This window comes from Saccopteryx leptura, chromosome 4 (assembly GCF_036850995.1).
Source record: "Saccopteryx leptura isolate mSacLep1 chromosome 4, mSacLep1_pri_phased_curated, whole genome shotgun sequence".
NCBI classification, from domain to species: domain Eukaryota; kingdom Metazoa; phylum Chordata; class Mammalia; order Chiroptera; family Emballonuridae; genus Saccopteryx; species Saccopteryx leptura.
Window position 1 is genome coordinate 205,745,660 of NC_089506.1, and position 144,179 is coordinate 205,889,838.

At 39.8% G+C, this 144,179-nt stretch overlaps 1 protein-coding gene and 2 pseudogenes across 1 annotated transcript; 1 reads left to right on the plus strand and 2 right to left on the minus strand.

Annotated features, from left to right (window-relative positions):
• Positions 1–28,457: 28,457 nt before the first annotated feature.
• On the minus strand, positions 28,458–108,219 carry ATF7IP2 (activating transcription factor 7 interacting protein 2). Its single transcript, XM_066379975.1, has 11 exons — positions 108,158–108,219; positions 84,108–84,943; positions 82,133–82,257; positions 77,502–77,636; positions 76,391–76,489; positions 71,168–71,328; positions 44,533–44,603; positions 43,086–43,147; positions 42,160–42,229; positions 30,476–30,561; positions 28,458–29,506 (listed from the first exon to the last, which is right to left on the minus strand). Exons 2-11 carry the CDS (start codon positions 84,931–84,933, stop codon positions 29,093–29,095), a joined length of 2,049 nt encoding a protein of 682 aa, XP_066236072.1. The 5' UTR covers positions 84,934–84,943; positions 108,158–108,219; the 3' UTR covers positions 28,458–29,092.
• On the plus strand, positions 85,641–86,107 carry LOC136404329 (small ribosomal subunit protein uS15-like; annotated as a pseudogene).
• Positions 105,445–106,213, minus strand: LOC136404330 (vesicle-associated membrane protein 7 pseudogene; annotated as a pseudogene).
• Positions 108,220–144,179: the final 35,960 nt, after the last annotated feature.

The window sequence follows — 144,179 nt, forward strand, 5'->3', positions numbered from 1 at the left end:
AGAGTGTGTGTGTGTAACAATTGAACCATTTAGGGCACAGATGAAATACTTGTGAAAATGCAAACTCTAGACTTGTTAAATCTCTAAAGGCATGACCCGGAATCTGAATTTCATCAGCCTTTAAGCTTGTTTTCATGATCACAAAAGTTTGCCAACGATCATTTTTTTTTTTAAATTTATTTATTCATTTTTAGAGGGGAGAGAGAGAGACAGAGAGAAGGGGGGAGGAGCTGGAAGCATCAACTCCCATATGTGCCTTGACCAGGCAAGCCCAGGGTTTTGAACCAGCGACCTCAGCATTTCCAGGTCGATGCTTTATCCACTGCACCACCACAGGTCAGGCCTTGCCAACAATCATTTTAAGGGATCAGACCTCTATATACTTAAGTCAGATGGATTTTTATTTGACTTTTGGCGGTAAACCTGGAATGAGAAGTGTTGTATATAGACGGGTATAGGGATCTCTGCTCCCCACTCCAAAAAATATGCATCCAAAAATTATCCTCCTTCCAATGCATTTGCTTTATGTACATTGGAATGCCAAGTGGCCAGAGTGAATGAGCAAGTGATGCTACCGCCTCCTAGTGGTCGTCTGTGGCCACACGGCAGAACAAGAAAAGAGCAAAGATTATGTTCTTTCACATTCAATTCAGTCAAATCTAACACAGCTGACAAAAGCGAATGTGAGTCATTCCCCATCACTTTACATTTAAATCTATTACAACCAGAGCATTGCTAGGTACCTGTTTTCGTTGAGCTCAAGTGATTAATTCTGTGTGATACTTGTAATCTTATTTTCAGTTACTGTAGTATTACTACATTGAGACAGACTTACAATTTGCAACTGGATGTCAGGATAGAATTTACCATTCTTACATGAATAAACGTATTTTCAGTGCAAAACCACTTTGAAGCCATTTTAAATAACCAAATTATGAAAAGAGCACATGAATGTTTCCTTTCTAATTTGTTCCTTATAAGGAGTTTCATATTACGTACCACGGTTTCCCAGTGTTGGCCCAATTGACATTTGGGCCAGATAATTCTTTGTGGTGGGTCTGTCCTGTGCGTGTCAGATGTTGAGCAGATTCCTGGCCTTCACCCCACCAGAAGCCAGTAGGAAGCCTCTCCTCCCCAAATTATGACAACCAAAAATGTCTCCAGACATTGCCCTCATTGGGGAACCATGGCTGTAGCGTTTTACACACCAGGAAATATGACAATTGGCAACCAGAAGGCGGCAGCAAGGGTGCTGTCTGAAGTTGCTAGGGAAGGTGGCTGACCCAGAACATCTCACACCATTGGGAGAGAAACATGGCTTAGCCCAGGGGTCCCCAAACTTTTTACACAGGGGGCCAGTTCACTGTCCCTCAGACCGTTGGAGGGCCAGACTACAAAAAAAACTATGAACAAATCCCTATGCACACTGGACATATCTTATTTTAAAGTAAAAAAACAAAACGGGAACAAATACAATATTTAAAATAAAAAACAAGTAAATTTAAATCAAGAAACTGACCAGTATTTCAATGGGAACTATGGGCCTACTTTTGGCTAATGAGATGGTCAATGTGTTCCTTTCATTGACCACCAATGAAAGAGGTGCCCCTTCCGGAAGTGCAGCGGGGGCGGATAAATGGCCTCGGGGGCCGCATGTGGTCCGCGGGCCGTAGTTTGGGGACCCCTGGCTTAGCCAATGGCTGCCTACCCCACGGTGACCGCCGGGATATCTCTGAACACACAGGAGAACAGCATGGGGTGTTTCTGGTCCCCACGCTTAACATGCCCCATTGGCTCAATATTTGTTACCAGCTAAAACAAAGAGAGACCAGAGCGGCCAAAAAGAAATTCTTCCCTTGTGGAAGGACATTAGTGTAATTTCACTAGGGGCTTGTCACACATGAGGAAAGGGAGGAGTGACGTGACCTTGGCACAGGGTTACCTTAAACTTTTGTCTGTTTGTTTTTGTCAGGCAGGGAAGTTAGACTGCAGTGACATGCTGCCACGACATGCTGCCACCTTGTCCAGGAAGGAATTGCGGGTGAGGGTGCCTATGGAGAGAAGAGGGCCTGGGCAGAAGAGCACCCACATTTGCAGTTGGACCCCGAGTTTGTGATGGGGAAAAGGGGTACCAACAAGGCCAGCACTGCACCTCTGTCCCTTAGCTGTGTCAGGGTTTGTGTTTCCTCTGTCATTCTACAGCAGCCTCTGTACTGAAAAAAAAAAAAAAGGATGTTAAAAGCTCTAGACCTTCTCAGAATAAGGTGTACTATCCAGATGGTGAAGAAACACTGACCCCGCTGAGCTGGCTGCCGATATTCAAATCTGGTCCCAGCAGTTCCCTGCTGTGTGATTTTGGGTAAACTGCTTGATGTCTCTAGGCCTCTACTGTAATAAGGTATTTGAAGAACTTCCTTGCTCTTTCAATAGGAGATAGAATTTGTATATTGCTTTCTCTCTCCCCCTCTTTGTATCCTAGGAATAGCATGCCCCTGGGCAATGGAGGGAGGGGAGAGACATTGGAGGAATCTGTGAAACGTTATGTCCTGTGAATCTCCGCCTGTATGTAATTGTAAGCTTGTGTCATGATGCTATGCCTCCCCCCACCTGTATGTGGTCAAAGAGTATATAAGCAGCCTCTGAGAAGTAATCAGGGCTGCATGATTTGGATAGGAGGATTGTCCTGTGTATGCTGCCGGCTTTTCATAAATAAAACTCCTCAAAATTCATATTGGACTTGGTGTCTCTACACCAGGGGACCCCAAACTATGGCCCGCGGGACACATGCGCCGCCCTGAAGCCATTTATCTGGCCCCTGCTGCACTTCCGGAAGGGGCACCTCTCTCATTGGCGAATGCATCCTGTGCTCCTGGAGTACTGTATGTGGCGCTGCAAAGCGCAGCGTCGCTCACGTACAGTACTACTTCCGGTGACGCAGGACGCAGGCGCCACAGCTCCGGAAACACGTCATATCACTTGTTACGGCTAGCAGTGACAAATATGGACCGGACATTGACTATCTCATTAGCCAAAAGCAGGCCTATAGTTCCCATTGAAATACTGGTCAGTTTGTTGATTTAAATTTACTTGTTCTTTATTTTAAATATTGTATTTGTTCCCGTTTGTTTGTTTGTTTGTTTTTGTATTTTTCTGAAGCTGGAAACGGGGAGAGACAGTCAGACAGACTCCCGCATGTGCCCGACCGGGATCCACCTGGCACGCCCACCAGGGGCGACGCTCTGCCCCTCTGGGGCGTCGCTCTGTGGCTGCGGGAGGGGAAGAGAGAGACAGAGAGGAAGGAGGGGGTGGGGGTGGAGAAGCAAATGGGCGCTTCTCCTATGTGCCCTGGCCGGGAATCGAACCCGGGTCCCCCGCACGCCAGGCCGACGCTCTACCGCTGCGCCAACCGGCCAGGGCTGTTCCCGTTTTGTTTTATTACTTTAAAATAAGATATGTGCAGTGTGCACAGGGATTTGTTCATAGTTTTTTTTATAGTCTGGCCCTTCAACGGTCTGAGGGACAGTGAACTGGCCCCCTGTGTAAAACGTTTGGGGACCCCTGCTCTACATGAACCCGCAGAAATGAAGTACAGTACTTTATAACACTACTTCCTGGAAAATGGGAACAGTCATGGATGGCAGAAATGGCAGAGGGCACCAATGGTTATTGATACTGCATTGTTGTCAAGTCACTGTGCCAAGTACCTATCAAGTACGTGGTAGACTCAAGGCTTAAAATTAGATTTTCTGACTCCAGATCCTGGGTTCTCCACCTCACCACTTGCTGGAATCACATGGGAAGCTTCTGAAGCCTGGATCCCACAGAGGTTGCCCTTTAATTGGTCTGGGGAGCAGCAGGGGTGTGGAAGTTGTTAAAGTTCTCCTGGTCATCCTAACAAGCAGTCTGGGTGGAGAACTGTCTCTGCTCCATGTTATGACTCAGGTACAATCAAATGATGGGCCTGACCTGTGGTGGTGCAGTGGATAAAGCGTCGACCTGGAAATACTGAGGTCGCCGGTTTGAAACCCTGGGCTTGCCTGGTCAAGGCACATATGGGAGTTGATGCTTCCAGCTCCTCCCCCCCTTCTCTCTCTCTGTCTCTCCTCTCTCCCTCTCCCTCTGTCTCTCCTCTCCTCTCTAAAATGAATAAATTAAAAAAAAAATTTTAAAAAAAGGAGACTATTAAAAAAAAAAATGATGGTCAGAACTGTGCTGTATTTAGCCTCCTGTGTCTGGCTTATTTCAGTTAGCATAGGGTCCTCCAGGGTTTGTCCATGTTGTAGTGCATGGCATGATTTCCTTTTTCATGCCCGAATAATATTCTACTGTATATACATCCCACGTTTTCTCCATCCGTTCTTCTGTCAGTGAACGTTTAGATTGTTTCCTCCTCTTGATTCCATTGACGAGAGGTACCTAGAGTAGTCAAAGGCTTAGAAACAGAAAGTAGGTGGAGAGTGCCGGGGGCTGGGGGAGGAGTAATGGGAAGTTACTGTTCAGTGGGTAGAGCTTACAGAAAATGAGAAAGTTCTACAGAGCTCCTGTACAACATAATGCCAAGAGTTAACAACACTATACTGTACATTTAACTTTGTTAGGAGGGGAGATTTCATGTTATACATTTTACCATCGTAATTTTTTTTTTAAGCGCCAGGGTCAAATGGGTGGTTCAGGGAAGCACTGAAGGCTCCAGAGAGGGCAGAGGTCACAAACAGTGGGGCTAAATCAGAAGGGGCTTCCTGGAGGAGCTGGTGGGGGCTGAGCTCAGCTGGAGCTGGACTTCCTGGTAGAAGAGGCACAGGGAGAGAAGGAAAGGGAGGAGCCAGCTCGAGAAGCAGCCGCTGCTGGGGTTTCCCAGGGGGTAGATGGGAGAGGCAGGCTGCGGGTCCCTTTAGCATGAGTGGCAGACATGGGACCTCGGAGTTGCCTCCGCTGGTTAGAAGGCATAGCCTGCCTGTTCCAGCCTCCCTGCTTCTGGGTGAGGTGACACAGTAACCAGAGTAACCAAAGGGAGGATGACTCAGCCTCCAGTTCCAGTCTCAGTCTTGCTTGGCTTGTTTTCTGGAGAAGGAGGCAGAGAGAGCCAGCGGGCAAAATGGGGCAAAATGTATCGACTTGCTAGATTTTGCCTGCAGCTCCGCTGGTTTCAAATTTAGCTTAGATTTCGGTCGCATTATATGTGAAAAGGCTTTCGTAATTTGCTGGTGGGGGAAAAGGAGTTTCTTAAATTGTGGCCCTTGGATTTGCTGCCTTGGAATTCCCTGGGGAGTGTGCTGAGACGACAGATTTCTGGACCACATCCCAGACTCACTGAGTGGGACCCTCCAAGGGGTGGGGCTTGGGAATCGGCCATTTACACAAGTTCTTCAGGGATTTGGGCTGAGGATGTCGGTGGATCAAAATTGGGAATATGTCATGGGGTGCTTAGCCCTGCAAACTAGGCCAGGCAGCCCAGATTAGGAGGTGGGGACGGCCCGACCCATCTGAACTTCCTTTCTCTGCTGGTTCTTGTCTTTGTCGCGCTGAGCTCCACAGACACAGAGTGGCCCTCCGCGGTGGTTTGAAAACGCAATGACCTAACTTCACTTAGTTCGACGTAAAATGATACGTTTTAAAAAGGGAACTTTCTCCTCCTCATGGTCCACAGGTTTTCAAAGTACCTTGTCAATCACACTGACACGGGTGTTTATTGCTTTCTTCCGCCGTCTAATATGTAGTCCCCTCGCTTTGGTAACAACAGCCCGCATTCCTTTTGCAGAGTCATCCCTCTCTCCCTGTGGGCAAGCTGAGTCATCCCTCTCTCCCTGTGGGCAAGCTGGTGGGCAGGTCAATCGAGGTGTCTTGCAGCGTGTCACCCAAGCCAGCCCAATCAGTAATCAGTGTTTCTCTCCTGGACTCTCAGGCAGCGAAGATGGAGAACGCAGTTGGTGTTTATTCCCTTGAGCGGCCGCATCTTATCAAGTCTCCATCAGCTCGTGTCCCCTCGATTGCCGCTTTGCCCCTTTCCGAGCCTCCTCTAGTCTGTGCTGAAATCCTGGGGTGTCCTGGGGTCCACCACAGGTTCCTCCCATAAAACCCCTGCTGCTTAGGTTTTTGGTCCACTCGGCAACGCTGAAGGTTCTTTCTGTCTGCACGGTGCTACAGTGTTCTGGAAAGCTTCGTCCCATGTTTCTCTGTCCTAGGGAGGGAAGAGTGAGGTGGGGGTGGAAACACGAGTCACTTCTATGCTATTCATTTTGCCACATTCAATTTAGTCCATCAGGAAAGACTTCATTTCATCACAGATGATACAGTCAGTTGCTTTCATAGTCTCCTTGAGTTTTGAGTCTTCCCACGTGCATTGGATTTGATTTTCATTAGTCCGCATGATTCGATTCCAGTTTGGTGAAAGGGTGAAAGAATGAATGAAGTGAGGAGGGAATGATTTGCCAGATGATAAAATAAATCCACCTGCAAGGGCTTCTATTACTTAGGTAAGACTGATATTCTGGAATTAGGAACACAGTCAGCGAAGAGCTCCCGACTCTTAAATTTCGAAAAGCCAACTAACTGCTAAGGCAATTCCAGTTACAATTTGTGAATCAAATAGAGATGCGAAATCAACAGAGAGCCAGGGTGGAGGTCTGGGAGGAAAGGACCATGTGGTACCTAGATATTAGCAAAAGATGGGCTACACTGGCACCATGTATCAAACATGTGATTTAGCAGTTTGTGACTATCAATTGGCTTCAGCACCAACAAGGACAAAAAGCAGCCTTGATTTCACATTTCAGAATTGTGGGAAAGAGGCATGACTGCCACCTGGTGGCCGTCTCAAACTGTTTGCTCATCTCGTTTTAGGGATGAATTTATGACCCTGAATTGGGAGTGAGGAGCTCTGAGGAGCCACTGCGCCACCTCACCTGCAGGTGTTGTAAAATACCAAAAGCTACAGAAGCGATATTAATATTTTAAAAAGCTTAAAGGACATTTCATTAATTTGGGTTAAGGTGTGCAGAGAAATTTTGTGAATAATCTCTGTACTGTGTAATTGGCCTAAAACCAGGATAGCCCTTGGCATTGTATTGTAAATTGTATTGCAAAGGGAAGGAAAACATGGATTCCCTGACATTCCACCATACCTGTGGGGAAAGGGGTGAATGGCTAGCCAGGTGCAGGAAGAGAAAAGCCAAAATAAACCTTTTCTTATAGCAATGAGCCATTTGCGGGCATTTGTCCCCACGGAAACTACCTCTCCCATATGAATGCATATAGTTAATGTGTGTGACTCTGGACAAAAAGATGGTGAATAAACATTAGAAAATATAGGAATGTCTCTTAATATGTAAAGAGACATCTTTTTATCATTGTGTTGACTTATAAATTCTGTTTTCTCCAAAATGATGTATGGCTTGCAAATTGAACATGGTCCTATCACCAATAGTGGTAAAGGGCACCTAATTGCAATTTTTGCTTCTATACTTCCTTCTTGCAAAACTATAAAAACTAAGTAGAACAAAGGGCTGGCGCGCTTTCCCTCAGATTTCTGTTGGAGTTGCCGCTGCTTGGCCAAGCTAGACAATAAAGCTTTGGTGTGTAATTGACGGATTTTGTTCGTGTCTTCAATGTTTCGAATCCCTCCGGATTAGGCTTAACAGGAGGATAACACATTTGGCTATTGACCTGGGCTGTACACATTTCTATCTTCAATTAAAATTTTGGTTATAAGATTTCCTCTTTTAATTTTTAAAATTTAGGTATTTCTCAAAGAGAATTGATTCCAGTGATTTTTCTTTTAATGGTCAGTCTACATTTTTTTCTGCCATGTTATTTACCCTGTAGAAGAAGGGTATGCACATTTATTCTGTCCTCCTTAGTGGCCTTGAGGAAGAATAACTGGCCCCTGGCGTGAAGTATTGATACAGGCACTGAAGGCTCATTTACTCTTCCCTGCCCCTGGACATCATTTCCACCACCCCATCTCAGCCGCTGTCGTCTTGCCCTAACTATTGTGATAGACCTGTAACTTGTCCTCTAGTACCTTCCCCACCCCTTCTCACTCCTCCCCACCCCTCCCCCAACCATCACCCTTGTTACTGGACAGGGGACCTGGCCCTTTGGGTCTGTCTAGGGTCAGCCATCAATGTGTGGGTTCTTGAGTTGGTGCTGGAAAAATTTCACAACACGAGTCCAGAGTTAAGATTTTGAGAGTTAAGTTTATTAAAGCTGGGGACAGTGAAACAAGGAAGGGCCTAGAATAGAAAAAAGCAAAAGGAGAGCCCAGGCGGGGCTGCCTCTGCTCCCTGGAAACCTTATGGGAAAGAAGTGAGCGTGCACTGGGCAGTCAGAGAGAAGGAGCCTTGGGGACAGGCTCAGGGGGTCAGCCCAGAGGAGCTGCTGCCGCCCACTGCTCCCCTGGCCGCAAGTCCTGTGAGGACCCTTAGACTGAGGAGATGCACGCCTGTGGGGGAAGAAGAGAGGAAGGGGGAAGGAAGAGGCCCTGGCATGCTCCTGGGAAGGAGAGCACTGGATCCTCCCTCCTGGGGGCTTTTCTAAAGGTGGAGCTCTTAGGGGAGGTCCCAGGGGAGAATCTCAACAGACTGTTCGTTCATCAGCTCTTCAGCTGCGTTTTCTGGGGTCGTGGTCTTCATTGCTTGGTCGGTGCCAAGGCAGGGGATCCTGAGGTCAGCTGTGGCTTTCCTCTTCTGGTTTGCCGTTTTTCTGGGCCTGGAGCCGGAACACAACTGAGGTCTAGGTGTCATCTTTAGGGGTTAGTGCTTGAGCGCTGTTCTCTGGCTTTCCTGTTTGTTCCTCCTCTAAGGGGTCTAAAACCACGTGACTACCACTATGAAATTAGGGGGCCTAAACTGCCTGACCAGCTAAGGGAGAAAAGGTCACCCTGAGGGGGAGATCCTTGTTTCCCCAGTATTGAAAAATATTTATTTATTAATTTTAGAGACGGGGGGAGAGAGAGATGGAAACATCAATCTGTTCCTGTATGTTCCTGTATGTACTGGGGGTCAGACCTGCAATCATTGTGTATCTGAGATGATGCTCTAACCAACCACGCTACTTGGCCAGAGCTCTTGTTTTCCCAATTTTTCCTGTTCTTAGGCACCCAGGGCTTTCAGTTTCTGGCCTGTAGTCCTTACTCTGCTCCTGTCTAACTGCCTGCCACACTGTTGCTGCATCATAAATGAGCCCCAAACTTAAGAGGCTTCAATGACTTCTGTTTTGCTCACAGTTTTGTGGGGCGGGAATTTGGGCAGGGCTCAGCTGGGCTGTTTGCTCCACAGGGCTGCAGCTGGGCGTTTAAAATCCAGATCCGCTTCAAACATGGCTTCCTCTTGTCTCCCTGACCCTGAAAAATGGTTGTCCACATCCCAAGCTCCCAGCCCAAAATTTAAAATTATGGGCAATTGTTCTTTTCAAAGAGATTTGAGAAAGTTATCCGTGTGTATGGATTATTATTTCCAGTGGTGGGATTTGGCCAGTTCGCACTGGTTCAGCAGAACCGATACCTAATTTTTGGTTGAATTCGGCAAACTGGTTGTTAAAATGGCACTTGTGATCAGGGTTCTCTCTAAGTTGGGCAGCTGGGCAGCCGCCCAATGTGGGAATCACAAATTTACATTCCTCCCTCTTTTATAACGTTCATCTATCTGCACAGTAGTGTATTTTAAGTGCCCGGAGTAATTTCATTCCGTCCATGGGTGACAAAAATTACAAGCGAGGATGCCAATCAAGAAGCAATATGGAAATATCTTAAGTAACAGTTTTATTGTTTTTTTGTCAGGTATTATTTAATATTTTTCATTAATATTTTAAGACTCATAATCTAGTTTTGTGTACCTCCTTTATCGTTCTTATTTAATTATTAAATGCATGAAACGAACTACCTTTTGGTATATCTTTTTTTATACTTAAAATGGTCAGTAGGGCAGAGAACCGGTTGTTAAATTATTTGAATCCCACCACTGATTATTTCATTGTCTGTGTGGAAGGGTCTAGTTCAGGGGTCGGGAACCTATGGCTCGCGAGCCAGATGTGGCTCTTTTGATGGCTGCATCTGGTTTGCAGACAAATCTTTAATAAAAAAAATAATAATGTTAAAAATATAAAGCATTCTCATGTATTACAATCCATTCATTTCCTACTGCTCATGTTCATGGTTGTGGATGGCTGGAGCCAATCACAGCTGTCCTCTGGGACAATACCAAATTTTTATTGGATAATGTGTAATGTACACGGGTCGTTGTATGGCTCTCACGGAATTACATTTTAAAATATGTGGTGTTCATGGTTCTCTCAGCCAAAAAGGTTCCCAACCCCTGGTCTAGTTTGTTGACCAGTGATATAATTGACCCTGAGTTTGTATGCCCGATGCACAGAAGCCCAATCTCTAAAGCTTTGAGTATGCCACGAGGAAAGGGTTCAAGAGGCAGTCAAACAAGGAGACAGGGAGAAAGCTCCCATCTGTGTCCCCAAGAAGGAAACGATGAGGGGTTTTTAACCTCTTTTAAGTGATTTAACCCATTTGCTCTTAGGTATCTTTGGTTAGGGGTGTAGATTTAAACCATCTGTTCTCAGCAGAGGTGGATTAAGGTCGGTTGAGGCCCTGGGTGCAGAAGAAAATATTGGGTCCCTTTTAAAAAAAAAAGAGAGAAAGAGGGGAAATAAAAATACATGTTAACTATATTTTTATTTATTTATTATTTTTATTTTTTCTTTTTTCTGAAGCTGGAAACAGGGAGAGACAGTCAGACAGACTCCCGCATGCGCCCGACCGGGATCCACCCGGCACGCCCACCATGGGGCGACGCTCTGCCCACCAGGGGGCGATGCTCTGCCTATCCTGGGCGTCGCCATGTTGCGACCAGAGCCACTCTAGCGCCTGAGGCAGAGGCCAAAGAGCCATCCCCAGCGCCCGGGCCATCTTTGCTCCAATGGAGCCTTGGCTGCGGGAGGGGAAGAGAGAGACAAAGAGGAAATCGCAGCGGAGGGGTGGAGAAGCAAATGGGCGCTTCTCCTGTGTGCCCTGGCCGGGAATTGAACCCGGGTCCTCCGCACGCTAGGCCGACGCTCTACCGCTGAGCCAACCGGCCAGGGCCTATATTTTTAAATAAATAAAAAATATTAGGTACTATTAATGTTAAAATTGCACATATGAAACCAAACTTGGTGTCATTAGAAAAAAATGTAAAGTTGGGGTTTTGAGGGGCCCTTCAAAAGTGGGGCCCAGTGTGTGCACCCTTAAATCTGCCTCTGGTTCTCAGGTATCTTTGGTTACAGGGGCATGGAGTCTTGTGATTTGTCAGCTTGGCTGTTCGTTGCTCAGCTGTTCTTGCCGTTTGATTGGCTCTTTCCTCGTTCCACTTGCCAGGGAGTTTTTCTAGGTTCTTACTAAGGTGCCTCAATGACAGTCTGAATTTTAGCTAATCTGCTAATATCTCCTTCCATGCATTGTAATGCCTGTGAATATGGATGCTGGGATCCCAGCAGGTGGGGCTATTCACCTGCTTGTCCTGTTGCAGAAAAATCTCACCTGACAGAAAAGACCCAGCGGTACTCAGGGTGGCGGAGAGAACCAGCTTATTAACGCCAGTGGGACCGGGATGGTTAGCACACAAAGGCCTGGACCCCGAGCTTTCAGAGTCGAGGGTTTTATAGATTCTCTGCAAAGAGCTGCTTAAGCAAGTTAACGGTCACAAGTTGTGGGGACTCTCTGGTCCTAACTGCCGTGCGCCTGCAAGCAGGAAGCAGGGGTTACAGAAGCTAAAAAAGCAATTAGCAGGAAACAGGGAGTGTAGAAATAGCTTGCGAAGCAGTTATTGAACCTGCTGTCAGTGAGGAGTTAAAATTTTCCATGGAATTTAAAACCCAGGATCTGCTTCAAAGATGGCTTCCTCTTGTTTCCCTGGCCCTGAGAAATGGTTGTCCACGCCCCAAGCCCCCAGCCTGAATTTTAAAATTATGGGAAATTGTTCCTTTCAAAGACATGTTAGAAAGTTATCCTGGTGTATGGATTATCATTCCCAGTGGTGGGATTCGGCCAGTTCGCACCAGTTTGGCAGAACCGATACCTAATTTTTTGTTGAGTTCGGTGAACCGGTTGTTAAAATGGTACTTGTAATCAGGATTCTCTCTAAGGTGGGCGCCTGGGCAGCTGCCCAATGTGGAAACCACAAATTTACATTCCTTACTCTTTTTTTAAAAAATCTTTTTATTTTTATTTTATTTATTCATTTTTAGAAAGGAGAGAGAGAGGGAGAGAGAGAGAGAGAAGGGGGGAGGAGCAGGAAGCATCAACTCTCATATGTGCCTTGACCAGGCAAGCCCAGGGTTTCGAACCGGCGACCTCAGCATTCCAGGTCGACACTTTATCCACTGCGCCACCACAGGTCAGGCTCCTTACTCTTTTTTAACGTTTAGCTGTGCAACAATGTATTCTAAGCTCCTGTGATAATGTTCATTCCATCCAAAATGGAATGTCCAAAATTGCAAGTGAGGAAGTCAATCAAAAAGCATCATGGAAATACCTTAAATAACAGTTTTATTGTTTTTGGTTTGGCATTATTTAATATTTTTTCACTAATATTTTAAAACTCTTTTTTATTACAATCTAGTCTTGTGTACCTCTTTTAGTGTTATTTACTGTATTTCCCCATGTATAAGACACATCTTTTTTTTGAAAAATTTGGGATCTAAAAACTGGGTGCATCTTATACAGTGGTTGTAGATTTTTTTTACTTGCATTTCCTGCTTTTTCCTGATTGTTTTGTGCTCACTGTTGAAGACAGTGATTCATCATCAGACACAGATGAAGACAAGCTAATGGATAGGAGTTTTGACAGTGATGCAAGAGTTGTATGAATTTTATGATGAATAAAACTTGAGTTCAATAACTTTATGTAATACTTTCTTTCCCCAAATTTCAAGCCCCCAAATTAAGGTGTGTCTTATACATGGGAGCATCTTATACATGGGGAAATACGGTGAGTATTAAAAGCATGAAACAATAAACTACCTTTTGGTATATCATTTTTTTATACTTAAAATTATCATAGGGCATAGACCTGCCTGTTAAAGTATTTGAATCCCACCACTGATTATTTCATTGTGTATGGGGAAGGGTCTAGTTTGTTGACCAGTGACGTAACTGACCCTGAGTTTGTATGCCTGAGGCATGTAAACCCAGTCACTAGAGCTTTTTTTTTATTATTATTTTTTATTTATTTATTTTACAGAGACAGAGAGAGGGATAGATAGGGACAGACAGGTACAGAGAGAGATGAGAAGCATCAATCATTAGTTTTTCATTGCGACACCTTAGTTGTTCATTGATTGCTTTCTCATATGTGCCTTGACCGTGGGCCTTCAACAGACTGAGTAACCCCTTGGTCGAGCCAGCAACTTTGAGTCCAAGCTGGTGAGCTTTGCTCAAACCAGATGAGCCCGCGCTCAAGCTGGCGACCTCGGGGTCTCGAACCTGGGTCCTCTGTATCCCAGTCCAACGCTCTATCCACTGTGCCACTGCCTGGTCAGGCCCAGTCACTAGAGCTTTGAGTATGCCACGAGGAAAGAGTTCTGTAAGGTCGGCCGAAGGAGGACACCCAAGTTCAGGAAAGAAAAGTTTATTAGGGGGTCATCTGCGGGGCTGACTCCTAAGGTGGAGGTCAACAAACGTTCCTCTAATCGGTAGGGTTAAATAGGGGATTTGAAGTGGGGGCTAGTACTTGTTATGGGGAAAAAAGGATTAACCATAAGTAAGTTAGGGGACCTCCCACTCCCAGGTAAGTCAGTCCAGATGCCTGGGGGAAGGTGATCTGGGATGTCTAGTTTGTCCCTTCGTCCTCTTTTTTGTTTTGTTTTGTTTATTAGTTTATTTATTTTTTATTAATTTTACTAGGGTGACATCAATAAATCAGGGTACATATGTTCAAAGAAAACATGTCCAGGTTATCTTGTCAATCAATCATGCTGCTTACCCATCACCCAAAGTCAGATTGTCCTCTGTCACCTTCTATCTAGTTTTCTTTGTGCCCCTCCCCCTCCCCCTTTCCCTCTTCCTTTCCCCCCACCCCCCATAGCCACCACACTCTTATCAATGTCTCTTAGTCTCGCTTTTATGTCCCATCTATGCATGGAATAATGCAGTTCCTAGTTTTTTCTGATTTACTAATTTCACTTCGTATAATGTTATCAAGATCCCACCATTTTGCTGTAAATGATCCAATGTCATCATTTCTTATGGCTGAGTAGTATTCCATAGTGTATATGTGCCGCATCTTCTTTATCCAGGCATCTATTGAGGGTTTTTTGGTTGTTTCCATGTCCTGGCCAATGTGAACAATGCTGCAATGAACATGGGGCTGCATGTGTCTTTACATATCAATGTTTCTGAGTTTTGGGGGTATATACCCAGTAGAGGGATTGCTGGGTCATAAGGTAGTTCTATTTTCAGTTTTTTGAGGAACCACCATACTTTCTTCCATAATGGTTGTACTACTTTACATTTCCATCAACAGTGAATGAGGGTTCCTTTTTCTCAACAGCCTCTCCAACACTTGCTATTACCTGTCTTGTTAATAATAGCTAATCTAACAGGTGTGAGGTGGTATCTCATTGCAGTTTTGATTTGCATTTCTCTAATAACTAAAGAAGATGAACATCTTTGCATATATCTGTTTGATATTTGTATTTCTTCCTGGGAGAAGTGTCTGTTCGTGTCCTCTTCCCATTTTTTTATTGGATTGTTTGTTTGTTTGTTGTTGAGTTTTATGAGTTCTTTGTATATTTTGGATATTAGGCCCTTATCTGAGCAGTTGTTTGAAAATATCATTTCCCATTTAGTTGGCTGTCTGTTTATTTTGTTATCAGTTTCTCTTGCTGAGCATAAACTTCTTAGTCTGATGTAATCCCATTCATTAATTTTTGCCTTCACTTCTCTTGCCTTTGGAGTCAAATTCATAAAATGCTCTTTAACACCAAGGTCCATGAGTTTAGAACCTATGTCTTCTTCTATGTACTTTATTGTTTCAGGTCTTATATTTAGATCTTGGATCCATTTTGAATTAATTTTAGTACAAGGGGACAAACTGTAGTCCAGTTTCATTCTTTTGCATGTGGCTTTCCAGTTTCCCCAGCACCATTTGTTGAAGAGGCTTTCTTTTCTCCATTGTGTGTTGTTGGCCCTTTATCAAAAATTATTTGAACATATATATGTGGTTTTATTTCTGGGCTTTCTATTCTGTTCCATTTGTCTGAATGTCTATTTTTCTGCCAATACCATGCTGTTTTGATTGTTGTGGCCCTATAATATAGTTTGAAGTCAGGTATTGTAATGCCCCCAGCTTCATTCTTTTTCTTTAGGATTGCTTTGGCTATTCGGGGTTTTTTATAGTTCCATATGAATCTGATGATTTTTTGTTCCATTTCTTTAAAAAATGTCATTGGAATTTTGATGGGAATTGCATTAAATTTGTATATTGCTTTGGGTAATATGGCCATCTTGATTATATTTATTCTTCCCCACCAAGAACAAGGAATATTCTTCCATCTCATTATATCTTTTTCGATTTCCCTTAACAATGGTTTGTAGTTTTCATTATATAAGTCCTTTACATTCTTTGTTATGTTTATTCCTAGGTATTTTATTTTTTTTGTTGCAATCGTGAAGGGGATTATTTTTTTGAGTTCGTTTTCAAATGTTTTATTGTTGGCATATAGAAAGGCTATGGACTTTTGTATGTTAATTTTGTATCCTGCAACCTTACTGTATTGGCTTATTGTTTCTAGTAGTCTTTTTGTGGATTCTTTGGGGTTTTTGATGTATAGGATCATATCATCTGCAAAAAGTGATATCTTTACTTCTTCTTTTCCGATATGGATGCCTTTTATTTCTTTGTCTTGTCTGATTGCTCTGGCTAGAACCTCTAGTACCACATTAAATAAGAGTGGAGAGAGTGTACAACCCTGTCTTGTTTCTGATTTAAGGGGGGAAAGCCTTCGGTTTTGTGCCATTTAATATAATGTTAGCTGATGGTTTATAATATATGGCCTTTATCATGTTGAGATATTTTCCTTCTATACCCATTTTGTTGAGAGTCTTAAACATAAAATTGTGTTGTATTTTATCAAATGCCTTTTCTGCATCTATTGATAAGATCTTGTGGTTTTTGTTCTTTGTTTTATTGATATGGTGTATTACGTTAACCGTTTTACGTATGTTGAACCATCCTTGAGATTCTGGGATGAATCCCACTTGATCATGATGTAGTATTTTTTTTAATATGTTGTTATATTCAATTTGCTAGTATTTTTTTTAGGATTTTAGCATCTGTATTCATTAGAGATATTGGTCTGTAGTTTTCTTTTTTTGTACCATCCTTGCCTGGTTTTGGTATGAGGGTTATGTTGGCCTCATAAAATGTGTTTGAAAGTATTGCTTCTTCTTCAATTTTTTGGAAGACTTTGAGTAGAATAGGAACCAAGTCTTCTTTGAATGTTTGATAAAATTAGCTGGTATAGCCTCTGGGCCTGGACTTTTATTTTTGGGGAGGTTTTTAATGTTTTTTTCTATTTCTTCTCTACTAATAGGTCTGTTTAGGTTTTCTGCTTCTTCTTGACTCAGTCTAGGAAGGTTGTATTGTTCTAGGAATTTATCCATTTCTTCTAGGTTGTTGAATTTAGTGGCATGAAGTTTTTCATAGTATTCTACAATAATTCTTTGTATATCTACGATGTCCGTGGTGATTTCTCCTCTTTCATTTTGGATTTTGTTTATATGAGTTCTTTCTCTATTTTCCTTGGTAAGTCTTGCCAGGGGTTTGTCAATTTTGTTGATCTTTTCAAAGAACCAGCTCCTTGTTCTATTAATTTTTTCTATAGTTTTTCTGTTCTCTATTTCATTTATTTCTGCTCTGATTTTTATTATCTCCTTTCTTCGGCTGGTTTTGGGTTGTCTTTGTTCTTCTTTTTCCAGTTCCTTAAAGTGTGAAGTTAAGTGGTTCACTTGGGCTCTCTTTTGTTTGTTCATATATGCCTGAAGTGATATGAACTTCCCTCTTATCACTGCTTTTGCTGCATCCCATAGATTCTGATATGTCATATTGTCATTTTCATTTGTCTGTATGTATCTTTTGATCTCTGCGCTTATTTCTTCTTTGACCCATTAATTTTTTTAAAGTATGTTGTTTAGTTTCCACATTTTTGTGGGATTTTTTTCCTCTTTTTTGCAGTTGAATTCTAGTTTCAAGGCTTTATGATCAGAAAATATGCTTGGTACAACTTCGATTTTTCTGAATTTGCTGATGTTATTTTTGTGGCCCAACATATGGTCAATTCTTGAGAATGATCCATGTACACTGGAGAAAAATGTATACTCTGTCACTTTGGGATGAAATGTCCTGTAGATGTCTATTATATCCAGGTGCTCTAGTGTTTTGTTTAAGGCCAATATATCTTTATTGATTCTCTGTTTGGATGACCGATCTAGAGCCGTCAGCGGTGTATTAAGGTCTCCAAGTATGATTGTATTTTTGTCAGTTTTTGTTTTAAGGTCAATAAGTAGCTGTCTTATATATTTTGATGCTCCTTGGTTTGGTGCATATATATTAAGAATCGTTATGTCTTCTTGATTCAGTGTCCCCTTAACCATTATGAAATGGCCATTTTTGTCTCTGAGTACTTTTGCTGTCTTGTAGTCAGGATTATCAGATATGAGTATTGCTACGCCTGCTTTTTTTTTGGATGTTATTTGCTTGGAGTATTGTTTTTCAGCCTTTCACTTTGAATTTGTTTTTATCCTTGTTGCTTAGATGAGTTTCTTATAGACAGCGTACAGTTGGATTTTCTTTTTTAATCCATTCTGCTACTCTTTGCCTTTTTATTGGTGAGTTTAATCTGTTTACATTTAGTGTAATTATTGACACTTGTGAGTTCCCTATTGCCATTTTATAGATTGCTTTCTGTTAGTTTTGTGTCTTGTTTGATCCTTCTCTTTTGTTTTTCTATCTTTTGTTTTTATTTGGTTGTATTCCATACATCTTTCCTTTGTTGCTATCTTTTTTAAATCATGTGCTTCTGTGGTGGTTTTTTCAGTGGTGGTTACCACTAAGTAATGAAAAGGGTTCCTACCCTGTTCATTGTAGTGCACTATCTTGTGAATACTTTTGCACTCCATCATCCTTTGCTACTGTTAATCTCCATCCTCTCCCCCCTTTTTTTTGTTGTTGTCACAGTTTAAATTTGGTTTTCTTGTGTTCTTCTTGGAACTTTTACTTGTGGCTTTGTTGTTTTTTTTTTTTTTTTTTTTTTTTTTGTTCTTTGTATCTGATTGGAGAACCCCCTTTAGTAATTCCTGGAGTGGGGATTTTCTGATGATAAATTCTCTCATCTTTTCTGTGTCTGTGAATGTTTTTATTTCTCCTTCGTATTTGAAGGATAGCTTTGATGGGTATAGTATTCGTGGCTGAAAGTTCCTCTCTTTCAGGACTTTAAATATTGGGGTCCACAGTCTTCTAGCTTGTAGAGTTTCTGTTGAGAAATCTGATGATAATCAAATGGGCCTTCCTTTATATGTTGTATTCTTCTTTTCCCTGGCTGCCTTGAGAATTTTTTCTTTGTCGTTGGTTTGTGCCAATTTCATTATGATGTGCCTTGGAGTAGGTTTGTTGGGGTTAAGAAAACTCGGAGTTCTGTTTGCTTCTTGAATTTGAGGCTTTAATTCTTTCCACAGGCTTGGGAAGTTCTCATCTATTATTTGTTTGAATATGTTCTTCATTCCATTTTCTCTCTCTTCTCCCTCTGATATACCTATTATTCTTATGTTATTCTTTTTGATGGAGTCAGATAATTCCTGTAGGGCTATCTCATTTTTTAAAAATTTTTGAGTGTCTTTCTTCTTCTCTCTGTTGAGCCTCAAGTTGCTTGTCTTCTATTTCACTAATCCTACCTTCTATCTGGCCTGTTCTATTAACTAAGCTTGTTACCTCATTTTTCAGCTCATGAATTGAGTTTTTCATCTCTGTTTGATTTGTTTTTATAGTTTCAATTTCCTTGGTAATATATTCTTTTTGTTCATTGAGTTGTTTTCTGAGCTTCCTAATTGCCTTTCTGTGTTTTCTTGTATATCTCTGAGTATTTTTAGGATTTCTATTTTAAATTCTCTGTCATTTAGCTCCAAGGTTTCCAAGATAATAAATTTTTTCTCCATAGATTTTTCCTCATCCATCTGTTACCTCTCTTTCTTTTGTATCCATGATATTCGATTTTCTCTTCCTTAATTGCATCTGAGGGTGGTTTTGTTGATAGTACTAATGAGATTTAATAACAAATAAAAAGTTAAAAAAATAAAAATAAAAAATAGAAAAGAATTTTTTTAAAAAATTAAAAATTAGAAAAAAGAAAATTATCCCCCCTTCCTTTTTTCCTCTCCTCTCCTCTCCCCTCTTTCTTGAGAAAATCTTGTGGTGAATTGTAAATTATATTGTGCTAAATAGAACAAACAATGCCTATAATGGAGGGCCTGAGTTGGGGAGAAGTAATAAAGGGGAAAAAGAAGGGGTATGGACCCACAAACTGCAAATAAAGAAAAAATTTGGGTCAAGAATAAAATGATTTGCTTTTAGGTGTTGGTTGACTAAGAGATATGATGAGAGAAATAAGAGGGAAACAGGAAAATGGGGAGGAATTAAAAAATTACTATTGTATTTAGTGGAACAAGAACTAGATAAAATGGAGAGCCAGAGTTGGGAGCACTGCTAGTGAGTTAAAAAAGCGAAGTAAAAACCCCCACAATGCCACAAACATAAGTTTGAGTCCCAGATAAGATAATTTGTTTGTTATTGAGGATTGAATGAGAGGAGATGTAAAGGAGAAAGGAAGAAACTAATATAGAGGGAGAAAAGAGAGAGAGAAAAAAGAGGGAACCACTAAAAGAATAAAAAAGAAAGAAAGGAGAGAGAGAGAGAGAGAGAGTTAAGGGTTTTGGAGTGCAACCCTCATAGAAAGAAAGGAAGAAGAAAGAAAAGATAATGGGAGATATAACACTTATGGGTAGTGTAGTTCAAGGAGAGGAGAGAGTAAGACCAGCAGAGAATTAAACGACCAAATTGAAAGAGGAAAAAAATAATCAAGACATGAAGATAAGGGAAACAAATGAACAAATATAATAAAATGGGATAGGTTATAAAGTCTGTGGATTATTCTTGATTTTGAGAGGTTATCTTCTTGCTTTTTCTTTTCTCTCCTTCCTGATCAGTGACTCTGTACCCCGGGTTCTGCCCCTGTAGCACACTCAGGTAGAGGTTTGCAGTTGATAAGTCTCTATGGCGATGTCATGTATTGTGCTTCAGTCTCGTTAGCAGTCGAGGCTCATTAGTATTTGTAGGCTCCAACAGTGGTAGAGTCTGTGTTCCCAGAGCCTCTCTCCTAGTCTTTCCTTCCTGAATTAGTAGTCTGATAATCCAGCTATAGGGTTGCTGCTGCCTCTGCCTGGATAGTAAGAGGCTCAAAGAGCTGGCAAATCCCCACTCTATTCCCACTCAGAACAGGGCTCTGGGTAAGGCTCAATCAGTCAGAGTTGCTAGCATAATCAGGTGGGGCTTCCGCCCACACAAAGACCTCTGACTCTGCCACTCTGTCCGGTAACACGAGTAGGTGCCCACTCCTGGGGTGCTTGGAGGAATCTCTCGCTCACTATCTGTGTGTGAAGACCGGGATATGGAGCAGGTTGTCTCTTACTCCAAATGAGACCCCCGTCCACATGGAAAAGTTCCAGCATTGGAATTAGCTCTTGCTTCCTCCCCGTGCGTGGCTTTTTCAGGGCGCTGGGGTGGCCCGAGATTCTGCTTTCGGCCCACACAGAGGCCCCTGACTCTGCTCCTCTGTCCGGGAACATGGGCGCCCACTCCCAGGGCTCTAGGAGAGATCTCCTGCCCACTTTCCGTGCGCGCTGACCAGGATATCAGGCTGGCCATCTCACACTCTGAGAGAGACCCCTGCCCGCATGGAGAAGTTCCAGTGTTGGAATTAGCTCTCGCTCCCTCCCCGTGCGCGGCTTTTCCAGGGCACTGGGGCAGTCCCGAGATTCTGCTTTTCGGGCCACACAGAGGCCTCTGACTCTGCCTCTCTGTGGGATAACACGGGCGCCCACTCCCGGGGCTCTTAGAAGAGTCTCTCGCCCACTATCTGCATGCGCCGACCAGGAGATCGGGGCGAATGGCTGCCCCACTTGTCTTTCTTTGTGTGGGTTTGGCGCGAGTGTTAGCTTGTATTGACTGGGTTGCCACAGGCACAGTTTTTCCTCGGCTTGGATCTCCGTGCCACAGCCTGGTTCGGCCGTTTGTGCCACGGCCTGGATCTATTCACCCCCTTTGCCCACCTTAGTTCCTATACTCTCAGTTCCCAGCGAAAGCAGCCCTATTTAGGTTAGTGAAGAAGGCGGAGTATTTCTTACTCCCTATTTCCTTTGGGGTTTGATTATATATTTAGCCAATTTTTCACTCGACCATACCTTCAGGTGTATTGTGGAACATCTGGAGGCTCCAAGGATAGATTTTTCTGTTTCTAGTTGAAGATCTTGTTGAGTTTTTGAGGAGATTTATTGGTATTGCTCCCTATAGTGCCATTACTCTGACGTCATCTCCCCCTTCGTCCTCTTAAGGGAGGTGGGAGTCATAGTCCCCATCTACAACCCTATCACTCTAGCCTTTTGTTATATGGTTAAGGGGTGATGATCATTTTTCTGTAACTGCTTCCTGCTGACTAAGGGCAGTGAGTCATAGGAAGGGATGGCTGGCCTTGGGCTGCAGTGGCAAAGTAGGGACTTTCTGGTAGGTGGCTTGGCGTAACAGTGTTGTATTGAAACAGTGAGAAACAGACATTTTGACACACAATTAAGTAGCCAAATTAAGGAGTCTTTATTTTAAAGTCAGCAACCACACGGAGACCTAAGTCATTCAAATCATGTGGCCCTGAACATAGTTTGGGGCCAGCTTTTAAAGACAAAATCAGGCCCTGGCCAGTTGGCTCAGCGGTAGAGCATCAGCCTGGCGTGCAGGGGACCTGGGTTCGATTCCTGGCCAGGGCACATAGGAGAAGTGCCCATTTGCTTCTCCACCCCCCCTCCTTCCTCTCTGTCTCTCTCTTCCCCTCCCACAGCCAAGGCTCCATTGGAGCAAAGATGGCCCGGGCGCTGGGGATGGCTCCTTGGCCTCTGCCCCAGGCGCTAGAGTGGCTCTGGTCGCGGCAGAGCGACACCCCGGAGGGGCAGAGCATCGCCCCCTGGTGGGCAGAGAGTCACCCCTGGTGGGCGTGCTGGGTGGATCCTGGTCGGGCGCATGAGGGAGTCTGTCTGACTGTCTCTCCCCGTTTCCAGCTTCAGAAAAATACAAAAAAAATAAAAAATAAAAATAAAGACAAAATCACATACTGATTGGGGAATGTATGGGAAGGAGGGGGAGCTCAGCGAAGCATGGCACAAAAGCGATAAAACATTCACTAATCTTGCTAATAAGCTCATTAAATCTTACTGTCTTTTTACAATGTTTATCTATAGGATCAATTTAAAGAAAAAAGTATTTTTACACACTAAGACCATAAGCTCTGAAGATGATAACATAGTAGTGATAAATGTTTCACATGCTTAATAAAAACATTTCTAAACATTCTAGGATTTATGACTGTAAAGCCAGTAGCCACGGCCACCATCATAGCTGCCTGGCCTGTGCAGGTTCAAATTTGATTCAGACAGATGGTAATGAAACAATGGAGCCAAGAACTGGTGGGCCATTACCTTTAATCCTAGCTTGTACCCAGAGGGCAAGAAATACATACAGTGGGAAAACATGTTCCTTTCCATTCAGGGTTCCCAAAGCCACTGACTTATCCGAGTTTTCTAGAATCAAAGGTTTCTACCTCACCAGCCTTATTCACCTCTGTTCCCCATCTGGGGAACAAACTGGCTTCTCCTTCAGCACTCCACCATCTTGGCTGCTTCTCCTCTCCTCCATGTGGCCTTTCTCTGCTCTCCTCCAGCATGGGTTCCTCTGCCCCATTTTATAGTGTAGAAATCAAAACCTTTAATTCAATATACAAACGAGGAAGTCTCTGATACAAAGTCACTTAGGGTGGGAAAGGCTTAGTCTTAAAACTAAGCCTTAGGCTATAACGACACTGCCTGCTTATAGCCTGTCCCCCACACCCAATGCAAAAGATAAGCGAGCAAACATATACATCATATTTACAACCTTATTTGACCAACAATGACCCACCCCCGACACATTGGCAATTTGGCAAAACTAACTTCAAGGCTGGGGGTAGGGAGTTTTAGACCTAAGTAAATTCTGGGATTATTTAGAGTTTAAGATGGAAGAGAAGCTAGATGAAGTTACTTATGCTAAGTGCCTTTTAAAGTGACCTATTGCTAAAAGCCTTTTTTTTTTTTTCTCTCTATATTTCAACAGGGGCTTGTGGTCAGTCTGGTTAGTGAAGGCCTTCAGGCAGTCCGGGAGGAAATTAGAGAAAAGGTGCATGTAAAGCCAGCAGCCACGGCCAAGGCCACCATCACAGCCGCCTGGCCCATGCAGGTTCGCATTGGATTCGGACAGTCAGTAAAAAAACAACGGAACCACAAACTGGTGGGCCATAGTCTTTAATCCTAGCTTGCACCCAGTGGGCAAGTAAAAACATACACTGGGCTCCAAAACCCACTCACATTCAGTGCTCACAAAGCCACTGACTTATCCGAGTTTCCTAGAATCAAAGGTTTCTAGCTCACCAGACTTATTCACCTCTGTTCCCCATTTCCTTCCTTCTCCAGTGTCAAACTGCACAAACTGGCCTCTCACTCAATACTCCGCCATCTTGGCTGCTTCTTCTGGCCACATGGCCTCTTTCTGCTCTCTGCTCTGCTCTCTCCTCTAATGATAATCTCAGGAACCAAGAGTACAAGCTCCCTTTCTGCCCCTATTTTATAGTGTAGCTTCACAACCTTTAATCCAATATACAAAATAGGGAAGTCTCTAATACAAAGTCACTTCTCTGAGGCATGATTGGATTGTACCACCCCACATCAAAAAGGGTGGGAAAGGCTTAATCCCAAAACCAAGCCCCAGGCTACAAGGATTCTCAACACACATTAATATCACCTGGGCGACGGCCTCACATGGGCAGCGCTATTTTTAACAAAGTGAGCATAATACATTTTATCTGCCCAACAGTGCAGGTAACAGGGACCACATGCTAGAATAACAAAAATGAGAGTGAGTGGATGTTGGTCAAATAAGTTTGTAAATATGATATATAGGTTTGCTCACTCATAGTTTGCATTGGGTGTGGGGGACAGGCTGTAAGCAGGCAGGGTCGTTATAGCCTAAGGCTTAGTTTTAAGACTAAGCCTTTCCCACCCTAAGTGACTTTGTATCAGAGACTTTCTTGTTTGTATATTGGATTAAAGGTTTGGATTTCTACACTATAAAGTGGGGCAGACCGGGAGCTTGCTCTCTCTCGGTTCCTGAGATTAGCATTAGAGAGTAGAGCAGAGAAAGGCCACATGGAGGAGAGGAGAAACAGCCAAGATGACAGAGTGCTGAGAGAAGCCAGTTTGTGCAGAGTTTGTGCAGAGAGAAGGAGATGGGGAACAGAGGTGAATAAGGCTGGTGAGGTAGAAACCTTTGATTCTAGGAAACTCGGGTAAGTCAGTGGCTTTAGGAGCAGTGAATGGAAAGGGAAGTGTTTTCCCACTGTGTGTATTTCTTGCCCATTGGGTGCAAGCTACGATAAAGATAGATGGCCCACCTGTTCTTGGCTCTGTTGTTTCATTACCGTCTTTCTGAATCCAATGAGAACCTGCATGGGCCAGGTGGCTGTGATGGTGGCTGTGGCTACTGGCTTTACAGTGGGCCAATAAATGGAATAACCAAGACACCCAGCGGAGCCACTGATCCCAGGACCCATGTTGTCTTTCAGGGATCGTTGAGCCCATTCCTTTAGCTTTGTTGCTGCGTCTCTAACCAGCCCTGACTGGTTGAGGTAAAAGCAACACTGTTTTTCTAGAAAAACACAGATACCTCCCTTTACGTCGTCAAGAGGTCCAAGCTGTGGCGATTTTGTAGCACGACAGTGGCCAGGGAATCAAATTGGTCTTGGACTCTTACCAGAGTGGAGGCAATTTTCTCTAGGGAGTTCTGAAGCACCCGGGGCTGACCTCTGCCTTTGGAGTCAGCCCGACACGTGACCCCCTATAAACTTTTCTTACCTGAACTTGGGTGTCCTCCTTCGGCTGACCTTACAAGTTTGAGAAGCAGCCAAATGAGGAGACAAGGGTAAAGCTCCCATCTGTGTCCCCAAGAGGGAAAAGATGAGGGGTTTTAAGGTGATTTAACTCATTTGCTCTTTGGTGTCTTTGGTTACAGGGGGATGGAGTCTTGTGATTTGTCAGCTTGGCTGTTCATTGCTCAGCTGTTCTTGCCGTTTGATTGGCTCTTTCCTCATTCCACTTGCCAGGGAGTTTTCCTAGGTTCATACTAAGGTGCCTCAATGACAGTCTGAATTTTAGCTAATTTTTGTTACCATCTAAATAGCCAGGTTGTTAAAATCTCCTTCCATGCATTGTAATGCCTGTGAATTTGGAGGCTTGGATCCCAGCAGGTGGGGCTATTTACCTGCTTGTCCCACCTTTCCTATTTCCACTGCAGGGGAGCAAAGACTTCTCTCTCTCAGATTCTGTGAATAAATGCAGCCCCAATTTGACAAAAGGCAGATTAGCAAGAGAAAAGGAATACAAATTTTATTAGTTTTATAAGCACTGGGGCTTCAGAGAAATAAATGATACCCTAAAGAAAGGATATGACTCCAGGGCTTAAACAAAGGGCCATACATTATGGAGAAGTGACAAGACAAAGGGAATTTGGAGCTCCTGGAGGTGGTAGTTGTGGGCAGGGCACTAGGAAATGCAGAGTAAATATTGTTTACTGGGGTTTGTTATGCAGACTAATCTCTTTGTCATCTAGGGCAGTGGTCCCCAACCTTTTTGGGGCCACAGACCGGTTTAATGTCAGAAAATATTTTCACAGACCAGTTTTTAGGGTGGGACAGGTAAATGTATCACATGACCGAGACAAGCGTCAAGAGTAAGTCTTAGACAGATGTAACAGAGGGAATCTGGTAATTTTTAAAAAATAAAACATTGTTCAGACTTAAATATAAATAAAATGGAAATAATGTAAGTTATTTATTCTTTCTCTGCAGACCGGTACCAAATGGCCCACGGATTTGTACCGGTCCGCGGCCTGGGGTTTGGGGACCACTGATCTAGGGTCTTCCTGGTACTGGAGCAGGGAACACCTTTACAAGTGGAAATTTATGTCATCTTTACTAATTTATATTGTTATACCTTGATTTTAGGCAGGGGGTGGTGGAGGTCAGAGAGCTCTTCCTGTGTTTTCTGTTTCTCAGTTACCTTCAGCTCAACATAATCCTTAAACCAATGTGGCATATTCTTTTATAATTGATTTTAGAAAGAGAGGGGAAGAGAGAGAGAGAGAGAGAGAGGAAGGGAGAGACAGATAGTGACAGGATAGGAAAGAGATGAGGAGCATCAATTCTTCATTGCAGCACCTTAGTTGTTCATTGATTGCTTTCTCATATGTGCCTTGACCAGGGGGCTCCAGCTGCGCCAGTGACCTCTTGCTCAAGCTAGTGACCTTGGGCTCAAGCCAGAGACCCCGCACTCAAGCCGGCGACCTTGGGATTTTGAACCTGGTTGTCTCAGGCTGATGCTTGATCTACTGTGCCATGCCTGGTCAGGTGTGGACAAATGTCAACATATAATTATGTGGTAGAACATGAATTGCATAAACTGTCTCAGGTTTTAAATTAAACCTCATGAATTTGTTGCAAAGTGGTTTTTCTCCCCCCCTTCCTGTTCCCCATGCCTGAGTCTTTCAATTCCCTGGTGATTCCACACGTTACCCCATAGCCTTTTCTCAATTTATTCAATTTAGCTCATCAGTTAGGAGGCATCAAGTTTTCTCGCCAAAAATACAGTGTTTCCTGGGCTGGGATGGGGTGTTTGCTCTCTGCACTATGTACTGGACCTTTCTTGTCCTGAGGCTAGCTCTCTTCTGGCGCACTAATCGGAGACTCTGTGTTGGGCAAGTAAGTTTGTAAAATCTCTATTTTCTGGTTTTGCTCACTTTTATTAAAAATGGTGCTACCCACGTGAATGGCCATCACCGAGGTGATACAGTGAATTACCTTCCTGCTTGGGAAGGGACTTGGTTATGCTACTGTGCTGGAGGAGGGATTTTTACCCCAAAGTTTTAAAAGGAGCTAGGAGGCCATTTTAGAGGAGACCACATTGTTGCAGGTGAGAGAGGCCACGTGGTGGTTGCAGAGAGGCAGGCAGCAAGATGGAGGCGTGCAGAGGGGACTGAGTGAGGCTAGTAGGGCCCTTGATTCTAGGAAAACTTGGATGTGTCAGTTTTGTGAGCTCTGAATGAGTGGGTTTTGGTGCCCATGTGTTTTTCTGCGCCAGATGATTGCGACACTAGGAATAAAGAAAAGGGCCCACCATTTCCTGGCTCGGTTGTTTCATTACGATCTGAATCAGATGAGAACCTGCACGGGCCAGGCGGCTGTGATGGCTGCAACTATTGGTCATACACTCCGATTCTTCCTAAAGGCAAAACATTCTTTTGCGCTACAAAGATGCTTGCTCTCATCTTTTCTCCAATCTATTACTGCACCTAAGGTTACGCCTATCAGCATTGCAGTTGTGCATGTTGGGGATGTAGTTTCACTTTCATGTTGCACACCAAAGCCTTGTTTATGGTGTAGTCTTTGGGCTTCACTTAGCGAGTGAACGTTAGTTATGCCAACTGAAGAGTACAATTCTCCCCCAAGAGAAGCCCTTGACTGTGCTGGGGGGTGCCCTCCTGGCTGAGCCTGAAGTGGGACCTCAGAGAGGGCAGCTCATCGCACCACACTCAGTTCAGAATCTGGCTCTTTTAGTCGTAATGTTTCAAAAAGGAAAGACAGAGGAGACTGAAAAATAACAGCTTTATTTATGACTTAAGCTGTGAAGGCATCCACAAAATGCCAAGGATAACTAATTCCTGTTCATTTCAAAAACATCCCAGCACCTCTGAGGCCTGAACTGTCATAATGTACCAAGAAAGAATGCCTCTTGAATAGACTATCTTTCACACTAACAGTTTGTGTTCTCAGCGTCCCAGTTTGTCCCATTGGGCCTTAACTTATGCTTAGCAAGTCTGTTCACTTGTTGAGTTCCGTGGGCTATAGCCAGTTCCACCCAGTACTCTCTCCGGTAGAGGGATGCACAGGACAGTGTTAGATTCTTTCTTTAAGTAATAATGGTAGCCAGGAAATAAGCAAAGGGCAGCACTAGGGAGCCAGCAAATTAAAGCCTTAAATCTAAGGCAGACAATTCCATTTTTCTCAACTAAAATAGCAGGTTTGGCTAAAGCTTTTATAAAAGATGCTGAATGTTTTGTGTACACAGCAAACAGTGCTTAACTAATTTTATTGTATATATAGGTATGTGAACAGATGACTATTTCCCCAAATGATTGATGTAACAAAAAAAGGAGGTGGGGGCACAAATAGCCCTTAGAATTTCAACAGAGTGGGAACACATCTTCATAGAAGCTTGCTGGAGATGTAACCCAGGGATGATCTGTCCTCAGTAACGAGCTGGTTTTCCCTGTACCTATAATGACCACAAGGAGGTCACCAAAATTTGGTTGTTAACAGAGGAAATGGTGGTTGCTTGTATCCTAGGGCTTCTGATAGCAGCAGCAGCTCCATAGTCACCAAAAGTATTGTACACAGCACAGCTTAGTGACATGGATCCATGATAGTGTATGTTTTGGATATATCCATTGGAAGCAGTTAGTGAATTAGAAATTCATGAAACTAGAGACCACTATAACATAGGGAAGTGGGCTGTCCCTATATAAAGGGTTCACAATCTTAACTGGTCATTGAAGACAGAAAATAGTGTTAGAAGAACATTGTAAACAACTTAAATATGAAAAAAAAACCTCCCAAAATATAGTACAATATATAATTATTCAAGTCTTTTCTTTTAGATACAAATTTCAGAAAACCCACAGATAGATTTTACATCACAAAATGGTCCATATCGCCCAAAAATGTCTTTTGATTGGACAGCAAAATAATATTTGTTGGAAGGTAAAAACTGAGATACAGTACAGGCCATTGGGAGTGGTAAAGCTTTAACTTCTCCAATTTTCTTCCACATCAGTTTGTTACTGGGATTCTCATGGCACAGGAAGAGGTGGTAGCTTTCCACAGGAGCACACTTCGGATTGATTTTGGTGATGTTCCAAGTCAGGGCAATGCCCTTGGGTCTCAGCACCCGTTTCAATTTGAGCTCAGGCTTCTGGGGAGGAAGTGTGTCTCGAAGTTTGTCTACCAGTTCGGGCAGTAGAGCTGGTGGTACTGGGAGAGGGGGCAGGTACTCAAAGGGTTTAGGAACCTAAAACACATTTATGAAAAGTTTAGCAAGCTGAATTGGTGGGTTCTAATTATTTTAAAGTGGTTAATTTACAGTTCTACAATATACTATTTTCCATTCTCCCATCCATTTATCAAAATCATAAGAACAAAGGGTGCTTCAAGAATATGTAAGGCTGGACCCAGTCTCTTCAAGCATGATCTTCCTTTGGAGTTAAGATTGCTACTCTCTGGAACATCACTAATCCAGAATGGATTATGTCCCAGACATTCTGGATAGTCCATCTCACTTCCAAACTGTGTTTCCAAACATTGTGCTAATTTACATGAAAAGCATGAGTATATGAGAACCCATTTCCCTTCACTGTATCGATAATGGCTATTGCTATTAAAAATCTTTTCTGGCCCTGGCCGGTGACTCAGTGGATAGAGCATTGGCCAGGCATATGGACAACCTGGGTTTGATTTCCGGTCAGGGCACACAAGGTAATTGATCATCTACTTCTCTACCCGTCCCTCTCCCCCTTCTCTCCCTCTTCCCCTCCTGCAGCCAGTGGCTCAGTTGAGGATAGCCCTAGGCACTGAGGATAGCTCGGTTGGTCCCAGTGAGCATGTCAGCGTCAGGCACTAAAAAAAGCTTGGTACTTGAGCATTGGCCCAGATGGGGCTGCCGAGTAGGTCCCAGTCAGGGTGCATGCAGGAGTGTGTCTTACTATCTCCCATTCTCTTACCTAAAAAAATAAATAAAATTTTTTTCCAACTTGTTGAGTAAAAAATTGTATCTGTTTTAATTTCTATAGCTTCTGGAAAATTCAATTAAATTATTTTAATTGTGTCAGTAAGTAGACTCACAATAACACATTTAAGAATGCCCATAAATGTGCTTTTGAAGCTAAAATGTGACCCAAATATTCCTTCATGAGTAAAATGGCACTTCCATTTCTACTTAATTTGGAATGACTATCCCTTACAGAGCATTTCACATCAGTACCTGGGCTGCACTTTGTGCCACTGTGGTTGTCTCTTTTGAGATTGAAACAGACTTCATGGATGACTCTAGCACGGATACTGGATTTTCTGTGAACAATACAAGGTTTAAGAAGTTAAATTTATCTGCAATAATCAATCCTTTAGCCTTTAAGCAAAGAATAGTTCAAGTCATGCATAGTAATTAAATGGGAGCTAAAATTATAAAACTGTGAAGATAAACTTTTGATAAAAGTTCAAGATCCAAAGTTACCAAATACAGAGAATTTTCCTTTAATGTGACAGAAATTTCCCATGTAAGTGAAAGGTAAGTCATTATGTAACTGGGAACCAGGAAAAATTACACATGGGAGAGGGCTCCCTGCTTGCTGGTCATAGAGGTAGAATCTGCTATCAGGTCAACAAGGATGTTTGCAAACACAGAGTTATTTACAGTCCTGTTTAAATACGTGATACACACAGTCCTGGGAAAGCAAACTACAAATCATGCAGACTAGGAATGAAGGAATCTCCACTGCTGAGGTCTGCGTCAACCTAGAGGGAATGAGACGGGTAGGAATTGGGGACTGAGGAAAAGAGGAAGGAGAAGGGACAGAAGGGAGAATGGAAGAAAAAGAGATGGTGAAAGGAAGGGGGGAAATAATAAAAATGTGGGTGTGAGGAAGAGAAAGGGGGTTCAGTAGGTGCAAGAATGGTTTGAAAACTAAGAAGAGTATATATGGGGACAGTAAGAAAAGGGGATTCACATTGATAAGTTGTAGGGCTGGCAGAATGCTAACTTCTAAACATTTCAGACATATGAGCACATCTAATAAGCAGTAAAAACCATTTTAGATCCATTGTGTGTGCAATGATATACTATTTTTTTTTTTTGTATTTTTCTGAAGCTGGAAACGAGGAGAGACAGTCAGACAGACTCCCGCATGCGCCCGACCGGGATCCACCCGGCACGCCCACCAGGGGGCGACGCTCTGCCCACCAGGGGGTGATACTTTGCCCCTCCGGGGCATCGCTCTGTTGCTACCAGAGCCACTCCAGTGCCAGGGGCAGAGGCCAAGGAGCCATCCCCAGCGCCTGGGCCATCTTTGCTCCAATGGAGCCTCGCTGCGGGAGGGGAAGAGAGAGACAGAGAGGAAGGAGAGGGGGAGGGGTGGAGAAGCAGATGGGTGCTTCTGTGTGCCCTGGCCGGGAATTGAACCTGGGACTTCTGCACGCCAGGCCGACGCTCTACCAGGGCCAATGATATACTGTTTAATATACTTTATGAACCTCCCCAAATGAAATATTTTATTTGTATTTTTCTTTTGACAGACAAGGATAATTAAGAGTCTGTATTAGTTTTTTTTCTTTTCTTTTTAAAAAGATTTTATTTACTGAATTTAGAGAGAGGACAGAGGGAGAGAAAGGCAAAGGGAGGAATAGGAAGTATCAACTCATTCTAGTTGCTTCTCGTATGTACCTTGACCAGGCAAACTCAGTGTTTCGAACTGGTGACCTTAGCATTCCAGGTCGATGCTTTATCCACTGTGCCACCACAGGTCAGGCTCTCTCTCTCCTCTCTTTTAAATATTATTTCTTTTAGAGAGGTGGAAGGGGGGAGAGGTGGAGAGAGAGAGAAGGGGGACAGGAGCAGGAAGCATTAACTCCCATATGTGCCTTGACCAGGCAAGCCCAGGGTATTGAATTGGTGACCTCAGCATTCCAGGTTGACGCATTATCCACTGTGCCACCCCAGGTCAGGCCTTTTTTATTTCTTAAAAATTGTATTATTGATTTCACGGAAAGAGGAGACTGGGGGGTGGGGAGGAATGAAATGAATCAACTCATAGCTGCTTCTCTTTAGTTGCTCATTGGTTGCTTGTCCTAAGTGCTTTGGACTGGGCAAACCCAGGGTTTCGAACCAGTGCCCTCAGCATTCCAGGTAGATGCTTTATCCACTGAGCCACCACAAGCCAGGCAGCATTGTGTTTCAAATCAATTTTATTAGTCACTTTATTTAGTGGTGTTAAAAAACATTTTTGGAAGAGGTAATGACTTTACGATTATAATTGTTTAAGAGTCTGTACAGCCTTTTTAAACTGGTATAATTGATTAAAACTAGATTTGTAAAATTATAATCTGTAAGTTAATTATCACAAGTTCTGACACAAATAACCTTTAAATTTTCAAGTGTACACTTTCATACAAAAAAATTCTACCAAATATGACTTTCTACCACATTCCCTCTTTCAAGAGTTTGTAGAAATGAAGCTAGAAAAGTTTTCAGGGTCTAAGACATTAAGGATTTGTATATCTTAAGGAATTTAGCATTTACTCTAAAGATAAAAATACATGTAGATCTGTATATAAGAAATAATATTTTAGTGGCAGCTTGGATGATTCATTAAAGTAATAATTTAGGGCAGAAATATGCAATAAGCTACGGCAATATACAATAAGTTATGGCAGAGCTAAGAGTCAAAAGTGACTCACTTCTGGCTTGGGAAACTGAGTAAGCTGGTGATAATACTCATCAAGCCTGGGAATATGGGAAATTGACCTGACTCTTATTCAGAACTGGACATTCTATAAAACAGACCTGCATTACCAAGAGTTAGCTCATGAATTAGAATGATTTATCTTTCCAATTATTACATTTCAACCTGAAGTCCTCAAATTAGATGTACTGCTTATTTTGTTAAGCACTGAATTAATCTTTATCCTTACTTTTTATTTTACTGTATCTCAAATCCTGTATTATATAGTTTAGAAACAATTTAGTAATCTTAATCATTAAAAAGTAACTGGGAGCCTCTGAAGATGGCAGCGGAGTAGGTGGACGCACAGATGCCCAGCTCTCACCACTAAACTAGAATACAAATCAATTTAGGAAAAATCAGCATGAAAAACCAACTCTGGACTACAAGAACAGCTCTCAAAAACCAAAGAGCAAAGAAAAAGCCACAACAAACCTGGTAGAGAGCGCCTGAATCTCCCCTGCTTACAGGAACGGGGGGGGGGGGGAGGTTTGAGGCTGAGAGCCCAGAGAGGATCTCACTCCAGGGAAAAGAGCAGAAAATACTGCTCACAGCCACTTGCCTGGCAACCAGGGAGTGAGGTGTGTTGAAAAGACCAGCTTATCTCCCAAGTGGAAAGGAGAGAGAGAGGGACAGACTGTGAGGGGCAAAGGAATGCAGCAGACGACCTAAAAAAGCTGACTCATCCGTGCTGGAGACGGCCATAGCTGGGGGAGGTACTGATCCTTCCACAAAACAGAACTGAATTGCTTCTGGATCAGAGATCTCCAGACATCTCTCCAGCTCCAATCAGTGCAACAAGACACAGCTGAAAACAAGAAGTGGGGAATAGGGGCAGTAACTCAGGTCTCCATGGAGATCTGAGACATACCTCCCCCTACTGAAGCTGAGAAAACACCCTGCCCCCAGAGAGATTAGTTGGTGGAAGAGGCCTTCAGAGTCTCAGGTTACACCCATCGCATTCCTGGATACAGTTTCAAGGAAGCCCCCTGCTGAGATCAGTAAACAAGACTATCACCTGTTAAGCAAACAAACAGGCCCTGGCCGGTTGGCTCAGTGGTAGAGCGTCGGCCTGGTGTGTGGGGGACCCGGGTTCGATTCCCAGCCAGGGCACATAGGAGAGGCACCCATTTGCTTCTCCACCCCCACCCCCTTGTTCCTCTCTGTCTCTCTCTTCCCCTCCCGCAGCCAAGGCTCCATTGGAGCAAGGATGGCCTGGGCGCTGGGAATGGCTCCTTGGCTGCTGCCCCAGGCACTGGAGTGGCTCTGGTCGTGGCAGGGCGACACCCCGGAGGGGCAGAGCGTCGCCCCTGGTGGGCGTGCCGGGTGGATCCTGGTCGGGCGCATGCGGGAGTCTGTCTGATTGTCTCTCCCCATTTCCAGCTTCAGAGGAATACAAAAAAATAAAAATAAAAAAAATAAAACAAACAAATCAAGACTTCAAAGCTGCCCAAATCCGAAAGTGGATTACAAATAGTAGCTGATACCAACCCAAGAAGACCTAGAAATAACACAATTGAAAACTGGAAGCAGACAACACCAAGCCTAGACTCAACCAACTCTACAAACAAAACACCCAAATACAGATAATGAGAAGACAAAGAAGTGCAATTCAAATGAAACCACAAGATGAACTGAGTGATATGGAAATAATCAAACTTCCAGATGTGGAGTTCAAAATAATGATTGTAAGGATGCTTAGGGATCTTAGAACAGGGGTCCCCAAACTTTTTACACAGGGGGCCAGTTCACTGTCCCTCAGACTGTTGGAGGGCCGGACTATAAAAAAAACTATGAACAAATCCCTATGCACACTGCACATATCTTATTTTAAAGTAAAAAAACAAAACGGGAATACAATATTTAAAATAAAGAACAAGTAAATTTAAATCAACAAACTGACCAGTATTTCAATGGGAACTATGCTCCTCTCACTGACCACCAATGAAAGAAGTGCTCCTTCTGGAAGTGTGGCGTGGGCTGGATAAATGGCCTCAGGGGTTCGCATGCGGCCCACGGGCCGTAGTTTGGGGACCCCTGTCTTAGAACAACAATGGATGGTCAATATGAACACCTAAATAAAGAAATAGCAAGTATAAAAAATATTGAAATATTAAAAAAGAATCAGTCAGAGATGACAAATACAATATCAGAAATAAAGACCACAATGGAAGGAATTAAAAACAGGATGGACAGAGCTGAGGATTGAATCAGCAAGTTAGAGGACAACTTGAATGAAGGCAAGAAAGCAGAGAAGAAAAAAGGAAAGAGACTCAAAAAGTCTGAGGAAACTCTTAGAGAGCTCTGTGACAACATAAAGAGAAATAACATCCGCATCATAGGGGTTCCTGAAGAAAAAGAGAAAGAACAAGGGATAGAGACTTTGTTCAATCATATCATAGCTGAAAACTTCCCTAAATTAATGCAGGAGAAACTCTCACAAGTTCAAGAAGCACAGAGAACTCCATTAAAGAGAAACCCAAAGAAACCTACACCAAGACACATCATAATTAAAATACCAAAGCTAAGTGATAAAGAGAAAATATTAAAAGCTGCAAGAGAAAAAAAAAGCTATCACCTACAAAGGAGCCCCCATAAGGATGACATCCGACTTCTCAACAGAAACATTTGAGGCCAGAAGGAAATGGCAAGAAATATTCAAAGTAATGCAGAACAAGAACCTACAACCAAGATTACTTTATCCAGCAAGGCTATCATTTAAAATCGAAGGAGAAATAAAAAGCTTCCCAGACAAAAAACAACTCAAGGAATTCATTACAACCAAACCAATGCTGCAGGAAATGTTAAGGGGCCTGTTTTAAACAGATCAAAGTGGGAAAAGAATATAGCAAAAAAGGAATACAGCTTTAAAGAATAAAATGGCAATAAACGACTACATATCAATAATAACCATAAATGTAAATAGATTAAATGATCCAATCAAAAGACATAGGGTAGCTGCGTGGATACGAAAACAGGACCCGCACATATGCTGTCTACAAGAGACACACCTTAGTACAAAAGATGCACATAAATTGAAGGTAAAAGGATGGAAAAAAACATTTCATGCAAATGGAAATGAAAAAAAAAGCTGGGGTAGCAAAACTTATATCAGACAAAATGGACTTTAAAACAAAGGATATAGTAAGAGATAAAGAAGGCCACTACATAATGATAAAGGGAGTAATCCAACAGGAAGATATAACTATTATAAATATCTATGCACCTAATATAGGAGCACCTAAATATATAAAGCAGACTTTGATGGATTTAAAGGGCGAGATCAACAGCAATACTATAATAGTAGGGGATTTCAATACCCCACTAACATCACTAGATAGATCCTCAAGAAAGAAAACTAACAAAGAAACAGCAGACTTATAGGACACACTAGATCAACTTGATTTAATAGATATCTTCAGAACTTTTCACCCTAAAGCAGCAGAATATACATTCTTTTCAAGTGCTCATGGTACATTCTCTAGGATAGACTACATGTTAGGGCACAAAAGTGGTCTCAACAAATTTAAGAAGACTGAAATCATATCAAGCACTTTCTCCGATCACAACGGCATGAAACTAGAAATGAACCACAACAGAAAAGCTCAAAAATTCTCAAACACATGGAAACTAAATAGCAGGTTGTTAAATAACAAATGGATTAAGAATGAGATCAAAGAAGAAATAAAAAAAATTCCTAGAAACAAATGACAATGACCATACAACAACTCAAAATTTATGGGACACAGCAAAAGCAGTACTGAGAGGGAAGTTCATAGCACTACAGGTACACTTCAAGAAGCTAGAAAAAGCTCAAATAAACAACTTAACCCTGCATCTAAAAGAACTAGAAAAAGAACAGCAAGTAAAGCCCAAATGTAGTAGAAGGAAGGAAATAATAAAGATCAGAGCAGAAATAAATGACATAGAGGCTAAAGAAACAATACAGAGGATCAATGAAATTAGGAGCTGGTTCTTTGAAAAGGTAAACAAGATCGATGAACCTTTAACTAGACTCACCAAAAAAAGAGAGAGAGGACTCAAATAAATAAAATTAGAAATGAGAGTGGAGAAGTAACAACTGACACAACAGAAATACAAAATATTGTAAGAAAATACTATGAAGAACTGTATGCCAAAAAACTAGACAACCTAGATGAAATGGACAAATTCCTTGAAACATACAATCTTCCAAAAATCAATCTGGAAGAATCAGAGAACTTAAACAGACCGATTATACCAAATGAGATCGAAACAGTTATCAAAAAACTCCCAACAAAGAAAAGTATGGAGCCTGATGGCTTCACAACTGAATTCTACCAAATATTCAAAGAAGAACTAACTCCTATCCTTCTCAAACTATTTCAAAAAATTCAAGAGGAAGGAAGACTTCCAAACTCATTTTATGCGGTGAGTATAATTCTGATTCCAAAACCAGGCAAAGACAACACAATGAAAGAAAATTATATAGGCCAATATCTCTGATAAATATAGATGCTAAAATCCTCAACAAAATATTAGCAAACCGGATCCAACAATATATGGAAAAAATCATTCACCATGATCAAGTGGGATTTATTCTGGGGAGGCAAGGCTGGTACAATATTCGTAAATCAATCAATGTGATTCATCACATAAACAAAAAGGAGAAAAACCACATGATAATTTCAATGGATGCAGAAAAAGCATTTGATAAAATCCAGCACCCATTCATGATCAAAACTCTCAGCAAAGTGGGAATACAGGGAACATACCTCAACATGATAAAAGCCATCTATGAGAAGCCCACAGCCAACATCATACTCGATGGGCAAAAATTAAAAGCAATACCCTTAAGATCAGGAACAAGGCAGGGGTGTCCCCTTTGACCACTCTTATTTAACATAGTCCTGGAAGTCCTAGCCACAGCAATCAGACAAGAAGAAGAAATAAAAGGCATTCAAGTTGGAAAAGAAGAAGTAAAACTATCATTATTTGCAGATGATATGATATTGTATATAGAAAACCCTAAAGTCTCAGTCAAAAAACTACTGGACCTGATAAATGAATTCAGCAAAGTGGCAGGATATAAAATCAATACTCAGAAATCAGAGGCATTTTTATATGCCAACAATGAACAGTCAGAAAGAGAAATTAAGGAAACAATCCCCTTCAGTATTACAACCAAAAAAATAAAGTACCTAGGAGTAAATTTAACCAAGGAGACTAAAGTCTTATACTCGGAAAATTACAAAGCACTGATAAAAGAAATCAAGGAAGATACAAACAAGTGGAAGCATATACCGTGCTCATGGTTAGGAAGAATAAACATCATTAAAATGTCTATATTACCCAAAGCAATCTATAAATTCAATGCAATACCAATTAAAATACCAATGACATACTTCAAAGATATAGATCACATATTCCAAAAATTTATATGGAACCAAAAGAGAACACGAATAGCCTCAGCAATCTTAAAAAAGAAAAATAAAGTGGGAGGTATCACACTTCCTGATATCAAGTTATTCTACAAGGCCATTATACTCAAAACGGCCTGGTACTGGCATAAGAACAGGCATATAGATCAATGGAACAGAACAGAGAACCCAGAAATAAAGCCACAGCTCTATGGACAACTGATATTTGACAAAGGAGGTAAGGAAATACAATGGAGTAAAGACAGCCTCTTTAACAAATGGTGTTGGGAAAATTGGACAGCTACCTGCAAAAAAATGAAACTAGATCACCAGCTTACACCACTCATAAAAATAAATTCAAAATGGATAAAAGACTTAAATGTAAGCCGTGAAACTATAAGCATCTTAGAAGAAAACATAGGCTTAAGTAAGCTCTCCAACATCTCTCGGAGCAATATATTTGCTGATTTATCTCCACGGGGAAGTGAAATTAAAGACAGGAAAAACAAATGGGACTACATCAAACTAAAAAGTTTTTGCACAGCTAAAGACAATAAGAACAGAATAAAAAGACAAACTACACAATGGGAGAACATATTTGACAATACGTCTGATAAGGGTAGTTAATAACCAAAATTTATAAAGAACTTATAAATCTCAAGAAAGACAAACAATCCAATCAAAAAATGGACGAAAGAAATGAATAGACACTTCTCCAAAGAGGACATACAGACGGCCAATAGGCATGTGAAAAAATGCTCAACATCACTAATCATTAGAGAAATGCAAATTAAAACCACAATGAGATATCACTTCACACCAGCCAGAATGGCGCTCATCAACAAAACAACACAGAATAAGTGCTGGCGAAGATGTGGAGAAAAGGGAACCCTCCTGCACTGCTGGTGGGAATGCAGACTGGTGCAGCCACTGTGGAAAAGAGTATGGAGATTCCTCAAAAAATTGAAAACCGAACTGCCTTTTGACCCAGCTATCTCACTTTTAGGAATATACCGCAAGAACACCATAGAATGGCTCCAAAAGGAGAAATGCACCCCCATGTTTGTGGCAGCATTGTTCACAATAGCGAAGATCTTGAAACAGCCCAAGTGTCTGTCAGAGGACGAGTGGATTAAAAAGCTTTGGTACATATATACTATGGAATACTACTCAGCCATAAGAAATGATGACATCAGATCATTTACAATAACATGGATGGACCTTGATAACATTATACGGAGTGAAATAAGTAAATCAGAAAAAAACTAAGAACTATATGAATCCATACATAGACAGGACATAAAAATGAGACTCAGAGACATGAACAAGAATGTGATGGTAATGGGGAGGGGGGATGGGGCAAGGAAGGAGAGAGGGGGTGGGGGAGGGGAGGGGCACAAAGAAAACCAGATAGAAGGTGATGGAAGACAATTTGACTTTGGGTGAGGCGTATACAGCATAATCAAATGTCAAAATAATCTGGAGATGTTTCCTCTCAACATATGTACCCTGATTTATCAATGTCACTGCATTAAATTTAATAAAAATTAAAAAAAAAGTAACTGATTACTTCATTATGGACTCCCAATTCATTTCTCAAATCATCTTGAGACAGGCAATTGAATGGTTTTAAAATTCTATCATGAGGTACCTAGAATTCCAATGGTTCTGACTTTTGTTGGATCCACAGTTGAAAAAGGAGAAGGAACTGGACTATTTACTTCCTATACTAATCATCATTTTAAAATATTGCATAAATTACTAATGCTAATAAGTGAAATTCAAACGTTTCATCAAAAAAGTATCATAAACATTCAAATGTAGTTATAAAGAGATGAAACTTTATAGTTAACAGCCTTATAAGACTGTATTTGATTTTTTTATTTAAAAAATTTTTAAAAATTGATATGAGAGAGAGAGGGAGAGGTGGAGAGGGGAAGAGAGATAAAAAGGGGTTAGGGGGAAGAGAGAGAGAGAGAGAGAGAGAGAGAGAGAGAGAGAGAAAGAGAAAGGAAGGGAGAGGGGAGTGTGGGAGAGGGAAACATCGATTTGTTGTCCCACTTATTTATGCCCAGTGTTGGCTGATTCTTGAATGTGCTCTGACTGGGGATCAAACTGCAACCTGGCACATTGGGATGCAGCTGCAACCAACTGAGCTACCTGCAGGGCTATTTCTTTTCATTTCAATCTAAGAAATAGGGCACTGCTGTTACTCTCCCTCTACATTTTCATGTTATGCCTGTGAACCCCAAGAAGGAATTCATCCATTGAGTTGGACTAGGACTCCCCATGGTTAACCTGGCCTAAATTCAAAACTAAGTATCTACTGATAGCTGTTTACTGACAGGGGCCTCTTAAGTACGAGAAGAACCATGAGCTGAACTCTTGGGTTTCCCCACACTATGCACTGTGTGTTTACACTGCTGCCTGAGGCAGTCACTACAGAGAGGTTCTTTATTATTATTTCCATGTAATCCAACCAACAGGCTATGCCGCGCCCTAACAAATCAGAACTGTACAAAATGTATCCTTATTTGAATTTATACCAACCAATCCGAACTGTACAATTTGAAAACCTCATTTACATGAAGCAGGCTAAAATGAGAACTGTAGGTGGGAAGTTTTCCATAAAAAGTTGCCTCTCAGGCCCTGGCCGGTTGGCTCAGTGGTAGAGCGTCGGCCTGGCGTGCAGAAGTCCTGGGTTCGATTCCAGGCCAGGGCACACAGGGGAAGCGCCCATCTGCTTCTCCACCCCCCCCTCCTTCCTCTCTGTCTCTCTCTTCCCCTCCTGCAGCCAAGGCTCCATTGGAGCAAAGATGGCCTGGGCGCTGGGGATGGCTCCTTGGTGTCTGCCCCAGGCGCTGGAGTGGCTCTGGTCGCAACAGAGCGACGCCCTGGAGGGGCAGAACATCGCCCCCTGGTGGGCAGAGCGTCGCCCCCTGGGGCACATGCGGGAGTCTGTCTGACTGTCTCTCCCGGTTTCTAGCTTCAGGAAAAAAAAAAAGTCGCCTCTCCTTTGTCCCAGGAGAACACACTGGATTTCTACCTCAGGCCTTGTCTTCCTGGTTTTCAAATTGTTATTTGATAATAAAGTCTCTCCTTTTTTGCCCTAGTACCTCTTGCTGGATTTGTTTACATACCCTAGTATCCTCTTATAACTGCTGCCAGTATGGTTAAGGAAATAAACACGTGTGTCACCGGTAGAAAAGAGATTCCTAATAGCCCCAATATCTTTCCCTGAGTGAATGGATAAACTATTATACATCCATACCGTGCACTACTACTACTCAGCAATAAAAAGTAATACTACTAATGCACCCAAGAACTCAGATGACCCCCTGGGAATTATGCTAAGTGAAAGAAACCAATCTCAGAAGAATACATACTGTGTCATCACATTTATATAACATCTATGAACTAATACAATTATAAAGGTAGAAATGGATTCATGGTTGTCTGGGTTTAGAGACTGGGGGCAGACAGCAGGTGTGCCTATCAAAGGGTAAGCATGAGGGAAACTTGTGTTGATAGAACAGTCGTGTAATCTGATTGTGGGCAATTACTTAATCTTAACAAGTGATAAAATTACATAAAGAGCTACATGATTTGGAATTGTGCCCCATGTAGCTAGCCAGCTAATTAATAAACTCCTCAAAAATTAAAAAAAAAAATTGCATAAAGATATCAACACACACACACTGAAACTTCACAAATAGGTCAAATGCATTTTGAGTTGTTATCCTTCCTCCTTAAAAAAAAGACAAATCCTTTACCTGTGTTACATTTTGATAGGCCTTCTTTCGTCAGGTCAATCACAGAATCAAATTTCTTTTTCTCTGCAGCCTAAAAAGTTAGGTTAAAGAAATAAGATTGCTTCAATGCAAATAAATATTTTTTAAAAATAAAACATATCATTTTAAATTACCATATAGAAGCTAGAGATTGAACATTCTATAAGTCTTTATGGTTTAATTCAGTCTTTTTCTTTTTTTTTGAGGGAGAGAGATGAGAAGTAACCCCTAGTTGTGGCACCTTAGTTGATCATTGATTGCTTTCTCATATGTGCCTTGACTAGGGAGCTCCAGCTGAGCCAGTGACCCCTTGCTCCAGCCAGCAACCCTGGACTCAAGCCAGCGACCATGCAGTGATGTCTATGACCCATACTCAAGCCAAATGAGCCCACGCTCGAGCTGGAGATATCAGAGTTTCGAACCTGAATCCTCAGTGTCCCAAGCTGATGTTCTACCCACTGCCCCACCGCCTGGTCAGGCTAATTCAGTGATTTCAACCACTGGTTTGCCAAAAATTTTGTGCCTGTCCATGAAAGACTTAACTACACTGATGCTGTATAAAGATTACAGACCCAATAATTATACACCATTGGTTTAATTTAACTCTCCTGTGATAAAGCAATTAATGAAATACTGTACAGTTTCTGAAACTATGACTAGGCAGAATTCAAATAAGTTAATTTGGTAAGTATGATTGTAAAATATGTGTATCATTAGCTGTTTGCTTTTTTATGTTTAAGTGAGGCTGGAACCTGGCTATACTAGCTAGTCAGACATTAATTTCTCAGAGAACAAATCTTTCAAAGAATGAATGACAAAGCTGAGTCATACAACATGTAGCAATACTAAAGTTGCTAGAACTAACATATTCAAATAAACAATATTCAGTGGCATTATTTGTTACTTACCATAACTTCAGTATCAGCATTAGGTGAATTATTAGAATTTCCTGATGTATTTTTTCTAGTATCTGAAAGAAAATTATTAAAATATAAACATTTGATAAGTTTATTAAACTACTAATTATCTATCAACTTTATATATACTGAAACACAATAATATTGAAATGTTGATTATCTGTTTATTATACAATCCTAAAGAGTAACTCAGTTGACTTTATATCCAGAAGACTGATGACCAAGTAAAAAAAAAAAAAAATCTGATTTTGGTTCAAAAGATGTCCTTCTGTAACCGCACAACTATATTAACTCTTGAAAATCTATCTGTAAATAGTATTTGAGGGAATAAATTTGAAAATGTACACATTTTTTTATTTGATATTTTTAGATTAGACTACCCAAGATGGCTGAGCATTCTTCCTAGAACCAATAAGAAAGCCTAACAAAAATGTTTAATATCCAGTAAGCAATTTTATTCACAATATTAACAGCCCAAACCAGAGGGGCAATTAAGTAGCTATATAAGTGAAGGCAAAGCTTTCAGAATTTAAAATGCAAATGCTCTAATATATCATAAAAAATGAAAAGGAAATGGAGAATTTTGAATGAGAAATTATGGATCAACAAGAGAGCTATTTTTAGAGAAAATTTATTGGAAATTTATGGTTAAAGATTTTTACATAGGTTTAAGAAGACAGAAACTTAAAGAACAACAATAGTATTATAAAAAAACCCACCTCAAAGATGTTAAAAAAATCAAAGATACTAAAGAATACAAGGGGTCCTCTGGTTATGACAGTTGCAACATACAATCTTTCATGTTTATGACGCACACTCCCATTAAAACTTAAAAAAACTGAGATGTGTTTCAGCTAATGCTGTTAGCATAGTATGAACTATGGGGGCAAACTAGTTTGGTTGTGTGCAGTGGAAGAATATGCAGTAACGTGGCCTGTTCTGTTTTTATGTTCTAGAATTATGATTTTACAACTGTATTAGGATAGGTAAGTGACTTAGGCTAGGGTGTGTTTTGATTTACACCAATATTTGGGTTACGTCACTATTGTAGGAATGGAACTATGTCGGAACCCAAGGATGCCCTGTAGTTAAATTTTAAATCTTAAGTAGATTATACAATAACTTAATAAACAAAAAACAAACCACTAATACAAGCCAGAGAAAACAAGTAAAAATAATGTATATGAAAGGTTAAGTAGTTTTACAACTTACAAAGCTATTAAACAAATAGTAAAGAAACAAAGACCATAAATTGATAAACACCAGATTAAAAAGAAACCTCAGTAAGATTTAGAGGTTATTTATTTAGGTAATATAAATCAAATATAAATTAAAACATTTTTGAGTGGGATTTTATTAAAGGATAATATTCAATTCTCTAAAATACTGATTTGAAGCTTTCTAATTTGATAGATCATATTTTAATCAACTTAGATACCTGTTAGATTTGATGTAATTGGTGTTGTCAAACTAGGGCTTGCCACAGAAATCAATATAACATCATCGTTACTAAAATGATAAAAGAAATTAAAAACAAAAATGAACTAAACATGCATTAGGCTTAAACACACAATCAATGGTTAGAATTCTTTGAACTCAACATTCACAACTGACATGTCTTAATTTAATAATTGCGTGTGTGTGGGAAATGGAAGTGTAAAACCAAATTCACAAGAAGCCCCATGTATTACCAATTAATTATGTGACCAAAAGTTCACGGACGTCCAATAATAATAATGGACCCTTAAAACTCGGTAGAGATCCACTTACAATGAATCCAAATATATTATCTATATGTATACAATATACATAAGTGTGCAAAATATAAAAAGTCACTCTAGCACAAAAACTTGGCTTCATAAAAATGAAACAACATATAAGAAAAGCATTAAGATACTTTGATTCTTACTAGATATAGGACTATAACAAAGCCATTAAAAATTTACTTCTGCAACTACATTATATCACTACAGTGGCAATATTTACCACACATTTACTAAACTGAGGCATGAACAATAACTGATGCTGATTATGATCACACAATATCTTGAGTCAAGATTGTCTCTGCTCCCATTTGACCCTGATGAGTTGCCATTTAAATGATAAGTTTTGTTAAAATCTTGACACAAATTTCATTAAGTCCATAAAATTGCTAAATGAATTTTCTTATAGATGTTTTGAATTTTAGCTTTTGTATTTAGATCTATACTTCATTTCAAGCTATTTTTGTATATAACGTGAGGTACAAGTTGAGGTTCACTTTTCTCCTCTGGTTATTTCAACATTTGTTGAAAAGACTTTCACCATTAAATTACTTTAGTATCTTTGTTGAAAACCAATGGCTATATGTATACTTTCTGTCTATTGACTTATGTATTGATCCTTATGCCAACAGCATTGTCTTAATTACTATAGCTTGAAAATATCTTGAACTCAGGTTGTTTATGTCTTCTTCTGACCTTTTCTTTTATAACATTGTTTTCATCTTTGTCTTTTCCATCTCACGTAAGTTTTCAGATTTTTACTTTCTACAAAAAGTGCTGCTAGGATTCTGACTGAGATTGCATTAAATGTACAGAACAATTTGGGTGAAGTGACATTAATAAAGAATTTTCTGATTTGTGAATATGGCATATCTCACTATATATACTGCTCACAAAAATCGGGATATTTCAAAATGAATATGAAGCACTAAAAAAAGAAGCATTTGACTTTTTAAAAAATTAAACAAGAACATCAGAAAAGCAAATGACAAGTAAAAAAAGTTGTTTGATTATGCAAATGAGATGCAAAACCAACTTATTTCATTGGTGAAAATGCACTATACAAAAGACTGAAAGTACTGGAGTATCTGTACATTTCTTGATCCCCTAAGTTTTGTGAGCAGACACATTTTGGTCTCCTTTAATTTTTCTCAGCAATACTTAGTACTTAAAAAAAATGTTTTTTTGGGGGAGTAGTTTTAGGTTCACAGCAAAATTGAATGTAAAGTATAGAGTTCCCTCATACCTCATTCTCCACCCTTCCCAACCTCCCTACCATCAAAATCCTGTACCAAAATGGTATGCTTGTTACAACTGATGAACCTACACTGACACATCATTATCACCCAAAGTCCAGAGTTTACAATAAGGTTTACTCTTAATGTTGTACATTCGATAGGTTTTGACAAATGCATAATAACATGTATTCATCATTTTAGTATCATATAGAATACAGTAGTACCTTGAGATACGAACAGACCAACATACAATTTTTTTTTTTAAAGATACGAGCTGCGACTCAGTCCGTATCTTTGTTCAAGATCCAAGCGAAATTCCGAGATACGAGTCGTGATTCAGGAAGCTGCCACTAGTTGGCGCATTGGAGCACGGGTCCAGTATCGGCAGTTTGATACACGAGTTGACTGACTTACAAGCTCGGTTACAGAATGAATTAAATTCATATCTCAAGGTACCACTGTAGTTTCTCTGCCCTAAAACCCCATGCTCTGCCTATTCATTCCTCTCTAGTAATCCTTGGCAACATTTATCTTTTCATTGTCTCCATTTTTTTGGTCTTTTCTAGAATGCCATATGTTGGAATCCTACAGTATGGAGCCTTCTCAGATTGGTTCCCTTAACTTGGTAATATGCATTTAAGTTTCTTCCAGATCTTTTCAAAACTTGATAGCTCACTTTTCTCTTTTTTTAAGCATTGTAAACATTCCATTGTCTGAATGTACCACAGGTTATTTATCCATTCACCTACTAACAGACATCTTGGTTGCTTCCAAGTTTTGGCATTTATGAATAAAACTGCATTTTATACGATTCCATTTTTTCTCCTTAGCATATCAATTACACTACTACTTCTTTTTTCTTTTTTATGGTTGACCTAGAGTTTGCAAAACACATTTACAATTAATTCCAGTCCACTTTCGTATACCATTACACTGCTTCAGAAACAGTAATATTCCTGTGTAGTGGGATGACATGGGGGGAGGGGAAACATTCTACTACTAGTCCTATCATTAGATCATTAGATCTCTTTTAGTGAGTCTTTGCACCTGGAATGTGAACTTCACTCGTACTTCTCAGTTCCCTCCTCTTCCTCTCTTAGATGAGAGTTTGGCTAGAGGGGGTTAAATTTGGTTATTTTTCTTTTTCCATGTGGAAGGCCACAGAGAACAGGAGTATTTCCTTTCCCCTAGGTAGGTTAAGCTATGATAAGTTTATCCTGAGGGCAGCCCTCTTAAGAGAGAGCTCTGGCTGAAATTTTTCAAAAGGTTCCTTTTGCGTCTCTCTGCTGTCAACATGAGGGGACTTTTTTTCAATATTCGCTGTGAGGACCTGGTAGAGCTTCTGAAGGTGAAACTCAAAACTATTGGGCTCCCTCTATAACCATCCTCCCACCCCAGAGTTTTAGGTTTTCCTACACCTCCACACTGGTTCTCATGGAAGCTTCCACTTATGGGTTTCAGTTTCAATTCTAGTAGGTTGTGATTCACAGTTTGTCTTTCCAATTACAGGGGAAGTAGCTTGCTCTGTGACCCTACTTCTCTGATGGATCTAAGAAGAGTTGTTGATATTTTCAGTTTGTTCAGTTTTTTAACTGTTGTTATAATAGAATGATGATTCCTTACATGCAGGGCCAGTAATCTGAAGCCTAATGGATCTTATAGATATTAGGCAATTAGGTCTAATAGATATTTTAGGTCTTATAGATATTTTGGCAATTTTATCCCTATGTATGTATATCATTCTTTGATATAAATGTAAATGGTATTGATTTTTATCAAATTCCAACTACTTGTGCCTGACATGGAAATACTATAGAGAAATAGTAATGCTATATATTTATATACATACACAAACACCACATATTATAGAAGTAGTATAACACACATACACATATACATCCTTTGTAAAAACAGAAAATTTCTATTTATTCAAATACATTTAATTTCCAGCACTTTTCATTACTTTATTTTGCATAGGTCTAAATTTCCACCTAGTATTATTTTCCTTCTGCCTGAAGAACTTCCTTTAACATTTCTTGTAGTGCGGGTCTGCTGCTGATGTATTCTATTCATTTATTTTTAGTGTGGAAAATCCCCTTTTCCTCTACATGTCTAAATATATATTTTAACTGAGTGTAAGAAAATTTGAATGAAGTTTTCCTTTCAATGTTTTAGAGAGGTATCTCCATTTCAGTAATTAAGAGATGTCTTCTAGTTTGCAGTTTATAGTGAGAAGTCTACTGATCTTACTTTTTTGTTCCTTCCTGGGTAATGTGTCTTTTCTCTCTGGCTCCTTTTAAGATTTTCTTGTGACCACTGACTTTCTGCAATCTGATTATGGTGTGGTTTTTCTTTATGTGTCTTCTCTTAAGTTGGTTAATTATTTTGTTTTTACATTTATGGATTTAGAATTTTCATCAAATTTGAAACATTTTTAGACATTATTTTTCTGATTCCCTTGCCCCCTGCCTAGTGATACTCCAATTTCACTTTATTGTCTTTCATCTCTGGAAGTTCAATTTGGCTCTTTTTTCCCCTCCTATTTCTCTCATAACATTCACATTTTCCACTATATTGATAGTAGCTGTTTTATGTTGTTGTCTGCTAAGTCCATCAACCATATTATTTCTACGTCTGTTTTAATCATTTTGGTTTTCCCCTTGTTATGGCTTATTTGCTACTTTGCATGCCTGGTAATTTTTTATTAGATGTCAGACATTGTAAAATTTACACTGTTGGATAATGTTTCATTCATAGAGTGTTGGACTTTGTTCTGGCATGCAGATAAAATTTTCAGGACTCATTCAATTCCATGAGTCCTTTTAGGTTTTTTTTTTTGGGGGGGGCAGTACATCCACTGCAGACTTTAGTCCAGGACTACTTTAGCCCCACTATAGCTATACCCATCTAAGGAGTCTCCCTGTTGTTTCATGATATTATTAGTCTCTTCATTATAGCCAGTGGGAAAGCAAAATGTCTAATCCCTGTAAAACCTCCAGTAAATGATTAGCTTTCTTCTTTTCAATGGTTCTTTCTCTAGCCTTTGTAGTTTCATACTTTGCTGGAATCCATGGAGGATTATGTCTTAACCCTTTGCGTAGTGAGTTTTATTCATGCTTGCTGACCCCCTGGAGTGAGTTGTTTTTCAAAAAATGAAATTAGTTCCAGATTACAGTTTTATTGACTTAAAATCATGTTTGTTTGATAACCAATTTATGGAAATAAGAACATAATTTGCCTTTTTTAATGTTGCCTTACACATTTTTAAAATAAAAATTTTTGTTATCTCATACAATTCTTACGTACCTCCCATCTGTAAATAAAGAAGTATTGTTATTGGCAGAATCTCAAATATGTACTTGCATGTGATGATATTCTTAGGACAATTTATAGGTATTTTTATTTATTCTTTACGTTTAAAAATTTTTCAAACTGTGGTATTCCTTAAAACATGGATGTAGCCAAAGTGGTTTGTTACATTCAATGCATATCACCTTTGTCCCCCGTTCTTGTAGTATGCTGACATGTGAAGCATTTTCATTGTGGCTTATCCTTTGAGGCTACTGCAGGGACTGGCTTTGGGAAGTGACACCCTGAAAGATGAAGGCTGTCTCCTACTGACCATGGTCGGCCTCCTCTGGGTGATTTCCTCTCTTTCACAAACTACTCCAAAAGCTGGTCAATGAGCTGCAGTCTGAAGTCATATAGCTGTGGTCTTTTTCCAGTCTTCATCTGATACACAGGTATGAGTTCAAAACAGCAATGTCAATTTCATGAAAAAAGTTTTATATACCATTTCATGGTTTTTCTTACATTTCCTGTGAAACCTATTTGCCTATCAGCCTTGTCAATCAAACCCATATTCTCATTATGCCTAACCACACTTAGTGGCTTGGTAATGCTTTGCCCAGTAGTGTAATCACTTTTGCCAGTTTCAATCATCAAGTCCTCATGAATTGTAGTTAGCATGTTGACCTCTCTTTTGTCATGCCATCTTTGAGCTAACATGATTGTAGTGTGTCTTGAGATGCATTCACCCTTTTTTATATTCTTAGGAAACTCAGGCATTCCCTTTTGGTTTTTTCTAACGATACCAGAAGCACCAGTTCCGTTTTCATGTAAATATTCAAACAAATTAGGACTTGTATACCAATTGTCAAGGTAGACATTATGGTTTTTTCCTGTGTAAGGAGTAAGTAATGTCTGCACCACAGAACCTGAGATTCCAACTTTTTCATCATACTCAGTCTCAGTTTCCTTCCCTGTATAAACTATGCAGTCAAGGACAAATCTTGTTTCACAGTCACAAAGGAGGAACATCTTTATCCCAGATCTCTGCCCTTTCCAAGCCACAATGCTTTCATCGATGCACAAATTTCTAAATGGATAAAGAATAGACTCATATTTTCTTCCGAAGTGGTCTACAATAGCCCTAATTTTGGAGTCAATCACCTTGGGGTTGAATATTGTTATCACAAAAGTTCAACAGTCGTAGCATCAGCTGAAAACTATCCAACGACATAATTTTTCCAAAGATTGGCGTTTCAGTTAAAGAATTTTTTGACCAGTAGTCCTCCAGTCTGTCCTTTTTTATGTACCCCATCAACATAACAAGAGCTAGAAAAACATACAAATCTTCTGCAGTAATTCCTTTCCACTTGTGTAACTTTGATTTTTCTTTTATTTCTGTATTTTCAAGAATAAATTTGTGATATTCATTTCAATCACATTTTTGCTCAGAAAACCTTCATCAACAATCTCTTTGGAAATTTTAATTTCCAGTCTATTGTTGTCATCAGCATCATCCAGATTCTAAGAAAAACTATCAAAAATACCTGAATTTGAATCATCAAAGACAGGAGAAATTGTTGGAAGAAATTTTCCTGCAGATATCCACTTCCTCAGCACAGGTGGTTTATCTGGTTTGTCAAACAAGGCCTTTTTGCTTGTGTTGCTGGCCCAGGATCCGAAGAACTTTCATCAGACAAAGAATCAATTATTTCATCATTGAAATCACTATCACTACAAGATGAATATTAATCATCAGACACTGTACTTGTCAAGATATTATGAATATGTTCCAGAGCTAGCTTTCCTGCCTGATGATGTCTCGACATCTTTCCTGGGGAAGAGCTCCAGCTCAAAGTTTAAAGATGTATATGTACGATCATACTCTGGATGGTCAGGAGGCACAAGGAAATACATGAATGTTTGTACTACTCAAAGGGTTAAGAACCAGAATGGCCTGACCAGGCGGTGGCATGTGCAGTGGATAGAGCATTGGACTGGGATGCAGAGGACCCAGGTTTGAAACTCCGAGGTCGCTGGCTTGAGTGTGGGCTCACCAGCTTGAGTGTGAGGTCGCTGGCTTGAGTGTGGGATCAGAGACGTGACCCCATGGGTTGTTGGCTTGAGCTGGGATTGCTCACTCTGCTGTAGACCCCAGTCAAGTCACATAAGAGAAAGCAATCAATGAAAACTAAGGTGCTGCAAGGAAGAACTGATGCTTCTCATCTATCTCCCTTTCTGTCTGTCTATCCCCCCTCTCTGTCACACACACAAAAAAGAACCAGAATGAACAAGAAGTAGAAGGAGCAGTACCAAAATGAAAACAAGCCTCAATTTATAATTTTCTGAGTAGACTGGGTGATCAAGCCCACTCTATCTGCCAGAGGAGAAAAGAAATCTTGCCTATAAGATGAGATCATTCAGAGCCTCACCAATTTTTCATAAATTATCAAGCATGCCAACAGATAGAATCAAATGACAAGAAATGGAAAGAACACCAACAGAAACAGATGAATAGACAATTCAGATAGTGGAGTTATAAAATGATGGCAGTAAACTATAATAGTTGTAAGAATATTGAGAAAAGATAGAGAACACAGTTAAAACAAATGGAACTTTCATTAGAAAAGTAGAATCTATGAAAATGACCACTGGAAGTAAAAAGAGTCAATTTATATAAAGACATTGTTATGTAAGTAGAAACATTTGGGATGGAAAAAGATATATATATATATATATATATATATATATATATATATATATATATATATAGTAAATGTATCTGGAAAAAAATGGGAAAGGCAACTCAAAAGAAAAACATGCAAAAGTCTTAAATAAACTATAAAAGAAGATATAAAAATGGCTAAAAAAATGTTTAATTTTATTATTAGAAGGAAATACAAATTAAAACCAATATATGATGTTATAAACATGCCAGTGTGGGTACAATGAAATAGGCATATAATACCAAGTGTTGGCAAAAGTACAGAGTAACAAAAACCTTATGTACTTTCAGTGGAAATGAAATGGTACAACTTCTTTGGTAAAGTATTTGGCAGTATCTCTTAAACCTGAAAGTATACATACCCTATGGCCTACCAATTCTATTTCGAGGCAAATGTCCAACAGGAATGTATATAAGTACATTCACCAAAAGACATATAAAGGAATGTTCATAGCAGCACTATTCATAATTTCCCCCATCTGAAAATCCAGATACCCATCAACAATTGTGACTGAGTAAATTGTGGTATATTCATATGATGAACATTATATAGCAATGACAATGAACAAATTATTACTGCTAAGCAACAGCCTAGATGAATTTCACAACACATAATGTTGGGCAAAAGAAGAAAGATACTGCTTGATCAGGTGGTGGCGCAGTGGATAGTGTTGGCCTGGGATGCTGAGGACCCAGGTTTGAAACCTGGAGGTCACCAGCTTGAATGTGGGCTCATCAGACTTGAGCATGGGGTCACTGGCTTGAGTTTGGGATCATAGACATGACCTTATGGTTGAGGGCTTGAGTCCAAAGGTTGCTGGCTTGAAGCCCAAGATCACTGACTTGAGCAAGGGGTCACTGACTTGGCTGGAGCCCCCAGTCAAGGCACATATGAAAAAGAAATCAATGAATAACTAAGGAGCCGCAACTATGAGCTGATGCTTCCCATCTCTCTCCCTTCCTGTCTATTCCTGTCTCTCTCTGTTGCTTAAAAAACAAAACAAAACAAAGCTCAAACAGTTCACTGAGTCTGATTAAATTTACATAAAAGCAAAAAGCAAACAAACAACTTGTGTTAAAATTTAGGCTAGTGGTGACTTAGGGTGGTGTGGTGGGAGTGGGAATGCTGACTGGGAATACTGCATAATCAGACTGGATGCTGTTGGGTATTGTTTTTGTTCTTGGTGATAGTTCACAATGCATTTGGCTTTGTCAAAATTCAAGAAACTATCCAGTTAGTTTGTGTAGCTTCCAGCAGGTATTCTATATTAACAATAACTGTGTGTGTGATTAAAGCTGTCAATCTTTATCCTGAGGAGTCTATCTATAAATATGCTATTTAATAAGAATTCCATGATATGTAACTTTCATGAAACTGTTCCTCCACTGACCGCTGCCAATGATGCCTTTCTTTTTCTATTTTAGATTTTTAAATTTATTCATTTTATAGAAAGAGGAGGTAGGGGGAATGAGAAGTATCAACTCATAGTTGCTTCACCTTAGTTGTACTGATTGCTTGCTGTATGTGCCTTGACTGGGCAAGCCCAGGTTTTCAAACTGGTGATTTCAGCATTCCAGGTCAATGCTCTATCCACTGTGTAACCATAGGCCAGGCATGACGGTTCTTTTTTAAATGAACTATACCTTGGAGGAAAACAAAGGACAATAATGGTTTTCAAGGTTGTCTGGATGCATTTAACATGTTTTCTACTTGCATCTTACCTTGGAGAAAAATTTCTGTATCTAAAAGTAGTAATTAAAATTCTCCAGGTAACATTATAAAAATATAGTACTTTTAAGAATATGGTTCTGCCAGACCAGTGGTGGTGCAGTGGATTGAGCATCAACCTGGGACACTGAGGTCCTAGGTTCAAAACCCTGAGGTTGCTGGCTTGAGCAAGGGATCAATGGCTCAGCTTGAGCCCCACCCCCCCAACTGTCAAGGCACGTATGAAAAGCAATCAATGAACAACTAAAGTGATGCAACTATGAGTTGAAGCTTCTCATCTCTTTCCCTTCCTGTCTCTATCTCTCGCTTAAAAAAAAAGGAACCTGGGTTCTGGAGACAAAATTTCCTTGGTCTTAAATGTCTAAATCCTGGCTCTTCCATTTAATATGAGTGTTTTGGGGCAAGAAACTGCTTTGGATTGCTCAACTGTAAAAGAGGAATAAGTTTATTAAGATTAAATAAATATTGTTAAAGAATAAATAGGAAAGAACATATGCCAAACAGTAGGAAATTTCTTCAAATATTGTGGCTGGTAATTGCTTTTTTTCCCCTTTCTTCATGTGAAATTCAATGTAAGACTGAATTTTTAGACAATATTAATATTCACTCAACATTGGTGAAGTGGTCTGTTCTTGGGTGCCTTGGACCTTGACACTTTTCATCTTTGGAAACGACTACACTTAAAGATATTTTCTTTTCTAAACAAGTTCCTTCTTTATCAAATATGTGGTCTGGTCCATAAGCTTCTCTTCTATGAGCTTCTTCAGCTCAGCTGTTACTGCCTTTCACATACTAAAAATAAAAATGCTAAGCTTCTAAATCCAACCATTATTATACATACAAAGTTAGTAACAGCACTAATTCCTACAATACTTGGGCTCTCAGACAAAAAAATTAAATCTTTCTCTGGATTTATAATAAGGGGAACCAAGTTTCATTTCTTTTTTATTAAGTTTCTTTATTTCTTAAGTATTTTCTGAATTTTAAAAATAAATTATATATATAGAAAATTACATATATTGCTATGTAAAATTGCTATGATGTAGTTACCCCTCACCAATCTGAATAATTTGAGAAGCAATATTAAAATTTCTAAGAAAGAAAAAATTAAGTATTTCAAGAGATTAGAAAGCTGTGGTGGAAGCCAGGACCTAAGGAACTAAGATCCCAGAGAGGAAGAGGAGAGTATAGAGAAGTAGACTAGATACTTGCCACTAGTGTTCCTCTTAAGGTATCTGTCAAGTCATTCAGGAAAACTAAGAAGCCAAGGAAAGAGTAGCTGAAATCACAGCAAACTGTACTGGGAAGATAAAAATTGGAATACAAGGCCCTGGCCAGCTGGCTCAGTCAGTTAAGACCATCACCCTGAAAAACAAGGTTGCGGGTTTGATCCCCAGTCAGGGCACAAACAGGAAGCAACCAATGAATGCTTTCCTTCTCCCTGCCCTCTCTCTCCCTTCCTCTATCTCTATAAAAAAGTCATTCAATAAAAAAGTAATAAAAAAATTAAGTCCTGGCCAGATAGCTTGGTTGGTTGGAGTATCGTCCTGAAGTACAGAGGTTGCCAGTTTGATCCCCAGACAGGGCACATAGCAGAACAGTTCAATGTTCCTGTCTCTCTCTCTCTCTCTCCCTGACTCTCTCTAAAAATTAAAAAAACAATTGTAATACATGAAAAGCAATAGACAGGGAACAACAGGAAACACCCCAGGCTTCTCAGTTGAACTCTTGAAGGGCTACACAATAGGAATGAAGGGAAATCAGAATAGACTGAATCTTATAAAGACTGCAGATCAGCCTCAGTTCTGCTCAATTCCCTACTGGATTGAAATGTGTATGATTTATCTACTGCTACAGAACAATTTATTCCAAAACATAGTGGCTTAAAGAAATAAACATTTATTGTCTCTTGGTTTCTGTGGGGTAAAGAAGTAGGAAGCAGTACAGTTGAGGGTTTTGGCTCAGGATCTCTCATGAGTTGTACTTAGGATGTTGACTTGGAAGGGGCTGCAGTCATAAAAGGGCAGGACCAGGGTTGGAGGTTTTGCTTTCAAAATAGATTACTCGCATGGCTGTTGGCAGGGTGCCTCACCATGTGGGACTCTGCAAAGGTTGCTTGATGGCCTCAAGAAACCTATGCTTGTTGCCATGATACCATGGCAATTACCTTGCCCCAGAGCAACTGATCCAAGAGAAAGCAAGGAAGTTATGATAAATTCTATGTTACAATTACCACTATCACTTTTATTATGTTTTATCTGCTATCAGTAAGTATAGCCAAAGAAAGGGAATTAAATTCCATCTTTTTAAAGGGAAGAGTATCAAAAACTTATTTAGGCATATTTAAAAACCATTAACAGAGGCTGTTTCCTTCTTTCTGCTGACTGCCAGTGTATGGGGTGAACTTACTCTAGTGGACATCATTTAGAGCAGTGGTAGTCAACCTGGTCCCTACCGCCCATTAGTGGGTGTTCTAGCTTTCATCGTGGGTGGTAGCGGAGCAACCAAAGTATAAATAAAAAGATAGATTTAACTATAGTAAGTTGTTTTATAAAGATTTATTCTGCCAAACTTAGCGAAAATCCGACATAAAGTACTTGGTAAGTAATTATTATTATATGCTTTAACTTGCTGTAACTCTGCTTTATAAATTTTATAAAGTTACTTCCCTACTTTATAAATCACCATTACTGTGGAACTGGTGGGCGGTTAGAAAATTTTACTACTAACAGAGATACAAAAGTGGGTGGTAGGTATAAAAAGGTTGACTACCCCTGATTTAGAGCCTCTAAAAGTTTCAATACACAATGTCCAAGATTCAAGTAAAAAATTAGCAGGAAACAGGAGAAAGGTAAAAATATAGCAAATAGAAATAAAGCTCAAAGAAACTCACATACAAAGAGTCTTAAGAAATGGATCAGAAAATAACAAAATATTTGACACATGGATGACAAAAATGAAGAATTTCACCAGAGAACTTGAATGTATAGAAAAGAATCCAATGTAAAGGAGAGAACTGAAAATTAAACAAACTGAAATTAAGAACTCAACACAAAGTCTAACCTGTGGTGGCACAATGGATAGAGTGTTGACCTAGAACTCTGAGGTTGACAGTTCAAAACCCTGGGCTTGCTGGATCAAGGCATATCAAGAAGCAACTATTAAAAAAAAAAAAAGGAACTCAATACTGGGCTTAATAGCCATTTGAATCTAGCTGAAGAGAGGATTAACACCCTGGAAAAGAGATTACTAGAAAATATCCAGACTGCAGCATGGAGAACAGAAAAGATGGAGCATACAGAGAAGCATGTAATTAGACTATCATAACAGGAGAAAAGATAGAATGGTGCAGAAGCATGATCTGAAGAGATAATGGCTAAGAAATTTCCAATGATGAAAGATATCAAGACACAGAATCAAGGACTAAGAGTCCAAATCAAGACAAATTAAAAAGCAAAATACCCCACAACTAGCATCCTACTGATGAAAACCAAAGATAACCATATTTTTTGCTCCATAAGATGCAACTGACCATAAGATACATGTAGGGTTTTAAGGAGGAAAATAAGAAAAAAAAATATTCTGAACCAAATGGTTTTGTTAAAATATTTAATAAAATATAATTTTTTCATTCCATAAGATGTGCGGGCATTTCTTCCTCCACTTTTTTGGGTGGCAAGTGCTTCTTATGGTGCAAAAAAATACAGTAAGTAGAATATTTTAAAAGCAGCTAATAATATAAACATGATCTTCAAAGAAGCAACTGGTGCCTAACTTTTTAACAGAAATAACAGAAGTCAGAAGACAATATAATGACATTGTGAATGTGCTGGGAATAAAAAACTGTCAACCTACAATTTAATACCCATGATAAAATATCCTGTAAAACTAAAGACACAATGAAAGTATTTTAGACAAATGAAAACTGACAGAATTTATCCTGAAAAGAACTATAAAAAAGAAATGATGGAGTTCTTCAGAAAGAAGCAAAATTATCCCAGATGAAAACACAGGAAGAAATGAAGAACAATAGAAAGGGTAATTATTGGGTAACATTAAGTGAATAATGAATGTACAAAATAGTAATATTATTTTGTGAGATTTAAAATGCATAGAAACACAAAAGATGAGAGGCAAAAAATGGAGTTAGGCCCTAGCCGGTTGGCTCGGTGGTAGAGCATTGGCCTGGCGTGCAGGAGTACCGGGTTTGATTCCTGGCCAGGGCACACAAGAGAAGCGCCCATCTGCTTCTCTACCCCTCCCCCTCTCCTTCCTCTCTGTCTCTCTCTTTCCCTCCCACAGCCAAGGCTCCATTGGAGCAAGGATGGCCCAGGCACTGAGGATGGCTCCGTGGCCTCAGGTGCTAGAATGGCTCTGGTTGCAACAGAGCAATGCCCCAGATGGGCAGAGCATCGCCCCCTGGTGGGCGTGCCAAGTGGATCCTGGTCGGGTGCATGCGGGAGTCTGACTGCCTCCCTGTTTCCAGCTTCAGAAAAATACAAAAAAAAAAAAAAAAAAAAAAAAAAAAGGAGTTAAAGTCAAGTATTGCCTACAAAATGGTAAAAGTAGCAATTCATATTAGACTGTAATATTAGAATCAAGAAATCATTTCATGATCTTTAGGATAACTTCTAAAGGAACAATGAAAGATAACAAGATAATGAGGAAAAGAAAAAAAAAAGATCCACAAGAATTCTAAAATAAAAAGAGAAAGACACATACAGTCATCCCTCGTCATACTGTGGTTCACTTTTCACGGTCTCACTGCATTGTGGATTTTTAAATTGTATATATCTAATTTTGTATCTTGGATTTTTTGCTATATTGCAGAATTTTGTGGTATATAGGTATTTTTATATATTTATTATTTTAATTACTTTTGCAATAATATAAGCATTTTCTAGCCTAAAAAATTGAAAACAATATAAAAAGTGTGGGAAAGATTTATAAGTGTGGGGAGGGTTTATAAAGCCTTAAAATATATATAATATAATAAAAATAAGGTTTCTACTTCACGGATTTTTGCCTATCGCAGGGGGTTCTGGAACCTAATTCCTGCGATACATGAGGGATCACTGTATAGGTGAAGAGGACCATAAAATAGATGGGACAAATAGAAAACAAGTAGTAAGACTGTGGTTATGAATTCACATGTATCAGTAAGATTATATTAAACATAAATACTAATCTAAATTTTCTAATTAATAATTATTTTCAAATTGAATTAAAAATACATGTTCAGTTTAAAATAAAACTAGTGTCTAGATAGCCATCACTCAGGTATAAACATTTTAAATTATCAGCACTTCAGAAATCTCTGTGCCTCTACCGTATATCATACATCTCCAAAAACAACACTTGTGGTATTATTTTTGTTTTATTCTCTGAATTCCTAAGTTATATATATGTATATATATTCTATTTTTCAACTTCATTTGAAAGGAATCATACCATTCTTTTGTCTGCTTTTCAATGTTTTGTGAGAGTAACATACTTTTCCATGTGACTATAGTTCTTTCATTTTCATTAATATACAGAATCCCACTGTATGGACTTACTGTAATTTATTTTTCTTTTCAACTGTAGGTGGACATTTTTTCCTTCCAGTTTTTGGCTATTATGGAAAATGCTGCTAATAAAAATTCCTATACATGTGTACATGCCTCTAGGGCATATATCAAGGGATGGGAATACTAGGTCAAAGAATATTCAGATCTTCAATATTTCTGGACAATGCCACTTTTTTTCTAAAATACTATACTAATTTACTCACCCATCAACAAAATATTAAAACCAATTCCCTTTATTGCAAAACCTCACCAATACTTGGTATTGTCAGATCTTAAAATGGTTTAGTTTTCCTTGCCTGATATAAGGTATCTCACTGTGGTTTTAATCTGTATTTCCCTGATGACCAATGAAGATGAGCACCTTTTCATATGCTTATTGGCCGTTTAGAATTCATCTTTTGTGAAGTAGATGTACAAGTTTTTCCTCCCATTTTTCTTTTGTACTATCTATTAATCTGTTGAAGTCCTTTATATATATTCTGGGTACTAGTCCTCTACAGGTTATATGTGTTGCGAGGATCTCCTCCCACTTTATTGTGCCTTTTGAGAAAAGAAGTTTCTAATTTTAATGTGGTAAAATCGATTGTTTTTCTTTTATAGTGAGGGTCTTTGTGTCTTAAGAAATGTTCCTTATCTTAAGTTCATGAAGACATTCTATATTACCATCTAAAAGCTCCCTAATTTTCCTTTAGTCCACGAGATTGATTTTTATGTATAGCCTGACATAGGGATCCAATTTCCTTCACATTTCACCCAATATAAATAGCAAATTAATACCACCACTTACCGAAAGCCAATCATTTCCCAAAAGATCTGCCAAACAATCTCCATCACATATCACATATACATATACATATAAGTTTCTGGACTCTGCTACACTGCTCTACTTAGCAATTATCACATTATCCTATACTTGCCAATATAACATTATCCTAATTACTGTATTGCAATTTTGTAATGTTCTGACATCTGATGTAAAATTCCTTCCATTTGGTTTCTCTACTTAAGGAAATCTTGGCCTCTTAACTACTGTATTTACATATACATTTTAGAATCAAATCAACTTGTTAAGTTTCATAAAATTACACACTGAAAAACTGATTAAAATGGTACTCTATAAAATAATTTAAATAAAAGTAAAACCATTTTAATACTGCATTGTCCAAATCACAAAACACACTAAATTTCTCTATTTTATTCTTTAACAACTCTCAAAGTTTTAAAATGTTCTTTAGTTACTATATATCTTTTAAAATATATTCCTAGTTACTTTATATGTTTGGTGTTTTTGGAATTTCTTTTTTTTTAATTGAGAAGCTGGAGGCAGAGAGATAGACTCCCCTGCATGCATGCGCCCTGACCAGGATCCACCCAGCAAGCTCCCTAAGAGGTGATACTCTGACCATCTGGGGCTACAGATCTGTTGCCTGGCAACCAAGCTATATTTTTATTTTAATTTTATTTAGACAATTAATTTTAATGGGGTGACATTGATAAAGCAGCATACATATATTCAGAGAAAACATCTCCAGATCATTTTGACATTTGATTATGTTGTATACCTATCACCCAAAGTCAAATTGCCCTCCATCCCCTTTTATTTGGTTTTCTTTATGCCCCTCCCCTCTTCCCACCCCCTTCCTCTCTTCCCTTTCTTTCCCTTCTGGTAACCACTGCACTCTTATCTATGTCCATGAGTCTCAATTTTGTGTCCTATCTATTTATGGAATCATACAGTTCTTAGTTTTTTCTGATTTACTTATTTCACTCAGTATAATGTTATCAAGGTCCATCCATGTTGTCGTAAATGATCCTATGCCATCATTTCTTATGGCTGAGTAGTATTCCATAGTATAAATGTACCACATCTACTTTAGCCAATCGTCTATTGAAGTGACTCTTTGGTTGTTTCCATGTTTTGGCCACTGTGAACAATGCAGTGATGAACATGGGGCTGCATGTGTATTTACGTACCAATGTTTTTGAGTTTTGGGGGTATATACCCAGTAGAGGAATTGCTGGGTCATATGGTAGTTCTATTCTTAATTTTTTGAGGAACCACCATACTTCCATAATGGTTGTACTACTTTACATTCCCACCAACAGTGAATGAGGGTTCCTTTTTCTCCACAGCCTGTCCAACACTTGTTGTTATTGTCTTGTTGATAATAGCTAATCTAACAGGTATGAGGTGGTATCTCATTGCAGTTTTGATTTGCATTTCTCCAACAGCTAGTGAAGATGAGCATCTTTTGGTCATTTGTATTTCTTCCTGGGAGAAGCGTCTGTTCATGTCCTCTTCCCATTTTTTTATTGGACTATTTGCTTGCTTGCTGTTGAATTTTTTGAGTTCTTTGTATATTTTGAATATTAGGCCCTTATCTGAGCTGTTGTTTGAAAATATCATCTCCCATTTTGTTGACTGTCTGTTTTGTTATCAGTTTCTTTTGTTGTGTAAAGCTTTATAGTCTGATGTAGTTCCATTCATTTAACTTTACCTTCACTTCCCTTGCCTTTGGAGTCAAATTCATAAAATGTTCTTTATGGCCAAAGTCCATGAATTTAGTACCTATGTTTTCCTCTATGTAATTTATTGTTTCAGATCTTATATTTAGGTCTTTGATCCATTTTGAATGAATTTTGGTTCAAGGGGACAATCTGTAGTCGAGTTTCATTCTTATGCATGTGGCTCTCCAGTTTTTCCAGCACCATTATTGAAGAAGTTTTCTTTTCTCCATTGTGTGTTTTTGGCTCCTTTATCAAAGATGATTTGACCATATATATGTGGTTTTATTTCTGGTCTCTCTATTCCGTTCCATTGGTCTGAGTGTTTTTCTGCCAATACCATGCTGTTTTGATTGTCGTAGCTGTATAATATAATTTGAAGTCAGGTATTGTAATGCCCCCAGCTTCATTCTTTCTCCTCAGGATTACTTTGGCTATTCAGGGTTTTTTATAGTTCCATATAAACCTAGTAATTTTTTGTTCCATTTCTTTAAAAAATGACACTGGAATTTTGATGGGAATTGCATTACATTTGTATATTTCTTTGGGTAATATGGTCATTTTAACTATATTTATTTTTCCTATCTAAGAACAAAGAATATTTTTTCATTTCATTGTATCTTTTTAAATTTCTCTTAACAATGCTTTGTAGTTTTCATTATATGTCCTTTACATTCTTTGTTATGTTTATTTCTAGTTATTTTTTCTTGTTGCAATCATAAAAGGGATTATTTTTTTAAGTTCATTTTCTGAAGTTTCATTGGCATATAAGAAGGCAACAGATTTTTGTATATTAATTTTGTATCCTGTGACCTAACTGTATTGGTTTATTGTTTCTAATAGTCTTTTTGTGGAGTCTTTGGGGTTTTCGATGTACAAGATCATATCATCTGCAAAAAGTGAAATCTTTACTTTTCCCCCAATATGAATGCCTTTTATTTCTTTCTCTTGTCTGATTGCTCTGGCTAGAATTTCCAGCACTACGTTGAATAAGAGTGAAGAGAGTGGGCAGCCTTGTCTTGTTCCTGATTTTAGAGGAAAAGCTTTCAGTTTTTTTGCCATTTAATATGATGTTAGCTGATAGTTTGTCATAAATGGCCTTTATTATGTTGAGATATTTTTCTTCTCTACCCATTTTGTTGAGTGTTTTAAACATAAAATGATGTTGTACTTTATCAAATTCCTTTTCTGCATCTATTGATAGGATCATATGTTTTCTGTTCTTTGTTTTGTTGATATGGTGTGTTACGTTAACTGTTTTATGTATGTTGAACCATCCCTGTGATTCTGGGATGAATCCCACTTGATCATGATGTATTATTTTTTTAATATGTTGTTGTATTCGATTTGCTAGTATTTTGTTTAGGATTTTAGCATCTGTATTCATTAGAGATATTCATCTGTAGTTTTCTTTTTTTGTGTGTTGTCCTTGCCAGGTTTTGGTATGAGGGTTATGTTGGCCTCATAAAATGTGTTTGGAAGTATTGCTTCTTCTTCAATTTTTTGGAAGACTTTGAGTAGAATAGAAACCAAATCTTCTTTGAATATTTGATAGAATTTACTAATATAGCTGTCTGGCCCTAGACTTCTGTTTTTTGGGAGGTTTTTAATAGTTGTTTTTATTTCTTCCCTGCTTATGCGTCTGTTTAGGCTATCTACTTTTTTGTGACCCAGTCTAGGAAGATTGTATTGTTCTAGGAATTTATCTGTTTCTTCTAGATTGTTAAATTTGGTAGCGTATAGTTTTTCATAGTATTCTACAACAATTCTTTGTATATCTATGATATCTATGGTGATTTCTCCTTTTTCATCTTGGATTTTGTTTATGAGTCCTTTCTCTTTTTTCCTTAGTGAGTCTTGCCAAGGGTTTGTCAATTTTGTTGATCTTTTCAAAGAATCAGCTCCTTGTTTTATTGATTTTTTTCTCTAGTTTTTCTTTTCTCTATTTCATTTATTTCTGCTCTTATTTTTATTATTTCCTTTCTTCTGTTGGTTCTGGGTTACCATTGTTCTTTTTCTAGTTCCTTAAAATGTAATGTTAAGTTGTTTACTTGGGTTCTCTCTTATTTGTTCATATAAGCCTGTAGTGATATGAACTTCCTTCTTATTATTGCTTTTGCTGCATCCCAGAGATCCTGATATGTCATATTGTCATTTTCATTTGTCTGATTATATCTTTTTTTTTTTTTTAACAGGGACAGAGAGAGAGTCAGAGACAGACAGACAGGAAGGGGGAGAGATGAGAAGCATCAATCATCAGTTTTTCATTGCGAGACCTTAGTTGTTCATTGATTGCTTTCTCATATGTGCCTTGACCACGGGCCTTCAGCAGACCGAATAACCCCTTGCTCTAGCTAGCGACCTTGGGTCCAAGCTGGTGAGCTTTTGCTCAAACCAGATGAGCCCGTGCTCAATCTGGCAACCTAGGGGTCTCGAACCTGGGTCCTCCGCATCCCAGTCCAACGCTCTATCCACTGCGCCACCACCTGGTCAGGCTGTATATATCTTTTGATCTCTGCTTTTATTTCTTCTTTGATCCACTCACTTTTTATAAGTATGTTATTTAATTTCCACATTTTTGTGGATTTGTTTACTTCTTTTTTGCAGTTGAATTCTAGTTTCAAAGCTTTGTGGTCAAAGAATATGCTTGGTTTAATTTCAATCTTTCTGAATTTGTTGATGTTAGTTTTGTGGCCCAAAATATGGTCAATTCTTGAGAATGTTTCATGTACACTGGAGAAAAATGTATACTTTGGCGTTTTGGGATGAAATGTCCTGTAGATATCTATCATATCCAATTGTTATAGTGTTTTGTTTAAGGTCAATATTTCTTTATTGATTTTCTGTTTGAATGAACAATCTAGTGCTGTCAGCGGTATATTGAGGTCTCCAAGTATGATTATATATATATATATTTAGATCAGTTAGTAGATGTCTTATATACTTTGGTGCTCCTTGGTTTGGTGTATATATATTAACAAGTGTTATGTCTTCTTGATTCAGTGTCCCCTTTATCATTATAAAATGACCATCTTTATCTCTGATTACCTTTGCTGTCTTGTAGTCAGCATTGTTAAGTATGAGTATGGCTACACCTGCTTTTCTTTGGATATTATTTGCTTGGAGAATTGTTTTCCAATCTTTCACTTTGAATTCTTTATTCTTATAGCTTAGATGTGTTTCTTGAAGGCAGCATACAGTTGGATTTTCTTTTTTTTTTTGATTTTCTTTTTTGATCCACTCTGCTACTCTATGTCTTTTTATTGGTGAGTTCAATCCATTTACATTAAATGTAATTACTGACACTTGAGGGTTTCCTACTGCCATCTTATATATTGCTTCTGATAGCTCTGTATCTTGTTTGATTCTTTTTTTTTTTTTTCTGTCATCTGTTTTTGTTTGGTTGTATTCTATACTTCTTTTCTCTGTTCCTTCTTTTTTTAAGCCATGTGTTTCTGTAGTGTTTTTTTCAGGGGTGGTTACCATTAAGTAATAAAAAGGATATATATCTTATTCATTGTAGTACATTATCTCATGAGTGCTTCTGCACTCCCATCTTCCTTTGTTCCTGTTAATTTTTGTCGTCTCCCTTTTTGTTTTTGTTACATAGATTATTCTTGTTTTTATTGTGATCTTGTTGGAGCTTTTACTTGTGATTTTGTTCTTTTCTTTGTATTTGGTCGAATAACCCCCTTTAGTATTTCCTGAAGTGGGGGTTTTCTGGTAATAAATTCCCTCATCTTTTCTATATCTGTGAATGTTTTTATTTCCCCTTTGTATTGGAAGGATAGCTTTGATGGATATAGTATTATTGGCTGTAAGTTCCTCTCTTTTAGTACTTTAAATATTGGGGTCCACTATCTTCTGGCTTGGAGAGTTTCTGCTGAGAAATCTGATGATAGTCTAATGGGCCTTCCTTTTTATATGTTGTATTCTTCCTTTCCCTGGCTGCTTTGAGGATTTTTTTCTTTGTCATTGGTTTGTGATAATTTCATTATGATGTGCCTTGGAGTAGGTCTGTTTGGGTTAAGATAACTCAGTGTTCTGTTCGCTTCTTAGATTCGAGGCTCTAATTCTTTCCACAGGCTTGGGAACTTCTCATCGATTATTTGTTTGATATGTTCTCCATTCCATTTTCTCTCTCTTCTCCTTCTGATATACCCATTATTCTTATGTTGCTCTTTCTGATGGAGTCAGACAATTCCTGTAGGGCTTTCTCATTTTTTTAAATTTGTGAGTCTCCTTCCTCTTCTCTATGTAATATCTCTAGTTGCCTGTCTTCTATGGCACTAATTCTCTCCTCTATCCAGACTGTTTTATTAGCTAAGCTTGTTATCTCGTTTTTCAGTTTATGTACTGAGTTTTTCATCTCTGTTTGGTTCCTTTTTACAGTTTCAATTTCCTTGGTGAAGTATTCTTTTAGTTCATTAAATTGTTTTTTGAGCTCTCTAAATTGCCTTTCTGTGCTTTCTTGTATTTTCCTGAGTATTTTTAGGACTTCAATTTTTAATTCTCTGTAATTTAACTACAATGTTTCCAAACCATTGGAATTTTTTTCTAGAGATTTTTCATCATTTATCTGAGCTACATCTTTGTCTTTTCTATCCATGATATTTGATTTTTTTCTTTAATGGCATTTGAGAGTGGTATTGTTAGTAACACTAATGAGAGATAATTAAAAATAAAATAAAAATGGAAAAGATACAGTGAAAAAATGAAAATTCTATAATGATGAGTGGAACAAAAACTACAGAGAACAAAGAGTTCTCTGTAGATGAACTGAACTGAAGAAAGATGACAGAAGAGTTAAAAAATGAAGTAAAAGAAATGCAAAATGCCACAAAGAAAAATATAAATCCAAAATATAATAATTTGTTGATAAATGATTGGATGAAAGAAAAAGAAAAAAAAAAAGTAAAGGTTTTTGAAATGAAACCCTCATAGAAAACAAGAATGAAAAGTGTAACAACTATGGATAATGAAGTTTAAAAGGAACAGGAAAGAATAAAAAGGAAAGAAGATAAAATGACCAAAATGGAAAAAAAAGAAAAACATTATAAAAATGTAATTTTTTCCTCAAGAGGTAGCTTCTTCCTTTTTTTCCAGCAGATGGCGCTGTATGATGGCTTTTGCCCTGTGGGGCTCTTGGGCAGAAGTTTGCTGTTGTGTCGCTTGGAGGCTCCGACAATGGGAGACTCAGTTTTCTAGGTGCCTCTCCCCACATCTCTCCCACCCGAGCTAGCAGCCTGGGGACTTAGCTGTGAGGTTCGCCCCAGCCACTGCTTGCAGAGCAAGAGGCTCTAAGAGCAGCCAGGCCTTCCTCCAGTACTGCTCAAAGCACAGGTCTGGGTAAGGCTGTGCCAACCAGAGCCACCAGCGAGAGCAGACAGGTATGGGAGCCAATTGCTGATCTAGTGCCTTTCTAAGGGCTGGCAGACAGGTCTTGCATGATTCGGCATGTTGTGGACTGGGAGCCAATTGCAGATCAAGTGCCATTCTAAGGGCCCCCGGGCATGTCTAGTACGCCTCACCGCTCTGTGTGTTTAATCTCCACAGGCTTCTTCCTTGTACATGGTTTGGTAGCCCGCAGCAAGTCATGTGTGCACCTAGCCCCCAACACCTTCAGCTGTGCACATGGAGGCTGACACCCACCCACTTAGGTGGACAGCACCTGTGACCTCAGTCAGAGCCGGGAATGGAGGCCTGCAGAGGCGTCCTGCCGGGACAGTCTTAGGCCCAGAGATCCGGCGTTTGCTCATGTCCCGTGCAGGTGGTGGAGCTGAGACTGCACAAAGATGCTGGCAACAGCCCATGCAGATGTCTATCACTGATAATCTTGGGCTATGCCCTCCAGCCCATGTACTCACGCACCCATGCCAGTGGTGCCGGGTGGAGCCACTCGCACACTGCCTGGGATCACGGGGCTGGGATCGCACAAAGCTACTGGCATTGGGATGCTGGCTCCCGTGGGCACCCTGTACTGGAAATCATTGTTGGAGCCTGCCGCCCATGCTTGCCCCACGTCCATGATCTCAGGCAGAGCTAGTGTGGTCTTTCTTCTGTTTGATCTTCCATCCTAAGCCAGCTTCTTCCCTTGGCCTCTGACCTCTGTTTTGCTTGGCTTCAGACGAAAGCATTCCTTCCCCAGATCAGTGAGGAAAGCAAAATACCCCTTTCTCCATCATATTTCCTTCAGAGTGGATTATATATTGGGTTGGGGAATAAGTTCGTAGCGTTTTTACAGAAGACTTTTATTTAAACAAAAAACAATAATTATATCAATAAGTTAATCAATTATATATTCACCGTTGCTGTTTACAACCTCTTCCCACCTCTCGACCAATTTGTTGATGCCGTTCCGCCAAAAATCGCCTGGTCTGGTGTCAAAGAAGTTGTTGAGCCAGTTTTTAAGGACCTCTTTGTTATCGAAGGTAACGCCCTTCATATGGTTTGACGGAGTGGAAAAGATGGTAATAGGTCGGTGCAAGGTCCGGAGAATATGGCGGATGCTGAAGGACCTCCCATTCGAGTTCTTGGAGTGTGGCTTTGACGACTTGTGCAACATGGGGCCTGGCATTGTCGTGAAGGAGTATGGTTTGACCATGTCGATCAGGTCTTTTCAGTCGAATAGCCTCATTCACGCGGTGTAGCTGGGCAATGTAGAGCTCCTTGTTGACCGTGGCATTCTTTTCGAGCATTTCCCAGTTCTTCCTCGAATTCGGAAGGCCTTCTGCTGCGGCACATGTCATCGACGTCAAAGTCGCCATTTTTTTTTTGTTTGTTTGTTTGTTTTTTTGTTTTTTTTTTTTCTTTTTGCATTTTTCTGAAGCTGGAAACAGGGAGAGACAGTCAGACAGACTCCCGCATGCGCCCGACCGGGATCCACCCGGCACGCCCACCAGGGGCGACGCTCTGCCCACCAGGGGGCGATGCTCTGCCCATCCTGGGCGTCGCCATGTTGCGACCAGAGCCACTCTAGCGCCTGGGGCAGAGGCCACAGAGCCATCCCCAGCGCCCGGGCCATCTTTGCTCCAATGGAGCCTTGGCTGCGGGAGGGGAAGAGAGAGACAGAGAGGAAGGCGCGGCGGAGGGGTGGAGAAGCAAATGGGCGCTTCTCCTGTGTGCCCTGGCCGGGAATCGAACCCGGGTCCTCCGCACGCTAGGCCGACGCTCTACCGCTGAGCCAACCAGCCAGGGCTAAAGTCGCCATTTTTGAACTTTGCAAAACATTTCCGTGCTGTAGACTCGCCTATGACACCTTCTCCATACATGTCACAAATGTCCCGGGCTGCTTCGGCAGCTTTTTGACCTCGATGAAAAGCAAAGAAAAGCAGGCGTCGAAAATGTTGATTTTTGCCTCCTGGGTATTCCATTTCTAAGCCTCAAAACTAATAAAAAATTAAATAATTCAAAAATACAATTAACATAGTTTTGTAGAGCAGAAAGATTTTTATCGAATGAATACTTACCCTTTGCCAAACAGCAAACAAATCGTTGTAAAATAAAATATAAAAACGCTACGAACTTATTCCCCAACCCAATATTTAGCCACTTTTCGCCCAATCATACCTTTGTTTGGTGTGTGTATACTTCAGGTGCTCCTGAGATTTTTTTCTGTGCTTTTAGTTGTTGAAATTTCAAGGGGAGATATAAGGAGCACCCCTCATGGTGCCATTTCTCTGACCTCAACCAAGCTATTTTTAATGCCCAAGGAAAGGCCATAGAGCCATCCTTAGAGCCCAGGGCCAACTTGTTCAAATCAATTGAGCCTTGGCTGTGGTTGGGGAGGGGGGCAGGCAGAGGAGGAAGGGAGGCAAGGAGCAAGTGAGAGAGAGAGTGAGAGAGTGAGAGAGAGAGAAAGGGGAAGGGGTGTGGAGGAGAAGCAGATGGGCACTTCTCCTGTGTGCTCTGACTAGGAATTGAACTGGGGACATTTAGATATCAGCTGATGTTCTACCACTGAGCCAACTGGCCAGGGCATGTTATTGGAATCCTTAAAAATTTTATTTCTGCCCTGGCCAGTTGGCTCGGTGGTAGAGCGTCGGCCTGGCGTGCGGAAGTCCCGGGTTCGATTCCCGGCCAGGGCACACAGGAGAAGCGCCCATCTGCTTCTCCACCCCTCCCCCTCTCCTTCCTCTCTGTCTCTCTCTTCCCCTCCCGCAGCCGAGGCTCCATTGGAGCAAAAGATGGCCTGGGTGCTGGGGATGGCTCCTTGGCCTCTGCCCCAGGTGCTAGAGTGACTCTGGTCGCTACAGAGCGACGCCCCAGATGGGCAGAGCATCGCCCCCTGGTGGGCGTGCTGGGTGGATCCCGGTTGGGTGCATGCGGGAGTCTGTCTGACTGCCTCCCCATTTCCAGCTTCAGAAAAATACAAAATAAATAAATAAATAAATAAATTTATTTCCTGTTTATATCTGATATATATAAGAATACAATTGATTTCTTATATATCAGAGTTTGTCAATCTTGCTAAAATCTTATTAATTCTGAGAATTTATCTGTAAATTCCTTTGGATTTCCTATATACATACCCTGAATCATCCAAGAACAGTAATAATATTTATTATTCCTTTATTTGAGGTATAACAACATATAAAAATAAAACCATCAAACATTTTAATGTAAACATTAAGAATAAATAAATATTATAAAGCTTCAACCTGTTGAGAATCACTAGTGAAGAGAAAATGATTCATTAAGATGCACCCCCACCTCCTTGAAAAATCAATTCAGGTTAGGATTACCAATCACGTTTCTTTGTTAGACTATACTACTTCTTTGCTATAAGCCCCAAATCTTTTAGACTAGATCAGCGATAAGTTGTCTCAGTTGCTTTGTGACTCAATTATGCAAATAATTTATGGTAACCTATTCACTATAATTGAAGTTATCATGATACTACTTACAACAAGTGTAATTTTAGGCACTTTTCCCCTAGTCTTAATTCTCTGTGTATTTTTTTAAACCACTGTTTCATAGGGTCTTGACTTTTCCATGTGTATAATTGGAAACCATTAGTGCTCCAGCTGATTGGAAAGCATCACAATACCTGGCACCTAACCAATTCAAAATTTTATTTAGCACTGTTTGGTACTGTTAAAACAAGAATAAAAGCTTTGAAGAACCAATTCCATTCTTTCATAATAAAAAAAATGTCAAGCTTTAAGCTATTCTATGTTTAACTGACAAAAGGTTATATGTTTACAAGTATATATTTAGATAAATAAGTTCATGCATTCTTATGGAAATGCCTACCTTTCCCAGACATCCTCATCATAATCCTGTATCAAATCAGTATTTTCACTTGCTTTTTCTGAAAGGTCAGAAGGTTCAGAGTTCACAGAAGTTTGTCTTTCAGTTGTACTACTAGCCGACTCTGGGTTCCTATCCAAATTCACAGTGTCTGAATTTACAACCTGTTGATTGGGTGAGGTAAAAGCAGTTGAGGAGAAGGTTACCAAGTGTGTTCTTCCACACAAAATTGATAATAGGTTAAATTTAAGAAAATGTTTCCCAAATAGTCTCAAAAGCAAATGGTAAAACATATATTAAATGATACATATTTCAACAGCTGATGACCACCATGACTGCTGTCTGTCAAAATGAATTTTAAAAAAAACTTCAGAGAAATAAAAATGATAGTACAAATTAACTTTCCAGCTTGAATGAAAGGAAGGAAAAACAAACAGCTAAGTCAGCGATTATCAACCAGTGTGCCACAAGAATTTGGAAAATATGCAGTACCTATTTAGTTAGGGGCACTAACCTCTTTTCCCTTAGACTATCAAATAAAAAAAAAATGACAACAGCCAACACAACAATAGCCGTCCAGTGTGAATAAATCAAAATCATACCCTTTTTGGGGTCAGATTTCCAAAAAATATTTTTTTGGTGTGCCACAGAAGTTTAGTAATTAGTTTACATGTGCCATGAGGTTAGAAAGGTTGAAAATCACTGATCTAAGTATTTAGATACATTTTATTCCTATTAGACTAAGTTTTAGGAATAAATATTGGAATTTAACAAAGAAACTCTTTTAGTTTTCTGATACTTCTAATAATGTATGAAGAATATAAATAAATAAAATTTCAACTTGTTCTTCTCCTCAATGAGTTTGGTTTAAAACTTGGAGCTGAAAAACTGAGCCTGTGCTTTAGTTGAGAACTTGAAGTATCTAAATATCTGTGTATATTAATCAACACAAAAGGATAAATTGATTGCCCAACTGATGGGCTTTTCTGATGTATAACTTGAAGAAAAATACAAGTATACAAAGGCAGAATTCTAAAATGTTATTATATTACATGTACAGATCTTGTATGTAGAAATACATTGAAACATCAGAAAAACAGTAGCAAAAAATATTGGTATTCTTTTCTTTTAATTCCAGGATAAGGCGGACAGATTCACTTTCCCCTGCACCTCCTTTCTAAGTACAACTAAATACCTTGGAAATAATTTACTGAATACTAATAAAATGCCTCTGAAAGGTGGAAAGAAGATGGTAGGCTTCCTGGGCACTTCAAGGTTGAGGAGCAACACCACAGTGAGTTCCCTGGGTTTTCTTATTATTATCTATGTATATATCCTGCACTGAGTGCCAGAAAGGCCAGGAACCTGTCCTCCCCAAACCTAGAGTAGGGTTGGCTAGCCCCCCACCCCATACCAGCAGAATCAGCAGCCAGATTCACTGCAGCAATAATGCCAGCTGGGCCCCTACCTGACACCTGGGGCAGCAGTGGCCCTAAAAGGCTGCAATAGCAATGTTAGCAAAAGCCAGTCAGAACCAATCCCTAGGACTCCACATCTGGAAGAGCAGTGGGCCAAATCCACTGCAGTGTCAGTGTGGCCATCATCCCAAACTTGGCACAGCAGTGGTGTGGACCACCAAAGCATCAACATTGTCCCTGCTCCACATCTCGGGCAGCTGCGCAGGTCCAATCTACTGCAGTGGCAGTGACCATAGGCCAACATTTCCTGAACTGCCCTCTCAACATCACTGGGGAGCCCAGGCAGCACTTGCAGGGATTAGAACAGGAAGTTCAGTGGAGCCAGAAGAAAAAAGCCAACCAGAATAGCACTGCAAGGATTTTGAAAAGTAAACTGCCATTGAACTATATAGCTCATACAAAGAGTCCAGAACTTACCAAAGAGTCAAATGCCTGATCTCTGTGTGACTGAATACTCTGACCTTTTGATCTTCCCAAGGCACTAGCAAAAGCTTGTCCCGATACACCATTGGCTTTCTCTCCAGATCATGCCTTTCTGACAGAGAATCTCCTCATTTTAGGGTCTTTGCAATTTGGATAGGCCTCAAATATTCCAAATCAAGTCCTCCTGGTTCTTTTTTTGCTGAACAGTTCCCTCCAATTTATCTCTTCCCTCTCATATTTTACTATAAGCAGCAAGAAGCCAGGCCAAACCTTCTTATACTTTGCTCAAAATTCTTGTTAGCCTAATAAAAATACAAGTTCATCACCTACAAGTTCTGTTTTCCACTGTGTGGGACACAATTCAGCAAAGCTTCCCTGCTACTATGTAGCAAGAATCCACTTTCCTCATTTTCTTTTGAGTCTTTACCAACTCTAAAAAAATTTTAATTTATTTTAGAGAGGAGAAAGAGAGAGAGAGAGAGAGAGAGAGAGGGAGAGAGAGAGAGAGAGAGAGAGAGAGAGAGAGAAGGGGGGAGGAGCAGGAAGCATCAACTCCCACTTGTGCCCTAACCAGGCAAGCCCAGGGTTTTGAACTGGTAGCCTCAGCATCCCAAGTTGATGTTATATCGACTGTACCACCAGAAACCAGGCCCAACTGTTTTTAAATGTCCATATTTCCACCAAGTCTTCTTAATGAAGATTTAGGTATTCTCTTTGTATAGGTTTTCTCTAAGGTGATCATTTCCTTTCTGAGCCCTCACCTACAGTCTTTAACATGTACATTTGTGTTAAAGAGTTTGTTCAAGGCAATCCAGGATTTAAAAAAAATATTTTGCTCCTCAATATCCTTTCAGCCTCTACTCATTATCCCATTCCAAACCCACTTCCACATTTTTAGCTATTTGTTAAAGCAGCATTCCAGACACCTTGGTGCCACATTCTGTATTAGTTTCTTGAATCTGCTGTAAGAAATTAACAAACACTGGGTAGTTTAAAACAAGAGTAATTTATTCTATCACACTTCTGGAGGCCAGAAACTTGAAATCAGTTTCACCAAGCCAAGATCAACTTGTTTGCAGGGCTGTATCCCCTGTGGAGACTTCAGGGGAGAATCTGTTTCCTTTTCCCAGGTTCTAGAAGCTGCCAGCATGCCTTGCCCTACAGCCCTTCCTCCATTTCCAGTGCAATCCTTTCAACCTCTCTGCTTCCACTGTCCCATCTTTCTTATGCTTGACCTTCATGACTGACTCCTTTTGATAAGGACTCCTATGAGTACTGAGCCCATAGGATAATCTCCTCATCTATACGCTTCCTTTACCATGTTAAGGAAGATATTCCCAGGTTCTGAGGATTAGGTCATAAGACATCTTTTCAGGGCCATTATTCACCACTATCAATCACCTTGACACAATTAACACAAAAGTGACATTTATAGAACATTACACAATATTTTTTTCAAGTATACATGGAACATTCACCAAGAAAAACTGTATCATGGACAACAACTTAAGTGTCAATAACTGTTAAGACTGAAACTTTACACAGTATTTCTTGACCAAAATGAAATTAAATATCAGTAAAAACAATATACCTAGGAAAGTACCAAATCTTTGAAAAAATTAAACACATTTTTCTAAATAGCCCATGAATTAAAGAAGAATACCATAAGGAAAATCAGAAATTATTCTGAACTGATGAAAAACAAAAATATAATATATCAAATATGATATTATAATCTTTGCACTCAGAAGCTGATTAGAAGTGGCAAGAAAAGCACTACTTAGGAGGAAATTGACAGCTTTAAATATTTTCCAGTAGGAAAGAAGTTTAAAAATTAATGTTCTTTTTCTCTTAAGAAGCTGGAAAAGAAGAACAAATTATATCCAAAGTAAGTAAGAAGAAAATAAAAAACAGAAAAGATTTAAGTGATAGAGAATAAGATTTAAAAAACCCTAGCAAGACTGATTAAGGAAAAAACATAGCTTACCGATATCAGAAATAAAATAGAGAATATCATTACAGATCAACAAATATCTACAAAAAGGGAATTTTATCAATAACTTTGTTAACAAATTCAACAACTTATATAAACAAATTCCTTGCAAAGCATAGCTTACAAAAGTAATACAAGATGAAATAAAAATATCTGAATTGCTCTGTACCTATTAATTGTATTTTCAAGGAAAAGTCTTCCTAAAAAAAAAGTTCCTCACTCAGATAATTTTCAGAGATGGATACTATCAATTACAGAAGGAATAAAACCCTTACATTTTCAGAAAACAGGGAAGGAAATACTTCCCATTTATTGATACTAGCATAAATATGATACCAAAGTAAATAAAGAAACCACAAGAAAAAAACCCAGTGAATGTATATTAAAGATTATTATTTAAATTTTATATAAGATATAAACATAATACTTTATTAATGATACCCACATTAAAATATTTTATGTGTATGCTGCAAAGTGTATTTTTATACAAAATCCATTTGTACTTACAATTGTACCAAGTATAAAAGATGGCATATGGGATGAACAGATTGACAGATAATATGACAAAAATAACTATGTTAAAATAGTAAAGGTAATATTTAGGTGCTCAGTATACAAGGGTTCACTGTAAAATTATTTCAAACTTTGCTGTGTATGTTTCATATTGATGAAATGGTGCGGAGAGGGGACAGCCTACTAGGAAATCACAAATCACTGCTCTACTCAATTTATTATTTTTTATTATCATTTTTTTTTTTTTTGAGAAGAACACACTTTATTTACTTATTTATTTGTATTTTTCTGAAGTTGGAAACGGGGAGACAGTCAGACTCCCGCATGCGCCCGACCGGGATCCACGCGGCATGCCCACCAGGGGGCAATGCTCTGCCCATCTGGAGCATTGCTCTGTTGCAACCAGAGCCATTCTAGCACCTGAGGCAGAGGCCATGGAGCCATCCTCAGTGCCCGGGCCAACTTTGCTCCAATGGAGCCTTGGCTGTGGGAGGGGAAGAGAGAGACAGAGAGGAAGGAGAGGGGGAGGGGTGGAGAAGCAGATGGGTGCTTCTCCTGTGTGCCCTGGCCAGGAATCGAACCCGGGAGTCCTGCACGCCAGGCCAACGCTCTACCACTGTGCTCTACTCAATTTATTATAGTAATACAAGTGGCATTTACTTTTGGTTGCCTAAGGGTGTCTTCCCCAGGAACATTTTAAGTATCAACTTATTGTCTTTTAATCCTTCTATCTTAGTCTGGAAACATTCATTTCTTATAATCCAACTATCAAAAAGTGGGTCAAAAAAGTTATTAAAACTCCCATGTGTTTATACCAACCTTAGTGGATGTGTTACTGGATAATGTGCTTAATTCCAAACAATTCCTTTGAGATAACACTACTTTTTCAATACGTCTTTGAAGTTTTGCTATTTTTGCCTAGAGGAAAGAGAAAAATAAATACATATAAAACCAGAGTACTAAATAATATATCATATAGATAGATATGGAGAAAAAACTACCTGCCAAAGTAGTTTTGTGAGACTTAACCAAATAAATGAGAAATTCCTTTGTAAGCCAAAGATTTAAATCATGTCTGATGTATCCTACAACTGATGAATGGATCAAGATGTGGTATATATACAATAGACTAAGCCATTAAAAAGGATGAAATATTGTCATTTGTGACAACATAGATGAACCTTCAGGTTGTTATGTGAAGTGAAATAAGTCAGATAGAAAAGAAAAAAATTGTATTAATTTCATTCATTTAAACAAAAAACAAACCAAGCAAAACAAAAACAAACTCTCAGATACAAGCAATAAATTGGTGGTTACCAGAGGAGAAGGGGTGTTAGTGGAGGGTGAAATGGGTAAAGAGAGTATGGTAATGAACAGAAACTATAGACTTTTGGTAGTAAATGTGCTATACAGTGTATACAGATACTGAAGTAAAATGTTGTACACCTGAAACTTATGTTATAAACCAATGTTAACTTAATTAAAAAAAATCATGTATGATGCTAGGATGACATTCTAGAATGAAAGATAAAAATACCAAATTTCTAATTGGTCCATAATAAAATTAATGTTGGTATAAACACCAATCAGCAAGTAACCCCAGGAGAGTAAAACAACCTTCCCATTAATCTTGCAACTAGTTGTACAAGCTCTAATACAGAATATATTTTGAATTAAAAGAAACTGCCTATGTCTTAAGCCTTTTAATTGACACAGAATAGCTGATTACTTTGAAAAGTATTTGTCAAGGGCCAGTAATGCTGAGATAATAATACATTCTTTACCTATAGAAATCTAGTATGTCAGGCCAGCGATCATATTTGGGTTTGCCTTTATTACTTTCCTCCTTTCCTAGCATATGATATAAAATATCACCAAAGTCTATTCTTTATAAAAACTGAAACAAAATCAAATGAAATGAGAAACTTACGAAGAGGTCATCAGCTATTGCTTCATGTTTATTCCTGCACTGTGTCTTCCCAATGCGTTCAGTCAATTCTCTCAGTTTGTTATCAAATAGTTTGTAATTTATACTACAGATCTCCTGTTGAATCAACTGTTTGACCTAGAATTTTAAAATAAAAACCAAACACCCCATGTTTCAAATTTAAAAGCAATTCTATTTTTTACTTCTTAAAAATAGCTTTGTTCTTTTCTGGACTTTCTATGACCAATAAAATACACTTTATTTGTATTTTTATGTTTATATTATTATATGTTTTATAGAAGTTAAATATCAAGTTCAGAACACATCTAATAAATTGATTCTCCTAGTGCTAATTTTAGTTTCCTATAGTTTCAGTTGAATTCCACAATACATATTAAAGGAAAAATAAAAGCCTATATCCCATTTTTTGTGTGTGTGTGACAGAGAGACAGAGAGAGAGAGAGAGAGAGAGAGAGAGACAGAGAGAGGGATAGATAGGGACAGACAGGAAGGGAGAGAGATGAGAAACATCAACTCTTCATTGTGGCTCCTTAGTTGTTCATTGACTGCTTTCTCATATGTGCCTTGACTGGGGGTGGGGGGTGGGGACTACAGCAGAGTGAGTGACCCCTTGCTCAAGCCAGCAACCTTTGGACTCAAGCCGGCTACCTCGGGGTTTCGAACCTGGGTCTCTGTGTCCCAGTCCAATGTTCTATCAGCTGTGCCACTGCCAGGTCAGGCCCCATTTATGTTTTTAATAACCATATTAAACCTACTATTCCATAAAGAGGAACTCTACTTCTCAGAGTACAGATGGAGCAAATTATGCAAGTTTGACCCTTGAGACTGCCATTAACAGCTATCTGACCTTTAGAAAGTCACATCTCTGAGCTTCAATTTCCTTATCTACAAATGGTTAGATGATACACTAATGAATGAGGCTCACAGGATTTTTATAAGAGTATAAAAATACAACACGTAAAAGAGCTCCGAAAGATGGAAAACACTGAAGTGATATAAAGAAAATAAATATACAAGATAATTTCCTTTATTTGCATAGTTTTTTAGGGGGTGACTTTCTTATTGTTAAAATTGAAAAATAGCCACAGACAATTATGTGGTGAATAATGTTATCTGGCATAATGCATGCTATTCTAATGGATCATAGTAGCTATAACATGAAACACTGATGCCTTTCCTTATTTGTCTGTTTTTTAGAGAACAGACTGGCCTATTTTCAAGAAGCATAATTAATCTCAATGCCCACTCATATTAACAACTCTGATTAACAATACATTCAGAAATATCTGCTCTAGTTACATGGTCATTGTGTATGGTCTTGTAAGCAACTTTCATACCAGAGTAGGTAGTCTCTCTTAATAACAAAACTTGTCATAATACACTTAAAGTATTTAATAGTAATATTTACAACTTTATGTTAATATCTTGCCTCTTGGTGCTCAAAATTGGAACATGTAGTTTCCATGTTAAACTCTTTTACACTGATATCACCTGGATGATCAGTCATATTTAGTAATTTTATTTGATTAGTCCCAAAATTTTTCCTTCTAATTTTCAATTGTTCTTTCTCTTCAACACTGTTTTCTACTTGACTACTACTTCTGTAATGCTTAACATTTCTTCAATAGTTTCTCAACATTATTAGACATAATTGTCATTATCAACACACCTTTAAATATTTGATTCAATTAATAAGTGCTTAAAATGTGTTATATAAAGAAATGTTCAGAAACACATACTATTTTTACTGACAACCATTACCTGTCACTCATGTGTGGTTTATACAGATTATTGCACGGTTGCAAGGTTACTGGCTGAGATCAGTATGTGAAGTTCATGCACAGATGAACCTTGGAGAAATAGCTAAGTGTTTTGAATATGGGAATCCTGTTCTACTAATAAGCAAAGGCCATACAGTGTCTGTCAAACTTCCCCGGTGAGAAATAACCATACCGGATACTTATTAAAATCACAAATTCCTAGACCATCTTCCCCTGGATTCACCGAATAGAATTTGCTGGAAAGTTATATAATTAACAGGTATCACTGATGATTCTTATCAGTTAAGTTTGAGAAAAGAGTAGCCTAAAACAACAGTCTTCAACTCAGTGAGCTCAAGAAATCACAATTTAAACAAGTACTCCTGATCATTCAGATGGGGAAGACTCTAATAACTTGATTATTTTGGACTAAATGTCCAGCAAGAGGTGATTACTCTTGGTTAGTTGGACATTTGTTCTCATTTAGTGGTGGTGTTTCTTGTACAGAAGACAGACACTATAACGTACATTAAATGTTTTCTGCCAATTGGAATGTATCAATATTATAAAACCAGATGAAAGTCATATGTATAATTTGCAGATGGCAGATAAAGGCACCTAAAGACAAAGAGGCCTAAAGACTGAAGACTGGAAAATATATATCCCCAATGTGTTCAGCTTTGAAAATGGTGGGTGGAGTGACTAAGTTGGATTTGAAAGAAAAACCCCTCTACTTCAGTAATTTAATTGGAACCAACAAGGCCAAGATCCTTATGAAATCCCAAGAGTCAACAGCTCCAGGACTCTCTCAGCAGGGAAGAACAATGTCAGAATAGGAGGCTCAATTCCACTGGGATTCAAACAAAAAAGACAAACAGCCTGATCCAGTGGTGGCACAGTAGATAGAGCACTGGCCTGGGATGCTGAGGACCCAGGTTCAAAACCCTGAGGTTGCCAACTTGAGTGCAGGCTCATCCAGCTTGAGTGCAGGCTCACCAGTTTGAGCATGGGATCCTAGACATGACCCCACGGTCATTGGCTTGAGCCCAAAGGTCACTGGCTTGAGCAAGGGGTCACTGGCTCGGCTGGAGCCCCCTAGTCAAGGCACATATGAGAAAGCAATCAATGAACAACTAAGTTGCCACAAGTATGAGTTGATGCTTTTCATCCCTCTCCCTTCCTATCTGTCCCTCACCCGCCAGTCTCTCTAGAAAAACAAACATGTGATTTAGAAGGTTTATGTTTGGACAGGAATCAAAACATTAAATGATGGTAAGCTAGCCTAGCTATTTAGAGATAGGTATAAAGAAAGAATTAGCTACCCAGGTTGTCTCTGTAGAATCTAGAAGAAATTTCCAAGAGGGGGATGTGGGAGGCGGTAGAAAAATAAAACACTGCATTCCCTAAATGTCACTGGGAAAGACTATTTTCTGTGTCAGGTTGTGCCAACTGTTTTTTGTTGAGGCAGAAAATGAATTAAATCCCTGATTTTTTTCCATGCCAGTACAATTAAAATTTGCAAAGGTTAAATTTTGTCTTAAATGTCCATATCAGACTTTATTTCTGAATTCAGTCACCAATAACTGGAAATAAGACACAGTTATAATATATCCAAATATTTTCTTAACCTAAATCCATGTTTACCATAATTCTGCTACTCTTTCCCTGCAAAAAGTAGAATATTTACATATTTTTTATTAGAACTGTATCTCTTTTGGTCTTCCTGAAAGACAACAAGAGTTCTGTAGAAAGGGGAAAACTGTTGACTCATCTATTAGGCTGGTTCTGCATGAGTTTTTCAAAAAGGTTTCCAGGTATTATGTGAATAAACATTACTATTATATATAACTATATAATTGTAATGGTCTGTTTTAAAAAACAGTAGTGTTTTTCTTTCTGGTACAGTTAGAAGGATAATCTGAATCGGGACATTTTTGTTCCATTACAACTGACAGGCATTAATTTACTACCTAATGACTTTTAGTTGTGGCATTCTAGTGGTAAATACAGTAAAATAGCAAAACATAATAATCAAAACAAGATCTAAAACTGAAGCTCATTACACTTATATGTCAGAGTTGATCTGACATGTACGGGAACTATAATACAATGAGATGAAATGGGGCAAAAATGAAAGCAAAACGTGCATTTAATGATACTATAAAGCAAAATGTCAGATAATGCATCATATCTGTGTAAACTTGGAAATCAGGGCAAGTAAACTTGAATGTAACAGAACTTTGCAATGAACTTCTGGGTTGTCTAAGTCTATATAACAGATACAGATGCAGACCAAAGAACCTCGTGACCAGTAAAAACAGATTTTTCAACAAAGCTCAAGGTTATGCAGTATCTGACTCTCAAAGAAATCTGAATGTACTACTTACTGACTGAAAAGCCCATTCTCTTTCTATCAGAGCACTCTACCTACATTACTCTGCATAGGATCATTCTCAAGAAACTACTCTGGCTGGGTAGCTAAGTTGGTTGGAGTGTCGTCCTGAAACACCAATGTTACGGGTTTGATCCCTGGTCCGACTATATACGAGAATCAACCAAGAAATGCATAAATAAATGAAACAACAAATCGATGTTTCCGTTTCTCTCTCTCTCTCTCTTCCTTCATTTCTCTCTTAAATTAAAACAAAACAAACCAAACTAGAGATATTTTGGTATGTAAATAACTATCTGCTCCTAATATCTCCATCTGCTTATTCAATTTTCATATACCAGCTTTGCATCAAGTGAAAGTCATCTGTACTAAGTCGTTGTAGAGATTAATGAACTTTTATCATTTTTTACTAATCAAAAGTAAAAGTTTCAGAAGCAAATATTTAAGTCCCAATATTTTACCTGTTCCAGCAATGCTGTTTGCTTTTCCAGAGCTACACAAATATTTTCATTAATTTTCTCTGAAGTTTTCATGCGCTTAACATTTTCTTTGTTTTCTGAAAACATCCTCTTCTTTTGATTATGGCCTTGGGGAAATGAAAAAATAAGAGATAGAAACATTCCTTCTAATGAAGAAAACGGTAATTCTCTAATTTAGAGACCCTCTGCAAATGGAAAAACAAAAATATGACCATGGCAGCATTTTTTAGAAAATGCAATTGTATAAAAATTGCAACAATCTAATTAAAAAAAAAAGAATATCCCAGGTAGGATTCTCAGATACACTTTCCCTTCAACCTTATTTAATACACATTTATTACTGGCAAAACTGAATAAACTATAGCATTCAGTCCTCTATTTACAGTCACATAAGTGGTCACAATATTTTTATAAAGTTACTTAGGCAGTCCTTCATATTTTTAATAGGTGATCCCATTCTTAAGCAATTTTAAGTTCATCTTTTTAAATGATCACTCTGTAGCCTAGACAAAAACACAAAATTTATCCTATAATTTTTTTTCTTTTATTTCATTAACCTACAAAAATACTCTACTTCTAATGAAATATACTTTAAAGATTTTATAACCCTAGAACTTCATTGGCTAATTATTTTTTTTATTCTTTTTTTTTTTTTTTTTACAGAGACAGAGAAAGAATCAGAGAGAGGGATAGATAGGGACAGACAGACAGGAACGGAGAGAGATGAGAAGCATCAATCATCAGTTTTTCGCTGCGACACCTTAGTTGTTCATTGATTGCTTTCTCATATGTGCCTTGACTGGGGGCCTTCAGCAGACCGAGTAACCCCTTGCTCGAGCCAGTGACCCTGGGTCCAAGCTGGTGAGCTTTGCTCAAACCAGATGAGCTGCGCTCAAGCTGGCGACTTCAGGGTCTCGAACCTGGGTCCTCCGCATCTCAGTCCAATGCTCTATCCACTGCGCCACCGTCCAGTCAGGCCATTGGCTAATTATTTGATGTGTTTCTCTCTCATTCTAAAAACACACACATATGTGTGTGTATATGTGTATATATTTTTATTATCTGTCAGCTCATATTTGGCATGTGAGTTTTACAGGTCAATTTTATGAAAAAAAAAATAGGTTCACCAAAATTTTAAAAACCTACTCTCTTCTTTCAACTATTAATCTATTCACTGCACAACCTCCTGGTCAGGCAATCTCCTATTAATTTAATAAATACAACTTCAAACCAAAAAAATATATACGCTCTGGCCAGTTGGCTCAGTGGTAGCGTGTCAGCCTGGTGTGAAAGTCCCAGGTTTGATTGCTAGTCAGGGAACACAGGAGAAGCAACCATCTGCTTCTCCACCCCTTCCCTTCTCTCCCTCTCTCCCTTTTGCAGCCATGGCTCGATTAGTTCGAGTGCATCAGCCCCAGGTGCTGAGGATGGCTCCATGGAGCCTTGGCAAAATAGCTCAGTTGTGAGTATGGCCCAGATGGTGGTTGCTGGGTGGATCCTGGTCAGGGTGCATGTGGGAGTCTTCTATTTTCCCTCCTCTCACTTGAAAAAGAAGAATAAAAAAAGAAAATATGAAGATGAAATAAACCAAATACCATAACCTACCTTTTGATTTTAATTTCAGGGAAAAGTGACTGTTTCCTTTTTGACAGAATTTACTTCTCTCAGGATATAGAAGATACCATTTCCCCTCCTCACCAAGAATTGTTCAGAAACAAAATATTCTGAAATAATTAGTTATAATTTGCTTTTTTATGTCAATAAAAAGTGGGTTTACAGTTATGAGTATGTGGAAGTTTATTCTTGTATAATTATTAATTATTGTATTATTTTCCATTTGAAATGTAAACCTACCTTTGCCCCACCCTGTATATACTGTTTCTATATCTGAGACTATAAAATGCCCCCCTCAAAGTGATTATTTTAATTCTCCAGAAAGGCGTACAAGTATACTTACTGTTATTTCTATCTGTGTCAAGTGATGACAGCCATGTTGACTCTGTATTTCCACAATTTGATGTGCTGGAATGACAGGTTCTAGAGGAGTCTTCACCTTTCAAACTGTCAGCAGTACTGGTATGATAAATGACTGAATTCACCGCTGTATGTATTTTATTAGCAGGAACAAAATGGGTGTCTGAACTGAAAACCAAAATGTCATTTTGCCTTTTATCATGTGATGCAGAATAGGAATTTGTTTCTAAATGGGAAACCATCTTGTTAATTCCCGTATCATCCAAGGTATTGATTACTATAGACGTTGGCATTTGAACTATACCATTCAATACACTGTATGGATGACTAATGGATTTCAGACTATAGTCCTCTTTGTGTTGTTCAAAGAAGGGTCTTGTTATATTTGCCTGATATTCCAAATGGTTTCCAGAAGTGTTTTGTGAATCTTTTGCCTCCTGTGTAGACAGTTTCCTGGGAGATTCTATTGGTTTACTTGGCTTTTGGTATGGGCATACAACTTCTTCCCAAATGTTTTGCAATCTTGTTTCCAAACCAATTTCTAGTGGTTTTATTAAATTCTGAAAAAATACTTGACTTTTTTGTGAGTCCAATGAGGAAGCATCATTTTCAGAATATCTACCTTTGTTATTTATGACACCAATACTTGAATTCTGATTATTACTTGACACATTATTCCCAATTGCTGCTGTGTTTAGTGCTTCAACATTCTTTGACTTATTGAGGATCTCCATTTGCTTCCGGCAACTGGCAGGCATTGTTTTTTTGGCTTTTAATATCTTCCGTTTACTTTTACTTGGACTTGCCATCTTTCATATCCTAGAATTTAAGATACCATATTTAAATGCATTTCTCCAGCAGACAAAGGCTAACATTTATTTATAATATTAAAACAATGTTGAGACTATCTCCATTTAAATAATTCTTTGTTGAAAATTGTATCTGTTTGCATCTGTGTTACTAAAATGTACAAATAATTTAAATTTATTTCTGTAAATCTAAACTGTATAAATTCAAAATTTTTTCCAGCAAGGCTCTTACTAAGTTTGATAATTTATCTGTCTACTTTTTATAACATTACCTCACTGCTATAACCATTGCCTTCTGGTTTCTATACTTTAAAGATTAAGTTGCATTTCTTCATAAAAATAAAAAACCCCCAATGTTTTGTATAGAACATTCTATTTTCCACATATAGTGGCATATTTTTTAAAGCTTTCCTAGCGTTCAAAATTTCAAAATAAATGGTATTACGGGAGTAATTCCCAGTAGTCATTAATATAAAATGTGCACTAAGATATCCCACATGATGCCAGTTAAAATAAGAAAGCCAATTTAGGTTTAACAACATCTAATTCTTGATTGTTTCTCATAACTTAAAAATCTACTCCACAGCAGAGAAATATTTTAGTATTTATCTCTCAGTGTCCATATCAACTTTGATCTGAACTGTGAGTAGGTAAAATGAACTAAAGAAAGGAATATTGCTCTTTTTTTGTTCCTTGTCCATGCCATTATGGGTTGCATGTATGCTCCCAGAAAGGGTCTGTACCAGTTGGCTCTGCCCTGCCCTTCACCTGGCTGAAGTTGACATGTGATGATGTGAAGGAGCAGATCAACAAACTGGACAGGCAGGGGCTAACTCCATCACAAATCGGTGTGATCTTGAGAGACTCACATAGCATTACAGAAGTGATAGGTAATACAATCTTGAGAATTCTTAAGTCAAAAGGACTTGCTCCTGATCTTCTTGAGGACCTCTACCATTTAATTACAAAAGTTGTAGCTAGTCAAAAGCATCTTGAGAGGAACAGAAAGGAAAAGAATGCTAGATTCCATTGATTCTGATCAAGAGCTATACTCACCAATTGGCTTGATATTATGTGACCAAAGGAATCCTCCCCCTGCAATTGGACATATGAGTTATCCACAGACTCTACCCTAGTTGCATACATGTGTCTATGTACTCAAGCAATAAAATGACTGTTTAGGAAAAAAAAAGAAATACTGCAATATTTCCAGTTAAGATGGTGGAAAAGCCCTGGCTGGCTAGCTCAGTGGTAGAGCACTGGCTTGGCATGTGGAAGTCCTGGGTTAGATTCTGGGTCAGGGCACAGAGGAGAAGTGTTCATCTGCTTCTTCACCATTCCCCCTCTACTTTCTCTCTATCTCTCTCTTCCTCTCCTGCAGCCAAGGCTCCACTGGAGCAAAGTTGGCCAGGACACTGACGATGATTCCATGGCCTACGCCTCAGGCACTAGAATGACTCCGGCTGCAATGGAGCAATGCCCCAGATGGGTAGAGAATCACCCCCCTAGTGGGCATGCCGGGTGGATCCTGGTAGGGCGCATGCAGGAATCTGTCTCTCTGCCTTTCTGCTTCTCACTTCAGAAAAATACAAAAAAAAAAAAAAAAAAAAAAAAGAAAAAAAAAAAAAGAAAAGAAAGATTGTGGAATAGCTAAATGCTGTTTGCCTTCTCTCATGACCACATCAAAATTACAACTAATTTATTCAACAACCATCATTGAAACCAACTGAAAACTAGCTGAAGAAAATTTCTATAACTAAAAATATAAAGAAGCCACACAAGACTGGAAGAAGGGATGGGGATGTGGTATGGGCAGGTCTGACATGACCAGTGTGAGAATTAAGAATCAAGAGGGATGTCTCAGTTGCAGAGGTCTCCCTAAATAGTGTCAGTCCCATCCCTGGCTCACTAGCTCGGGAAATATTAATACGTGCCAGGAAGAAAAGTGCCTGTAACACTGTAACACTGGGTTGTGAAAACAAGCAGAGATTATAACTGATTAAGATGGAGAGCTGCTGGGGTCCCAGGAGTTTTTCTTGAGTGACTCACTCACTCACAACCTTACTATGTGCTCAAAGAGCTCAAGGGACATAGAGAGAGGATCTAAATTGACTGGCTTCAGGACAAGGGCTTGAAGATCAGGGTCAAGGGCAGCTTTCTCTGGGGATAGAAGGGCTGGCAGGCACCACTGTTGCTTTGTTCAGCCTCAACTTCACTCAGCTGGTGGCACAAGTGGGTGTCAAATCTGAGCTCTCCATTATCCTGGCTAACAACGCTTGCCCAGCACTGGTGATTCCTTGAGGCCCTGTCCCACCCAACTCAACCTGCCTGGCCTGCTTACAATAGCTTTTCACAAGAGGCATTGCACTGTTTTTCCTGAAAGGCCTACAAACAGCAAACAAGTAGCAGCTATTCTCATCATGCCTTGTACCTCTTGCTAAGTGGCTCCAAGGGTGGCACAGGTTGTGAATGGTCTCAGCTTGCACTGTGACTCCCATGAGGTGGTTCCGAGCCTGTTATAAAGCTGCGACCAGTGTTGGCTTATAACATAGCTTCAACTAAGTGGCCATAAATGCAACACAAGTGGCAGGTGGCCTCAGCTTACCTCGTGGTGTCCACACCAAAGCATCCCAAGCTCAGTACTAGTAGGAGTCAGACTCTGTTTGCAGCACAGCCCCTTGCAAGAGCCTCCAAGCCTAGTGCAAGCACCAAGTGCAGATCACTTTTAGCTCCCACCAGGTGGCCCCAAGCTGGTCAAAATGATGGCTGAACTTGGTCTGCATTGAAGACCCTCCCAAGAGGCTGCAGAAACAATATAACCAGTAGCTAGCTTCAGACCACAACAGAGCATTGTCCAACCAGCTCAACAAATAAAATATCCAAAGGGCAGACTTGGCTGGCACCAGGCCCCTAAAAATGAGCTCTCCTTTTGCGTGGTCAGCCCCACTCAACAATTTGTCAGCTATAGTCATGCTAGTTCTCAAAGCCCAAGAGTCAATCAAATCCACTGATGTACCAATAGCAAGCAATAGTTAACAACAGGAGAGCAAATGCAACCCACACAAGGAATACCCTTGAGCACCCAGATAAGGTGAATTGGGAGACTGCATCAATGAGCCTCCCAGGTCACTTTCTCATAATGCCATTCTGTCAAGATCAGGAAATGTAGCAGATCTACCTAATATATAGAAATAATTGCAGTAAGTCGGCCAAAATGAGGAGACAAAGAAACATGTCACAAATGAAATGAAGATAAGCAAGCTGTCTGATGCAGTGTTCAAAACAATGGTTCTAATAATGCTCAATGAACTTAGGTGAAGAATAAATGAACTCAGTGAGACCTTCAACAGAGGGATAGAAACCATAAAATGAGAATGAAGATGACAATAACTAAAGTGAATATATTAGAGGGATTCAACAGCAGATTATAGGAAGCAGAAGACTGAATCAGTAATCTGGAAAACATGGTAGCAGAAAACATCTAATCAGAACAGCTAAAAGAAAAAATAATGAGGAGATTTCAAGGTGGCTGCAGAGTAAGTGGAAGCTACAAACACCTACTTCCGGCCCCAAACTGAATTTACAGCTAAACTATAGTGCAACCAATGTGAATAACCAACTGAAGGCTAGTGACCTGAAATGCTATAACCAAGGATTTGCAGAAGCCACATACAAACTAGTAAGAAAGGCGGAGATGCAGAAAGGGCTGGCCCTGTGCCCCAGTGTGGCAACTGGGTGGCAGGTTTCCTTCCAACCCAGGAGCAGGGATTCTCAACTCTAAGCAGAGATTCCTGACCCAGAGCAGTTAAAACAGGAAGAGGAGCCCACAAATCATCTGGTGGTGAAAATCACAGGGGACTGAGTCTGTCTGGGTCACACAGAAGCCACCTACATAGGGGCAAGTACTCACCTTGTTATAGCACCAGCACAGGGAGTGGATTCCCCAACTCCAACTGCTGGTGTGGTTGCTCTGCTGTGCTTAGTCCTGTAGAGGGACTGCAGGGTGCAATCAGCAATGACTTTTGGTACAGTCTCTCTTGGGGGAGGCTTGTGGTGGACATATGGACAGTGACTGGGCAGGGAAGCTTTGGGAAAGGACCAGGTGCAGCTCAGTTTGCTGTGCACAGGGAGATAAGAGAGCGGTACAGCTCTGTGGGTTTGTAAAGAGGGCTCTTCTCCCCCACCTCCAGCACACAGTTGGTACTTCTCCCCCACAAATGTTGAGATGCTTGGACCACTGGTGCAATGAGTTTGCTGCAACAGGGAGACCACAGTGCAGCACAGAGGTGAGACTCTTTTATGGTTTTGGAAAGAGGACTCTACCTCCACCTTGAGTGTTCAGCCAGCACCCTTCCCCCACAACTGTTGGAACACTTGGCCCACTGGAGCAGCTGAATTTGGCATGCACAAGGAGATCAGAGTGCAGTGTGGAGCTGAGACTTTCTGTGGCTTTGGGAGAGGGCCAGTCATTCATACCTCGAGTGCAGAGCAGGCTCTCTTCCCCACACCTGTTGGGTTGTTTCAGTAGCCCCAAGTGGCTGAGGTCATCACAACCAGGGATATCAGGGTGAGGCACAGAGCTGGAACTTTTTGTGGCTTTGGAAAAGGGCCATTTTCCCCCCATCTTGAGTGCACAGTGGCTTGGACCTTTTTACAAATCTGCCCCCAGCTCAAGGCTGGAGCAAGATCTCTCCTACACGCACCTAGGCCCAATAGATGCAACCACACAAGGTTAACAGTGTCATTATTCCAGACAGGTAGCCCTAGGCCAATAACACACAATGTCTGACTTTGCCCTGTACCTGAACCCACCCAAGTGGACCCAGAACCAACACTACCAGTAGAGGGCTTTAGACTAAACCAGTGAACAACTAGTCATACAAGTGGCACACTCAAAAGGGGATGGTGGCAGGTACCAGACCCAGTTGGGAACAATTCTGCCATGGGTGGCAGCCCCTGCACAGCATCTTGAATAGTGATTGAGCTTTACCCTTAGAGTCAACCAGCCTGAAGGGTTAACTCCACCCATGAAAGGGTCAATAGAATTCAAGGTTCAACTATGAAAGGAGGGCGCACATAAACCACAAGAAACATTCTTGGAGCATGGAGCTCAGATGATGTGGAAGATTGTGCCATTACTGAGTTAAGATAACTTCAAAATAAAGACATCATAACAAGTCTGGGAGTCATAGTAGCTCTACCTAATAGAGACAAAATGGGGAGACAAAGAACTTTGTCTTAAATGAAAGAACAAAAGAAATTCCCAGAAAAAGAATGAAATAAAATGGAAGCAACCAAGATAGCAAATGCAGAGTTCAAAACAATGGTTATAAGGATGCTCAAATACTTTAGGAAGGAATGGAACATAGTAACAAAAACATACAAATAGAAGGGATGAGTAAAAATTGCAGTGATTTTAGAATGTGTTCAAACCTAAGTGACAATCAGCTTAAGATAGACTGCTATAAACAATTTGGTATATATGAACTATTATACATGGTAACCAAAACCAAAAATCTACAAAAGATATATAAGAAATAAAGAGAGGAATTAAAATACAACACTATTAAAATCACCAACATATAAGAGAGCAAGAGAATAACAAACTGAGAACTACAAACATCAGAAAGCAATTACTAAAATGGCAATAACTATAGACCTATAAATAATTACTTTAAATGTAAATGGATTAAATGTCTCAATCAAAATCACAGGGTGTCTGAAAGGATAAATAAGCAAGACCTGTACATTTACTGCCTATGAGAGACACAGACACATAGGCTGAAAGTAAAGGGATGAAAAATGATATTTCATGCAACTAGAACAACAAAAAATGCTGGTGTAGCAATACTTATATCAGATAAGATAGATTCTGAAATAAGGGCTGAAAGAAGAGACAAAGAGGGGCATTTCATAACAACAAAAGGAAATAACTCTAGAAAACATCTATGCATCCAATGTGTAGAAGGTACTAAATATATAAAGCAAATATTAATGGATATAAAAAGAGAGATTGACAGTAGTATAGTCATAGTGGGGGACTTGAATATCTCATTGACATCAATGGATAGATCATCCAGACAGAAAACCAACAAAAAACCAATAGCTTTAAATGATACATTAGACCAGATAAGACTTAATTGATATTATTAGGACCATTCACCCCAAACTTTTGTGTGCACATTCTTTCCAAGTGCACACAAAAGTTTTTACAGGATACACCACATGTGAGGCCACAAAACAAGCCTCAACAAATTTATGAAGATTAGAGTCATATCAAGCATCCTCTCTGACCACAATGTTATGAAACTAAATATCAATTACACAAACTGAAAAACACACAAACACATGGAGGCTAAATAACATAATACTAAGCAATAAATGGGTTAATAACAAGATCAAGAAAGAAATCAAAAGATACCTTGGCAAAAATGATAATGAAAACAACCCAAAATCTATGGGAAACAGCCAAAGTGGTTCCAAAAGGGAAATTCACAGCCATACAGGCCTACCTCAAGAAACAAACAAACAAAAAAGTCAAATAATACAATCTAACCTTGCCCTGGCCAGGTAGCTCAGTTGGTTCAAGTGTCATCTCGATATGCCAAGGTTGTGGGTTCAATACTCGATCAGGGCACATACAAGAGACAACCAATGAATGCATAAATAAGTGGAAGAAAAATAGTGTTTCTCTTTCCTCCCTTCCTGTTTGTCTCTCACTAAAATATATATCATTTGCTCAGGAACAGTTTCAGGATTCGAGATTTGAAAGTTGAGGTGAATATTTTAGAAAAAGAAATTACAACAAATTCAAATTTAAAAAATGTCATATACACATAAACATTGCAAAATTCAGAAAAATAGCATACTTTCATTAATTAAGGGCCTGATACAATACAGAATTCTATTTTTCCTGTAAAACTGCATATCTGATAGCCTCTTCATGAATATAATATTGAAATATTTGCCATAGAGACAATGAATAAACCAAGTCTTTCCTCTAGTATTGGTGATTTTTAAAATTTGATAATAAGGATATATATTGAACATCATTCACCTAAAGACATACTTCTTGTTGGTACTGCTACAATTTTGTGCTATTCAAACATAAAAATTATTTTAGTCTGAATGGAGAACTCAAAACAAAAAGAAAAAAATATGGTAAATTTCTAATTGAATATGCTGTTATTGAGTATACTTCTAACAATAGAAAAGTTCTAATGTCACTGGAAATCTATGAGAATGAATTCTTTACTTACAATTTTAAACATCAGATAATTGGATTTGCTCCTCCTAAACCTCGATCCTTGACTTCTTTACTGCTCACATATTTCAGGTGCCAGGCACTGTAGACTACTTTCCTATCACAATCAGACTGATAGGAAAAATTACTTGTGACTGTGAATCATCAATATAATATATCCTATTAAACCTGCACTAAGTATATCTCCAATCACAAAATGCATGAAGCCATCGTGCTGCCAGGTGTTAATAAAATAAGGAGAAATCAAGTTGAAGAGAGAAAACAGTCTTAAATGACAACAGTTAAAATATCTTACTTTTACAAATCTTACAGAAACATCTAACCATGTGAACACACTGGTATGGTTCTTCTCAGGGTCTTTGGAAAATACCCCAAAGTAATGAAAAGCCCTAAAACATTAGGGTAAATATGCCTCTACATTTGATGCATACAAAAGACACACAAAACCTATTAATCATAAAGTACAGTATGTTACTGAAAATACTGAATATCTTTGAACCACCATTCAACCAAATACTATCAGTAATTTCCATTTATGCATGTTTCCCCATTGCATGCCCCCTTCACTGTTCTCTCCCATCCTGGTTTATTTTAACATTTCAGTTTATACTTCTATTGCTGTTTCCAAATTATAATTATAAATGCCATGTTTAAGCAACTATACAGTTTTTAAGCAACTATACAGTTTTCTGATACTTGTTTTTTCAGTCATATTTACAGAATCATCTATTTCGCTGTGTAGAGCAATAATTCATATATTTTTATGGCATAATAATAATCCATTGGATCAATATAACAAAATTTGCCCAGTTACCTATAAAAGATATCTGGGTCATTCTCAGTTCCCTGTTTCTCTCTTTAAACATTTCCATTGACTTGGTGGGGGGAGGGGAGAGACAAAGAGATAGAAGCATCAACTTGTTTCACTTAGTTCCATTTAGTTGTGTACTCGCTGATTGCTTCTTGTATGTGATGTGCCCTGACCGAGAGTCGAACCTGCAACCTCTGGCACTCTGGGTTGACTACTAAGCCACCTGGCCAGGGTCCTCTTTTGTTTTTCTTCCTAACACCACTACTGTGAACAAGATGCATTTCTATATTTTTAAATTAAATTTATTGGGGTAAAACTGGTTAATAACACTTTTTGTATTTCAGGTATACGACCTATTAATATGATTTCTGTACAGTCTACTTTGTGCTCACCACCCAAGGCATAGTCTCCTTTGTATGGACCCCTCTTTTACCCTCTTCATCCCCCCACCCTATTACCTTCCTCTGTTAACCACCATTCTGTTGGCTTTATCCATGAGTTTTTGTTTGGTTTGTTCATTTTTTGCCTTTTGTTTTATATCACATATACAGTATAAGTGTTCTTTTCCATCTTATTTCACTTAGCATAATACTCTCAAGAGCCATCTATGTTGTTGCAAGTGGCAATATATATATTTTTTTGTGGCTAATATTTCATTGTGTGGTGGTGCAATATCCACTGCGCCACCACAAGTCAGGCTGTAAGTATTTCTTTTTCTTTTTTTGTAAGCATTTCTTGAGTGACTTTTTTGGGTAGCAATAAGGTATATATAAGTGTTAAAATTTTCAGGACAAATTATTTTCCAAAACAGTTGTACCAAAGTAACACAATAAAGTAACACAATAAAGTGAGTCACGTTCCTATGGATAACATGTAACAGTTACCACTATCCTACCTACATTCTCCTGAGCCCTTGGTATTGCTAAGAGTTAATTTCTACTGTTCTGGTTGGATATAGATGTTTATCTCAGTGTCATAATTTGCATTTCTTGAATTACTACCATCTTTTAATATTTATTGGCTATATATGTTTCCTTGCCTATAAAATTCCTGATTATGTTTTGCTTATCTTTATTATTGGGTGGTCTTCTTTCATTTAATATTTTTATATGACTTAATATATTGTATCTAACAGCCCTTAGTCAATCCTTTGTATATGAGTTACAGGCATCTTCTTTTGTTACATGGTTTGACTTTGCTCCTCCTAATTTTTTCTTTAAATTTCTTTTAATTTTATTTATTCATTTTAGAGAGGAGAAAGAGAGAGAGAGAGAGAGAGAGAGAGAGAGAGAGAGAGAGGAGAAGAGAGACAGGGGGGAGGAGCTGGAAGCATCAACTTCCATATGTGCCTTGACCAGACAATCCCAGGGTTTTGAACCGGCGACCTCAGCATTTCCACTCCTAATTTTTATTTACTTTTTTAAGTGAGAAGAGGGGAGATAGTTAGACTCCCACATGTGCCCCTACTGGGATCCACCCAGCAACCCCTGTCTGGGGCCATGTTCAAATCAACCTAGCTATTTTCAGTACCTGAGGCTGATGCACTTGGACCAACTTATCCTCAGCACCCAGACTGATGCTCAAACCAATCAAGCCCCTGGCTGTGGGAGGGGAAGAGGGAGAGAGGAAGGGTGAGAAAAAGGGTAAGAGGAAGGGTGAGAGGATGAGAAGGAGAAGGAGGATGAGAGGGAGGGAGAGAAAGAGGATGAGAGGGAGAGAGAGGGGGAGAGGGAGGAAGAGGGGGAGGGGGAGAGGGAGAGAAGCAGATGGTCGCTTCTTTTGAGTGACCTGACCGAGAATTGAACCCAGGACATCCATACGCCGGGTGAACGCTCTAACCATTGAGCAAAGCAGCCAGGGCTGCTCCTAATTTTAATATAAACAAATTTACATTTTTTTCTTTTATAGCTAAAGCCTAATCTTTCTTATTTGAGAAATTCTTCCCAATAGTAAAGACTACTAGTGGTAGGAAAACCTTCTTCTGGTCTAGCCTGTCTGAGAGCATGGAGCTGTACCACAGCAGTACAATGGTAAAAATATATAATACGAATGAAGATCTCAGACAGAATATATATATATGAAGTCCCTGAGGTACCAATATCCAACTTACGTATAATTCATACTAATGAATGGAGTGCAATAAGGGCTACTGGTAATCCATTGCAGTTGAACATCAGTGAAAATGGTATCATAATTACTTGACTCTTATGGCAAAGAACTAGCCAATGAAGACTTTATAAAACTAGAGCAGCAGACAGCATTTAGGGAAGAAAACAGGGACCTAGAAACTCCAGAACCAAAAATGTTTTCCACAGAATAGCTGATGCTTTTTGTCTCATTGAAGCAGGAATGGCAAAATTAGAGGAGCAAGATCCTGATACAGAGAGGTTTACCATGCAGTTACTGAAGGCCTAGGATGCTACAGGGCCATTTATGATGGGGAAAAAAAAGCTGTCAAAACCTCCCTGGATGCCTACTTCAAGAAACTGACTCCAGCAGAAGAATCCTCTCCAACAAGTCCTTCATCTTCTGTATCACCTATAATTTTTAAAGGTTGTACTTGAAAATATTTAAGTATTTATATGCACAGAAAGGTAAAAGCAAATATTAGAACATTTATTTAAGTAGCATTTAATAGGTAAAAGTACCTGTTTCAACTTACATACAAATTCAACTTAAGAACAAATCTATAGAACCTATCTCATTTGTAACCTGGGGACTGCCTATACATGCTTACCATGGAGATATTGAAGGTTTGGTTTCAGACAATCACAAGAAAGTCAGTAACACAATAAAGTGAGTCACGTGAACTTTTAGGTTTCCTAGCACATATAAAAGTTATGTTTACTTTACACTATAGTCTATTAAGTGTGTGATAGCATTGTATTTAAAGAAAAGTATGTTTAATTAACAAATATTATGTTGTGAAAAAATGCTAACATTTGAGCCTTCAGCGAGTTGCAATCCTTTTGCTGGTGGGGAAGTTTTCCCTTGATATTTATGGCTGCTGACTTATCAGGGTGGTGGTTCCTGAAGGGTGATGTGCCAGTGGCAATTTCTTAAAATAAGACAATAATTAAGTATGTTGTATTGATTGAGTCTTCCTTTCAACAATGATTTCTCTGTAGTAAATGATGCCGTTTCATAGCATTTTACCCATAGAACTTTTCAAAATTGAAGTCAATCTTCTCAAACCCTGCTGCTGCTATATCAACTGAATTTCTGTACAATTCTAAATCCTTTGTTGTCATTTCAACAATCTTCACAGTATACTCACCAGGAATAGATTCCATTTCAAGAAGCCATTTTCTTTGATAACCCATAAGAAACAACTCCTCATACATTAAAATTTTATGAGATTATAGTGAAGTGTGGAAAAGAAAGGCTCTTACCATGAATAATTTTTGGCAAAACTTACTTTCTCTAAAACAGAGACTTTTAGCAAAACTTACTTTTTCTGAAAAGACTCCCTATTCCTGGCCTTGAGGCTGGTTTCCCAGACTGTAGCCTTGGGCTAGCTTTGCAAAGTTGCAGGTGTTCTCAGAATGTTTCTCCCTGAATTAACCCTATAGATAAACACTGTAAGAAAGCTTGTTTCACTGCTTTGTTTTACTGCTCTGCTTCCTCTCCTCCCCATTCCTCAGTCAGTATGTAATTTCCCCTTTAAAAGCCAGCCCCAAACTGTGTTCCCTGCTGCACTGATTTGAACTACTTAGGTCTCCATGCAGTCCGCTCAGCCAGTTAATTAAAGACTCCTTAATTTCTTAATTTGGCTAATTGACTGTGTGTGTGGCAAGATGTTCGTTTCTCGCTGTTCTGATACAACAATAGCAATCCAGTCACATTATCAGGCTCCATTTCTAAACCTGGTTCTCTTGCTATACCCACTGCATCTACAGGTACTTCCTCAACTGAAGTCTTGAACCCTTCCAAGTTACCCATCAAGGTTGGAATCAACTCTTCTAAACTCCTTTTAATGTTTAGACTTCGATCTCTTCCCGTGAATTATAAATGTTCTTAATGGCACCTTAAATGGTGAATCCTTTTCAGAATGTTTTCAATTTACTTTGCCCAGTTCTATTAGAGGAATCATTATCTATGGCAGCTATTGCCTTTATGAAATATTATTTTTAGCATATGCTAAAAAGAGAGAGAAACAGATAGGGAGAGAGATGAGAAGCATCAACTTGTAGTTGTGGCACTTTATGTGTTCATTGATTGCTTTCTTCAGCTGAGCCTGTGACTCCTTGCTCAAGCCAGAGACTTTGGTGTCAGGTCTACGATCCCGGCAACCTGGCACTCAAGCCAGAGACCTTGGGGTTTCAAACCTGGGTCCTCAGTGTCCCAGGTTTACACTCTATCCACGGTGCAATGATCTGAAATATATTTCTTAAAAATAAGATCTGAAAGTCAAAATTACTGCTTAATATTTTAGCTAAAGAAAAGATGCTATATTAGCAGGCATGAAAATAATGGTAATCTCGTTGTACATGTCCATCAGAGCTCTTGGGTGACTGTACATTGTCAATAAGCAGTAATGCTTTGAAAGGAATCTTTCCTCCTGAGCAAGTCTCAACAGTGAGCTTAAAATATTCAGTAAACCATGCTGTAAGCAGATTATGTTGTCATCTAGGCTTTTTGTTCCACTTACAGAAAACAGGCAGAGTAGATTTAGCATAATTCCTAAGGGCCCTAGAATTTTCAAAATGGTAAATAAACACTGGCTTCAGTTTAGTCAGCAGCTGCATTAGCCCCTAACAATAGAGTAAGCCTGTCCTTAGAAGCCTTGAAATTGGGCATTGCCTTCTCTCTAGCTATGAAAGTCCCAGATGGCATCTTCTTCCATTATAAGACTGTTATATCTACTTTGAAAATCTGTTTAGTGTAGTGACATTTATTAATTATCATAGCTAGATATTCTGGATAACTTGCTGCAGCTTCAACATCAATACTTGCTGCTTTAGTTTGCACTTTTATGCTATGGAGATGACTTCTTTCCTTATAACAACCTCTGCTAGCTTCAAACTTTTCTTTGGCAGCCTTCTCATCTTTCTCAGCTTTCAGAGAATTAAAGAGAGTTAGAACCTTGCTCTGAATTACTCTTTAGCTTGACGGAATGTTGTGGATGGTTTGATTTTATATCCAGACCAACAAAGCTTTTTCCATTATCAGCAATAATGCTGTTCTGCTTTCTTATCATTCATGTGTTCACTGGAGTAACACTTTCACTTTCAATTTCCTTCAAGAAATTTTCCTTTATATTCACAACTTAGGTAACTGGGCACAAGGGACATAGCTTTCAACCTATCTCACTTATTTTTTGAGACAGAGGGACAGACAGAAAGGGAGATGAGAAGCATCAATATTTCATTGTGGCAACTTAGTTGTTTATTGATTGCTTTCTCATATGTGCCTTGATGGGGGAGGGGGGAGAAGTTATAGCTGAGCCAGTGACCCCTTGCTCAAGCCAGTGACCTTGGGTTCAAGCCAGTGACATTGGGTTCAAGCCAGAAACCTTGGGCTTCAAGTCAGCAACCTTTGGCTCAAGCCAGTGACTATGGGGTCATATCTATGATCCCATGTTCAAGCCAGCAACCCTGAGCTCAAGCTGGTGAGCCCATGCTCAAGCCAGTGACCTCAGGGTTTTGAACTTGAGTCCTCTGCATCCCAGGCTGATGCTCTATCCACTGCACCACCGCCTGGTCAGGCCAGCCTATCTTGGTTTTTGACATGCCTTCCAAGTTTAATTATTCTAGGTTTTGATTTAAAGTGAGAGTCATGCAACCTTTCCTTTCACATCAGCATTTTGAGGCCATTGTAGTGTTGTTAACTGGCCTAATTTAAATATTGTTGTGTCTCAGGAAATACGGACTGAAGAGAGGGAAAGCGACAGGAGAACTGCTGGTGAGTGGAGCAATGAGAACACACACTTATCAATTAAGTTTGCTATCATACATGGCTGTGGTTCATGGAGCCCACAAAACTAGTGTGTCCGTAATGTCATGGTGCACTTTTAACCAGTCATAGGAAAGCAACAAAAGATAGAAATGTGAAATCTGCACCAAAGAAAAGGAAAACCCTCTCAGTTTCTGTAGGATGATGTGGCAGCATGTGCGCATGCACAGATGATGACGTAACACCATGTATACAATGGAGCAACCCACAGCCATGCCAGTCAAGATGTGGACGGTACAGAGGAAAGTTCAGTGTGTTCTGTGGCTCGCTAAATTCGAATCCGTGACCAAAGTGCAACGTGAATATTGGCGCGTTTATAACAAAGCGCCACCACATAGGAATAACATTACTCGGTGGGATAAGCAGTTGGAAGGAAATCGGCAGTTTGGTGGAGAAACCCCGTTCTGGTAGGCCGTCAGTCAGTGACGAGTCTGTAGAGGCTATACGGGATAGCTACCTAAGGAGCCCTAAAAACTGTGCGTGAGTCCACATCGAACTTCACTGAATAGGTATGAAACTGGGAGAGTTTTCCTTTTATTTGGTGCAGATTTCACATTTCTATCGTCTTTTGTTGCTTTCCTGTGACCGGTCAAAAGTGCATCATGACTTTACAGACACACTGTATGTAAAGATATTCTAAAAGCATTCTTTAGCCAGCATTTCTTAATCACTGAGGGCAAGAGTGAAGCAATATTATTTGAGTATACCATAACAACAACAAAAAAATTCTTCCTCTCAGCATTACCCCTTTTAGTGCCTTTTCTCATGCAATTTAGAATTTTATGTCCCAGATTTTAGCTTACTTTTACATACCTTGCGTAGTTACATTCTGCTATAAAATCAAATACAGCTATTATGAATAATGCTGCTATAAACATTGACATATATGTTTTTGAGTGGACATATGTTTTTCTCTTTGGTACATGCCTAAGGGTAGAATTGCTGAGTCAATATGGTAACCCTATATTTAACCTTTTGAGTACCAGTCAGGGTGTTTTCTAAAAGGGTCTAAACCAATTTACATTCACCACAGGAATGTATAAAGAATCCAATTTCAGTACCTCTTTATCAACACTCATTATGTTTTTTAGCATAGCCATCTTGGTGTGAGTGATGTGGCACATCATTATTTTGGTTTGCATGTGTCTCATGGCTAATGATGTTGAGTACCTTTATACGAGGTTATTAGCTACCTGTGTATCTTCTTTGGAGAAATGTCTATACAAATCATTTATTTACTTTAAAATTGGGTTGTCTTTTCATAGTTTTGTAACAGTTTTTAGGTATTCTAGTTTAAGTCCCTTATCTGATTTGCACACTTTTGATCACATTTGGTGGGTGTCGTCAATTTGCTGATGGCACTATTTTGTGTATGGACATACAATTGTTCTAGCACCACCTGAAAAGGCCAACTTACCTCATTGATTGTTTTGGAAATCTTGTTAAAAATCAATTGATGCCTGACCTGTGGTGGCGCAGTGGATAAAGCGTCGACCTGGAAATGCTGAAGTCGCCAGTTCGAAACCCTGGGCTTGCCTGGTCAAGGCACATATGAGAGTTGATGCTTCCTGCTCCTCCCCCCTTCTTTCTCTCTGTCTTGCTCTCTGTCTCTCTCTCTCCCTCTCTCCTTTCTAAAATGAATAAAATAAAAATTAAAAAAAATCAATTGATTATAAATGTGAAGGTTTATTTCTGTATTTTCAATTTCACCCAACTGATATATAGATCTGTCTTTATACCAGTACCACATCTTGATTACTGTAACTCTCTGGTAAGTTTTCAATTCAGATGTGTGAGTTTCCCAGCTTTGTTCTTTTTGAAGACTATTTTGGCTATTCTGAATTTCTTGAATATCTACACAAATTTTAGGATCAGTTTAACAACTTCTTCAAAGAAGGTAGATAGGACTTGGAAAGGGATTGTGTTGAATCTGTAGGTCAATTTAGGGAGCATTGCTACCTTATTTAATTCAATCAAGTATTATGATCCATGAACATGAGATGTCCTTTCACTTATTTAGATCTTAAATTTCTTTCAATATTTTGTAGTTTTTAGAGTTTAAGTTTTGCCCTTCTTTTAGATGCTATTGTAAATGAAACTTTATTTCATTTTTAGATTATTCATTACAACTATGGGAAATACAGAATTTTGAATATTGATCTTATGTCCTGCAACACTGTTGACCGTGTTTTAAATCTTTTTTAAAGTTTTCTGTATATTCTTCAGGATTTTCTACATACAAAATAATATCATCTGTCAATAGTCTTCCTCCTTCCTTTCCAATCTCAATGCCTTTTATTTCATATGCTTGCATAATTGTCCTATTAAAAAAAAGAACTTAAGTGGCAAGAGTGCACCATCTTTGTCTTGTTCTTGGTTTAGGTGGAAAACCTTCAGTTTTTAACCACTATGTATGATTTTAAGCCATAAAATTTTTACAGATGCCCTTTATCAGTTTAAGAAATTTACAAAGTATACCTACTTTATTAAATGTTTTTTCAGGAAAGGAACATTGAATTTTAACAGAAAATGGTATTTCAGCATTGACTACTAATATGACCATATGGCTTTGTTCTCTAGTCTACTGTAATGTACTGTATCAGTACATTACAGTAATATAATTTTGGATATAAAACCAACCTTGCATTCCTGAGATAAATCCTACTTGGTCATAATGTATAATCTTTATGTTGCTCGATTGGATTTTCTTAATTTTTTTTCTTTTTTGAGAGAGGCAGGAGAGAGAGGGACAAGAACATTAAGCTTCTCCTATATGTGTCCTGACTGTAGAATTGACCTGGCCACCTCCACGATCTGGGGCAACAACTTAGCTATCTGGCCACCACTTAATTTTTACTGATTTTTAGAGAGACAGAGAGAGGAGCAAAAAGAGAGGGGGTAGGTAAGCATTTGTTGTTCCACTCAATTGTGCTTTTTTTTTTTTTGCCTCCCGTGTGTACCCTGCCTGAGGACCAAACCCACAACCTTGTTGTTTTGGAATGACGCTCTTAATGAGTTAATCGGAACAGGATTTGCTAATATTCCATTCATAATTTTTGTATCTATAACGAGGAGATATTATTTTGTAGTTTCCTTTTCTTGTGATGTCATTATTAACCTAATACTGGCCTCACAGAATGATTAGAGAAGTGTTCCTTCCAACTCTTCAATGTCTTGGAAGAATGTGTAAAGAATTTGTAAATTTAAAAGAATTTGTAAATTTAAAAGTTGTCACTTTTAAATGTAAGGTAGAATTCAACAATAAAGTCATCTGATATTGGGTTTTTCTTTGTGTTCTAATTCTATCTCTTTACTTGTAATGAGACAGTTTAAGTTTTCTATTTCTTCTTGTCTGCTTTGTTATCTCGGGTATTTGTAGGAATTTGTCTATTTGATCTACGGTGGTACCTTGAGATACAAGCACACCAACATACGAATTTTTTTAAGATACGAGCTGCGACTCGGTCTGTATTTTTGTTCGAGATCCGAGTGAAATTTCGAGATACGAGTCATGATTTGGGAAGTTGCTGCTAGTTGGCGCATCGGCACACGGGTCTAGTATCCGCAGTTTGATATACGAGTTGACTGACTTACGAGCTCATTTAGAGAACGAATTAAATTCGTATTTCAAGGTACCACTGTATTTAACTTATTCATACAAAAGTGCATTGTTCTATAAGTATTCTATAACAGCTTTTTTTTTGTATTTTTTTTTTTTTTGTATTTTTCCGAAGCTGGAAACGGGGAGAGACAGTCAGACAGACTCCCTCATGCGCCTGACCGAGATCCACCCCGCACACCCACCAGGGGGCGATGCTCTGCCCCTCCGGGGCGTCGCTCTGTTGTGGCCAGAGCCACTCTAGCACCTGGGGCAGAGACCAAGGAGCCACCCCCAGTGCCCGGGCCATCTTTGCTCCAATGGAGCCTCGCTGCGGGAGGGGAAGAGAGAGACAGAGAGGAAGGAGAGGGGGAGGGGTGGAGAAGCAGATGGACGCTTCTCCTGTGTGCCCTGGCTGGGAATCGAACCCAGGACCCCTTGCACACCAGGCCAACGCTCTACCACTGAGCCAACCGGCCAGGGCCTTTTTTTGTATTTTTTGAAGTTAGAAGCGGGGAGGGCATCAGACAGATTCCCGCATGCACCCAATCGGGATCCACCAGGCATTCCCACCAGTGGGCAATGCTCTGCCCATCTGGGGCATTGCTCTGTTGCGGCTGGAGCCATTCTAGTGCCTGAGGTGGAGGCCATGGAGCTGTCCTTAGCACCCAGCCAACTTTGCTCCAATGGAGCCTTGGCCGTGGGAAAAGAAGAGAGAGATAGAGAGAAAGGAGAGGGGGAAGGGTGGAGAAGCAGATGGGCGCTTTTCCTGTGTGCCCTGACCGGGAATTGAATCCAGGAATTCCACATGCCGGGCCAATGCTCTACCGCTAAGCCAACTGGCCAAGGCCCTATAGCAGTATTTTTTACCACCAGGCCATAGACCAGAGCTGGTCTGTGCAAGTTAACCACCCTGATGTATGAAGATTATAGACCCAATGATCTCAGTAGAATTCGATTATGCTCAGGGCAACTGTCACTTATCAGCCTGTATCATCAATGAAAATACTATTGAGGGTGTCTTAGATATCTCTGGAACTTTGTAGGCTCATTCAAACAACCTTTTGAACTATGCAGAGCTTTTACAAATCATGTGCAATCAACAAACAGCATCTGGACAAACTTACATAGTATTCAATGCTACCTAGAATGCTACATAGAAAATATTGAAATGTTTCCATTTTCCCAACCTTTTAATTGCTGCAGGCATCAGCCAGAAATTTATCGTTAACATAATAAGTCAACATTTAAGAGTATTAGTTCAAACTTTAACCATTATCATCATGAAAATGAGGATCCTCATAAAAGTAAATTCTGGATCAATAACCCATTCATGGAAGGTATCAATACCTGCTTCATTAATCATTGTGAAAAAGTGATAAATTTATCTTTTAATGTAACTTTGGTGTCCAAACATAAATGCAATCATTGTCACAATTTTGCATATTACTGGAAGAATATCCATCTCTTAGTTATAAAGCTATTAAATTTTTTTTTTTTTTATCTGAAGCTGGAAACGGGGAGAGACAGTCAGACAGACTCCCTCATGCGCCCGACCGGGATCCACCCGGCACGCCCACCAGGGGCGACACTCTGCCCACAGGGGGGCGTCGCTCTGCCGCGACCAGAGCCACTCTAGCGCCTGGGGCAGAGGCCAAGGAGCCATCCCCAGCGCCCGGGCCATCTTTGCTCCAATGAAGCCTTGGCTGCGGGAGGGGAAGAGAGAGACAGAGAGGAAGGAGGGGGGGTGGAGAAGCAAATGGGCGCTTCTCCTATGTGCCCTGGCCGGGAATCGAACCCGGGTCCCCGCACGCCAGGCCGACACTCTACCACTGAGCCAACCGGCCAGGGCCTTAAATTTTTAATTGTATTTTCTACTACCTACTTATGTGAGACTTTTTTGAACCTATCAGTAATAAAATTCAAACAGAGAAACCAAATTGATGTCAATGCAGCACTTCATCTCTCAGAAACAAAAGTGCAGCCTCGGCTATCAAGTATTCTTGCAAAGAAGCAATAGCAGATTTCACACTGGCTTTATTTGAATTAAATATTTCTTTTAACCAAAAAATGCATGACTGAAACAACAAATGCTTCCCTTTCCCCCTCCCCTCTGTCTCTAAAAATCAATAAAAATTAAGATTTGGCCAGATAGCTCAGTTGGTTAGAGCGCTGTCATGGAGGTTGCCGGTTTGATTCCCCCGCTAGGGCACATATAGGAGTAGCTCCATTTTCTTGTCTCTCTCCCTTGCTTCTCTCACTCTCTCAAAAACTACAAATATACATATATATATATATATATATATATATTGCTTTCTAGAAATTTCAGTTGTACTCCACAAGAAAAATATTTTTTACTGTTTGGTTAGAGAATTTTCATTTATTAGTGTTATAACAAAAAAAAGCACAAAATACTAATAATGGTTTTAATTTCTGTCTAACAGTCCCCAAAATAATTTTATTTTCACTGGTCCTCAAGAGTAAAAAGGTTGAAAACTACTGTTTTAACATTATACTTGTCTCTCACCATATCATGGTTCACTTTTCATGGTCTACCTGTATCGCAGATTTTTAAATTGTATATATCTAATTTTGTATTACGAATTTTTCACTATTTTGCAGGACTTTGCAGTAAATAGGTATTTTTATATATTTATTAATTATTTTTGCGGCAAAATAAGTGTGGGAAAGGTTAATAACTGTGAGAAATACTTGAATATTTTGTGTGTGTGCACATATAAAATTCATCTATAGTTGTAGTAGACAGTTCATAAGATTGGTGTTTTCCACCTTGGTGATAACTTTGTGCAATCGCAAACAAAAATGCTTCTCTAAGGAGATGATAGCAGTTAGCCAAAGAAAGAAATGAAAAGCCTATTAAGGTTACTGTTGCAATAAATGGTTCTTTCTGGTGTACTGGAATAAATTGGATAACAGGACAAAGATCAACCCGGAAGCACTGTATAAAATTAAAAACAGAATAAAGAAAGAAGAGTGAACAGACTGGCAGACACCATCTGTCAGTATTAAATGGACCTTTTGGCTCCTTTTCTCTCATATCCTTGGTTAACAATAACTTTTTCTTCTTTATTTCTTCACACAGTTGGCTGTGTAAATTCACCACAGAGCTGACACGATGATACAGATGAACACCAAATCCACAAGATTTTTTTAAATCAATAGTTTCAATCTTTCTCCTTGCTGAGCTGCCAGATTTGTTTCTGACCATGATTCCTTTCAGTTTGTCAACTTGGGCTTGAGTCTCCATCACTTTGGCTAGGCCCTTATTCTCAGTGATGCTTCAACTGTGCAGCCAAAACACTTGAGAGTTCACTATTCATGACATATATGAGTTCCATCTGTGCTCTTGAACCATGTGTAGTCTGGAATCACTTTTTATCTCATTCAGAAAATTAAAGGTTCGGGAAAGGTTCAAAATCATCATCAGTGATACAAAGGTATACAATCCTGTCTTGGCAGATGTAATGAAACAAATAATTACCATGTGACTATGTTAGTTTGTTAATTTTAGGAGATACCTTGGCCAGAATCTGCTCTGTCACCTCCAGGTAGTTTCCTCCACACCAAACATTTTTGGCAAGGATAGAGGTTCCCTGGCAACAACAGCAAAAAGAATGGCCAGGGCTTCCATCTGTCAACCCTCTGAGAGCGCGTGCGGGCTCCAGACCAAGGGGCACGCATGGGTCAGTGGAGGGTCACTGACTGCCCAATTCCAGAGAAGGCTGGGACTGGATACTGACAGCTTCCAGGACTGAGAGTATCTTATGTTTATATCCTAAGTGAGAGATGCCTTTAACATAGCTTTATTAAATGCTACTTAAATGAATACTCAATATAAAAATGAACCTCTGGAAAGCCACCCAAGGACTATTCTTTCTTTAATAAAGAGTACCAGAAAAGGCCTCAGCAACTTTTGCCACAGCCATCCCATAAGCTATTTCATATCAGATGTGCTATACAGTTATAGCCTCAATATACTAATGGTACCACATTTAGTAGATACAGGTAGAATATTTTCATACTAGAATTAAAGATATTAAGTAGTGGGGAAGTACAATGGAATTGAAGGCTGAGGTAAAGTACAAGGGTCACTTGTATTTCAGCTGGTGTATCTAAATACACCAGCTCTTAAGAGACTCAGAGCATTTCCAAACAGCCGCTGTTCAAGCATTTCTGTTGAGACAGAATTCTATCTTAGGATGTTGTCTGTACAAACCCGCAGATATCACTGAGAGTTAAGTAGATTTGATTGGGGTCAGATTCAACATTTGTAAAAACAATGAACTGAGGGGGCCCTGGCCTAGGGCTCCATGGCCTCCGTCCGCCTCAGGCGCTAGAATGGCTCTGGCCGCAATGGAGCAACGCCCCAGATGGGCAGAGCATCGCCCCCTGGTGGGCATGCCGGGTGGATCCTGGTCGGGTGCATGCGGGAGTCTGTCTGTCGCCCCCTTGCTTCTCACTTGCGGGGGTGGGGGAGGGATGAACTGAGGGATAAACCAAGGCAGCATAAATAACAAAAGCTTAATTCAGTATAATTAGTCCTTAATTCAGTGCTTCATTTTTGCATTTTCAATAGTTTTCCTGTGATATAAATGATCTATCTTGAATGTTCTTCCTCATTTGTTTTGGAAATAGTTATGCTGCAGGTCATTCACTGGCAACAAGTAAATAAATACATGACAAAATCATATAGAAAAGAGTATTAAATCCTCAACATAGTAACATGGAAAAATGAAAATCAGTTTTCCAAGTACGGCAAGACTGTCAAGAGACAAAATAACGGCACTTCCTGTATACTGGACATTTGCCTGAATTTGCCAAGATTGAGGAAAGTAGGTGGGGAAAGGGGCGATAATAATGAAGCAAGCGGTCTCTTTGATTTACCCCCCCCCCCACACACACACACTAATTTACAAATAGGAACTTGTGTGTTAGAGAAAGACCACCTTTGTACCCGGCCTTCACCGCTTCTTCACAGCACCCCTCTGCTGGGCAGCTCAGCAGGTGCGCTCTGCAGGGTCGCGCTCCAGAAGGCGTCAGCAACAGGCGGGCGGGCACGCTGCTCCGGTCCAGAGTTCATGCCTCAGGTTCTGGTGCCTCGTTCCTAGCAGGGCATCAGGGCTCCCTGTCCTGACACCAGGCTCTTCAGCTAACTCGGATTCAGACAACTCAAGGAACCCGGGTAGCCCGTTACAAAACCTGGGGCTGGGGTTCCGTTCCTCCGTTCGCGCGTAGCAGTCCCGGGCAGCCCGCACACAACTTGACTTACTCGGCTAGTGGGGACCCTGAGCTGTCCCTCCGCCGCCCCGGGCTCCCCCGCCGGGCGCTACACCTGCAGCCGGCTCGGCCCCGGGTGGAGCCGCATCCTGTCGCCCTCCTCGGGGGTCTTCCCGGCCAGCTCGGAGCCACAGCGCCGCCGCGGGCGCCTTTCGGCCAGCCCTGCCGCTAGCGCCCTCCGCTCGCGCTGCCCGCCGAGGAGTCCTTGGCCGGTCCTCGGAGCTGCTCGCCGCCCCCGCCAAACGGCCCACCCGGCCAAGCGCCGCTCCCCCAGAGCTCACCTCCAACTCCAACGTACCTGCTGCGGCTCCACGTCGCGCCGGCCGCCCGTTCTTCCCTTCACAAACGCTCCGGATCTCCTCGGAGCGCAGAGTAACGCTCCTCAGGGAGGTGGGCAGAGTTAAATCTCCCTGGGTCCACCCCCTATGGACTCCGGCCCAATGGCAGCACGAACGTGAGACATCCCAGCCAATCAAAGGCGATCAGGTACAGTGGGTGGGGCGAGAGCCGCTCCCGAGGTGGAAGTTGGCTGAGGGGCGGGAGAGTTCTGGTACCTGGGCGCTATTTCCCATCAGCCCTTTGGGCCTAACGTCCGTTGGCGCGACCAATTGCCATTGCTATCCCTGTGAGAGATTCCTGCGACGGTTTGGAAAGTTTCCCGAAAGTCATTACTAAAACTTGACTTACAAGAAAACTGCCAGCATGCCGCAGTTTACCAATTTGAATTGTTAAAGTATTGCATTTAAATAGCAATTATCTTGATAACAGAGGGGTTGTTGGTTTTTTTTGATAACCCCTAAAACTTCGCTACTCAAGCGAGTTGTGTTTTCTTGTTTCATCAGTTGCTCTAAGGACCTGCCACCCTAGGCCTATCGGATTTCATAAGACCTACCCTACTGGCAGGTTATCCTCCTCGGTGATTATCGTGCTCTGTATCAGTGGTTTTCAGTCTTTTACACTTGGGGACCAGTGAAAATAGAGTTATTTTGGAAACGACTAAGGCGGAAACCACCCTGAGCATAAGCAAATTTGACTAAGATCATTGGGTCTGTAATCTCCATACAACATCAGGGTGGTTAACTCTTTTGCAGACTGGCGCGTAATTTCTGGCAGTGGACCTGTGGTTGAAAAATACTGGTCTAAGCAATAATTGAGTACGCTATCTGTACTAAGTGCAGGAATTACAACCTTCAACTGGTTTGATCAAGTCCTCCTCATCAGGGAGGGTAGAGTTGATTACCTTGTAAGTACTGGCTTGGAGAAAAATGAGACAAGGCCAGGCAATCCTGAAGTCTAGGTCGTTAGCAGAATAATGTACTCTAACTCAGTGGGTTACCAAAATATAGTCCAGGGGGTCTTTAAGGGCAATCCTACTGTCATAATACAATCATAGGAAGATATCTGCCTTTTCCATTCTTGTAGTCTCAGGAGTGTTAAATAGAATTTTCCAGACTGAAACTCTTTAAGTGTCTTATATCAAACATGAAAATAATTGACAAAAACTTAAAACAATGCCAATTGTAGAATAATTTTTTTGTTTTGGAAAATAAATATATATTTTTAATTTATTGATTTGAGAGAGAGAGTGAGACAGAAATATCAATCTCTTCCTGTATGTCCCCTGACAGAGGATTGAACCAACAAACTTTGCATATCCCCTTGGCACTCTAACCAACCAAGCTATCAGGCCAGGGCAATAATAATCTTGACTATAATTAAAGGGTATACATAGGGTGGCTGAGAGGGAGAGGTGGTATGGGAGGCGACTCCATTAGATCTTTGAGCAACAGGGGTTCGAACTGCGTGGTTCCATGTATATGCAGATTTTTTTTCGGTTGATTGCAGTTTAGTTGACCCACACAGTTCAAATCCAAGTTGTTCAAAGGTAATCTCCCCCGTTAGGAATCCACATGTGCTGAGAGCTGATTTTAGTTATATGCAATTTTTTTTCTGCATAGGAGGTGGTTATCCCAACCCCTGAGTTGTTCAAGGGTCAACTGTAAATTGGAGCCAGATAAGGAATTTGAATTTGAATTAATTCAGACATGAGTAAGGAGGCTTTAGAAATCACATGTCTATTTAGGGCAGTGGTTCTCAAAGTGTGAGCCAGGGCGCACTGGTGCACCCTAAAAGATTTCCAGGTGCACCCTATGGTATTCCAGAGAAATATGTGCCTGTTGGGGACCAAAAAACCAACAGGGTTTTGGAGTTTAGATTTTGGAGGGATAGAGGTGTGGGGAATTGGCTGTAAGCTGACAGTCTGCCCAACCCCCCACCTCACTTGCCTGATTAGGTTGCAAAAGGCTTTAAGCTGTGGTGCTGGATTGTTTACACTACCCCCCATGTTTCCCAGAAAGACTGGAGGCAAGTTTCTTCTATCCTTTGTTTGGTGTAAAGTTAAGATCTGCTAATGGCCTCACTTTGCCCTATAAATAAAGCAAGATGCAGTTTTTGGGCACTTTGCTCATGCCAGCAGCAATTACAGAGCCCTGCCAACCCTGTATTTTCATAATTCCACACCGTTCCCACTGGGACCTGGAATTACTAGCTGCACTCGTTCGCGGCATGTGCCCAGATATAAAAATAAATATAGTTACTCTACTATACAATTTCATTATGGAAATACCGCTCTTTTTGTTGACATCATTATATTTATTATTAACACATTATATTATTTTTAGATAAATGCACTCATAAAATGGATAGATTTCTCAAAAAGAAGCATGATATTGAAGAATCTGATACTGGAAGTGAGCAAAAGTTAAGTGTAAATAAAATAGGACTTGAAGGCTGATGGGCAGAATTTAATTTATAGCATTTTCCATCACTTAACACTGAACAATATGATTGGATTAGAAACACATTCCTGGAAGCTTCAAGTGATTTTGGTTTAACATTAACAGAAGAAGTAGAACTGGCAGCTATATCCACTGATCGTGGATTGATGATTAAACATAAGGAATTGTCTCTTGAAGCCTTTTGGATTTCTATAAAAGAATATGTGGCAATATCTAAAAAAGCTTTGAACATTTTACTGCAATTTTCAACATCCTATTTATGTGCATTAGGATTTTCTACCCTCAACACACTTAAGAGTATAAAGAAAGGAATTCTTCAATGTATTGACAAGGAAATGAGAGTTTGCCTTTCAAATATATGCCCAAACATTGAAGAAATCGCTAGGACACATCAGGCTCATGTTTCTCATCAACACAAGAATGAAAAAACTTAACACATTTGCGCCAGGACCTGCCGAATTTACTAAATCTTACTAAGAATGTATCTATATATATAATATTTTTGTCGTTTTTTAAAATTTTTAACCCCTATTTTTTAAGAATTCTAAAAAAGCATAACTCAAAAAATGTAACATAAAAATGTTTTTAATGTCAGAATAAATTTAATTTTGTTGTATTTATTTTATTTAATTACCATAAAAGCATGCTTGGACTTTATTTTCTTTTCTTTAATATTTGACTTAATTATTATAACATATTTCTCAGAAATTTGTATATAGTGCACCTACAACTATTTGTAGGATTTTAAATGTGCCCTGACTTCAAAACGTTTGAGAACCACTGATTTAGGGTAATAGGATATATTGTGTGTTATTATTTATTTATTTTATTATTATTGAGAAGTGGGAAGGCAGAGAGACAGATTCCTGCATGTGCTCTGACAGAGATCTACCCAGCAAGTCACCTGCTTATCTGGGGCCCTGCTCCATTGTTCAACAACTGAACTATTTTAGCACCTGAGGGGAGGCCATGGAGCCATCCTCTGTGCCCAGGGCCAACTTGCTGGAGCCATTTGAGCCATGGCTGTGGAAGGAGAAAGAGAGAAAGAGATAGAAGAGAGGGGAGGAGTGGAGAAGTGGATAGTCACTTCTGTGTGCTTTGACTGGGAATGGAACCCAGGACTTTCACATGCTGGGCTGATGCTCTACTGCTGAGCCAACTGATCAGGATCTGGAGTGGTTTCTATTTTCATGATTGAAACCTAAGTGATAGACTTAGGTTTCATGTTTCAGTTTCCCCACCTGTAAAGTGAAATTACCAATAATGCATGACACATGTTACCGAACCTAGAATGAATGGATTGGCCTCTTGGTGAGCCAAGAATTTGATAGTACATCAAGGGTAGTTACCACCGTGAATTGATGGTTGTTGGTGTCAATTCAATGCCAACAGGAATCCCCAATATTGGGTTCAGTCAGGAAGGAAACTTTATTCAGTACAAACAGCTCAATAATGATACAGCACAGCTGTGGAATGGCTCAATATTGTTATAGTTCAATTATAAAGCAGCACAGCTGTGGAACGCCATGGCTGTGAGCAGCCCTGGGGCAAGGATCCTCTCAGGCTATGCAGGCTAACAACTCTGCTCTGCTGTGCCTGCTCTGCTCTGGCAAGATGCCTTCGGTTTTCTATCTACAGTCACAGAACCATAGCCTTCAGTGGAAAAGGGAAGTGCACTCTCCAAACCAGAGGAGAGCTGACATATATATATAGAAAAGTCCCCACCCCTGATACTTGATTGGTCTGTCCTCCTGCAAATGAGGACTCCAAACTGTCATAGTTTGATTGGTCCATAAAGCACTGTCCCGATTGGTCAGAGTAGAGTCACTCTGATAGGTTGGTGAAGATGGTGATGGGGGGGGGGATATAGTTGCACAGCTCCAATTGGATGGGAAAAACCTCAATCCTATTGGTTGAAATGCAATTCTAGGAACTCCTTTATAAGGGCTGGCTCAGATGGCAGGAACACAGTGCGGAAAGGCAATTCAGTACTGGAGGCAGGGAGCATAATGCAGGCCTTTCCCTGAAGCACAGCTTGGGTGAGAGGCCCTTATTTAGAAAGGGCTGCTAGGATCTGTTTTAATTTTTGTTTATTTTTATGTTTTAAAGTCAATTTATTGGGGTGGCACTGGTTAAAATAATTATACAGGTTTCAGGTGCCCAATTTTACAAAACATCTCTGTACACTGTATTGTGTATTCACCCTTTCAAGTCAAGTCTTCATTCATCATCATTTATCCCCTTACCCTCTTCTACCTCCCCTCTGGGTTCATGAGATTTTTCTTACTTTTTTGCTCATTCTCTTCATGCTCACCCAGCTCAGCTGTCAGCCTGATTCTCTGCGTATGAGTATATGTGGGGCAGCTGTATTAGGCTTGCTCGCTGGTTTACCAGCTGCAAGCACTTTGCCTGATTGGTGTGTGAGTGCATGGCTGTGCCATGTATGGGTGGCCTATGTAAGGCTATGGGTGCTTGTGCTCAGGGGGATTGCAGATAACAGATTGCCTGCCCTCCACTCTGAGGGGCCATTTTGCTGTTTCTTTACCTGAGAGGCAGTTTTCCCCTGCCTGTGTGCTTGTCTGCCGTTGTGAGACTTTATTAAACGGAATGGCCCAACACTTTCTGGCTTTGCAGTTTTTTACTGTTTGCCCGAATCCAATGTGGACCTGCCTGGCCTCAACCACCAGCATTATGTTGTGTCTAAATTTTCCTTGTTAGCTCATTTTGTTCAGTAGATTCCACATATGAGTGAAGTCATATAGTACTTGTCTTTCTTTAACTGGCTTGTTTCACTTAGCATAATGCTCTCCAGGTCTATCCATGCTGTCACAAAAGGTAAGATTTCCCTTTTATGGCTGTGTATTATTCCATTGTGTGAATGTACTACTGCTTTTTTTTTCTTTTTTTTTTTCTTTTTTCCGAAGCTGGAAACGGGGAGGCAGTCAGACAGACTTCCGCATGCGCCCGACCGGGATCCACCCAGCACGCCCACCAGGGGGCGATGCTCTGCCCCTCTGGGGCGTTGCTCTGTTGCATCCAGAGCCATTCTAGCGCCTGAGGCAGAAGCCACAGAGCCATCCTCAGTGCCCGGGCAAACTTTGCTCCAATGGAGCCTCGGCTGCGGGAGGAGAAGAGAGAGACGGAGAGGAAGGAGAGGGGGAGAGGTGGAGAAGCAGATGGGCACTTCTCCTGTGTGCCCTGGCCGGGAATCAAACTGAGGACTCCTGTAAATCAGGCCGATGCTCTACCACTGAGCCAACCGGCCAGGGCCACTACTGCTTTTTTTTTTTTTTTATTTTTCTGAAGCTGGAAACGGGGAGGCTGTCAGACAGACTCCCCCGCATGCGCCCGACCGGGATCCACCCGGCACGCCCACCAGGGGTGAAGCTCTGCCCACCAGGGGGTGATGCTCTGCCTCTCTGGGGCGTCGCTCTGCCGCTACCAGAGCCACTCTAGCGCCTGGGGCAGAGGCCAAGGAGCCATCCCCAGCGCCTGGGCCATCTTTGCTCCAATGGAGCCTTGGCTGCGGGAGGGGAAGAGAGAGACAGAGAAGAAGGAGGGGGGGGGGTGGAGAAGCAAATGGACGCTTCTCCTATGTGCCCTGGCCGGGAATCGAACCCGGGTCCCCCGCACGCCAGGCCGATGGTCTACCGCTGAGCCAACCGGCCAGGGCCACTACTGCTTTTTCAAACACTCATCTGCCCTGGCCGGTTGGCTCAGCGGTAGAGCGTCGGCCTAGCGTGCGGAGGACCCGGGTTCGATTCCCGGCCAGGGCACATAGGAGAAGCGCCCATTTGCTTCTCCACCCCTCCGCCGCACTTTCCTCTCTGTCTCTCTCTTCCCCTCCCGCAGCCAAGGCTCCATTGGAGCAAAGATGGCCCGGGCGCTGGGCATGGCTCTGTGGCCTCTGCCTCAGGCGCTAGAGTGGCTCTGGTCGCAATATGGCGACGCCCAGGATGGGCAGAGCATCGCCCCCTGTGGGGCAGAGCACCGCCCCTGGTGGGTGTGCCGGGTGGATCCCGGTCGGGCGCATGCGGGAGTCTGTCTGACTGTCTCTCCCTGTTTCCAGCTTCAGAAAAATGAAAAAAATAAAAATAAAAAAAAAAAATAAATAAAACACTTATCTACTGCTAGGCACCTGGAGTGTTTCCAGATCTTGGCTATTATAAATAACACTGCAATAGACATAGAGGTGCATATACTCTTTCAAAGTAATGTTTCAAGATTTTTTTGTGTGTGTGACAGAAAGAGAGAAAGAGAGAGAGAGAGAGAGAGACAAATAGGGATAGACAGGCAGGAAGGGAGAAAGATGAGAAGCATTAATTCTTTGTTGTGACTCATTAGTCTCCTTAGTTGTTCATTCATTGCTTTCTCATATATGCCTTGACCAGGTGGCTACAGCAGAGCAAGTGACCCCTTGCTCAAGCCAGCAACCTTGTGCTCAAGTCAGCAACCTTGACCTTTAAGTCAGCGACCTTGGGCTCAAGCCAGCGACCATGGGGGTCATGTCTATGATACCATGCTCAAACCAGCAATCCCGAACTCAAGCTGGTGAGCTCGCACTCAAGCTGGTGACCTTGGGGCTTCGAACCTGGGTCCTTTGCATCCCCAGTCTGACACTCTATCCACTGCACCACCCCCTGGTCAGGCTGTTTCAAGATTCTTAAGATATATTCCCAGAAGTTGGATTGCTGGGTCAAAGGCAGTTCTATTTTTAATTTTTTGAGATAACTCCATACTGCTTTCCACAGTGGCAATACCAATCTGCCTCCCCACCAACAGTGCACAAGGGTTCCCTTTTCTCAACACTTTCGCCAGTACTTGCTGTTTGTTGATTTATTGATGGTAGCCATTCTGACAGGTGTGAGGTGATATCTCATGGTGGTTTTAATGTGCATTTCTCTGATGATTATTGATACTGAGCATCTTTTCAAATGTCTATGGCCATCTGTATGCCCTCTTTGGAAAAGTGTCTGTTCAGGTCCTTTGTCCAGTTTTTAATTGGGTTGTTTGTTTTTTGGTGTTGACTTTTATAAGTTCTTTATAAATTTTGGATATTTATAAAGAACCTTAACCCTAACCCTTAGCAGTTGTACCAGCAAATATTTCTTCATTTCTGTGGGTTGTATTTGCATTTGATGGTTTCTGTTGCTGTGCAAAAATCTTTTAATATGATGTAGTCCCATTTGTTTTTTACTTTTGTTTCCCTTTCCCAAGGAGATGTATCAGAAAAAATGTTGCTATAAGAAATGTCCAGCCTAACCAGGCAGTGGTGCAGTGGATAGACTGTCGAACTGGGATGCGGAGGACCCAGGTTCGAGACCTCGAGGTTGCCAGCTTGAGCATAGGCTCATCTGGTTTGAGCAAAAACTCACCAGCTTGGACCCAAGGTCACTGGCTCGAGCAAGGGGTTACTCGGTCTGCTGAAGGCCCACGGTCAAGGCACATATGAGAAAGCAATCAATGAACAACTAAGGTGTCGCAATGAAAAACTAATGGTTGATACTTCTCATCTCTCTCTGTTCCTGTCTGTCTGTCCCTATCTATCCCTTTCTCTGACTCTCTCTGTTTCTGTAAAAACAAACAAACAAACAAAAAACAAAAAAAACTTTGATAAAAAGAAATAATAAAAAAAGAAATGTCCAAAATTTCATTACCTATATTTTCTTCTAAGATTTTTATGGTTTTGAGTCTAATATTTTTCTTTAATCCATTTTGAATTTGTGCTTGTATATGGTGTAAGAAGGTTTTCTAGTTTGAGTTTTTAGCACATATCTGTCCAATATTTTCAACATCATTTATTGAATAGACTCTCTTTACCCCATTGTATGTTCTTACCTCCTTTGTCAAATATTAATTGACTTTGTAGGTTGATTTATGAGCTCTCTGTTGTATTCCATTGATACATACAGTGGTACCTTGACACACAACTTTAATTCATTTCATGGCCAAGCTTGTGACTCAATTTGCTCATGTGTCAAATCGAATTTCCTCATTTAAATTAATGGGAATGCAATTAATCCATTCTGGCCCCCAAAAACCACATGAATTTTTTGTTTTATATGCTTTTAAATAAGAAAATATACTTTATAAATAACATATATATACACACACACACACACACATACATAAGAGAGAATGTAAATAAATAAACTGGTTTATGAAGTATATTTACCTTCAAGGTCAGGAGAAGATGCTGGTAAAAGAGGAGGAGACATTAGCATAACAATGGCCCTTCACAAGCAGGAAGGTAATTAACAATTTCACAGACAGCTGATCAGCGCCATTTTTAACAATAAAAGTGAGCAAACTCAGACAATACAAATTTTACAAACTAATTTGCCCAACAATTATCATTTTCTTCACTGACTTTTGGCTTTTTCACCACACTTCCCTCGCTTTCACTTAGAGCTCATTTCAACAAAAACCTTTCCATGGAAGTTTGTTTCTTGCTCCCTTTCAGAACTCTAGGCAGGCTATCTAGTGGTGGTGGAAGCTCGTGATTCAAATATCAGCTTGTGACTTAAAGCAAAAAATCCTGTGAATGTCTGCTCATCTCTAAAAGTGCTCATGATTTAAAGTGTTCTTGTGTCAAGGTACCACTGTATATCTTTTTATGCCATTTTTACATTGTTTTGATTACAGTGGCCTTGTAGTCTAGTTTGTTATCAGGTAGCATGATTCATCCCAACTTTGTTCTTTCTTAAGATTGTTGATGCTTTTCAGGGTCTTTGGTGGTTCCACATAAATTTTTGAAATATTTGTTTGTATCTTCTTGTTCTGTGAAATACATTATTGGTGTTGTGCAGTGATGGAATTCAGCTGGTTCGCACCAGTTCAACAGAACCAATACCAAATTTTTCATTGAGTTTGGCAAACTGGTAGTTAAAATGGCACTTGTAATCAGGGTTCTCTCTAAGGTGGGAGCCTGGGCAGTCACCCAATATGGAAATCATAAATTTATATTTCTTACTCTTTTTTACTGTTCATCTGTGCAAGAGCATATTCTAAGTTCCTGTAATAATATTCATTTCATCCATAGGTGAAAATAATTTGATGGAACTATGCTTGTAATACTCTATTTATTTCCTAAAACTCATTATACCTTGGAATCCAGTCAATCCAGTCTTACCTATAGGAGTTTAATTACTTATGCTTTAACATGTACATGAGCTACACATTAGGGTTCCAAAAAAGGTTTTATAAGGCAATATGGAAATATCTTAAATAACAGTTTTATTGTTTTTTTTGTCAGGTATTATTTAATATTTTTCATTAACATTTTAAAACTTTCTTATAATCTGGCTTTGTGTACCTCTTTTATTATTCTTATTTAAGTATTAAATACATGAAATAATAAACTACCTTTAGGTATATCATTTTTTTAATACTTAAAACGATCATTAAGGCTGGAACTAGTTGTTAAATTATTTGAATCCCACCACTAGTGTCATGAAAGGAATTGCATTGATTCTATAAATTGCTTTGGGTAATATGTACGTTTTAACGATGTTAATTCTTCCTATCCTTGAACATGGTATATGTTTCCATTTGTTTGTATCTTCTTCAATTTCTTTCCTCAGTGTCTTATAATTTTTGGAGTACAGGTATTTTACATTTTTGGTTAAATTTATCCCTAGGCACTTTGTATACCTTTTGAAGCAATTAGGAATGGTATTGTTGTCTTGGTTTCACAACTGATTTCTGGATATTTATTTTGTATCCTGCTACTTTACCAAATTCATTTATCAGTTCTAGTACTTTTTTTGATGAAATCTTTTTTTGTGTGACAGAGACAGAAACAGAGAGAGGGACAGATAGAGACAGACAGACAGCAAGGGAGAGAGATGAGAAGCATCATCAATTCTTTGTTGCAGCTCCTTTGTCTCCTTAGTTGTTCATTGATTGCTTTCTTAAATGTGCCTTGACCTGGGGGGGATACAGCAGAGCGAGTGACCCCTTGTTCAAGCCACTGACCTTTGGGTGCAAGCCAGCGACCATGGGGTCATGTCTATGATCCCATGCTTGAGCCAACGACCCCACAATCAAGCTGGTAAGCCAACACTCCAGCCAGCAATCTAGGTAGGAGTTTTGAATCTGGGTCCTCTGCATTGTAGTCCAACGTTCTATCCACTGTGCCACTGCCTAGTCAGGCTTGATGAAATCTTTATCATGTCACCTGCAGATAATGAGTTTTACTTCTTTCCAATTTGGATGCCTTTTATTTCTTCTTCTTGTTAATTGGTGTGGCTAGGACTTTTATATTGAATAAAAGTGGTGATAGCATACATCCCTGTCTTGTTCCTGATCTTAAGGGAAATGCTTGTGGTTTTTGCCCATTGAGTATGATGTTGGCTATGGGTTTGTCATATATAGCCTTTATTATATTGAGTTATGTTCTGTCTATTTCCACTTTGCTGAGAGTTTTTAACATAAATGGATGCTGGATTTTTATCAAATACTTATTCTGCACTTATTGATAATATCACGTGATTTTTATCCTTCATTTTGTCAATGTGGTGTATCACATTTACTAATTTGCAGAGGTTGTGCCAATCTTGCATCCCAGGAAGAAATTCCACTTGATCACAGTGCATGACCTTTTTAATATATTGCTGGATCTGGTTTGCTAATATTTTGTTGAGGATTTTGCCATTTATGTTCATCAGGTATATTGGTCTCTATTTTATTTCTTTGTAGTATCTTTATCTGATTTTAGAATTAGGATAATGCTGGCCTTATAAAATGAGCTTGGTGGTCTTCCCTCCTCTTAAATTTTTTAGAAAAATTTGAGAAGGGTAGGTATTAATTCTTCTTTAAACTTGGTAAAATTCAGCTGTGAAGCCATTCAGTCTAGGGCTTTTATTTGTTAGGAGTTTTTTAATTACTGCTTTAATTTTACTAGCTATAATCTGTCTATTCAGATTCTCTGATTCTGATTCAGTTTTGGAAGATTGTATATTTTTAGGAATTTATCCATATCATCCAGATTGTCCATTTTGGGGGGGGCAATAGTTGTTCATAATATTTCCTTATAATCCTTTGTATTTCTTTGATGTGTGTTGTTAATTCTTCTCTTTAATCTCTAATTTTATTTATCAAGTCTCTTTTTTTTTATTGATGAGTCTGGTTAAAGGTTTGTCAATCTTGTTTATCTTTTCAAAGAACCAGCTCTTGGTTCCATTGGTCTTTTATATTGTTTTCTTAGTGTCTTTATCATTTATTTTTGCTCTGATCTTTATTATTTTATTCCTTCTACTTCCTCTGGACCTCGTTTAATGTTATTTTTCTAGTTATTTTAGGTTTAGTGTTATATTGTTTATTTGAGTTTTTTTGTGTGTTTAAGGTAGGACTGCAGTGCTATGAAATTTCCTATCAGGACTGCTTTCACTATGTCCTGCAGATTTTGGGTTGTTGTGTTTTCATTTTCATTTGTTTCAAGGTATATTTTGATTTGTTCCTAAATCTCATTTTTAACCCATTCATTGTTTAGTAACATATTATTTAGCCTCCATGATGTTCTGTGTTTTTCATTATTTTTCTTATGATTTATTTGTAGCTTCATACCATTATGGTCAGAGAAGATGCTTGCTATGATTTCAGTTTTCTTAAATTTATTGAGACTGGTTTTGTGTCCTAACATGTGGTCTATCCTAGAAAATGTTCCATGTGCACTTGAAAGGAATGTATATTCTGCTCTTTTGGGGTTAAATACTCTGAAAATATCAATTAAATCCTGCTGATCTAATGTGTCATTTAAGGTTGCTGTTTCTTTGTTAGGTTTCTATCTCAAAGATGTATCCATTGATGTCAACGAGTTGTTAAAATCCCCTACTATGACTGTATTGCTGTTGATCGCTCTCTTTATGTCCATAAAGACTTGCTTTACATTGGGTGAGTAAATGTTTACAAGGGTTATATCCTCTTGTTGGATTGCTCTCTTTATTATTATGTAGTGTCTGTCTTTGTCTCTTCTATAGCCTTTGCTTTAAAGTCTATTGTGTCAGATATAAATATTGCTACCCCAGCTCTTTCTTCATTCACATTTGCATAAAATATCTTTTTCCATTCCTTTACATTTAATCTTTGTGTATCTTTCATTCTTAGATGGGTTTCTTGTAGATGACATATATATGGATTTTGTTTTCTTAGAGCTACCCTATGTCTTTCAATTGGAGCATTTAAACCATTTACATTTAACATGATTATTAATAGGTACATATTTATTGCCATTTTATTCTTCTTAAAAATTTATTAAAATTTTATCGAAGTGGAGAAACAGGGAGCCAGAGAGACAGACTCCTGCATGCACCCAATCGGGATCCACCTGGCAAGCCCAACAGGGGGCGATGCTTGGTTCATCTGGGGCATTGCTCCACTGCAACTGGAGCCATTCTAGTGCCTGAGGTGGAGGCCATGGAGCCATCCTCAGTGCCCAGGCCAACCTTGCTCCAATGGAGCCTTGGCTGCAGGAGGGGAAGAGAGAGATAGAGAGAAAGAAGAGGTGGAAGGGTGGAAAAGTAGATGGGTGCTTCTTCTGCGTGCCCTGGCCTGGAATCAAACCTGGCCATTTTATTCTTTTAACTATGTTTTTCTGTTTGTTTTCATCCTCTTCCTACTCTTCCTCTTCTTGTTGTTCTTCTTCATCTTCTTAAAGCAGGTCCTTAAATGATTGTTGTAATACTAGTTTGGTGGGAACAAGCTACTTTAGCTTTTTCTTGTCTGGGGAGCTCCTTGTTTCTTCTTCAATTTTAAATGATAGCCCTGCTAGGTAACATAGTCTTAGTTGTAGGTCCTTGCTTTTCATCAGCTAGAATATTTCATGCCAGTCCCTGATTTCTATTGAGAAATCAGCTGACAGTCTTATGGGAGCTCTCTTGTAAGTAACCACCTGTTTCTCTCTTGCTGCTTTTGATTCTCTATCTTTAACCTTTCCATTTTAATTACAATGTGTCTTGGCATGGGCCTCTCTGGGTCCATCTTGTTTGGGACTTTCTGCACTTCTAGACTTGTGTGTCTTTTTTCTTAACCAGCTAAGGGACAATTTAAGATATTATTCTTCAAATAGGTTCTTGATCCCTTGCTCTCTCTCTTCTCTTCTGGTACCCCTATGATATGGATGTTGTTATGCTTCATGTTGTCTCAAAGGTCCTTTAAAGTATCCTTAATCTTTAATAATTTTTAAAAAAATTTCTTTTTCTTTTGGCTGCTCTGATTAGGTGTTTTTTTTCCCTATCTTGTCTTCCAAATCACTGATTCAATCCCCTGCTTCATTTAACCTACTGTTTATTCCTTCCACTGTATTCTTGTTGTTAGATATTGTATTCTTCACTTCTGATTTAAGTGGTTTCTTTGTTCTTTTTAAATACTTGCTATATCTTTGTTGACATTCTCACTTTGTTCCTTGAGTTTTCATATCACTATTACTTTGAACTCTATATCTGCTAAATTGCTTATTTTCATTTCAGTTAGCTCTTTTTTTGAAAATTTCTTCTGTTCTGTAATTTGGGGCCTGCCCCCCCACTTTGGCTGCCCTATTTTTTTTCTATGTGTTAGATCTGCTATGAAACCCAGTCTTCATGAGGTACCCTTATGTAGTGATATTCTGTTGGGTCCTGTGTTGCAGACTCCTCATCACATGAGCTGGGTGCTCCAGAAATGTCCCTTGTGTGGGTTATGTGGGTCCTCCTATTGTAATTTAGTCTTGATTGCTATTGGCTCATTGTCATTGGGATTGACTCTCAGGCTGGCTGACTGTGAGGCTTTACCTCAATCAATGAATGCGAGCTGCTTTGCAGGTATTGACCGCAGAAAGAAGGATTGGCCTCAGCTGGGTTTGGTGCCTGATGAACTCTCCCTTTGGATATGCTGTTTATAATGCTGGTTGTATTCTGCTCTGATACTTTCTGAATCTGGCTACTGAGTCTGTTTGTTCTGGGCCTGTTGGCCAGGGACCTGTGCAGGCCAATGTAAGATGCTGCCTGTGACTGGCCCTCAACAACCTGTTTGGAGCTATAAGCAATCCCTAGTTTGTGGCTATCTCTGCTGGGCTTAGGTATGCATGGGAAGAACCAACCTACACATCAAGGCTGGCTTTTACCAGCACCAGGCCTGGGGGAAGGTCAGCAGAAGTCCCAAGACACCCTGAAACCTGCCTCTGCCTGCCTCCACCTACTGGCTGCCTGGTAGGCTCAGTCACTGGAAGAGCCTCTGGAGGAGTCTGGGGGATTGGGCTAGTGGACTTTCCCTTAGGGGGAGGTGCCTTTCAGGTTTCAGGATAGATGGAGGGTGTGGCCCCCACCCCAGAACCACGGGTTTCAGTCTGTCCTGGATTTTGCCCCAACCTCAGCAGGGTGGAGCCACTAAGCATCAAATAGGTGGGGCCTCTTGATCCCAGAGGTTGAGTCTGCCAGCAGCCAGGAGAGTGATTCTACTGAATTTTCTGTGAGGAGGTAGTGCCAGTCAGATTCACAAGAAATCACGAGAAAGTGGGGGGAATGGTCTCTGTCTCAGAGCTGAACAATGGAGTCACGTCACCCCCCCCCCCCAGTCTATGCAGACCACCACTCCCTGGCTAAGACCACTGACTCAGCAGGACGTAATCCCCACAGGGGGCAGGGCAAAAGGGTGTCCTCAGAGTAGATCAATTGTTTTTCCCCAGGGTGATGCCCTACATAGGGGTGTGCTCTACTGTTGTGGACCGTAAATGGCAAAAAGCCTTTGTAGATTCGAGGCTTAGCAAAAGGCTAAGTTCTTCCCCCTCCACCTCCATATTTGGCTATTATGCTGAATATTTGCACCAACTTCACTTGCTTCCTTAAGTTGCTGGAAGCAATTTACATGCCCTTCCTTTTACTCTTTGTTTGTTCAGATGTTGGTTGACTTCACTTATGCATGGTAGGGGGATTCCTGTTTATGCCTTGGGAGGGTTCCTGTTTTTGCCTCAGATGTATAACTTTGTATCAAGGACTTCCTCGATTTGCATATGACTATATAATAAAGCAAACTGGGGCTATGGGGCACTCGGACATTGCCATCAGCATTTGAAGAGTCCTCCTGGTCCCATCCTTCCTTTTTTTTTTTTTTTTGTATTTTTCTGAAGCTGGAAACGGGGAGAGACAGTGAGACAGACTCCCGCATGCGCCCAACTGGGATCCACCCGGCACACCCATCAGGGGCGACGCTCTGCCCACCAGGGGGCGATGCTCTGCCCCTCCGGGGCGTCGCTCTGCCGCGACCAGAGCCACTGTAGCGCCTGGGGCAGAGGCCAAGGAGCCATCCCCAGTGCCCGGGCCATCTTTGCTCCAATGGAGCCTTGGCTGCGGGAGGGGAAGAGAGAGACAGAGAGGAAGAAGGGGGGGTGGAGAAGCAAATGGGCGCTTCTCCTATGTGCCCTGGCTGGGAATCGAACCCGGGTCCCCCACACACCAGGCTGATGCTCTACCACTGAGCCAACTGGCCAGGGCCCCATCCTTTCTTTCTTTTTTTTTTTTTTTTCATTTTTCTGAAGCTGGAAACAGGGAGAGACAGTCAGACAGACTCCCGCATGTGCCCGACCGGGATCCACCCGGCACGCCCACCAGGGGCGACGCTCTGCCCACCAGGGGGCGATGCTCTGCCCATCCTGGGCGTTGCCATGTTGCGACCAGAGCCACTCTAGCGCCTGAGGCAGAAGCCACAGAGCCATCCCCAGCGCCCGGGCCATCTTTGCTCCAATGGAGCCTTGGCTGCAGGAGGGGAAGAGAGAGACAGAGAGGAAGGCGTGGCGGAGGAGTGGAGAAGCAAATGGGCGCTTCTCCTGTGTGCCCTGGCCGGGAATCGAATCCGGGTCCTCCGTACGCTAGGCCGACGCTCTACCGCTGAGCCAACCGGCCAGGGCCCCATCCTTTCTTAATAAGTCTGTTTCCTTAATTCCACACTGTTCTTAGGAATTGCGCTGGTCCACGACAAGTGGCTGAAGGCAGGTGACGGAACTCCCCAAGTGAGGTGTGCACAGTGAGTAAAGAGAGTTTTGGGGGAAAGTATAATTGGGAGTAAAATATTATGAAACAGGGTAAAAAAATAAGGGACTTTTTTTGTAGAAATGTTTTCATATGAGGACAAATCGTCTGAAGAGTATCAGGGTGAGCTGGAAACAGAGGGATGTGAATACCAGGATAACTTGGAGTCTGAGGATGACTCGGGGGATAAACTGCAGCTATGGCTGCGTTAGCCGCGGGGCCTCCGCTGCCCTCAGCTCCTTCCTACGTTCAACCCTCTGCTCCTCTGTTCCCTAATCAGGCTGATTCTGGAGTCTATAGCTCAAAATATGGGAAATCCCCTCTCCAACAATCTATAGACCAGGCTCAAAATATAGGGGAAATAATAAATGGCTTTACATGTTTTCCTGTTGTAGAAAGACAGGATGATACAGGGAGACGAGTGTGAGAATATGAACCTGTACCTTTTAGAACTCTGAAAGAGCTTAAACTTGCTTGTGTTCAGTATGGGCCTAATGCTCCTTTTTCACTTGGTTTATTAGCTAATATTAGTGCAAAGGCTCTTCCCCCAAATGATTGGAAGGCAATTGCTTGTGCTTGTCTCTCCAGGGGTGATTATTTGCTGTGGAAGTCAGACTTTCATGAAAAGGCTGTAGAGGTAGGGGAGAAATCTCAGCATAGTCAACCTGAGCCACCGGTTACAGCAACTATAAAATTTGAGAATGGATAGGAGACTCAGGTATTAGGAAAGTTACAGCTTTTCCTGTATGGTGTGATTTTCTTTAATGTTTTAACTACAATCTTCTGAACTATCATTTTGTTTCTTTCTTATTCTTTGCTTGGAAATTGAGGCAGGGGACCTGTTGTTGGGAGCTGATCAATGACTGCTGGCTGACAAGGTCACAGCAGGAGAAGACCCACAACTGCTGGCTGACAAGGTCACAGCAGGAGAAGACCCGCAACTGTTGGCTGACAAGGTCACAGCAGAAGAAGATCAAAAACTGCTGATTGACAAAGTCACAGCAGAGAAGACCAACAGCTGCTGGTTGACAGAGTCACCGCAGTGAAGACCAATGGCTGCGGGTTGGCAAAGTCACCACAAAGGAAAGGCACAATGATACTTCCCCCTTTGACTTTTTGAATTAATCTGGCCTTATATCCCCCCTTTTCTGGGTGTGTGCTATCATTTATGACACAGGGATAATAGTACCATGCTTTCCCTGTAGATTCGTAGTAATTTCTTTGGAAATGAGACAGAGGATGTGAGTTCCACAGAAAAGCCTGTAAGCCCCTTGAACTGGGCTCATAAACATAAGAGGCTGGCTATGATATCCCTCGTAAAGGGTTAAGTTTGTAGGAGAATTTCTTCTTAATCATGTTAGAAAGAATAGATTGTGAATGGGTAGGAGGCAGTGGCTGTGCACAGAGCACCTTTCGGCCTTCACTTAATTCAACATTTTTCCTCCCTAGCCTTTTCATGTGATAGAGTAGAGAAAATTTCTTTTCTTCTTGCTTACCTGACCTGCAGATGGTGGAACACTCTGAGAAGAATATAGTTAGAACTTAACTAGTGTGTGAATATAGTAAATAAATAAAATTTGACTAGACAATAGAATCTTAGGAAAGGAGTAATGGAATGGCCCGTTGCGTGGCCTGGGATGGGAACGCAGTCAGCAAGAAAAGAATGTTTTGCTAAGAGACTTGTTTTATGACTGAAGGCAGTTGCTGGGCTTTCTCAGTGAGACACTCTCATGAGGTTTGTGTACTTTTCAAGATTTTTTCTTCAAATAATGAGAGGAATGAGGGGGGCATCCATAGAAGCAATAGCAATTAATGTCTTCTGAAATTATGTTGCTACTAAGCTATCTTGCAAGTGCACTCTATATATCTTTAAGTAAAAGTTACTCTTAATGTTATGTCAATTTCTTAATGGGAAAGCCTTTTGTAATCTTGTGAGAAAAGTTAGGACACTGCATAAACTCAAGGCCATTTGCCTGAGCAAGCGGTGGTCCTTTGCTAATCCTTAATGATTTTGTCTGTTAATCTCTCTCTGCCCCTTGACTCACAACAACAGTAAAGTTGAGTTATTAGTTAGTACTAATCCTTTAAAAGCTTTTACCGATGTTATCACTATTCAAGTTATTTTTTAGTTGTACTTTGAGTGAATTGCCACCTGATTTGTAGTTTATAGATATAAATTAACTGTTATCTGGAAACATGTAAACATAGTGAAACAGAAGCAATGATTAATACCATGTAATTGTAACTTGGTGTGTGTGTATAAAAAAGGAGCTGTATTAGCATTTGGCAGAGATGCCTGGCAGTAAATGCTAACTAGAGAATAAAGAGAAAGAAAAGAATTAGGCTCTCTCACTCGAATTTTGCCGACGCCGTCTCCTCCTGTGGGACCCCTGGATCCCCCCCGGGGCTGGACCCCGGCAACTGTGTTGGATCTGACTATAGAAAATATCCCAGCAGCTGCCGAGAGCAAATTTTCTCAAGGAGGTTTTGTTTAGTCCAATCCTTCAGTCCCTCTGTCAGAAAATGCCCTGATTAAAATCAGGCAGGTATCTTTCTAATCTGGTTATGTTCTGAAATCCTGGGTTTCTCTCTGGTTTGTCTGGTTCATCTAATTCTTGTTTCTGTTTAGTCTTTGTTTAATGTTGTCTAAAATGTGTCTGTTTTTAAGGCCTGAATTAAGTTCTTTTTTGCATGCAAAAATTGGAAATGCTGGCTCTAATATTGAAAAAATAAAATGATTTTAGAACTTGTAAGGAGCGCTCATTTAAATTTAAATAGAATAGAATGTAGATCCTTAAGACTTACTGATTTGGTTAGTGCATTGTGACATGTTTTCATAGTTAGGAGCCAAATAGCAATTCAAGTATTAGGATTAATCAGTTATATGTTATACTTGTGTTTTTTGTGCGTAAATTGTCTTGTTTATGTGTAAGGTTATACTCAGGTAGGCAAAACAAAAGAATTGAGCAAAATTATACAGGGCCCTAATAAGTCATTAAAAGAATTTGTCTCAAGCTGCTTCAGGCAGTTAGAAGAATAGTATAAGAATGCTAATTCTGCTTCTCGGGCCAAATCCTGCAAGAGGGGCCCCCAGGAAATCAAGGATTTGGCTCCTCTGATTTTTCCAATTGGATTCAAAAAATAGGTCAGGAACGCCCTGAAATGGAACTAACAATACAAGGGCATAAATTTAAAGGACTTTTAGATACTGGAACTGATGTATCTGTTATTGTTAAGCTACATTGGCCTCCTTCCTGGCCCATTTATGCAGCAGCCACAGAATTACAAGGTATAGGGCAGAGTAAATCCCCTCAACAAAGCTCTAGTTTTTTACAATGGGAATATAAAGAAGGTCATTCTGGACCTTTTGAGCCTTATGTGCTCCCTGGATTGCCAGTTAATCTGTGGGGTAGAGATGTTTTGAAAAATATGGAAGCATTGCTAGTCAGTCCTAATAGTTTAGTCAGCACTCAAATGCTTGATCAGGGATTTTTGCCCACTAAGGGACTAGGGAAAGAACAGAGGGGAATTCTCACCTCTATAGAAGTGGCACTCAATACCAGAAGGTGTGGATTAGGATATCAAAATTTAGCATAAGGGGCTTGTTAGCTCTTGCTACCCCAATAATCCATTGTGCAGACCCAATTAGTTGGAAATCAGATAATCCTATATGGGTAAACCAATGACCCCTTTCTCAGGAGAAACTTAAGGCAGTTGCTCAATTGGTACAAGAGCAGTTACAGCTTGAACACATTGAACCTTCTAAAAGCCCATGGAACATGCCTATATTTGTTATTAAAAAGAAATCAGGAAACTGGAGGCTACTACAAGATTTGAGAGCAGTAAATAAGACTATGGAAATTATGGGTCCTCTCCAGATAGGACTCCCTTCTCCTCCATGGAATTTTCACCTTGTAATTATTGACTTGAAGGATTGTTTTTTTACTATTCCTTTAAGCCCTCATGATTGCAGGTGTTTTGCATTCAGTGTCCCTTCACTTAATTTCCAGGCTCCAATGGAGCGATACCAGTGGAGTTTTACCTCAAGGTATGGCTAACAGTCCATATTGTGCCAAAAATATGTTGCTCAAGCTATCTTTCCAGTATGAAGGCAGCACCCTAAGATGTACATAACTCATTATATAGATAATATTCTTATTACTCATTCAGATAAAGACACTGTGCTGACCATCTTGCAACAACTAGAATATTCTTTGAAAGAATCAGGACTTTATATAGCTCCTGAAAAAGTACAGCAATCTTTACCTTTTTCTTATTTAGGACAAATTATTGAGGGACAACAAATTCGTCCACAAAAACCACTTTTTGATACTCTTAGAGGCTCGACTGAACCAGCTTCTCCTCAGCTATTTACAGCTGCAGGACAGCAAGCTTTAAAGATTGTAGAAAAAGCCTTGCAACAAGCACAACTAAAATGCATAAATCCTGAAGAATCAATTGCCTTACTAATTTTTCCCTCAAGTTACACTCCAATGGGACTGTTGTGGCAAGCTTCAGGTCCTATTGAATGGATTCATTTAGCTGTTAACTCCTAAGAAAGTTTTATCTCCATATTTTGATCTTGTTGCCTCCTTGATTATCAAGGCACGTAGGTGACTCTTACAGTTTATAGGTTTTGAGCTTCAAATTATTGTTGTTTCTTTTTTCAAAGGATCAACAACAATGGCTCTGGGAAACTTCCACTAAATAGCAAATTGCTTTTGCAAATTTTACAGGCCAAATTGATTCTCAGTATCCAGCTGATAAAATAGTTACATTTGTATTTCCTAAGACAATTATTAATGAGCCCATTCCTGAAGCACCTACAATCTTTACTGACGGGTTCAGCTCAGGAATAGCAGACTTAATAATCAATGGACAAGTTTATACTGAAAACAGTCACCTTAAAATCAGCTCAAAGACTAGAATTACATGCCATTATCATGGCTTTTTAGCATTTGCCATATTCCTCCTTTAATCTGTATACAGACAGCAAATATTTACTTATGGTTGTTTCCACTATAGAGACTGCTGTCATAGGGACAACTGTTGATGAGGAACTATTTCAGCAGTTTCTCCTTCTTCAAAGATTTGTATGTCAACATAGAGCTCCATGTTTTATAGGACATATTTGAGCTCACTCTATGCTCCCTGGAGCTTTAGCACAAGGGAATGCCCTTGTTGATCAAACTACCCAAAAGAAAATGATTGGAGCAACCATGACAGCCTCATACTATTCATCAGCAGAATGCTGCAGCCCTGTGTAAACAGTTTCAACTTTCTCTGGAAGCAGCACGGCAGATTGTTAAATCCTGTCCAAGGTGTCCTATACTACAATCTGTCCCTTCATTTGGAGTTAACCTTCAAGGACTCCTACCAGGACAACTTTGGCAAATGGATGTTACTCATATACCTTCATTTGGCAAACAGTCCTTTGTCCACGTTACAGTGGATACTTATTCTGGATTTATAGTAGCTTCTGCCAGAACAGGAGAGGCTGCTAAGCATGTTATAGCTCATTGTCTGTATGCATTTTCTATTATTGGACTTCTTAAACTGGTTAAAACTGACAATGCTCCTACATATGTAGGAAAAGCATTTACTATATTTTGTCAAACCTTTCGAATTATGGGTGTTTCTTACAATCTTTAAAGTCAAGGTGTTATTAAAGTGTACCCAGCAAATATTTAAGGTCAATTTAAAAAAATATAAAAGGGGAGTTGTGTCCTGGAACTCATGCAGATAGATCTACCTTATCTTTGGGAAGTTTCTTTTGGATGCTGATGGGCAGGGGACACCGGATCTTTTTCTCCTGTGGGCTTCTGCCCCTTTTTGTTTTATCCAGCTGGTGGCGCTGTTTTGTCTTTTTCCGAATAGCTCCAGATGTGTGGAAGGGGTTGTATGGGTGGATGGGGATCCTCGGACCCCTTGGAGAGATCTTCTGAGCATGGCTTTTGAGGTCTATAATGACCAAGAGGCAGAGGAAGCCCAGGGGAGATCATGTGAAATGCTGCTCTTGGCATGCACCCTTGGAGGCTCCAGCACCCCAAAGGGGCCTCATGGGACTCCGCTGGGCCCTGCTTCAAAAGTGGAAAGGAAGGTCATTGAGCTAAAGCCTACTAGGCTTCTCGGCCCCCACCAGAACATGCCTTTGGGAAAATGGGACACTGGAAGGTAGGCTTCCCCCTCGCTCCTCTAAGGGAGGGTTCAGTCTCTTCCAGCCTTGCTCCAGCCACCAATGACCTAACCTTGCCTAGCCTGCTGGGACTTGCTCCTGAGGGCTGGAGGTGCCCAGGGCCGTTGGCCCCATCTCACATGGATAAACCTAGGGTGTTTCTTCCAGGTGGTGGGTAAACTGATCTCATTTCTTGTGAATACGAGGGCCACTTACTGTGTCTTGCCTGAATGTTTGGGTTTTTATTCATTCCCTCGAAGATCTCTGTTGTGGGTGTTGATAATCCTATTTTCTGCTGCTTTGTTTAATATATAGTGTTTTCTTTATTCCTCCTGCCTCAATGCCTCATTCATATTTTAGGCTGGGACCTACTCATAATTTAGAGCTCTCTTTCTCCTTTTTGCCAACTTCTATTACGAATTTACCGTTGCCACCCAGCTTAGTGAATCCCAAGGTTCTTTTCACCACGCCATGGTTGCAGAGCTCCAGGGAAAAGCACCCTGGTCTCATCTCTCTAGGCTGAGGAGAACAGAAGCTCCATCTCCACACATGCTGCAGATGGCTTTTTCAGTCTACCTGAATCATTACCAGCTAGAAGCAGCAGTCATTGGGACTTGGACGCAAGCTGCAAAGTATGACAACAATTTCAGTGCCATGCAGACCTTTTTTTGGACTCCTGCTTCTTGTGATAGCTCCTAATGGACTGAACTGGGGTTGGGTTGCATTTGCAGGGATTTAGAATGGTGTTGGTGCTAACTTGGACTTGGTGAAATTACATGAACATGTTAAGGACATTTAACTATTATAAATCTTGCTGTATTGGCTAAAAGTTTGCTTGATAATCAAAAAGGTTTCCATCCCTTTAATGTATTAGAATACTTGTTTGGGTATCTGTTAGCATTGGCTATACTAATTTTGTGTTTGTTCTTTATTTTTTCAGTCTGCCTCCATATTCGAATCAGGGAAACTAGGAAATCAGATGAGTGCAAATATCAGCATACAAATTAAAAATAAAAAAGAAAAGGGGGATATGTTGTGGACCATAAATGGCAAAAAGCCTTTGTAGAATCGAGGCTTAGCAAAAGGCTAAGTTCTCCCCCCTCCATCTCCATATTTGGCTATTATGCTGAGTATTTGCACCCACTTCACTTGCTTCCTTAAGTTGCTAGAAGCAATTTACATGTCCTTCCTTTTACTCTTTGTTTATTCAGATGCTGGTTGATAAGTGTATGCATAGTAGGGGGATTCCTGTTTATGCCTTGGGAGAGTTCCTGTTTTTGTCTTAGATGTGTAACTTTGTATCAAGGGCTTTCTTGATTTGCATATGACTATATAATAAAGCAAACTGGGGCTGTGGGGCACTTGGACATTGCCATCAGCATTTGAAGAGTCCTCCCGGTCCCATCCTTTTTTTTTTTTTTTTGCATTTTTCTGAAGCTGGAAACAGGGAGAGACAGTCAGACAGACTCCCGCATGCGCCCGACCGGGATCCACCCGGCACGCCCACCATGGGGCGACGCTCTGCCCACCAGGGGGCGATGCTCTGCCCATCCTGGGTGTCGCCATGTTGCGACCAGAGCCACTCTAGCACCTGAGGCAGAGGCCACAGAGCCATCCCCAGCGCCCGGGCCATCTTTGCTCCAATGGAGCCTCAGCTGCGGGAGGGGAATAGAGAGACAGAGAGGAAAGCGCGGCGGAGGGGTGGAGAAGCAAATGGGCGCTTCTCCTATGTGCCCTGGCCGGGAATCGAACCCGGGTCCTCCGCACGCTAGGCCGACGCTCTACCGCTGAGCCAACCGGCCAGGGCCCATCCTTTTTTAATAAGTCTGTTTCCTTAATTCCGCACTATTCTTAGGAGCCATGCTGGTCTGCGGCACTCTACTCTTGAAAGAATGTGCATTATTGGGGAATGACTCAGCAAAGAGATACGGTGGCTGTTTTCCCTGCCATCATCTCACCCTTGTGTCTCTTCCCAGACTTGCAAACCTCAGACTCTCCTCATGTAACTCCGGGTTGCTCAGCCCTCCCTCCACTGGAGCCCAGGGTAAGTGGCTGCAAATAGATTTTGTGTGTTGGGACTTTTAGAGGATGCCCACATCTCTGTGGATGTCTGTCTCTTTCTGGCAACAGAAACCTAGCTTCTTTTTACAGCCAAATGCTATGTGGGTACCTCTTCCTGGATCTGGTACTCTGGGCTGGGGAACTTGGCCTGGGATTTAGGTCTTACACTTGTCTAGTGGGTCCCCCTTGCAGCTGAGGTATTCCTCCAGAAACTCATACACTGCTTGTGGGATGGGGCCAGCCCTTTTTGTGTCTCTGCCCTTCCTACCAGTCTCACTGTGGCTTCTTTATGAATCCTCGGTTATAAGACCTTTCTTCATTTAGTCTTGAGTTGGTTATTCAGGATGATTGTTCTTAACCCTTTGAGTAGTATGAGCATTCATGTATGTCTTTGTGCCTCCTGACTATTTAGAGTATGATCAATTTATTTTAAAAATGTGTAAGGCAACATTAAAAAAAGGCAAATGTATGTTTTTCTTGTTTTTATAAATTGTTATAAAATCATGTTATCAAACAAACATGATTTTAAGTTAATAAAACTGAAACTGGAACTAATTTTATTTTTATTAAAAAACTCACTCCTGGGGGTCAGTGAGCATGGAAAAAAACCTCACTACTTAAAGGGTTAAATTTACTTTTATCTCCAGTTAGGTTCTGGCTGGATGTGAGTGTAACATCCACCTAAACCATTGCCATCTTGGATCTCCTGCTAGAGTCTATTTTTAAAAAATTATTATTTTAAAATTTATTTTATTTTTTTAAAAGACTTTATTTATTGATTTTACAGAAAGAGAGGTGGAGGGAAGAGAGAAATATCAACTCATTGTTGCTTCACCTTATTGTTCACTGATTGCTTGATCAGGCAAGCCCAGGGTTTTGAACCAGCCACCTCAGTGTTCCAGGGTCAAGCTCTATCCACTGCACCACCACAGGTCAGGCTAGGGTCTGTTGTTTTTAAATTTGAGCCCTGTCAGCCACCAGGAGCCATTTTTGGCTGTTATCTTTTTTTTCTTTGGGTCTGTACCACACAAAGCAAGATTTGTTTGCAGCAAGTAGGAGCCCGTGGGTAATACTTTTCAAAGACATGGCTCCCATACTGTGGAGCCTCTGTCCTTTTATCCTGTCAAATTAATGCATATTCATGATTGAAAATTTTGTCACTGCATGTGTAGTACATAAGGGGTAGTATCAGGTTGGTTCATGTGCAGTAATAGGTCATACTTCTTCATTGCATGTTCATAAAATACCATCCAAACTGCTCCCAGAGGCAGGGATTTTACAATTTTAATGAGCTCTCAGTCACTTTAAGTTCATAATGGCTGCCTTAACCTGTTTGCGCCAGTTTTCTTTTTGGCTTCTTTTAGTGGTTTCTGCAGGTATTGTCTAGGGTCTTAATAATTTCCTGGGAAATATGCTTACAGAGCAGTTAACAGAGAATTTAGTGACTTTCTTGAATTTAGTTTGGGGTGACACATAGTAAAAAGTAATCTCTTAGAATTATTGTGTTGATTACATTACATGGGTAAAGTCAATATAAAATGTTTACTAGAGTATATAACACACAGTAAGAGCTTAATAAATGTTTGTTACTATTTTTTTCTAAAGGGCTATTCACATGATTACTAAATTGGCACTACCAACTGCCATTTTACTTTACTGTCCCCTAACCTATCGTCAACATTCCTACCTTGAAAACATGTACACATTGTCACTACTTTATTGAGGGAGTTTTAGCAGCCAGAAAGTATTTTATAATATAAGAATTCAGTATACCATGTTTATTTTATACCAGTTATTACTGGATTTTTTTTGAGAAGCCATATGAGAAATTTGGAAATATAGCAAGTACAGAAAGATATAATACATAAAAGATAAGTCACTGCTCTCAAGATGTTTTGTGATAACTTTTTTGTGATAACTTTTGGAAAACAATTTTGTGATAACTTTCTAGAAAAGTAACTCTGCCTAGCTTACTATTCTCACTCCTAGCTCCCTGATCTCCAGCCTCTCCAGAGGTTATATTATTATTAGCATAATAATATTTTAATCAAGATTTGGTGATTTACAGTTGTTGCTCCAATTATGTAGAAAAGTCTGTTTTCCTCTTCTTCATCTGGCTAATGTCTATTCACATTTTAAGTCCAGTGGTTTAACCTTTACCATGTTTTCTCTTTTCTCATTAGTCTCTTCTCAATGATTATAAACATCTTGAGAGCAATGACTTATCTTTTATGTATTATATGAAATAAATTGTGCCTGACTCATAGTAAATACTTAATAAAATTTTGTAATTACTAATAAAATAATCATTGCCACACTTTCATTATCATTATATATTCCTTTTTCCATTCTCAATAAAAGTTGATTAAATGAAAGTGAATGGGTTTAATTCATTCAGAAAGAGTTTTTCAACATATTGTTTATTGTATCATTTCCACTAAAATGCATCAAAATAGGACAGCTAGATTTTATTTAAGGGATAATTATAGAAAACAACATAATTGTTCATTATGAATGAAACATTAAATTATAGAATAAAAATATCATCTTGAAGAATTTTTTTGTGGTACAATTATTATGATGATTAAATTTTATGTGTCAGTTTGGCATGGCTATGGAGTCCAATTTGTTTGGTCAAACATAATTCTAGATGTTGCTGTGAAGTTTTTGTAGATATGATTAAGTTACAAATCAGTTGGCTTTAAGTAAAACTGTGTAAAGATGAAATTTATCATACCAACAACATACAAGGAGAGGGAAGGAGCTATATAAGTTTCTGTATTTTATTGACGTTAAGATGGAATTAAACAAAATAGATTGTTTTACATTTAAAAGTCTAATTTTAATCCCCTGCTGTGGTCGGCAAACTCATTAGTCAACAGAGCCAAATACAACAGTACAATGATAGAAATTTCTTTTGAGAGCCAAATTTTTTAAACTTAAACTATATAAGTAGGTACATTCCTTATCGAGGTAGCGCCCGCACATGGTATCTTGTGGAAGAGCCACACTCAAGAGGCCAAAGAGCCGCATGTGACTCGCAAGCTGCAATTTGCTGACCAGGGCCCTAGGGTAACCACTAAGAAAATAACTTTTTCACAGAAAAGGAAATGAGAAAGAAATAAAAATGGTGCATATTTTAAAAATCATGTAAACACAAAAGAAAGAAGTAATGGAAAATTGAGGGATAAAAAGAGTTAAAAAGCCAAAGAGCAAATTAACAGAAATAAGCCCTACCTTACCAGTAACTACTTCAAATGTAAATGGATAAAACTCTATAGTAAAATCAGAGATTGATTGATGGAATAGTTTTTAAAAAGTGATCCTACCATATGCTATAAGAGACCTACTTTAGATCCAAAGACACAGTAGATTAAAAATAAACAAACAAAAAAAATAGATGTTTCATGCAAATAGTAACCAAAAGAGAGGTAGGGTAGCTGTACTAATATTAGACAAAATAGATTTTTAGTCAAAAATGGTTGCAAGAAACAAAATAGAACATTGTATATTAATAAAAGGGTCAATCCATTAAGAAGATATTATGATTATAAACATATTCACTCCTATTTTTTTCTATTTTTTTTCGATTTTTTAATTCATTTTAGAGAGGAGAGGGAGAGACAGAGAGAGAGAGAGGAGAGACAGAGAGAGAGAAGGGGGGAGGAGCTGGAAGCATCAACTCCCCATATGTGCCTTGACCAGACAAGCCCAGGGTTTCGAACCAGCGACCTCAGCATTTCCAGGTCAACGCTTTATCCACTGCGCCACCACAGGTCAGGCCTAACATATTCACTCCTAATAACAGAACTAAAAACTATACAAAGAAAAAAATAGTATTGAAGGAAGAAATAGGCAATTTTATAACAATCATTGTGTTGGAAGCTGGTCAACAGCTGCTGGTTGACATAGTCACAGCAAAAAAGATCAACAACTGCTGGTTGACACAGTCACAGAAAGAAGAGGTGCAACGATACTTCCTCCTTTAACTTTTTGCATTAATTTGGCCTTTTATCCCCCCTCTTCTGGGTGTGTGTGCTATCATTTATGGCACAGGGATAATAGCACCTTGCTTTCCCTGTAGATTCGTAGTAATTTCTCTGGAAATGAGACAGAGGGTGTGAGTTCCACAGAAAAGCCTATAAACCCCCTTGCTTGGGCTCATAGACATAGGAGGCTGGCTATGATATCCCCCGAAAAAGGGCTAAGTCTGTAGGAAAATTCCCTCCTATAAATCATGTTAAAAAAAATAGATTGTGACTTATGAATAGGTAGGAAACAGTAACTATACACAAAAGCACCTTTCAGCCTTCACTTAATCCATTACTTTACCTCCCTAGCCTTTTCATATAATAGAATAGAAAACCTTTCCTTTCCTCTTGCATACCTGACCTGCAGGTAGTGGAACACTCTGAAAAAAATAAAGTTAGGACTTAACTGGTATATGAATATAGTAGACAAATAAAATTTGACTAGACAATAGGACATTAGGTAAGGTAGAGTTATTGATCAATACTGACCTTTTAGAAGCTTGCACAAAAACCGTTGTTGCTGTTTTGAAGTTATTTTATAACTGTACTTAGAATGACCTACCAACTGATTTATAGCTTATAGAAATGTTGCCTAGACATATGTAACCATAGTGAAACAAAAACAATTATTAATCAATGCATTCTGTATACCATGTGACTGTAACTTAGTGTGTGTATAAAAATAAAGCTATACTAAGCCCTGGCCGGTTGGCTCAGTGGTAGAGCGTCGGCCTGGCGTGCAGGAGTCCCAGGTTCGATTCCTGGCCAGGGCACACAGGAGAAGCGCCCATCTGCCTCTCCATCCCTCCCCCTCTCCTTCCTCTCTGTCTCTCTCTTCCCCTCCTGCAGCCGAGGCTCCACTGGAGCAAAGATGGACCGGTCCCTGGGGATGGCTCCTCGGCCTCTGCCCTAAGGCGCTAGAGTGGCTCTGGTCGCAACAGAGCGACGCCCCGGAGGGGCAGAGCATCGCCCCCTGGTGGGCGTGCTGGGTGGATCCCGGTCGGGCGCATGCAGGAGTCTGCCTGACTGTCTCTCCCCGTTTCCAGCTTCAGAAAAATACAAAAAAAATAAAAATAAAATAAAATAAATAAAATTAAAAAAAAAAAAAAAAGCTATACTAGCCATTGGTGGAGATGCCTGTCAGTTAATGCTAAAGAATTTGGCTCTCTCACTCATTTCATGCCGACGCCGTCTCTTCCTGTGGGACCCCTGGATTCCCCCCGGGGCTGGACCCCGGCATCATTGGAGACTTTAATATCCCACTTTCAACAATAGCTAGAACAACTAAAAAGATCAATAGGAAATAGAGGACCTGAACTACAGTATTAGTCAAGTAGAACTAATAGATATATACAGGACATTTTATACCAAAACAGCATAAATAGACATTTTTTCTCAAGTGCACATGGAACAGTTCTGCAGAATAGAACATTTTAAAAGATTGAAATCACAAAAGTATCTACTCTGGCTACAATGGAATAAAATTAGAAATCAATAACAAAGAAAAGTGGAAAATTCACACATATGTGGATCTTAAACAACATGTTCTAAACAGGTCAGTGGACCAAATACTTTGAAGCAAATTAAAATGAAAACAGTATAACAAAATGGGATATAGCAAAAACATTGCTCTGAAAGAAATCTATAACTGTAAATGCCTATATTGAAAGAGAAGAAAGATCTCAAATAAATAACCAAACTTTATACCTTAAGGAACTAGAGATAGTTTCTAAACTATCAAAAGCCAAAAGAAGAAAGAAAATAATAAAAATTGGAACAGACATATGTAGATGAAATAGAGAACAGAAAAATCAACAAAATATAGAAAAAGTCAACAGAACAAAAAATGTTTTTCTTTGGAAAGGTCAATAATGTTAACAATTCTTTAGTTAAATTGAACAAGGGAAAAATAGAGAGGAGTGCAATTACTAAAGTCAGGAAAGTCTGTGGGGACATTACGATTGCCCTTACAGAAGTAAAAGGGATTATTAGAGAGCATTATGAAAAATTGTATGCCAACAACTTAACCTAGAACAGGAGTCCCCAAACTACGGCCCGCGGGCTGCATGCAGCCCCCCTGAGGCCATTTATCCAGCCCCCGCCACACTTCTGGAAGGGGCACCTCTTTCATTGGTGGTCAGTGAGAGGAGCACAGGATGCGGATGCATCCTGGAGAGGAGCACCTGTGCTCCTGGAGCACTGTATGTGGCGGTGCCGCAAAGCACGGTGTTGCTCACGTACAGTACTACTTACGGTGATGTGGGATGCACACCTCATGGCTCTGGAAGCGCGTCATATCACTTGTTACAGCTAGCAGTGACAAATATGGAACCGGACATTGACCATCTCATTAGCCAAAAGCAGGCCCATAGTTCCCATTGAAATACTGGTCAGTTTGTTGATTTAAAATTACTTGTTCTTTATTTTAAATATTGTATTTGTTCCCGTTTTGTTTTTTTACTTTAAAATAAGATATGTGCAGTGGACATAGGGAATTGTTCATATTTTTTTTTATAGTCTGGCCTTCCAACGGTCTGAGGGACAGTGAACTGGCCCCCTGTGTAAAAAGTTTGGGGACCCCTGACCTAGAGGAAATGGACAACTTCATAGAAGCTCACAAACTACCAAAACTGACTCAAGAAGAAATAGAAAATTTGAACAGGCCTATTTAAAAAAAAAATGTAATAAAAAACATCCCAACAAAGAAGACAGGTAACTTCAATGATGAATTTTACCAGTTATTTTAAAAAGATTTAACACCAATTCTTCTCAAACTGTTAAAAAATATATAACATAATATAAGTGCCTTGGGGACTAACCTTTGATTCCTTGAAGTAAATGGTCAGTAATATGCTGAGTTGGTTTGTTCTGGTCACCAACTGATAAGCATAAAGAAATGTAAATGTTTTGGGTGGTGCTTTATTGATTTCCCATCAACATGTTGGAATATCTTCTAATTCATTCTAAACCAGAAATATTCTGGTACTAAAGCCAGATAAAGATATCATAAGCAAAGAAAACCAGGCCAATTTCTTTTATTAATATAAATGCAAAAATCCTCAACAAAATATGAGCAAACCAAATCTAGCAGCATATGAAAGGGATGATATACCATAATCAATTGGCATTTATCCCAGGAATGCACGGGGTGTTCAACATAAGAAAATAAATGACTATAATACATCACATTAAAAGAATGAAGAAAAAACTACAGAAACACCTCAATTGATGCAGCAAAAGCTTTTGACAAAATCCATCACCATCTCATCTTAAAAACCTTTAAATGCTAGGAATAGGAAGGAACATCCTCAATATGAAAAAAGCTATTTATAAAACAATCCCCAGAGAGATCTCTGTTACTGTCATGTTAAGACACAGCAAGAAGATAGCCATGTATTAACCAGATACCAGGCCTTTACCAGACACCAAATCTGCCAGTGCCTTGATCTTGGACTTGTTGCCTCCGGAACTATGAGAAAATAGATGCTGATGAAAGCTATGAGGAGCATGAAATTGTCCTACTTAATGTTTTCCAGCCAAGTCTGTGGGCAACAAAGCATACATTTTTTCAAGTCTACTCTTGATAAAAGATGATCTGTTTAGCAACTAAAATGGAAAGAGCTTATATATTTTTAGAAGGTACTCATCCTGCCAACTCTAAAATTACTGCATTTTTGTCAAAGGTTTAATTTTTGGGCATTTACAAGACATGGGTAACAGAGTTGGGAACAGTAATATAATTAAATTCTACTTCTAGATAGTGTTACAGAATGTAAAGTGTCTTGGATGGCCAAGTTTATGGGAACATCCACAGGGTGATAACTATGCAAACAGGTAAAGGTAACAAGTTCTGGTTCCCTGGACTTCCTCAGTGGTTGTGTGACTATTGGTAGGAAGGTCTAACCAGAGTGAGGATTCTACCAAGTTTCAGATGCTTTTTTTTCCTCCTGATTTAAGAGTCTTTATAAATTATGTTTTCTTCTTAGAGGGAAGACTTCTGTTATATATCTGCCTGTTTACCATATGCTGTCTTAAGTTACTGATTTCCAATATGTTGATGGGAAATCAATACAGCACAACCCAAAATGTTTACATCTCTCTATGCTTATCAGTTGGTGACCAGCACAAACCAACTCAGCACATTTCTTACCATTTACTTAAAGAGATAAAAGGCTAGTCTTCAAGGCTTTTATATTAGACATAGGCTTCAGACCTGAGGTCCATTTCTGCACAGATTTTTTTTTTTTTTTTTTGTATTTTTCTAAAGCTGGAAACGGGGAGGCAGTCAGACAGACTCCCGCATGCACCCGCCGGGATGGACCCGGCACGCCCACCAGGGGGCGATGCTCTGCCCCTCCGGGGCGTCGCTCTGTCGCGACCAGAGCCACTCTAGCGCCTGGGGCAGAGGCCAAGGAGCCATCCCCAGCGCTCGGGCCATCTTTTGCTCCAATGGAGCCTTGGCTGCGGGAGGGGAAGAGAGAGACAGAGAGGAAGGAGAGGGGGAGGGGGGGAGAAGCAGATGGGCGCTTCTCCTGTGTGCCCTGGCCAGGAATCAAATTTGATTCCTGGCCAGGGCACACAGGTTCGATTAATTGTTACAATATATACTCTTTTATATCTTTCATTCAATATAATATTTTTGAGATTAATTCAAGTTGTTGTATGTTTAGTAGAAGGGATTCCCCCCCCCCCCCATTTTTAGCAAAAAAGAGAGAGAGAGAGAAAGACAGGAAGGGAGAGAGACAAGAAGCATCAAGACTCATAGTTGTGTCACTTTAGTTCTTCATTGACTGCTTCTTAAACATGTCTTGATGTGGGCGGGGGGAGGTGCTCTAGCTGAGCCAAGCCAGCGACTTTGAACTCAGTCAGCAACCTTGAACTTTCAGCCAGCAACTTTTGGGCTCAAGCCAGCAACCATGAGATCATGTTGCTGATCCCACGCTCAGGCCATTGACGTGGTGCTCAATCTGGTGAGCCTGCACTCAAGCCAGCCACCCCAGGGTTTTGATCCTGGAACCTCAAAGTTCCACTTCGACTCTCCATGTACTGTGCCACCACTGGCCAGGTGGGATTGTTTTCCTTTTTCATGTGGAGTAGCATTTTATTGTGTGCATGAACCTCACTTTGTGTAGACATTCACCTGCTGATGGTGTTTTGGGTTGTTTCCAGTTTTGTCTGTTATGAACAAAGTTGCTCTAAACATGTGTATACAAGTCTTTCAGGGAACATATGTTTCTTTTCTACCTGGGAGTAGAATTGCTAGGTCATATGATAAGTATATGTTTAACTTCAAGGGTCTGTGAAAGCTTTTGGTAAGGGCAATAAAGTAAATACTGGACTATATAGGCTTTGCAGGCCAGATGGTCTATGTTACAGCTACTCAAATCAGCTATCGTAGTATGAAAGTAGCTATCTATGGGCAGGACTGTATCCCAATACCACTTTATTTGCAAAAACAGGTCAAATTTGATTCATAGTCCATAGTTTGCTGAACCCTGGCAACCACAGTTGCAAAAATTTACTTCTATCTTTTCCTTTAGGAATTTTATACCTCTAGCTTTTATATTTAGACTCATTTTCAGTTAATTTTTGTAGATGGTGTGAAGTTAGGATTAAGGTTCATTTTTTTTCCACACTGTTTTTTTTCTTGTTTTAGTAACTTTTGTTGAAAATACTTTTTTTTTCCTCTTTGAAATACTTTTGGTATCTTAATAAAAAAGCAGTTGATGATATATACATATGGATCTATTTCTGGATTTCCTATTTGTTTCTATTGATTAATATATTCATCCTCATGCTGCTATCTCATGGTTTTGATTATCGTGGTTTTATAGTAGGCCTTAAATTTAAAGTGTATAAGTCCTCCATCTTTTTGTTTTTAATTGTTTTGCCTATTCTAGGTTCTTCTCATTTTTATATAAATTATAGAATCCACTTGTCACTTTATATTTTAAAAGGTAGTGGTTTTTATTTTGATTCTATTGTCTATGCTATATGGATATATATGACTTGCTATATATGACTAGACATATAGTCAATAGCAAGAATTGATATCTTAACAATATTGAGTTTTTTAATCCATAAGTAATTAACAGTCTGACATGTAATATGTATTTATCATAAGTATATTGATGGGGTTCAGAGTAGGCTGCCCAAGAATGTACCACTTTGGCCGGGGGATTGTTTTGAGCTGAAAACAAGCAAGGCCCAACAGACTCAAGAAAAGCTTCTTACCTCCTCCTTAAGTGCCTAAAATAATTTATATAGAGGGCCCGTATCAGGAACAGAGCTATTATTGTATGGCAACTTTTTACATCAGAAAGACTTGTCTCCATGGCATTGTAAATGTTTACTGAACAGTTGCTCTTCCCATTTTCTGTGAATTGTCTGACTCCCCTTGGGAGTCCCAGATCCTTACCTACTTCTCCTTAGCTCAAGATGGCTTATAGCCTTAATTGCTTAACTTTTGGGGAGCCTTTCATGTTTTTGTGGGACCTCCATATATATGAAATTAAATTTGTTTTGCTCCTATTAATTTGTCTTATGTCAATTTAATTATTAGGCCAACCAAGAACCTAGAAGATAAAAAGTTTTCCTCCCCTGCTCTGCCTCATAAATATTTTCTGAACATGATTTAGCTAGACCGAAAAAGGATACGAATTTTGGTTATGAAAAAGCTCAATTTAATTTGAATGATTCAGAGACAAGTAGCTATATTAGAAAAAGAGAAGATAATTGTTTCTGTCATTGCAACCGAAAGATTCATTATCACAGGAAAAATTACTTGATGGTGTGTTCTTAACAGCTGAATTTTATGAAGGTAATTGAGGAAAGAAGAATGGGAAACTGCATATTCATCTTAATCATGAAACACCTTCATCCAAGTACTCTTTTTTGTACATTGTGACTTCATGATGTATTTTCTCTTTTAAAAACAAAAATATATATATTTCTAACTTTCCCACTGAAAAAGACAAGAAATAATGATTACTTTCATGGCATTAGATTCCCTTGGTGTTCAGTCTACATACAGTTTTTCAGAGGCTCGGGTTCTTGGAGAAATAATTGTCTCCAGGTCTGAGCAGGAAAGTACAACTTAACGTGGAACATTTCATGTTCTTGAGGAGGAAAATTAAATTTTACCTCTTAAATGGAAGACTGATCTAGAATTTGTGGGCATATTTTAAACCCATTACAAGTCAATTAAGATTTTGATTTTTTAAAATTTAATCATTTTACAGAGGAGAGAGAGAGA

Excerpts from the sequence above, each read along its gene's own strand:
- ATF7IP2 (XM_066379975.1), bottom strand. The coding sequence starts at position 84,933 with ATGGCAAGTCCAAGTAAAAGTAAACGGAAGATATTAAAAGCCAAAAAA. Across the intron at positions 76,490-77,501 it reads CAATAGCTGATGACCTCTTC|GCAAAAATAGCAAAACTTCA; the intron begins GTAAGTTTCTCA and ends TCTTTCCTCTAG. Across the intron at positions 44,604-71,167 it reads GATGAGGATGTCTGGGAAAG|TAACGATGATGTTATATTGA; the intron begins GTAGGCATTTCC and ends TTATCATTTTAG.